Here is a 144,179-nt window from a genome sequence, read left to right on the forward strand (position 1 = left end):
GTCAATCCTGTAATAAACTAGCTAAAAATGTATTGTCTTTCAGAACAGACCCAGGAGGCAGCCCCTGGGTATCCCTGGCTTCAGTTTAGAGTCTCCGGCCCTGTCAGAGTTCAAATAGCCAAAAAAATTCTTTTTTTTTTCTTGTAAGGGATTTTTATTCCCTACTCCCAGAGTTTAAGATGATGGGATGAGTTTGCATGCACATCTTCTCTTCCTGGGCTGGGGTTTGGCGGGAAAGAGAGGGAAGCAATCAACAAAGTCTTTTGTCCTCTGATGTTGCAGAGTGGTTTGTTTAGTGCCTATGGGTCTTCTTTTGCTGGACAGGAGAAAACACCTCCTGTGGCAAACTGGTATGTCACACTTGATAATGCTTTTGTCCTGACTGGGGCGTGGGCGGGGGTTAGAGTTTCAGAGCAAACATTTTTTCAGTTACAGAGCACACGCTTAAATATTACCATATAACATGGGATATTGATATTACAAGTGAGATTAGTACAGGCAGCAACATACAAGCATTGCATACAATTTAAACACTAAATACATTCTTATAGGACTAATACCTGTTTTGAACAAAACTAACATATAGGTGACCTGGTCTGGTCTCCAGCTACGAGCTTGTCAATTCTTAGGTAATAACTGCAGCCTGGGTGAGAGCTGGCAGGTGATGTGTGAGTGCCACACGTGTGTTCCAGACTGTTCATATTCTCTCTTCGAGGGATGTAGTGCCGACCTCAGCCTGATGCTAAGTCAAAACACTCATTTTCAAATCTATTTCTAGGGCCAAGGAGCTACTCTTTAACAGTTGCATTTTTATCAGGGGCATGACACTGTAAGTGTGCTCTTTGGAGCAGGGCCGGCTCCTGGCACCAGCACAGGAAGCAGGTGCTTGGGGCGGCCAATGGAAAGGGGCGGCACATCTGGGTCTTCGGCGGCGGGTCCCTCAGTTCCTCTCGGAGCGAAGGACTCGCTGCCGAATTGCCGCTGGAGATTGAAGCGGCGCAGTTGAGCTGCTGCCTAAGTGCCGCTGATTGAGGCTTTTTTTCTTTCCCCTTCACTGCTTGGGGTGGCAAAACAGCTGGAGCCGGCCCTGCTTTGGAGACCCTCCTGTTACTGTATTGAAATTGTTGTGTGACAATATCAAGCGTGTAGGTTACAGACTCTCCGGGGACTAGACTTGCCCATATAATCGTTAGCAGTGCATGTATGTGTTTACTTTTGCCCTTTTCCTACTGGTTTCTGGCACCTTGTTTTGAAACAGATGCGAATATGACAGCAGGTAAACCTCATACACTGGCTCTGAGTGCACACTTCTGTGTCGGTATTGGCTTCCTAATTCTAGATGTCCCTTCTGTTGTATAGTTTTGTGTTTCCTGTTGTGCTATGCAGTTAGGCCCTGATTCAGCAAAGTACTTCATCGTGTGTGAGTTCATCCCTATTCGGCATAGTACTTAAGCCTGTGCGTAATATTAAACGTGTTTAAATCCCATTGACTTCATTCATTTTAAAGTTAAGGTTAAGTATGTGCTTAAGTGCCAGATTCTGATACTTTGGTCAGTTCTTCATACTGAATAATATCTTATTCCACAAGTGGTCCCACTTCCTTTGGTAAGCCTACGTAGTGTAAGGTTCTATTCAGTATGAGCAAAGGTACCACAGTCTGCTCCTAAATGAATCTTTGCTTGTGGCTAGATTGTGATTTCAGGCACAACCCTGAGCAAGGGATGGTGCATGAACTACACCTCTGAGTCACTACTAGTGCTCTCTATCCTACTTGCTTCAGGGTGCGTGAAAAGTGTTAGCTTATTCTGGGCCTACAGAAGCAAATTATAGCATCCCATGCTTCAACTCAGCCCCTGCCCATTACCTGTTTCTTCTTTCTCACTCCCTATCCATCTGCCCCAGAGAGAGAGGAAATGAGTGGCCAACCCGCGTCCTGAGTAACCCAAGGAAAGTGAATTTTTTTCGAATCGCTTAAATTGTTTGTAATAATGGAGCTGAGTCGTGAGTCAAAATGAACAAAATCTGAGCGATCTGCAGCTGATACCAACCAATATGCAAATTAGCTGCAATTTCCCATATGAACAGCCCTCCTAACCACCCACATGTTTGGATTTTTCAACAAGCTCTAATGCAAATGCATCATGTTTAGTAACATGGCAAAATGTGTAAAAGGTAAACTGCAGTAGTGGAGTCTGGCAGTGTTCAAGGTGTGTGAGTGCACCCCCGCCAGTGGGATGTGGTTTCATCAAATCTCCCCATCTGAATAGCATCGAGCTAAGCCAGTAACTGGATGAGAGAGATCCAAGGAAAATGTTAGATTGCTGCAGGGTATTATAATGGCAATTCAGAAGGGTTCACTTTTCCTTCTGAGTCAGCACTGCACCAGAGCCTGAGAATTGTGCTAGAGGGTAATGTGCTAAACCAAAGGCCCTAATCATTTATTTGCAAAGATCCCGGGCTGGACTGTTGTCTTTTAAACTGATCTAATGGGAAGTAAATTGGGCATCTTAAACCTTATGGATCTTTCCATAAGAGTAGCAGTGCTAACTCTGGTGTCTTGGCCAAGTTCCAAGTTAGGTAACTACATTTTGTTTTCCTAAAGCAATCACCCTTTTCTTTTAGAGGATGTTTCCACTTCTCATCCTTGTGTAATGTTGCTGAACACTGTAATGCAGCCACCACACTCCACACCAGAAGTGGATACATTTTAATATTGTGTTAAATAATTGTTCTCTAGTTTGTAAAGGAATGTATGCTAGGATTTATCTACTCAATAATTCTACAATTTTTGAGTTTTTTGTCTTTTGCAGTTCTTTTCATAGTATACTTTCACATGGAGCATTGTTTGTGGTGGAAATTAAAGCTTGATTAACACATCTCTGTCTGACCAATGTGCATAACTCTGTTAAATACTCCCAGCCTGTCGGCTTTTGTTGTTAATCATTCTAACAGCATTAGGTTAATTTCTAGGTCAAGCCTTCAACAAAGCTTCCTAAATTGTGACCACAAAATTAGCATGTGACTCTCATTTGTTTATGTAAAAAAATTCATTTGCATGAACAAATCCAAATGGGCACTTATCTGCATACTTTCACACACAACAATGGTTTGTTTTTTGCATGCACAAGCAAAGTTTGATGGCAGAAGTCAGATCATGACTTGGGTCCAGAGGCACAGTTAGTGTAAATCAGTTGACTTCAATGCAGCTTCATCATCAGCTGAGGAGCTGGCTCTTTGCCCATAGAGTATCACCTCCTGGTAATCTTGTCAATTTCTCTTTCAGGCACCTCTATGGCCCCCCAACACCATAATATCTTAAAGCTTGTAACCTGTAATCTGTTTATCCTCACTGTGCCCTCCTGAGAAGTGCTGTTATAGCTGTATTTTACACCTGGAGAGCTGAGGCACAGAGAGACTTGCCCAAGTAGGGGCAGCTCCAGGCACTAGCATGCCAAGCACATGCCTGAGGCGGCAAGCCACGGGGGGCGCTCTGCCGGTCGCCGTGAGGGTGGCAGGCAGGCTGCCTTTGGCAGCTTGCCTGCGGAGGGTCTGCTGGTCCCGTGGCTTTAGCGGACCTCCCACAGGCGTGCTGCGGGACCAGGGACCTCCTGCAGGCTAGCCATCGAAGGCAGCCTGCCTGCCGTGCTTGGGGCGGCAAAATACCTAGAGCCGCCCCTGTGTCCAAGATCACACAAGAAGTCTATGAAAGGACAGGGAATTGAATAGAGTCCTAATCACTGTACCATCTTTTCTCTCATTTCTTCAAACAGTGGCACTTACTCTAATGCCCCTAGAAGCCAATGGAAAGCTCTCCATTGACATCACTGGCCATTAGAACAGAACCCATGATAATGTATCTTTCAATTTTCTGGTAATACAGACAGTGCATAAATAAATATAAAATCCATGGGAATAAAACTGCATCTGTGGAGACTGGGGTTTTCAAAAACGCTCACCATTGAGCTAGCTACCTGCTCTTCTTGAAGTCAATGGGAGTTTTACCCTTGATTTCAATGAGAGCAGAGCTGGGCAAATACTGAGTGCTTTTGAAAACCCCACTCTTAGAAAGACATACTAAGATCATTGCAAATGCTCAAAGTATTTCAATCAAGGTCATAGGACACTATGGTAGTTCCTGCCATGTAAAGATCTATTTGCAGTTTTCCCCATTTGAAGACTGATTCGTTAGTGCCAATAATGAGCAGAATTCTGTTGATTGCTAAATTAAGACTCAAATCATGCATGTATATAATGGCCACCATCTTGTCTGGCACTAGCGATTGAACCAAAGACCACCAGTGCTAAAAGTGTGAGCTGCTACAGCTTGAGCTAAAAAGTCCCCATCACTAGCTGAGAGTGGTAAAAGACTCTCATACTCTGGGGAGAGGGAACATGTAACACATATCAGAGGGGTAGTCACGTTAGTCTGTATCCACAAAAACAACGAGGAGTCCAGTGGCACCTTAAAGACTAACAGATTTATTTGGGCATAAGCTTTTATGGATAAAGAACCCCATCTGAACAAGTGGATTTTTTACCCATGAAAGCTTATGCCCAAATAAATCTGTTCGTCTTTAAGGTGCCACCGGGCTCCTCGTTGTTTATGTAACACATGCTGATCAGTGGGCTGCACATGGCATTAGTAATGAACTGAGCTTTGGGTTTCTTTGCTCGAGCTGGGGAGAAGGAATTTCCCTATCTGCTCATATTGCCTATACCTCCACTCTTGGAGCAATGTTCTGTGTATCCCCAAGGCAGTGGCTCTCACTCATCTCTCACCTGCCTCTGTCCCACCCTATAGCTCCTGCCTAGTCACATACTGGCAGCTCCTGTGGAGCTGTGCTGTACAAAACGCAGGGGGTCATGGTCTCAGCTTCTCCAAAAAGGACTAGAGCACCCCTTGTATCATGCTAGGAAATTAAATGGAAGCGAATGCAGCTTTTGGAGAACCGATGTGGCATGCCCCTGTTACAGGTGAGCGCATTGCAATAATCCCTGTGTCAAAGGCATGAGTGACCGTGGGGAGGTCACAGTCAAAAGAAAGGGTGGTATCTTTTTCATGAAGTACAGGTGAATGAAAGCACTTTCGGCCACTGCTGCCATCTGGACATCCAGAGGAAGCCAAGAATTCAAGAGGATTCCCAAGACAAATAACAAAGACAGGCCACATCCTCCACCGAGAGGCTAGATACTACTACCTCTGCTGCTTTCCTCTATCTATTTTTTCTCAGCCTACCAGCATTATCAATGTTTTACATGGGCTAACTCTCTAAGTCACTTAACCCTGGTCTATACAGGGGGTGGGGTGTCGATCTAAGTTACGCAACTTCAGCTACATGAATAATGTAGCTGAAGTCAATGTACTTAGATTGACTTACTGTGGTGTCTTCACTGCAGTAAGTCGATGGCTGACACTCTCCTGTCGACTCTGCCTGCGCCTCTCGCTGAGCTGGAGTACCAGAGTCGACGGAAGAGCGCTCGGGGGTCGATTAGACGTGATAAATCGATCCCCACTGGATCGATCGCTGCCCACCGAACACTGCTCACATACCCTTAGATTTCATCCAGCCTACTTCATTGCTTGATTCAATAGTTATTGCTCAAATAAGCTGAATACTCACATACTGTTATGTACTGTTACTAAGCATCATAGTAGGTTTACAGTATAAAGCATGAGAGTAAGAACAATATGTTCCTGCAGATATGTTCCTAACTGTAACCTGCATATATACCATACTGAAACAGCATAGAAAAGCTACCTAGCGCACAATTTTCAAACCTGGGTATGTTAGTTAAGGCATCTAGTTCTACATTTGGTTTCTCAAATTTGCATGTAGGTGCACAAGTACCTCCTTTGTGGCTAGATTGGGACAGCATTACTCACACTGAGTAACATCTTCCTCCACAATTAGTCCCATTGATCAAGGAATTGGAACAGCTGTTTTGGAAGAGCTCAACTCATACTTAGGCACTTAAATAAGTTGCTGGACTTTCAGAAATGCTCAGCATATTGAGTGCTGAGCTCCGTGGCAAATCTAGCTCTAATTTTGATTGCAGACCCTGTGGAAAAACTGGCTTGTTAATGTCCAAGTACCTGCTTATATTTGCCAAATATCTATTACATTGTGTACCTACTGCTTCTCTGAGCAGTCTTATGTGGAACTGTGGGGGTCCTTACCTAGGCATCCAAGTTTGAAAATGTGGCTCCAAAATTAATACTCCTGTTTTTCTACAGGTCAGTGTATTGCTACAGCAAAATCAATGATACAGTAGTTTCACATACGCTAGCAACTAGAGATGAGTGAAAATTGGATTCTTCCTCCCTTCCCTCTGCCCTCCAATTCTCTGGTAGTTTCAAAATATCAAAGGTTTGGTCTACTTGGGACCAAAATCAGAATTTTTATGCAAATTGAAAACTCAATTTTGTTTTCAAAAAAATGTTTCTTGATTTTGTTTTGTTTTTTAATTTTTTTAAAGTAAGATTACAGGGAGTTTTGAAATCAAGTCATTTCAATCCAAAACAGTGACATGTTTCATTTAAATATAAAAACTGACTGTTTCATTTTTTTGGGAAACTTTTTTTAAATTTTTGTCTGATATGAAAAATTTGGCAAAATCTACAGGAGTCTGTGCTATTTCAGTGTTACCTAATTTGCATGTTTCCATCCCAAAAAACTTGACGGCTCTAGTAGCAACTGCATGTCCACAGCACAGGCATTCCATATGCACTTCCATAGCCTGTCTGTTGACACTCATTTGAGCAAATAAATTAAATGACCATGAGCTGAAAGCTTATGTGGATGCTATTAATAATGCTACATGCTACTTCTTAATTTCCTATTGACCGAGTGGTTTTTTGCTTAAAACCAAACACTGCACTAGTGATTGGAGACCCTTATTGCTGTAATTCATTAATGCTATTTTGATTTTTGGTGCTTGAGAAATAGTATGTCTGAACAATGGGGGAGTTTAAGCAAAAGATTTCTGGCATTTTGCTAACATTAGTGTTCCTGCATGAAGCCATCTGGTGGAGAGCTCCGAGTGCTGAATGAAAGGTGTAAACCTGGATTAGCATTGATATGGTTTTCTAGTGCATTTGGCTGGTTCGCGTCTGGCTGGATGTTATCCAGGTTCCTTTAGAAGAGCCAAGATTGCCATCGTACAGTGTAATGCCATATGTTGAGATTCATATGACATATTACCTAAAAGTCATAAATTATTATACTGCGTCTCTTTACAGGGCTGTGATTAGAAATGTTTATGTAAATGTACTTTCCAAAGAAAAATGGCACATGGTGTTAGACAACAATATGCATGGCAGCTCTAATGAGATACTTTGACTCAGGCAGGATGTTGTCTCAAAAACAATCTGATCCCAGTATAATGAAAAATTAATGTCCTTTTAAAAATGCACTGATCTTAGATGAGGTTGCTGCTGGAATCATCAAGGAAGAAAAGTAGCTTTTAAACACTAAAATCACAAAAGGGGGAAAATGATTAAAAAAAAAAAGACAGAAAACCATATTCTTAGGGCACTGATATCTGCCCATATCTCACCACTCTGCAGTGCAGAATTGCAAGCAAGCATAACAACCAGTGTCATGGGGGCTATGTTCTAGGCAAACAGAGGGATTTTATAATTGCTAGACAAAAAGGACTGGTTTAAGAGAATTCAAAGGGGCCTTCATGATATTATTTGAGTCATTTAGTGAAAGTTTCCTCTCTGGTAGTAGAATCCAGTTCTGTATGAGAAATTTCCAAAATGTTTGGGTTGTTTACATCAGTGCATCTGGTTTGACTGTTAGCAGCAGCCTCCAATTTCTGTAAAGTTCAGATTCTTATCAGAACATCACCGATGTTTGCATATGCTCAGACCTAAGAGATTTTTGTTCGTCTCATTTCTAAATATCTCTATTAGATATGTCACATCTTCCAGCACAGATGTATGAGATGACCATGACAAGCATGCTTGATAGATTTTTCTCTTAGAAAGCTTAGCTAAAGCCTAAACCAGCATCACCAAATTAACCCTTCTTTTCCTTGTATAACGGAGTCTGGAATAAGGGTTGTCCCTCTGAAATGTGTCTGATGGTTTAGCAGTGTACTTTTTAGTCAGTCAAGTTAGCCCTAGATTTTCTGCATTACAGCTTCAGAGATAAAAGCCAATCCACCAATCATTCAACAAACAAAGATCAATACACTTATTTATAAAGCTAATATAACTGGAGCTAAACATTTACATGCATAATTAATGAGTCAGACTTTCAACAATATGTGCCAAAGAATATCAAGACACAACTTTTTAATAACTAAGGACTTAAACAAAAAAAAAAAACAGAAAACCATTTTTACATTCATAAAGTTATTTCCTTAACTGTGTTTGATTTTTTTGAAAGCATGTAACGTCTAGGAGCTGATTCTCACTTACTCACAGTCACTTTACACCTCTCTGGCAGCGCAATGGGGCCTTGAAGTGTGTGTAACTAATTGTTTTTCTTTTGCAATCTTTTATATGATCTCAGAAATCTAATAACAAGAACATGTAAGACAAGAATACACTGAGTAACTGTTTGGTCTTTGACCAAAGCTTCATTGTCAATATATTTGCTGAACCCTCATTCCTTAACAGGTAGATCTAATATATTGTCACATTCTAACAATAGTGGAACAACAGAAACCCAGAAACATTGGATTTGTGCTAAGGATTGTCCTTCCATTGAATCAACTACACTAAGCCAGTGGTGGTGGCGGCTTTTAGTGTGATATGCATACTGTGTGTGTGAGAGGACACAATTCGTTTTAATGTGACCATTCACTCATAATAGGATATGCATGGTGAGCCTGATCCTCAGCTGATTTAAACGGCATGGCTTCTTTGCCTTTAACTGAACTATGCAGATTTACATAACAGGAGGGAGGAGACACCTCTGATGGACACCTATATATGAGAAATAGACTGTGATACTGTGAGTGTATGAGTATATTTTTACACCCATACATACACATGTATATCTATATTTTCTTGTATTGATGGACATGTTCCCAAGGCTCAGTGTCACCGTGGGATCAGCTCTCACATGATTATGTGAGGGATCAGCATGATCGGCTGTCACTGATTTCGCTGACATCTGTCTCCACAGTGAGACAAGCTGCAACATGAATTATTGAAGACATACACATGCAGATCGGTGTCATGATTACGCCAGACAATACACTCTGCCACGCTCTTGAGAGCTGAAGGGAGCCATGCGGGCAGCTGCTTTAAGCCTTTTTGACAAGCTGTTACCATCTTTCAGGCACAGAAACTTTCTATGGGCTTGTGAGAATTTGGTAGGCCTATTGTCCTACAGGTTGCCAGTAGTATTTATTTCTTCCCATAATACCTTGTTGTCTGCTGCTTTTGAATATTGCCAGTTGACTGGTATTCTCTCTATATGTTGCTTCTTGGCCTATTAAGACTTACAGTTTCCAAACTGAATAGTACCTATGGGCTTGATCCTGCAAGGTGTTGAGCACTCTGATCTTGATCCAGCAAAGCAGTTAAGCATGTGCTTAACTTTAAGCAGGAATAGGAGTACTCATGTGCTTAAAGTTAAGAACGTGCTTAAGAGTTTTTACTGCATTGGGGCCAGAGAGCTCAGCTTGCTGCAGGATCGAGCCTGACATCACATTCCCAGAGCTCCTGATACCTTTTTCTTCCAGTGAATTCTGTTCTTATTGATTTGTACCAAATATATTTTCATCTGTTCCAGAGGGAATCATATATCAAAGCCTTGACTAGAACTTGCCAGAAACAAATACTGCATTACATTTTCTGTTTTACAGTGAAAGCTCCAACACTATAGTGATCATTTTTATGTGTTTGTATTAATTGTGAGCCATATGGTTAAATACAGAATACTGCATTATGTACCTAATTAGTTGGCAGATTTGTAGACACCACAGTAGAAGTAGATCTTGAGGAAGAGTTTGAAGGACGAGACGGTAGTCATCTGATGGGTCAGTTTGTGGTGCGTATTCCAGACGCTTGGGCTGGTGTAGAAGGAAGGTCGTGGCAGCATAAGAGGGGTGATGAGAGACAAAAGTGGTCAAGGAGGAGAGGGGTGGAGTTGTGAAGATCCCTCAAGGTGAGGAACTGAACTTGGTGGAGTAAAACAGGGGAGCAAATGGAGAGGTTCAAACTGGGGGGGATCTGTTCAGATCAGTAGGTGAGTAAGATGATCTTAGCAACTGAATTTAGTATGCAAAGAGAAGAGGAGGGGTGAGTAATCAAGACATGAGGTGAAGAGGACTTGGACAGAGTTGTTTGGACAGAAGGAAGACTACATTTTAGATATGTTATAGAGGAAGAAACAACAGAATTTGGACACTTCCTAGAAATGTGAGGGCAAAGGATAGTGGGGAGTAAAAGATTACTAATATTATTGGCCTGAATACAGACAGGATGGTGTTAGCAGTGGTAGAGAAGGATGGAGTAAGTGTTGTGTGGTTAAAAAAAAGGCTTTGTCAGCATGCATATGAAGTGACTCTTACCCCGAGTGAGTTTTTTGCAAATCATCCCAAAGGAGTGCCAGTAAAACTTCCATGCCACACCAATAAATATCGTGCACAGACCAGATTTTTCACAAGACACTGTTTTGGAGAGTGTTTCAAAATCTATTTTTATATCCTTCTAAAAGTAAAACTGTGTGCCTTAGTAATTGTTACATCAACTGCACAGCCTTTTGAATACGTACCAGTATGGTAATTTTTAAAGTCTGATACCTTAGAAACATCCAGATCTAGAATCAAGGGCACTTTGTCCCTCTGGTTGAAAATATTTTAAAAAGTTAAATTTTTGACAGTTTTTTTTCACCAAAATATTTGAACATTTTTCAACCTGCTCAATTAACAAAGGCCTCAGTTTAGCACATCACTAAGCTGTATCTATCCCTATTCATTGGTGCAGTTTAAGCACATGCTCAACTTTCACTGTCAGATAAAGTTCTGTTGACTTCACTGGGATATTTGTATGTACTTAATTTTAAGCACATGATTAGAGCTGACCCAAGTCATTGGGAGTCTTTCTGCTGACTTCAGTGAGGGCCCTTACACCCAGATTTTTAAAGGTATTTAAGCGTCACTTTGCTCGGCATTGCAATGCCTAACAGATTTGGATTTTCAATGAGACTTGGGCTTTGTGTACACTATGCGAGCAGAGTACTGTTGCTATACCTATGCTGGCATAACCCTCTACCATAGAAGCAGCCTATCCCAACTAAACTTTTTTTTAAATTGGTATAGGGACATCACCCCCCTGAACAAAGTTGGCTACATTGACAAATAGCTTTGCCGATGGAAGAACGTGTTGACAGTTGTGGTTAGGTTGGCGAAGCTATGTCAGTCTGAGGTGTGTTTTTTTTCATACCCCTGACTGATGTAACTGTCAACCTTACTTTTAAGCATAGACCAGGTCTCAGGCTCCAAGCTCCCATAACCTTTGAAAAATGAGACTTAGGCTTCTAAACCACTTAGGCATTGCAACACTGGGTAGAGCAATGTTTAAATACCTATTAAAATCTGAGCCTCAGTGCTGTGCTGAATAGATATGAACTTAAGCTTGTGCTTAGGTGCTTTGCTGAATCAAGGTTTATACAGTAAAAAAAAAAACAACCATGCTCACACAGGGCCCTATGCACAGCTTATGCCCTAAATATATAGCTTAAGGGTTGTGCGGACAGGGACTGTGAATGAACTTCATTCTTGATGAAGTATTGGACAATAGAACAGTGGAGAAGTTTAAAACAACAACCACCAAACCTTCGCCTATTAAAATACTTCCCATTGTGCTAGTATTTTTTTTTTTTTGCATGTCCCCTAAATGGTCTCTTAGTTTCTCTTAGGAGAGATCTGTAGATCACAGTATATCTAATTCAATATTAGTAGGTCAGTTGACCAGGATAGGTTTGTCTACACATACAGAACTTAGTGAAGACACTACCTCCGCCAACGGGATAACTGCAGACAGTCACTCAGGGGTGTGGATTTTCCTGTATGGTAGAAACTTTGTATCTTTTAGCAGCTGTTAATTTTGGTTAATTTCTCTGTAGGGTTCTTTCTCCCTTTATCACCCTTTTGTTTCCTTTTTATTTTCCTTACGCAACAGATCTCAAGTAAAACAAAGACTTAACAATGGCTCCTACACTATCAAAGAGAAAGGATGAGCTGTCTTAAAGGGCTTATCAAAAATCAGACATCACCCTCCCGCCTCCCCCCACTGCAGAAGTAATCATAATCCAACCCTTGGACATGGTGTCCTGTATCAGAAGCTATGAATATTTGGAGCTTTATGAGAATGGATTATTTATTCTAAATATACTCAGAGTAATTGTATAGCTCATATCCAGCAGGTCAGGATTACAGATTTCATTACAGTTTTCAGAGATTGGAAGCCTTTATACAATTACTGTAAGTCCAACTAAGAGGTAAAATCATTTCCTCAATATGGAGCAGGAGAGTATACTGATCTGACTTTACTTTCTCTAGGCTTCAGTTTCATTATGAAAATAAAAATCCTCCCTCATTTCATCCTAGGTTTGATATGTCCTCTGACATATGGCAGATCAGGTATGATATATGGTTGGAATTCTCTCCCCCAAATATTTCTTATATACAGCAATCCAGGTTCCTAAGGCCAGATTCTGCTGCACTTACTCACTTGGGGTCAGATTCTAGTAACCATATGCATGTTGAATAGTACCTTATTCTAGAGCTGACCGAAATGTGGAACTTTTGTTCTGTCGGAAACTCTCTTGTTCAGATTCTGAACAAAACAAAAAAAAATTCCAAAATTACCCATGAAATGAAATTTTAGGGAAAAAAAATCATTTCAGATCCATCAGAATACTTTGTTTGTTTAGATAACAGAAATGTTTTGTTCCAATTTAGACTTTTTAAAAAAATAAATGACATAGTCTAGCTGTAGTCTAGCAAGTAAAATAAACTTTGAAACAAAATATCAAAATAATGTTTCATTTTGGATGAAATGGCATATTCAGATGGACATGTTCCAGGTAATTTTGGAACATTTTCAGCCAGCTCTACCTTGAACTTGAACATTTTCAACCAGCTCTACCTTCCAACTCCATGAATAGCCCCACTGAAGTCAATGGGACTATTAATGGAGAAGGTGTTACGATTTGAAGGGCATCAGAATCTGGCCAGCAAGGATTACTTTATTCTAGGGAAATAAATGAGACTATTATGGAGGATGGTACTACTGAGCAAAAGGGTCTGAGTACTTGTCCCTTAATGACACAGACTAAATCATAGCCACAAGCATTTTCTCTTTTCTGTTCTAGGAAGCTAAGGTTTACGAATTGAACTGGAATGTCTAAAATATAATCCAGGTACTCACTTGCTACTGATATGTGACTATCTACCATTCCTACTTGGTCTATAAAAGACACATTTCTGTCTTTCTTGTTATAATTGTAAACCTTTTTCTCTCACTGATGAGCGGTTACAATCGTCAACAAGACTATTCATGCAAGCAATTATTCACCAATAGGAGTAATCTGCTCCTGTGTTACCAATTTACTCCAGTGCAGATAGATTTACCTCGGAGATTTGATGCTGGAGTTCTCACTGGCTGTGTTGCCAGTTACTAATTCCTGATTATCACTAAAAATTTTTTTTTTCTCCTGCTGATAATAGCCCTCCTTACCTGCTTACTCTTGTTATAGTTGGTATTCCAACACCCATTTTTTCATGTCCTCTGTGTATATATATCTTCCTACTGTATTTTTCACTGCATGCATCCGATGAAGTGGGTTTTAGCCCACGAAAGCTTATACTCAAATAAATTTGTTAGTCTCTAAGGTGCCACAAGTGCTCCTGTTCTTTTTGCGGATACAGACTAACACAGCTACCACTCTGAAACCTAAACTATTCAGTTTCTTTATCTCATCTTCCTTTCCCTTTCTGCAAAAGTACAAAATAAAAGCATATGTAAACACATTCAGTTATGGACGGGGTTCTCCACTGTCCTGCACCTACTGTCATCATTTATACCGTTTGGATTTAGTGGTGTTTTACATCCACTCTTCAGTCTCACTTCGTAAATGAAAAATGGCAGTGGAGAGTCACCTTAAAGTCTGTCCTGTTCAGATCCTGGGTTTTGGTTTGATCCATCTCTAGCTTGCGTGACTTACAAGATAAATTCCAGGTTTAAGATGCAGGAATTCCGCATTTCAAAACACAGACCCTAAAACCATAAATGTACACAGGATGAACACAATTTTGAAAAGCAAAACTGATGGTCTTAGAATGTATTAATCTCATATCAGGAGATGATTAACACTCCAGAACTGTTCACCACACAGTGCAATGTTGCCAGTGCTCCAGTTTAAAAATAATTTTTTGGGAGGGGAAAAGTTTCCCTTTCTGTAATAGGGAAATAGACATTTTTGCATTGTTTAATGGTTGATGTTTCTCCCAAAAGGTGGAGAAATCCTCCGGATGGCTTCAGAAGCACAGAACGCAGGTATTCAAAGGGTCACTGAGAATGGGGCTAAAAGCCATGTGCTGATTATGTTAGCCTAGCAACCCACAGATACTGGACAGATTGTATTCTAATGGTACTGGATTGACATAGCATACGTGGAGAAACAACTTTTTTCTTTCCTCAGAGCTTTGAGTTATGCACCTGTTCAGTAACTGGGTGGCTGAATGTAGGCAAATATGACAGTGATGCACATGGAGCCATGTGAACAATGCTCATTAGTGACAGTTAATCTTTGGTAACGTTAATTGAGAGCATACAGAGAATGTTGTTGGCCAAGCCTCCAAGCCCATCCTTCCCTCCCTGTAAAACCATGGCACTTAAGCTTTATCATAATCTGAACAATGACAGATGAATGGGATTGCACTTCTAAATGGATGTCTCCTTTCAAGGATCGCTCCCTTGTTTGTGTGGTATTATGTTTGCCAGCAAGAAGGTACTTTCCTAGGGGAACATGTTAAAGAGTTTCAGGGTAGTATTGCGGGGGGTGTATCAACTTTTTTTTTGATATATGGGACGAAGTGGACACTACTGACAGCTTTCCAACCAACAAGATTCCTTGTATGTGACAGGAACCAGCCCACACTCTGCATGTCTGTCATCTTGTAATGAATTGCAATGATATTTATTATCATTTTCAGCAGCTTTTGATTCTTAACATAATCTAAAGATGATATAGAGAGGATTTTCTTTGCCATGCATGTATCTGGGTCAGTTTGCAGAATTAAGGGAAGGGACGACAGTTTCACTCAGCTTATTCAAGATGTCATCAGAACAAGAACTTTAATTCCTAGGATCTCTGAGCCTCATGCTTCTTAAGCCATCGGTGTGTCAGGGCCTGCAGCTCTTTACTGCCATGGTTCTGACCATGCAGTCGTAGGAACTGAAAAACAGCACAGCCATCCCTACAGAGCACAGAAATAGATGTACATTAACATAGTGAGGAAAGGAATGAGGAGTTCTCCAGCAGGAAATCACACAGTTTGTGAAAGACCTTTCCTGTCTGTGAAGCAGTCTGCTGTACTCTAGCATCTCTCTTTACAAGGAGAGGTAATTTTAGTTCTCTTAGGAAAGGAATGGAGGCTCAATAGCAACCTGATGTGGCCAGAAGTGAGCAGCAATCTTTGGCAACCCTAGGGGCTGCCTTCTCTCTCTCTTAGATTTCAGGTGGACGCCAGCTCTGTCACTACTGGGACCCTGCTATAGTGTTTCCTCTCAGAATTGCCTAGTGTTTTGACCTGCTCTGGAGTCTGCAGAATTTTAGCATTGCATTCAGATTTGAATTGCTCATGTCCAGGAAACACACTTCACCTACTCCTTAAAAGTTGTTATATCTGGGATGGAAAGCCACAGCCATTCTGTACCAGACCAGCAGCACCACACAGCAGTCTTAGGAGGGGAGCTGAAGAAAATATCATACTTCCAAACGTAGATTTGTGCAGCGTAACATATCCACCATATGCAGCAAAATATATTTTTTTACTTTAAAAGGAGTGGAGAATATTAAGACAATTTACAGGCGTTTGGCTGCCAGATATGATCCTTCTCCCATGTAGCTGTTAATATTCTTCTCATGCTTCTTTGTCATATCACATCTTAAGAAAATGAAAACAGTGACGTGTAGAAACTTCAGATTTGGTTATTTGTGAAGGTTTTGCTGATTTCTACTGCCTCCTACTGTCTTCTAGGGCTGTCCCAACCTATTGGGAAGATAATCCCTGGAGAATTACGTGTGTTTGAATTCTTCTTTGGCATGTTGCAGACTTTTAAGGAGACCTATTTAAGCTTCTTCAGCAGAAATGGAGAAATGTTGAACTTGACGTATTCTTTCCGATGAACTTCAGGATTCTGGCAGAGCTTCTAAGCACTATAACCCTCTAGCAGACAGTCGGAATAAAACATACATTACGATTCTATAGTAAGTCCTTCAGCAGCTTCTGCTAGATGCTTCTGATGCCCCAGGAGCTCCTGAGGTCTATGGGAATTCCTGCAGCGTTCTTGGTATTACCACCTAGACTGAATAATTTTGACGTCCAGTGCACGGTTCTAGCAAGCAAGAGACCCTAATGCTGCATGCTATTGAATGCCAATGTCAAATTAGAATGACTCTATTTTACATATTTGTTGGTGAATATGTGTGTTTATGTAGCGCAGGGATTTTGTAAGTTGACAGTATAAAAAAGTGAAGGAAATTCCCTGACATAGAACTTAAACTGGAGTTACAGATATAAAAACATTAGAATGCACTCAAAACTAGTCCAGTAACCAGCTCCATTACTATACATTGGGTATAGCCTGATTAGGCAAAAGTACACAAGCACATGCTTCTCTTTAAGCATGTGACTTTGGCGGGGCTACTCATTCTTTCATATAAGCACATACCTGAGTGCTTTGTTGAATCAGGATATTAAATCCTAATCCAGGCCAATAGGGTATTTGGAAGCCATTTTAGATGTAGCCATAGGCATGAGACGGCCAGCACCTGGGGTTTAAGATGTCAGGAGAGATGTTACCTTCCATGGCATCCTCATGCCTGCAGCTGCAGCACTGAGCTTCCTAGTTACACTTAAAATAGTAGTGGATGTTAATTCCAGGAGGTGAACAAACTGTTTTGTACTTCTCGCAGTCATAAGCCACTTAAATCAAACTAGCAGTACTTTAAGGTTGTTTGAACTATTGATACTCCATATTTCCGTACTCTTCAGTTTAAAAAAATAAAATAACTTACCTTAAAACTTAGGGGTTTCTCAATGTTTGGTATGTGTTTTTTCCACTTCAGTGCTTATTTAAGGGTCTTTATTTGCTTGCCTATAGAAAATTGATGTATTTAAAACCATTAACTCCAATTTAACTGTTTTCTTTGCGGGGGGGCAGGAGGAGTATCTGTCGATATACATAAACAGTACCTGTGGTCAAAATCAGTGTTCTTGGCTGTTACAGTAATCTCCCCCTTAAACACGTTATTAGCCTTTGGCTCTGGAAAGCCATATGGCCTGCAAATCTGGCCAGAAGCAGACCGAATCCAATTCATAGAAAGCTGGTAAATCTGAATTTGTTGCTATGTATGGCCAAATGTTGTCTTTAGTCAGCCAAGAAAATACTAGCAGCCAAACTACTATGGTAAAATAGAAATGATTACTTTATTTTCAGCTGACAAACCCAGGTGATCTATGGGTGGGAGAGCAAAGGCAGAGCACGGCACAACCACCTCCTCTTTAAAGCTTTATACCTATAAAGAGAAGGCCTGATCCGATCTCATAGAAGTTTTATGCTGATGTGACTTCCTTGGCTTCAGTAGGGTTTCTCCTGATTTACATCAAGGAGAGAGAGAAGAGATAGGCCTAAGTTCTTTCTCTTCTTCTGCTTTTTGTAGTTTGTATTTGAGAATAAGAACAGGACTTTGTCAATGCTATATAGAGACAAGACTAGTCATCGTTATTATTAGTGGGATGTCAACCAATGGGAATTGAATTCATGGAACCTATAGGAATCAGAGACATTAATGTATTCTTTTTTTAAGGTGACAGAGACGGAGCTTTAATTGTCGTGACGTGTGATTCTGTTTTGTTTAGCTTCCTGCATGAGTGGCTTATTTTTGTTATTATCTTTTAGTTTGTAAGAGTTACTCACTTAAGAAGCTTTCAAAATATTAACTAGTCGCTGAAGGTTCTTTGAAGAAAAATATGACTGCTCGTGTAAACAATTAATGGTTGTTAAGCATGGCAGTGTATATTATGACAAACAACACATGCTACATTATGCCAGCTGGTGTAATGATGTGATAATGTCTGACTCATTAACTCTGGCACACAGTTTACGATGCCCTTCTATGACAGGATTAATTGATTCACACATACATTAAAACAAAAATAACTAAACTGAAATTCAGCTGGAAGCCTGGCTTCTCATTTGTCATAAACCCTGTTGTTGGTTAAAGCTGATGAAGGCCTCAGAGCAGAAGGAGTTGAAGTTTGCCCTCTGACCTTTATTGTGGTTAATCTGGATCAATATTCTGCAGGTAGAAAATAAGTTATATTTAAATATTGGCAATGATTTCCATAGAAGTCTCTCAACTATGGTTTGTTTCTTTTTTGGTGATCATTACAATTATTAGGCCAAATCCTGAAGTCATTAGGCAAAACTTCTCTTGCCTTCAAAAGGAATTTTTGCCCACGCAAGGACTTTAGGATTGTGCCCATTGTTTGCTAATGAAGTAATAGTCGATTGTATCAACGTGATAACGGAGGAGAGGATTGGTGAACAACTATGCATAAATTAATACATAGGTATTAATGTTGAACCAATGTTTCCAACAATACATTAGAATTTAAAGCTCATGTCATGAAGATTTGTCATACAGTATAAGTAGAGCTGGTCAAAGAGAGGGGAAATGTAGCTGAAAATGATTTGAATTGACAACTGATACGTATATTGTCAAATGAATTATTTGTGAATATTATTTGACCCTCTCTATGAATAAATGACCATTGGTTCCTCTAGTCTGATATTCTCTCTCTGGAGTGACCATTGTGATGGAGTGATTGGATGTTTTGTAAGAAGTCAGAAACCTAACATAATACACCTGCTGTATTTCTGCAGTCCAGCTATATCATGGGGGACATTTCTTCCTCACCTAAGCTTGTGATGCTCTAAGTTACCTCAGCCTGTGTCATGAGTTATGGTAACTTGTATAATTTATAGCCTAGCTAGTATTCCCTCCTGGGCCATGTAGACCTTTTAATGTTGGGCTGGGACTAGATGGCATAACTGAACCCATAATGTGTCTAGTGTTATTTAAGTTTTATTCCTGGCTTTACTTCGACATGCCTTGATATTGGGCAAATTACTTCACTTCTGCGTTCCTTAATTTATCCTTCGCTCACATACATATAATAAAACTAACCCACAAGGAGAGTATGTGGCTTATTGTTTACTATGTATACGTATATGTTTGTTGTTGTTATGCAGATATAGTATTCTGGAATATCTGTCTATTACTTTTCAAATGGCACTGTCCAGCGATGTTATTAAGAGAAAATGTTGTGAAGCTAAAAAGGATGGAAATGTGTACTAAAAATTGCCTTCAACCTCGATTTTATTATACTCTGGGCTCAACTTTGCTTGCAATTGCATACTGCACAAGAAGAGATTTTTGTTTGTTACGAGTCATATGTATAGCCAGGCCCTTGCAAATTATTTAAACGAATGTTCTCCCATCAATACATACATTTTAAAGAAAGACAGGCAGATGGGAAAGGAAAAAGGAATAAAATAAAAGTACACACTGTGGACCAGATACTTCAAGCTTCTCAACTATTACTAAATCATGAGTTATGGTAACTTGTATAATTTGTAGTCTAGCTTGGGGAGCTCCTATGATTATCTCTGGGGCCGCGTAGATCCCTTAATCTTGGGCTGAGCCACACAGTATTAGTATTACTCAAATAATACTTAATCGATGGGACTAGTTACAGAATTAGGCTATACATTATGAGTAAAGGTTAGAGAATTAGGTCTTACATGAGAGGTAACTGATGAACAGTGGTAGAGGTCACAGAAAACAAGGAATCAGTGCTAGTTCCTCAGAATAAAAATTACCAATGGCAGCTATGACAACTAAACTGCTCTCGCAGTCCACATTCCAACATTGTCTTCTGTTTTCTCCCACCAATTCATAATGTCTGAGGTCTGGCATATAAAGAAGAAGACAAAACTAATTTTAGATTATCTATGGGAAAGGGTGCAGTCAGTACCATTAGATACTCTGTGTTATACAGGAAATATATAACAATGAAACTTTCCACCATATAAAATATTGCAGTGTTTTTGGTTTTAAATATAGCTAGAAATGCAAATGGAAATTCATTACAAATGAAACAAAGTTAATTTCTTCAGGTAGTTTCTTTATGCGAAACAGGGAGTTCCTGGGCATGTGTTATGGGGTTGGAGAGAGAGATACTATGGATATATATATACCATGGTATCAGCCTGAAGGTCCTATTCCTAGGCTCTATGCTTTCATTGATGGCAGAACAGGTTCTTGAGCGTTCTTAGCAATGGCCAGAGAAAGGGTAAAACCTGGTCATTCCCTACTGCCATTTTGAACGTAGAACTATATATCACTCCTGTCATAAATGGATAGGTAGTAAGTTCCTCTTACCTGAAAAGGAAACCGGTAACACCTGACAGAGGACAATTCAGAGAAGCCTGGATTTTTTTTGAATCAGGGGCAGGAAACGGGGGAAACTCGGGTCTTTGTTGTTTCACTTAGCTATGAGGAAAACAAGTCTTCTTCTAATTCTCTCCTAATACTTCTTTCTAAACATCTGTAAGTACCCAGGAAACCGCAAAGTTTAATTCAAGCTATGATGGTCTTTGGTGTTGTACTTTACCTGTATGTTAATTTGTTTGTGCTGGTTTAATTGGGCTATCTTTTAAATCAGACTGTTTCTTATATTCTTTATAAGCAAGAGCCTGTATTTGAGTTTCTTAATGCAAGATGATTGTTTTATATTTCTTTCTTTTTCTATAAAGTTTTCTGTTAAAACCTTGTGAAAGTTCTTTTCCTAGGGAGGCAAAGGGAAAAGCCAGGCTGTTGGGCTATTTTCCTATTTGGGTCCAGGGAAAGAGCAGACTTACGGGGAAAGAGACGAAAGAATTCTCTCTGTTCTCTGTGGTTACAGTTTTTCCCTCGTTTCCTGGAGCAAGGGGGGTGGCGAGCCCAGCTGTGGGTATTTTGCATCTCCATTGTCCTGAGGGAAGCAGAAAAGCTGTGCTTCTTGGGTCACACAGTTAGCGGAGGCAAGCCTGAGAAGAGGGGGAAGGGGTTTTTTTCCCTGCTTTTTAGCATCCAAGGGATTGGGAATCTGGCGGTCCCACCAAGGAGGGTTGGACACCAGAGGGAGGAAGGGGGATCAGGGCCCCAATAGATTAATTCCTGATGCTGGTGGCAGCGAGATACAAGCTGTAGTGAAGCTTGGGGGAGTTTCCAGGTAAGCCCCCAAACTTTGGACGCAGAAAGTCCAGGAATATTTTGGGGACCAGGACTGGTGGACACTAAAGTCCAGGTCTGGGACTGGGACGGCTAGATGACGAGAGTTACCAGCGGGATTGGAAGTATAAATCCAGGGAAGCCAAGCTACAGTAATTTTTTTTTCCCTGCAGGTCATTTAGCAGGAGAAGGAATTGGGTTTTAAAGGGCAGACAGAAAAAAAATTTTGACTTTGTTTTCCCCTGCTGTTTCACAGGAGCATTTTCGCAGTTATGATTAAAGAAGCCATCCAGAGTCAGAGGTTGGAACAATAAGCTTCTCTTTCAGAGGGCTTGCTAGCAATCATCTCACAGTCCAGGGGGAAGAGATTGGTTTTACCAGACAGCAGAAATTTGTTTTTCTCCTTTGCTGCTGCTTTGGCAGCTTGCTCCTTTAAGGGAAGACAGGGTTTAACAGGGCTATGGAGAGTTGGAACTAGTTTTCTGAATGCTTGAGTACTATCCGCGATGCTGTATGCAGCTGAAATACAGTGGGGTTTTTCCTTGAGTCTAGCATTGCAAAAAAAAAAAAAAGAAAAAAAAAAATGTATGTGGGTCAGCATTACAGAGAGAACAGGATACTTGGTTAAACATTGAAACTCAAGTACCCAGCCAGCAAATTCACACAGGTAAATACAGTAGCTTTGTTTGGTTCAAATGCCAACCAGCAACAGAGTAGGGACAAACTCATCAGTCAGGCAGAAAGCCAGCAATTCACTGCAACAACAGACACCAAGAAGGGCACTCCAACACAAAGAAAAGAGAAAACCATGAGGTTCAAACCAGATAAGAGAACAGAAAAAGGAAATGAGCCCGCTACAAGCCCAAGAACGAAAATAAACATAGGAGACAGCTGGGAACTGAAATTAAGGCACGAACAAGATGCCCAGGAGGCAGCTCACCAGAGAGATAAATCAAGAAGCCAAAAAGGCAGATCACAAGAAAGCCAAAAGGCAGATCCAATGAAAAGAAAAACAACAAAAAGAAGAGGCAATTCACAACAGAAAGACAGATAGAAACTACAAAGAGAGGCTCACAGCAGGCCTTGGAATTAGAAACGGCTAAGCAGCAGACCCCCAAACAAATCCTAACCCTCCGCCGCCAGTGTTTGTTCACAACCGCACAGGAAATTTCCCAGCTACAAGGCAGGTGAGGACCCGGAGACCTTCTTAGAAAAGTTTTCGAAAAGGGTCTGTATTGGGTACAACATCCCTGAAAAACCAGTACATGTTAGAGCTGAGGTCACACATCAGTGGACCCTTGGCAATGTGGCGGCTAAAATGCCGAAGGAACAAATGAAATGATTATAAACTGTTTCAAACCAAGCCAGATCCAGACTGGGATAACCCCGGATCACGCCCGTCGGGGTTCAGGAAACCAAAAGTGGAAACCAGAGGGGTCTTTTCCGACCACGCCTACTACGTTGGGAAGCATTGCGACGCCTGGATATCAGGAACCCAGGTTCAAACCTTTGAAAACTTGCGCCACCTCATATGCATGGAGCAGTTCTTGGATGGTGTTCCTGAGGACAATAACACGGTACATCCTAGATGGCAAACCCACAAACTCTCACCGAGGCGGGGGAGATTGGAGCCAAATGGATGGCAGTGGCAGAGAGCAAGAAATCTACTGTAAAGGGGAGTGAAAACCCCAAGGGAGACAATAAACCCTACACCCAAGCAATAAACCCTACAACCGAGGGCAACCCCAAAACCCCACCTACAAAACCCAAAGAAAAGCCACAGACACACCCTATCCTTTCCACCTCACCAGTCTCCAGTAACTTCCTTCACATCCAGTAACCCGTTATCTGTGGAAAATGGCTATCACTGTAATGAAACGGGACATATCAAAGCCAACTTGGCCACAGGCCCTGTAATAACCCCACCCGGGTGCAAGTCATTGCACCCCCAGCACCTAAGACACCCAGCCCAGATACTCTCAAATCCCTTAGGAGCAAGGGAAAATTTGAGAGTGGGCGGAAAGAAGGCATTTACCGACGTGGAGAGACAACGGGAGCACAAGTAGATACTGAAAGCTATCCACCAATCCTCGTCGATCCCCAAACTCATCAACCAGGGGCCAAAAGTGACCATTTACCCCTTCATGGTCACAAGCTGTGGACTTGCGCTACAGCTGAACAGATGCCCTGTCTTCAGTACAAAGGCTGGTCAGGAAATGTGGACATGGTTTGCAGTCTATGACATATTCCCATCTCCCATGCTAACTGGGGGAAGACTTGGCCAATCAAGTTAAGCAGTCCCAGAGAGAAGCGTAATGGTTACACGCAGCCAAACCAGGAAACAAGCTTCCAGACCATTCCTATTCCTGAGCGTCCACAGAGAACCTGTCTGTGGTTACCAGAGACCAGACCTGAGGTAGTGGACCGAGATCCCATGGTCAACGGCTGAACCAGCCACAACACCTCCAGTCCCAGACCCTTGAACTGGAACAGCAACCAGCACCAGCCACAAGCAAGCGCAACCACACCTCAACCCAAAGCGACACCTGCAACACAAGAAGGACACAACGAGCCTGAAACTGGGCAGAAGCAACAACAGACAACCCATAACGACACCATACTGAGGCCAGCCAGACGCCTGAACAAATACCACCAGGTGCACAACCTCCAAGCGGAGGCGGTCAAGCAACAGATCCAAAAAAACCAACACCTGTTCCCATCACATTCCAGCAAGGACGCAAGCCAAGTCCCCAGCTCTGAGGAAGAACTGGAGTCCTCCCAGCCACTTCAAGGGACAGTTCCAGACCTGAGCAGGAAGCAGATGACAACCTTCGAAGACAGCTTGGGCGGCGGCACGGAGCAACGCCACCGCCTCTCTCAGCTCTTCTGACAAAGATCCCGGTTTGTTATAGACCAAGGACTTTTATACAGGAAATTCTTTCTGGTGGACGTCCAGGAAGACATGGCAACTGCACAAGCGGTTGGTTGCCTAGGTTCCAACTAAATACAGGGGAAAGCTCTTAAAGCTTAGCCCATGATCGATCCCAGTGGTCATGCTGGGTGAACAGAACCAAAGACAGGTTGGGAATCCTTCCAGCTCCACTGAAGGGATGGGCAAGGAAGTTGCCCGGTATGTCCAGTCTTGTGAGCTGTGCCACAAAGAGTCGGGAAAGACCTCAAGATCTGGCCAAGGCCCCTCTCCAGCCACTCCCCAACCTAATTGAGGTCCCATTTCAGCGATAAGACTGGTGGATATTCTGGGTCCTTTCCGAGAAAGACACCCAGGGAAAGCAGTACGTACTGACTTTCGTGACTTTGGCTACTGCCGAGGGCCAGAAGCAGTGGCTCTAGGGTAAACTAACACCAGAGCTAAAGCAGTGTGCCAGCCCTGTAACCGACATCTTTCACCAGGGCGGTTGGCCTCCGAAACTCCTTACCGAGTTCAGATCTAATTTCCTGGCAGGCACCATGGAGGACCTGTGGAAAAATCATGGGGTGAATCACTTGGTTGCCACCCCATACCACCATCAAACAATGGCCTGCGTCATGGAAAGGTTAAATCGGAACCTTGGGGGGCCATGATCCGTAAATTCGTAATGAATACTCCAATGACTGGGACCTAGTATTTGCAGCAGTTGCTCTTTGCTTACAGGGCTGTACCACATCCCAGTTTTAGGTTTTTCTCACCTTTGAACTTGTGTATGGCCATCGAGTTAAGGGGCCATTACAGTTGGTGAAGCACCAATGGGAGGGATTTACACCTTCGCCAGGGACTAACATTCTGGACTTTGTGGAGCAACCTAACAAAACACCCTCCGCCATTCTTTAGCCCCTTGCTAGAGAAAACCTACAGGATACTCAGGGAGAGCAAAAGGCCTGGTACGATAAACATAACCAGAGACCGTTCCTTCAAGACAGAGGACGGAAGGTTATGGTCTTGAAGGCGCACACAGGTCCATAAGATGGAAACATCCTGGGAGGGGCCATTCACAAGTCCAAGAGCGCCTGGGAGGCTGTTAACGTATCTCATAGATTTCCCCAATTTCCTCACTAAAACCCAAAGTGTACCATGTTAATTCTCTCAAGCCCTTTTATTCCAGAGACTTACAGGTTTGTCAGTTTACAGTCCAGGGAGCAGAGGACGCTGAGTGGCCTGCATGGCGTCTACTCATGACGGCAAAAAAGGACGGCGGCGTGGAAAGGTGAACCTCATCACCCACCCTGAACGTCTGCAGCGGCAACAAAATCCAGGACTGTGCAACTCAGCTTCGCACCAAATGTTCCAGCCACTAACCCAGGACAAGACTGAACGGGCATAAACCACTCCATTGACACAGGTAATGCTCACCCAATTAGAACACCAACCCTAACCGGGTGTCCCCTCACGCACAAGCTGCTATACAGCACGGGAGATCCAGAACATGCTACGATGGGTATAATCCGCTCATCTACCACGTTGCATGGGCAATCTCCAGTAGTGTCTGGTACCAAACCAGAATGGGAAATACGCTTTTGCTGTGGACTAATACCGTAAAGCTAAATGCCAGTAAAACTCGTCCAGACAACTATCCCAATGCCACGCACCGATGAGCTACTATTGGAAAAGTATGGGACGTGAGACCCCTTCATCTCTACCATAGACTTAACCAAGGGGTACTGGCAAGTACCACTAAGATGAACCTGCCAAGGAAAGGTCAAGCATTTCGTCCCCCTGCAGGGGTATATGAATTTAATGTACTTCCTTTCGGGCTGCGAATGCACCCGCACCTTTCAGAGACTGGTAGATGGTCTACTAGCAGGACTGGGAGAATATGCAGTGCCTACCTCGATGATGGTGGCCATTTTTTCTGACTCCTGGCCCGCACACTAGAACACCTGGAAAAGGTCTTTGACCGTATCAGGCAGGCAGGACTAACTGTTAAGGCCAAAAAGTGTCAAATAGGCCAAAACAGAGTGACTTACCTGGGACATCAGGTGGGTCGAGGAACCATAAACCCCCTACAGGCAAGGTGGAGGCTATCCAAAAGTGCCTGTCCAAAGTCAAAAAAAAAAGAAACAGTCCAATCTTTCTTAGGCTTGGCGGGTATTACAGGCGATTGTACCACACTACACAGCCAATCGCTGCACCACTGACCGACGCTGACCAAAAGCCCCAGCCAACTACAGTTAAATGGACTGATGAGTGTCAGGAAGCCTTTACCCAACTTAAGGCGACACTCACACGTCTGACCCTGTGCTAGGGCCCCAGACTTTGACAAACCAGCTTCCTAGTAACACCGATGCATCTGAGCGTGGTATAGGAGCAGTTCTTATGCAGGAAGGACCTGGATCAAGAACTTCCATCCTGTCGTGTTCCTCAGCAAGAAACTATCTGAGAGGAAAGTCACTGGTCAGTCAGTGAAAGGAATGCTATGCCATTGTGTACGCGCCTGGAAAAGCTACGCCCATACGTTTGGGGACGGCGGTTCCAGCATACAAACTGACCATGCTGGCGCTAAAGTGGCTTCATACAGCCAAAGGGCAACAACAAGAAACTTCTTCGGTGGAGTCTAGCTCTCCAAGATTTGATTTCGAAATTCGAACACATTTCAGGAGCTTCTAAACAAAGTAGCTGACTGGCATCTCTCCCGTGGAGAGTTTCCCAGAATACACTAGTTAAAACTTTTCCTGACAATGTTGAAGTCTTGTACTTTGCATGCTTTTACTTCTAATGTGCTGTGTTGTATTCCTCTGTTTAGTTTAAAGTTTTAGGTAGAAATCCACCTCCAGTGAAAGTTCTACTGTCGGTGATTTGGGGGGCGTGTCATAAATGAGATAGGTAGGTAAGGGTTAAGTTTCTTTTACCTGAAAAGGGTAACCGAACACCTGACCAGAGGACCAATCAGAGAACTGGATTGTTTAAAGTCAGGGGCGGGAATTTGTATACTCGGGGTCTTTGTTGTTTTCTTAGCTATGAGGAAACAAGTCTTCTTCTAATTCTCTCCTAATACTTCTTCTAAACATCTGTAAGTACCAGGAACCGCAAAGTAATTCAGCTATGATGGTCTTTGGGGTGTATTTACCTGTATGTTAATTTGTTGTGCTGGTTAATTGGGCTATCTTTAAATCAGACTGTTTCTTTTATTTTTTATAAGCAAGAGCCTGTATTGAGTTTCTTAATGCAAGATGATTGTTTTATATTTTCTTTCTTTTTTTCTATAAAGTTTTTCTTGTTAAACCTTGTGAAAGTTCTTTTCCTAGGGAGGCAAAGGGAAAAGCCAGGCTGTGGCTATTTTCCTATTTGGGGTCCAGGGAAAGAGCAGACTACGGGGAAAGAGACGAAGAATTCTCTCTGTTCTCTGGTGGTTACAGTTTTTCCTCGTTCCTGGAGCAAGGGGGGTGGCAGAGCCCAGCTGTGGGTATTTTGCATCTCCATTGTCCTGAGGGAAGCAGAAAAGCTGGTTTCTCTGGTCACCACAGGTTAGCCCGCGAGGCAAGCGCCTGATAAGGAGGGGGAAGGGTTATTTTCCCTGCTTTTAGCATCCAAGGATTGGGAATCTGGGTGTCCCACCAAGGGAGGGTTGGGGACACCAGAGGGAGGAAAGGGGGATCAGGCCCCATAGATTAATTCCTGATCTGGTGGCAGCGAGAATATCAAGCTGGTAGTGAGCTTGGGGGAGTTTCAGGTAAGCCCCCAAACTTTGGACGCAAAAAGTCCAGGTTTGGGACAGGACCAGACTGGTGGACACTAAAGTCCAGGTCTGGGACTGGACGGCTAGATTACCACAACTCCTGTTAAACTTGTGCAGCTATCAGTGGTCACAAGGTGGTAGCTCTCTGCTCCATGTGCCTGAAGTAGTTTCTGTAAAGTTAACATAAGCCCAACTTAGGGGTAACTGAAGCTCTTCCTATCATTTAGGCTCGGGTTTTCAAAAAAGTCTAAGGGAGTTAGGCATGGACATATAACCCCCTTAGGCTCCTTTGAAAATGCCAAATTTAGACATTATAGCTGAAGCTACATTAGATTTAACTTGAGAGATGCTTATAGAAATATTCATGGATAAGAAACACAATGTGGCAAAAATGTAGGTCATGAGCAAGGCTGGTCAAAAATCTTGAATCAAAAATGATAAAGGGGGGAGACTTAGGTGAATATTGGGAGCTGTAGTCCAACCAGGGTGTCCAGCTTATAGCAATGAATGGCAGCCAAACTTCAGCTCACATAGGGCACTGTGTGGTATTTCCGAATCTAAATATTTCAGGTTTTGGCCAAATTATTTTGGTTCTTTCGGTTTGACTGAAAAGTCAAATTTTTGAAAGGGGGGGAAAAAATGCCAATCAGCTCTAGTCATGGAAGGGTTTTCTTTTGTGAAATGAAACTTTTCTTTAGATACTCATATTTGATGTTAATGGAAGGTGCTTTCATGGATTAAGTGACCTTAAAGCTGTAACATTAAAAAGCATCCAAAAATCATCTCATGAAGGGAGATCATTGTACAAACCCTACCAGATGATTACAGTGTTAAATGTACTCTTCTCTGTATTAGGCTCCCAGATTAGGAGCCAGTGGCTTTACCAGCCTTTTGATTTATCAATGCTTATCCTTATGGAAATCAGTTTAATTGTAAGGCAATATTTTGGCTAGGTTGTTCTTGAAACATAAAGGTAAACTACCTGGTTAAGTTCATAATCTTTTCCTGTGGTTTGTCATCTTTTGCCACACTGCATTTTTATTCAATCAGTCTTTCTATACAAGGCTATCATGTGTAAGTCCAATGTTGGTTTAGATGTAACATCTAAATGCAGTAAGAACCCTGGATACCTTGAGGGTGGGGTAATGTTAATTACACTGGAATACTTCCAGGCAGCTGGAGCACAGAGCTACTGTTGAGTTATCAGCTCATACCTATTTATCTGAGCTGAAAGCCAAGGCAATGCGCTAACACAACATCCTGATGACTTGTCATAGTTATCAGATGTGACATGGCTGGCCACTATAAATCAAATTGCAGCACAGCATGTACTTGCAAACTTTGTTCACTATGCAGAACCTTCTTCTCTTATGTCTCTAATTGTAAAGCTCTGAGGTTTGGATCTGTAAATAATAAATTAAAGTTACTGCATCAAGGTCCCAACTAAGATCAGGGCCCCATTATGCTAGGCACATAAGAAGAAATAATCTATACCTCAAAGACCATCCAGTGTAAATAGACAGGACAAAAAAGAAGTCAGAGAAAAGAGAGATTATTATTCCCATTTTACAGCTAGAAACCTGAGGAACAGAAATCTAGTCAACTATCCTGGAGTTGCTTACGAAATGTAATTGATATTCAAAATTAATTGTCAAATACTTCTGGTAAACAATTATTGGTCTGTAGCTAGGGTATGTGAATACTTAGTATTTGCAATTTGTTGATTGATTTTGACTGGATACATAAATTGCATAGTACGTTTGTGTTCAGTAATTGGATGTACATAACTCTTTGAATCAGAGTTCCAGTGCTAACACTTGTGATTATGAATTCAGAATTTGCTTTAGCTAAATATTGTCCAAGATTCATTGCTTCCACAAACATTTCTGCCAGAAAACTCCATGCTAGAATATTGACAAAAAGCTAACACAAAACGGGAAAAACATGGAAGTGATTATTTAAACATTCACATAAACATCCATTTCCACCTCTCCCCCTCATTTTTCACTTTAGGATTTGCCCAATTCTAGTACTGGCATTGGTGGGTTTGGAGGTGGTGGCGTTAGAATGAAAAGGTTACATTTAACCTCATGTATTCAAATGCAGATTTATGGAACAGAGCTGCATCCCTGGATTCTCCCTTCAGTCCACATTTGTGGCACATTTAGGGCCAGATCCTCAGTGGGAGTAAATGAATGTGGCTGTTTTGACTTCACTGGAGCTAGGCCAATTTACACTGGGTAAGGATCTGGCCCTTTAATATTTATTTGAGATTAAAAGTGCATCTCTTACCTTCTTGAGTCAGACACAATTAAAAATGGCACACATCTACCATTTATATATCATATAGCAGTATCCGTGGTTTGCTTCAAGGCAAACATGCTACAATAGGTGGAGAGAGTCAACTGGACACATTAAGGTCTGGTTAGAGTCCTTTCTTCCTGAAGGCAGCTGATTCTAGTTCCTTGAGACCTTTCTGATTTTTCTCTCCCTGAGGAGGAGCATGTACATCAACAGTCCTCTCCACACACCCTGCTAAGGAACTGGTACCAAATGTTCTTCAGTGTAGAGGTGCTGGCCCTGGAGCAGGTTATAGAGGACCTCTGGACAGCTGTATCCTGTTACAGTACGCCATCAAGATAAATGAAACACATGCAGAGCCCCAATGCTCAGCCGCACAGAAATACCTCTTAATCAGCACTAATAATTATGCCTGTCTTTGCAGCTGAAAATATGTACTTGATCTCTTCAGAGTACAGAAACACTGCTGTAGCCTGTGAAAGAGCTCTGTATGCATCATCAATCCCAAATTATTATGTATACACACATACTGTACACAATATTATAATACATTATAGAAATAAATCTATCATATTGCTAGTATTAAATAACACACACACACACACACACACACACGCACACAGCGATTGGATAGCGTAGTGGTTAAGAGCGCCGCCCTTTGATACGGGAGACCGCCCTTTGATATGAGAGACCGGGGTTCAAATCCTGGTGGGTACCCAACTTTCCAGTAGGGGTCCTTGGGCAAAAGACCCCCTAACGCTTCACCTGCCGATCTCAAATATGAGAGTGACACGAACTAGGAGAGTCATGCCGGCTCGGACGTCGCCCGGATTAACAAGGTCCACACCAGATGTTGAGGAACCAGGACAATCTGACGATAAGTGGGCTACTGGAACAAACCATTCATGGACGAGACAAGAGAACCTGGAATTGATGGAATGCTACTACAACAGTAGACCTAATGAGAGGGGAATATATGAAACGTATGAGGGGATCTATGGATGAAAAAACCTACACGCAACCTTTTGAGAACAGCTAGTTAACCAGCTTCAAATAGAAAGAGGAATCTGCTCTCACAGTTGAGATAAGACCAAATCACTACTCCAGACTCAAGAAAACCTGGAAGAACAAGTGGAGTGCAGCCCACCCTGAAGCTGAAACTCACTGCACGCTCCATTGCAGAGCACAGACGCTGATAGAGGCATAGAATATGGAGAAACTAGCTACAGTCAATCCTCGGACCGATTCAGGCTCAGTGGGAAGTACCGAATCAGATGTATGTTAAGAAATGCAAGAGCGTCATGACCTTACCGATACACCATACTCAAACAAGAACTGGTATACACTGCAGCCTCTGTAATCTGGAGATGCTTGGCTACAGATCAAAGAAGAACACAGTATGTCTCTCCCCGCGAGATTGAGGTTGGAAAAAGAGATAAAATCAAGGGACTGGAGAGAACGTTAGTCAGCTGGTGGACTGACTACAGAAGGGTGTAGAGATAGTAAAGGACTCGGGCTACGTGCGAAAACATAACAAGGCTGAACTCCTTTAGCCAGAGGGACGGTGGCTAAACATAAGGGTTCACAGCACGGCTACCCCGGCTAGTAGGGAGATACACTATGGAAGCAAGGCAAAAAAGTAAATGCCCTGTTCTCAAAGAACATCAAGGTGTACTCCAGCCCTGCAGTGCAATAACACAATAACAGCAGAGCCACCAGCAGCAGAAACTGACCATACTGGAAGAACATAAGGGAGAAGAAGAAGACTCATAACCGTGCAGTGGCTGCAGGACCTGAGAACAGAGCACAGCAATCTCCAGAACGAAACCAGTCAGGTCACAGTTAGAAGACATCCACAGCGGGCAAGAACATGAAGAGCTGGACAGCCCTGGACCAACATGATCCACACTACTGGCAAAGAAAACTAAAGCGAGTGCATGAAGCTGCAGCAGCAGATGAACAGCTGCTTAGCAGAGCGTCCATCAACTGGCTAACACAAGGAAGGAAGTGCTGATCATGAAAGAATGCAAGGAGAACAGTAACCGTCCAACACCCGGCCAATAACTGCCTCCCACACATGGAGATCCTATAGGCATCAACCGCCAAGCCTACAGGACCATACTGGGACAGTACATAGCACAGCTCAAAGGCATTGGGAACAACACCAGAGGCTCAAAACACCAAGTCTGCTCATAGATAGACGAGTGCCCAAGACTCAGGTCTAGACAGACAATCTTGAGCACACGCGGATTGACTACAGGAAAGCCTACGACATCAATGCCGCACACATGGATCTTGTTGAATGTCTGGCACTATATCAAGTCAACAGACATAAGGACCTTCCTCAAAACTCATGGGACTAGGAAGACAACGCTGGAAGTCACTCAGGCAGCTTGCAAAGTGGCCATCAAGTGCGATATACCAGGTGACACGTCGTGCTGTTCTGCATAGGCTAACTCAGCCAGATAATCACAAGGACTGGATACAGGTACAGGTTCAGGAGTTGGAAACTACATCAGCACCTACTTACATGGATGCAATCGCTGTATCTAAGAATGAACGAGACATGCGTGCTAATCACCTGACGCGATTACAGTGAGGATATCGGGAATGTCATTGGAATGGAAGAAGTTGGCCGAGTGGTAGGGAAGGAGAGGGAAGGTAAATCAAGACTGATGGGGTCGGTTAGACTTAATACCTTTGGGATCATTGGGATTTGCGTCTTCTTGCTCTTCATCGTAAGTCCATGTAGACGCGGTCAGGCGGAGTAGCAGAACACACGCCAGAGCCATGCTTACAAAGTAGTCCAGATGGGTCTGTACCTACGATGTCCACTAGTGGATAACTGGCACTGAGACTCACAGCAGGGCAGGATGACTATCCAACACATCCCACAATATCAATCCAAAGGTACTTAGAGGACTTAGCGCTCCTGAAGAGCCAGCTCAGCTGCGATACGAATTATAACATACCTAACCGCAATCCCGGACAAACAATACTGCCTGTCTGGCCAGTCTCAAGAGATATCCCGCTGCTGGTAATAAGTGGCTGGCCAAAGGAGGACATGGATGGCGTGCCGATGAAGACCGAGCTCCTCACAATGCCGGAGGTTTTCCACCCACTGATAAATGCAATGTCCAACACCAAGACTGTATACCCAGCAGGTAAAGGCGGGCAGGGCTTGGTGAGCGTCAGCCCTGTCCTGGATTGAAACCCGGATACATCCCAAGGATTACATCAGTAAGATGCCCCCCAAAAGATGAGCTGCTGAGAAGAACTGAGGCAGCAGCAGACATGGGAGGAAGACCAAGCAGAAGAAGTGCCATGGCAACAAGACCTGCATGGATGTACCATCGACAATGCTGAGGTGCCTGACATTGGGAAATCCTACCAGTGGCTGGGAAAGGGCTGGACAAAGAGATCAGCACTGAGGCACTGATCATAGCAGCACAGGAAAAGCACTGAGCACCAAGATCCATGTGAGCAGGGTCTACCCACTAAGAGGACCAAGGTGCAGACTGTGCAAAGAGAGACCTCTAGAGACATCCAACACATAGTGGCAGGATGTAAGATGCAGGCAGGAACAGCATACACTGAACGGCACAACCAGTGGCTGGCATTGGTACAGGAACATCCTGCACACGTATGGCCTAGACCTCCAAACCAGATGGGAGATTCCACAGAAGTTGTGGAGAATATAGCAGGGGCTAAGATTCTGTGGGCCTTCCAGATCAGCGGACAGGCAGGTAGGCCATCACCAGACATCGTGGTAATGAGAAGGACCAGAAGACCAGCGGTGGTGATCAGATATAGCAGTGCCAAGTGACAGCAAATCAGGAAGAAGGAAATTATGAGAAGCTGGAGAAGTACCAGGCCTGAAAGAGAAACTAGAGAGGATGTGGAAAGTTGAAGGCCAAAGTGGTCCCAGTGGTGGTAGGAGCACTCGGGGCTGTGACTCCTAAGCTGGGTGAGTGGGCTCCAACAGATCCCAGGAAAACATCAGAAGCTCTCTGTCCCAGAAGAGTGCAGTGCTAGGAACAGCTAAGATACTGCGCAGAACCCTCAAACTCCAGGCCTCTGGTAGAGGACCGCGAGTGAAGGAAGACACTACCACCATAGGGGTGAGAGGGAATTTTTTTTTTTATATGTATAGTGACAGACCCAGGCCAGGGGGTACAGGAGTCTGGTAGAGGGCAAATATACCGGTCACTGGATGAGTAGTTTTCTTGTTTCCCTGAGTGACCAGCAGCAGGGGCTGCACTAGAGTTAACCAGGAACCGCTAGAACCAATTAAGGCAGACAGGCTGATTAGATCACTTGCAGCCAATCAAGGCAGGCTAATCAGGGCACCTGGGTTTAAAAAGGAGCTCATTCCAGTCAGTCAGGGAGGAGGCAGAGGAGAGGAAGTGTGTGTGAGGAGCTGGGAGCAAGAGGCACAAGGAGCTGAGAGGGAGAGGGAGAAAGTGTGCTGCTGGAGGACTAAGGAGTACAAGCATTATCAGACACCAGGAGGAAAGTCCTGTGGTGAGAATAAAGAAGGTGTTTGGAGAAGGCCATGGAGAAGTAGCTGTCATGCAGCTGTTACAAGAGGCAGTATAGACAGCTGTGATCCACAGGGTCCTGGGCTGGAACCCGGAGTAGAGGGTGGGCCCAGGTTCCCCCCAAACCTCCCAACTCCTGATCAGACACAGGAGGAGTTGATCCAGACTGTGGGGAAGATCACTGAGGTGAGCAAATCTGCCAATAAGCGCAGGACCCACCAAGGTAGAGGAGGAACTTTTGTCACCATATATATAAATAAAACTTCACAGGAGCTATGCCAGTTTATGCTGGCAGCGGTTCTTGGCCCTTAATATTTATTTAGAGATTTTTATATAGGCACACAAAAATTTGCAGTATCTAATATTGTGTACAGTATGCATGTGGGGGGTATGTAAGACAGGCATCATAGAAAACTATTTCTGTATTTTGAATTATTGGTTAGAATAAGCTTGATCTCTGCTAAAATAATTATCTTATGACTTTGGAAAGATACACATTCAACTATGGAGGAAGAAGGGATCCCATCATTAATTCAGATGGCATCTTATGAAAAGGTGATTTATGGGCTACGGGCAAGCATGAACAGATGACATGAAATCTGGAGTTCTATTTCTGGACTATTAGTAACATTACTGATGTACTGGATCTTCATATAGTAAAGGAAGCTCACTGTTACTAATAATAGTTCAGGGTTTAATTGTATTTTGTTCGTATTTCCCCTATCTACACACACACTTCTTTACTGTTATAGGATGATTTGGGCTGGAAGGGAACTGTTAGGAATCTAAAAAATATGCGTATATCTATTGATTTTCATTTATGTATGTAATGGCATAAGAAAATATGTGTTTACCTTTGGAGAAGATGTTTTATTTAGGGTGGAATTTTTAGTTAGGTGAACAGTAGAATTCCAGTTGATTCCCAGGGGAACAAAGTTAGGCCAAGGCTGAATACTTTTGAAAATGATTTCTTATGCACCTGACACTAGCATCTGGGCACGTGACAGATTAAATTCTACTAAACATTAAATCAAACATTGCATGATATAAATTATGCACAGCCTTCTTCTCTGAATTGTCCCAATCATTGATTGATAATCTACTAATGCTCCATATTATTTTGACCAAAAAAGAGATGTCTTACACTGTGCTCTCAAGATCAGTAAACTGGACTTCTGGTACACAGCCATAGATAGGCAACATTCTCCTTTCAACCCCCACAGAAGCCCATCAGCAAATTGTCAGAAAATAATCTCTGCATGATATCAGCCATCATAGTGATAAATGGAGAAGAGAGGCCGCCTAAGAGTAACAGGTTCAAACCCATTTATGTTTTCTAATTAGAATCCTTGAAGTGTGTGTGTACGTGTACAGACTTAGGTACCTTGAATTGTACCCAGAGGAAGATGAGAAGACAGAGCAGTTCCCAGAGCACAGGGGTAGTGTGCTCACATCAATTCATTCTGTTAAACAAGGAGAGGTCATGGTCCAAAGCAGAGTGCACTGGTGACAAAGGCCTGAAAGACTGCGGCCAGGTTCACATAATAAGGAAAAGACTGACTTATTAGCAACCAGCAAAGGGGGAAAAAAGAGGTACGAGTCACTCATCCTCCCTGGGAATCCAAGAAAAGTCAAGGATCCAAAAGCATCTCAGGATAACAAACTTCTCTGGTGAGGTGTGGAAATACTATTTTCAATTCCTCAAGTTGCATCCTCTTGCTAGCCATTATCACATCCCTCTTTTTTGGGGTGAATTTCAGGTACTTTGTCTATCTTTGTCCTCTCAGTCAGGCATTCAGAAAGCAAATAAACTGTGCCACCTAGATATAATGACAAGGAGATGTTGAGCTGCAAGTCATCTCCATACTGATAGCTTTGCAACCCAAAATACCTATTCTCACCCAACAGCATATACACATTGGACAGGGGGCTAACAGAACAAGACCATTGATGGAGGTTTTGGCGAAGGAACAGCTGTCCAGCAACACTCTCTGAGACCTTCTACAAAGGAGCAGAACCATTAAAGAACAGTTGTATATTGTATAAACTGCTATCAGCTGTATCTAAAATGGGTGAAAGACATAATGCACTTGAATTTTGACCATCTCCAAAAACTTATAAGAACTTTGGGCAAAAGCCTTTTTTTCTCCTTCATGATCCATGAGTCAGCTGCCTAGTGCAATTTTTGCAGAATCAGAGACAGACACATTCCTTAAACACTTGCATGGACTCTGCTGTGTTACTTTAATCCATGCCTATGCATAGCATGCAATGACCTATTTCCTTACTGGCTTCATGCTTTCAACAGATCTTTCTCTTCATCCCTTAACACAAATTTCATCCTCTCTTCTGCCCCACCCTTATATATCAGGAATATAGTGAGCTACTGAAGCCTAATAATTGTGGTCAATCTACCTCTGTTACAGCATTGCAATACCACTGAACGCAAAGAGGATACCAAGGCAGCTGACAGAAAGTTTTGGTCCCTTATTTTGTTTTTTTGAATATTCTGGCCAGTAATCAAGATGGAAATTCCTTGCCAAATTGGGATCACTGGAAAATGTCTAGGCGTGGTCCTGATTCAAGATGTAGAAATGGGACCAAGCAATCTAAGCTGAAATTTTGGATGATCAGATAATAACCATTTTCCTTAAGTTGAAAAATGGGTAAAAAGATTACAGTAAAGGGCCCAGTTTGTATTATTTACTCACTAGCCTGCACTGGGAGACAGTGGGAAGCTGCATCACCCTGTGTCTTCTGAGCCATGGCCCCGCTTGCAGCTCCCCAGCTTTGGTGGCTACTCCTTTCTCTATACCTGTTCTTTAGTCCAAAGAAACTCTGTATTTTTATCTTCCCATTAGGTAACATTTGTCAGTGTTTTGGTGCTGTGTAGAGGTGCCAGATGTTGCACTGAATATGAACTTTTTCCTTTTCTGTTCCTCTACTTCCAGAATTCCAAACCACCGCTTCTGTGACTAGAGAGCATGGTAGTTAAAACAGTGGTGACTTTATCTACACTAGAGAACCAAACAGAACCGGCAGAGTGAGAGTACAAGCTTTTCCACGCTGCCCTATCCATGCGTTCTACCCCGGATCTGAATGGATCCCCTTTAGGGGTTTATTTCTCGTGGCCCTGGTGGATCTCTTTGTTGAGACTCTCAACACGGGTATCAGTGCTGACTCAGGTGGTTGTTTATAAGGTGTGAGGATAGAGATTGATGGTCCCATTCCAGCCCCCAGATGAATCTATTTCACATCGATGGTGACAACTTTTAGAAACCGCTGACTGGAGCTCAATTAGATATGGGCAACTGGGAACTGGCAGGCTCTATACCACATTACCAGTACTCTGAACCAGTCAGCTCTCTGGCTAATATTGCAACTGCATTCCTTGCTTTGACAGAACCCTATGCAACAGAAGTCTAGGGTTTATCATAAAGTGTGTGTGTGTGTGTGTGTGTGTGTGTGTTTAGAGGGATGCCTAGGTCTATAGAAGAGTAGAGCCCACAAATCACCTAGTAAACTGCTATGCCTACATTCTTACGTCTTTAAAGTTAAACAATGCAATGGGATTTCAGCAAGCCCCACTGACAAGCTTAATTCCTGGGTTAAAAATGCCCCTTGGATAAGAATCTGTACTCTTTCCCAGGCCTCTTGTGTTATTAAATCCCTATTATGTTGTTCTTTCCCTTGGGGAAAGGCTGGAGCTTAAGGCATCTCTGGAGAGCTGACAGACAACTTTATTACTCTGTGATGTTGCTGGCTGTCTCCAGTTCTTCTGGCAAAGAACAACCTCTCACTCACTCAGCACTTAAATAAAACTGGCATTTGCAAGGAAAACTTGGTCAGGCTCATCTATTTTGTGGTACAATTAAGGAATCCTCTGTCAGGCACACCTTTGTAAGTCTTCTACTCATGTCAAAACTGTCACAGATATAGGAGGAAACATGCATGTCGCCAGTGACAATTAATCACCAAATGTCTTCGGAAACTATTAATCCCCATGGGGCTTTCACATCAGGCTGTTAGTTCAGCTGCAGAGGAGACAGTGTTTGAGGGTTTCTACTGTAAGATTCGAAGGGACTCAGTCCTCTTACACTAGGCAACTATTTATTACAATAATCAGATTCTGTTAGATTATAATTAAATAGATTGTCAGTATCTTTAGGCAGAGGCTTTATCTCTTTATTTGTTCATTAAAGCACTTATCACATACTCTAATAATAATAAATAGATCACAGATGCCATAGGGTATCTGTTTTGTACTTTTCTTTCAGGCTTCAGAATCCAGGAATATTTTTACGACATCTTAGTTGGTGTATATGCAATGAGAAAATTAAAAGTGAGAGTGAGTGAATATGAATGATAAGAAATGGGAATAAATACCGTGTATACTTGTTCATTAGCTCATTCATTTATAAGCCGACCCCCCAAGATGGGTGGGTAAAAATAGCAAAAACTGTATGACCCTTTCATAAGCTGACCCTGTATTTCAGGGATTGGCAAACGTTGGCTCCTGGCCCGTTAGGGTAAGCCACTAGCAGGCCTGGATGTTTTGTTTACCTGGAGCGTTCACAAGCACGGAGCCCCTCAGCTCTCAGTGGCTGCAATTCACCATTCCCAGCCAGACGCTCCAGGCAAACAAAATGAGATGTATTAGATATTCAATTCAAAGATTCCATAGAATTTAAAATCATCAAATTTTGGTGTAGACCCATTTATAAGCCAACCCCCACTCTTTGATGCCTCACTTTTGTACCAAAAACATTCAGCTTATGAACGAGTACGTACGGTACTTATTATATCAAACATTTGACACATTATTTGTTTGAGATTCTACTGTAATAAAAGTAACTCTTTTCCATGGAGAGAGATACCAGAACCTTAGTAAATTACTGCTGGCTGCCCAGTGGGCAGTCAGTGCCGGTTTTCCATACATGTTCATCTGCAAGGCATTACACAGCTTGTTCTCTGTCTCTTACGTTAGTGAATGTGAATAGTAACTAGCATATGGTTTCCCTCAGCAGAATCGGTGAACTGGTGAAAAGAGGTTGTGAAATTTGGTTTTAGTCCTTTTGTGTGTATATGTCTGCCTGGGTGATGGTGGTAGCACATTTGAGGTGTCCCTGTTTTTGGGAAAGCAAGAGCTTTCCTCTGGAAACGCACAGCATTGTGAAGCAAAAGTCATTTGCAGCACCACTTAAAGAACGACCAGATTAATGCAGTTTTCTCAAAGCTGGGCTGTGCCATGAAAACTGGAAGCTATAGCAATCCCTTCTGGGACCTGTCTATTCCTTCCTTTGCTTCCCTTTATCCATACGTGCAGAGCTGACATCTTTGACGCTCAGGATTGGCTGCCTCTTTCTGAGCCATCTCAGGCACTAGGAATCATTACTGAGCAATACAAGTTGCTTCTTCTCTTCGCAGCTGAGCATACATCATCCTTTAGACCTTTCCCAGATATTCAGCATTTGCGGTCAGATCCCCAGCATGGTAGCATGTTATAGTATTGCCATTGCCAAGGGTTCAAAATTCATGCATCAGGCTCCCAGAAATCATGAGATTGGTTTAAAAACCAAGAGATTTTTTTAAAAATAATAATTTGGGGGTCATTTTTATTCTCTACTGGTTGTTTGGGTGCTTAGGATGAGCTTGAGTCATGTCTTTTGAGCTTTTATTCATAAACATGAGGAAGAAACTTACTTTTTTGTTTTTAAAGGCAAGTCTAGATTTTTGTATTCACATAGCTCCAGGAGTAGGGGCTTTAGGAAACACCAAATATTGTGAGATTCAAGATAAAATCACAAGAATTAGCATCATTGTGCTGTGCACTCACTACCCCCCACCCATTGTTTGCCATTGTATTTTGACTGAGGTGAGAAAGGAGACTTTAGTTGTTTTGTTTTCATGTGGGTCTACCTTTTCAAAATCTCAGGGTCAGATTTTCAGTTGTTTAGGAGCACCGACAATTCGGACTAGATTTTTCAAAAACATAGCATCCAGCAACTCCCATTGTGACACTGGCTGTGGGCACTGAGCAGATCTGAAAAGCTGTCCCTTAGCTAAGTCGTACAGTATAACAACTCTCCATCTTGTTTCTTTCCCTTGTTTATTCCTGAGGGAATTCTGCGGCCAAAAAATTAAAAATTCTGCATCTTTTATTTGTCAAAATAACTCAATATAATCACACTATTTTCAATTATTTTGGTAATTTATTTCAAAATACCTGTCAGTAAGTATGTCTGTAACAATACAGATGACAAAAAAGATTCATGGCAGAAGGGAATACTGATATTTCCATGTACACCAAGCACAGAAGACTTTAAGGGTAGGGCTATACAGCAAAGAAGAACCTGAGGCTGTCTCGTGACAGCCGACTCAGGCTTGCAGGGTTCAGGCTGAGGGGCTGTTTCTTTGCTGTGCCGACTTCTGGGCTCAGAGTAGAACTGCAGCTCTGGGACCCTTCCACCCTGCGGAGTCGTAGAGCCCGGGCTTCAGCAATGAAACAGAAAGACTCCGCGGCTCTTCCCCTCTGCGCAGGGGGCACCACAAAAACAGTCCCGCCCGCAGGCCTCACCCTGCCCCCTGATCCAGGTGTGGGCAGGCAGGATCAGCCCAGCAGGATCCAAGTGTGGAGGGGCTTAGTGTGGGGGGATCCAGGTGTGGGGTGAGAGGGTTTTGTGGGGGGCAGTCTGCATGCGGGCAGCTCAGTGGGGGGTCTGGGTGTGTGGGGGATCTAGATACGTAGGAACTCATTGGAGGATTCTGGGTGTAAGGGGAATGGGACTCTATGGGGGTATCTCTGGAATGTGGTTTGGGGCTCAGCACAGTGGGGGCAGAGTTGGATGTGGGGGGGATGGGGCTCAGCATGGTGATGTGTGGGGGATGGGGCTTGGCAGGGGGCGTCTGGATGCAGGGGGAATGGTGATTGAGTAAGGGAGGCACAGTATGGGGTGGTCTTGGTGCAGGGCGTCTGGATGTTTGGGGAGTGGGATTCGTCAGGGGAGTCAACCTGCAAGGCCCTACAATGCTACTAAATGCAGCAGAGGGGTAATGATGGCCTTAGCAGTGGAACACTCGTGTCATCAGAAGGGCCATATCTGCATGGTTATCTGTTGCTTAATATATAGGGAGAAAAAAGGTGCAGGATTAAAATTTGAACTTACTTTCAAGGAGGCATCAAACTGGCAACCTCTTGTATTTTCCAGAAAAAAGCACGACATATCCAGTGCCCCCCAGATTATACTTGCACTCGCTTGTCCTTCTGTTTCTGTGTGAATGTGTAAGTAATTTTCCTTTGCAATCAGTGCTAAAATAACTCACATATTTTTTTCATCCCACTTCAGTAAACTCAACCTAAAGTCACTAGCTATGCATACGACAATTTCTATAGCCTTGGTCCTTCCTCTTTCCCTCCCCATCTAAGATCAGAATCTTTATTTTTTTTTCCTTTTTTTCCCCTCTTTTTTTTTTTTTTTTTTAATTGAGTTGCTTGGCCAGAGCTGAAAGGATAATAATGAACTGTATTGTATGCTAAACACAGAGGCCAGGCATTGCAGGCAATTTCACCAATGCTCAGATAAATCATGTGGTGAAGGTTTTACTGGAAACTCCAGTGGATAGTTAAACATTCTCTGGGTTAAGTTTATTCATTTTGTTTTGATTGAAACAATCAGAAAAGATTGTGTGGCTGTAATTTCGATGGGAGGTTAAAGTAGGAGACTGACCGAGATATGACTGTATTTGCTTTAGACTTTGGGAGGGAGATTATTCCTGGAGATCTTATTAGACTGCATGATTAAAAAAAAAAAAGCAAATTTTCTATATCTAACACTCATACAGTTGCTGCATAACGTTCTACCTAGATGGAGGACTGTTTAATTTAACATTTAGCCTCATATATTGGGGGGAAAAGGCTTACTCTGAGTCAAACAATAGCTTACTCCCAGGGGATTAGGGGTATTAATATCAAAGTGATAACGCAAGCATCAGAAACAGTTCCAAAACAGATAGTTGGGGATTCAAAGGAGTCTGATCCTCATAAAGGCTGACTTATTTGATTGTCTGTCTTGTAGCATTTACTTTCTAGAAGAAAAAGAGCATAATAGCTCTTTGTAGGTGAAACCAAAGACTCTTCTTGGCTCCTGTGGAAGTTCCCCAATGAGATTTGTACAGTACACCTTGTCCTTCAATTAAACTAATAAGCTCTGGTCTCTGACTGTGTTCTGATACCTGTACCTTAACTATTTCCAAACTTCTCCCCCTGCACCCAACTCCCTCCTGGACAATCTCTATCTACCAGGTTTGACTCATTTTAATTTGAAAGTGCGTTCCTGGAAAGCAGCACAAGAGAGAGCATTATTCTGTCTAGCAACCCAGCGTGCTTGAACACAATGCTCACTCATGACATTAAATAATGACTTAGTGTCTTAGAATGTGCATGTAATGAGGCACCATCATCATAATTTAACCAGGTAGTTCTGCTTAGTGGCAATACAGAGAAATTATTAATTAACCAATTTTATAATAGAATATACAGAGGCTGTCTAGTAGCCTAAGGGGAAAGTGCTGTAATTTACCAATATCAGATGAATTAAATTATGAAAATGAGGTTCCAATAGCCAAAGAAAGAGAGTGGAAGATTTAGCTCTAAAGGGGTTTTTGGATTTTCCTGATTTGCTGATGATGTTTGTTGCATGTCCAGCCTTAAGGTCATTTGTAATGTGTGTCATGCTGAGAATTATGACCTGAGCACGAAATGAAAAATTAATTTGTTTTAAATGACACTAGACATTATCGGGAGAGAGACTACATTCCAGCCACCGAAATGACTTCTAATGAAGGGCTTACTCCTACCCTCAAAGGCGTGTGGGCCCAGAGTGCTGTGCAGTTTTCAAAATCAGCCACTGCAGGCGGTGAAAAAACACAAATAAAAAACAGCTGCAAGCTGCAAGCAGAATTTGACTCCCAGAACTCGGAATACAAAAAGAAATATAAAGGATATAAGCCACGTTCAGCTCTTGTGAAAGTGGATAGAACTGAGCTGACTTCCAGTTCAATTGCACATACTTACGCCAATATGGAATTTGGATCTCTGTCTGGACTCCTATTAAAGTCAATGGAGAGATTCCCTCTTTTGAGTTGAGGGCCCTCAGCACCTCAGAGGAGTGCTCAGCACGTACCAGCTAGGATTGAATACTTAGGCTCCAAGGGCTTGATCCAGAGTCCACTTTGATGCATAGGAATCTGTCCATTGACATTAATGAGCTTTGGATCAGGTCTTAAATCAGCAAGTTAGGCCACGTCTACACTACGGGATAATATCGAATTTGCTAACATCGGTTTTATAAAACTGATATTATAATTTCGATTTCACGCGGCCACACTAGGCACAGTAATTCGGCGTTGTGCGTCCATGCTCCGAGGCTAACGTCAATTTCTGAAGCGTTGCATTGTGGGTAGCACTTCCGTAGCTATCCCATAGTTCCCGCAGTCTCCCCAAAAAGAAGGGAGATGACCGCCCCTTGGAATTCAGGGTTGAATTTAATTGTTGCGGGGGGTTCTGGGTAAATGTCGTCAGTCATTCCTTCCTCGTGAAAACATCAGCTGACAATCCTTTTGCGCTGTTTTTCCCTGGATTGCCCTGGCAGACGCCATAGCACGGCAACCATGGAGCCCGTTCAGCTTTTTTTTTTCCGGCACCGTATGTGTATGGATGCCGGGAGAGAGAGGCGATACTCCAGCGCTAACAGCAGCAGATTCACTGCTTTTGCAATGATAGCAGAGATGTTACCGGTTCTGTACCGTCACTGCTGGAGAAAACGGCAATGAGATGACGGTTATCTCTCCCCTCTGTACTGTCCTGCTATCATGAGTGCCCTGGCTAAATTTTTGAAAGCAAAATTGGATTGACTCACTTGGGACTGAGTCAATTCCCTCCCTTATGGTTCTAAAAATAGAGTCAGTCCTGCTTAGAATAGGGGCAAGTGTATTACAGAACCAGTGTATCAGAGCCAGCTGCTCTGTGTCAGTATCACAGGGGGTGCCCCTGCAACAACCGCAGTCCTGCCTAGAATAAGGGCAAGTGATTACAGAACCAGTGTATCAGAGCACAGTGCTCCGTGTCAGTATCATGGGGGTGCCCTGCAAACAACCGCACCCGTTGCTTCCTCCTCCCCCAACCTTCCTGGGCTACCGTGGGCGTGTCCCCCACACATTTTGTGTCTGAAGTTATAAGGATGCAGGAATAAGAAACAGAGACTTGTTAGTGAGATAAATGAGGGGGGAGACACTTGGAGGCAGCCTCCGGGGCTATGACAGTCCGGCAGTATGGAATCTTTTCTTTACACAGGAAAGAGAGGGGGCTGAAGCCCCCAGTTGCGATGATGAAGCCGGTTATTAGCATTTCGTCCTATCTACTGGGAGTAACCAGCAATGTTGGTGTCAATATCACCATGTTACTGATGAGGACGGTTACTAGTCCTATTGGCATCGTCTACCACCAGGGAGGGGAGAGGAGGGAGCGGATATCTCTTCACTGCTGCAGCGTCGCTCTACCAGCAGCATTCAGTAACATAGGGTGACAATTGAAAGTAGTAAGGAATGATTTCTTTCCCTTTTCTTTCGTGTGGTGGTGGGGGGAAAAACTGAGGAGCTGTTTCCTGAACCACGGCCAGACACTGTGTTTGGACCTCTACAGACATTGCGGAGCTCAGCCAAGAATGCCAAATACTTTTCAGAGACTTGCTGTGGACTGTGGAATAGTGGAGTCCTCGTACCCCCTCCATCATGAGCATTAATCCGAACTGTTAATATCGAATTTAGCGCTACTCCTCTCGTCGGGATGGAGTACAGAAATCGATTTAAAGAGCCCTTTATATCGATATAAAGAGCATTGTAGTGTGGACGGGTACAGCGTTAAATCGATTTAACGGCCATTAAATCGATTTAAACGCGTAGTGTAGACCAGGCCTTAGTGAAGCAGATACATACCTAACTTTAAGGACATGAGTAATCCAATTTAATTCAATGGGACTACTCACATATTTAGTTCAGTTTAAGCACTTGCTTAATTGGTTTGCAGAATGGGAGCCTGGGCAGTGAGGGGGCTCCTAAGCGCTACCACTATACAAATAAGCGTATAATAAAAAATAAGTGTTTTATAATCCCCTGAGTAGATAAGCATAATTTTTTGGAATGAGGTTTCTGGTGCAAATCTTCACATTTAAGACTTCAAAATTAATTTTTTTGGTAAATATCCACTCATTTAAATTCACTGCTTCCTCAGAGTTTCTTGCCAGTGAACTCATGTGCTACAGGAAACTCTGTGGGCTAATGAATTAGAGGTATAACTGGAAAAGGATGTGGACTCAAATCCAGCTTTATTTAATTAAAAAAGGATGTGGTCAGTCATCACTTGAAGTCCTTCAGTCAAAACTGTCTTTCTGGAGTTGCTGGAGTTCCACCACACGTTCTGCAGGAAACCCTGGGTGAGGGTCTATGGCCTCTGTGATGCAGGAAGTCAGACTACATCATCATAATGGTACCTTCGATCCTTAAAATCTATTACTCATCTTGCAAAGCAAACGCGCGTGTGCGCGCGCACACACACACACACACACGAGGTCGTGATCAAAGATTAAATAGATTCTTTTTTTAATTCAAGTGAATATGAATAGGACTTTTCAACTGTACTGTACTCACAGAATGCAAACTGATAACTATTTTTATTACAATTAACTTATGGAAGTATGAGAATGCATAGTTGACTGCAAGACACTAAGGGCACAGTGCAACAGAGTGAAAACAAATTAAAATACAATAAAAACATAGGGCTCAAGCCTTCAGACACCTGCTCAGAATGGATCTAGAGAGATTGCAGGGAAGCACAAGATTCACGTCCTAAGGCTTACCAGTGTTATCACCCATTGACTTGGTCCCCAATCTAGCAAAGCACTTAATCATTTAATTTTAAATAAGCGAGTAGCCCTGTTTGCTTCAATGGGATTATTTGTGTGCTTAAAGTTAAATGCATTTTTAAGTGCTTTGCTAGATCAGGGTCTCATATGTGAGGTGAAAAGCAGAAAGGAAACAGAGTCCAATTTGTTTGCTCAGTGTTCCCGCTAACCAAGTAGCAAAGGGTTCTGTGTAGTCTTTTTATATATTTATTTTAAGACCTTGAAACAAACAAATGAACTAAAGGTGGGGTTTTCAAATGGGCTTATGGACATTAGGAACAGAAGTCCCTTTGAAAATAATGGGGTTTGGGTTCCTAAATCCTTTAGATGCCTTTTCAAAATCCCACCTTAAAAGTCTGTCTTTTCCTCTGTGTAATCTCCCAGAATGTGACAGCCCAACTACTGGATATTTCCTTACAACCCATGATATATGTGACCTCTCAGAATGATCTGCTCTGGAATTCGAATACTTCCTGGGAAGGAGGAAATACCAAAAGGATTTCACAGATTTCATCTTTATTTCAGTGTAATGATGAGCTCCTTAAAAGGTGGGTGATGTATTAGCCCAGATACTCATCAAAATGAGTCTCAAATACAGCCCAGGCTAACACCAACCAGGGCTTTATAAAAAGAACAGTGCTAACATATATTTTCTACTTAATGGGAAACCAGTGTCAAGAACATAGGAAGCATGTAATATGCTCTCAGCTGCTTGAAACAGTAAGCAGACATACTGCTGCCTTCTGAACAAGCTGCAAATGATGAAGTCCTGCTGTGAGCCAAGTAAAGAAGGAATTACAATAATCATGCCTCATGGTTATGAAGGTGTGTGTTTCTGTTGTGAGTTCATGATGGGATAAAGAAGAGTGTAGCCTGCATAAATTGTTCAGTTGGGGGGAAGGGGGGAGGAGGGAAACTCATCTCAGCCCTGCTTTTCCATGGAAAAGGCATGTCAGAAGTGACATGAGGGTTTTACACCAGGTTCGTTCAGTCCCTTCAATAAGCAGGATTACAAGGGAGTGAGCCTTCCCCTGCTGATGACCGATACCCACCAAAGAGACTTCTGTTTCCCCTGGGTTGAGGATTAGGCAGCTCTGATACTGTACATTCAGCCTTCAGTAGTGTCCTAACATTCTTTCAGGCAACAGACCAAATTTGTAGTATCAATGGGGGGAAAGGGAAAGAGGGGGAAAAGAAACAAACCCAAACCCCTCCACGTATACAGCAGGCCTGGCCAAAAAGTGATGTGTTTTGTTTTTTTTTCCCATGGGGGAAAAACGGTTCATGTTTGAAAATTTTCGTGGAATGTTTCCTGAAACTGGAATGAAGCAAAATGGTTTTAATTTCCTTTCATATTGAAAGATTTAATTTCATTTCTCAAAAATAGAAAAGCCCAGTTTTAAACAAGGGAAAAAAATGTTTTTTCTTTGACAATTTTTACAACTACTCCACCCCTACCCCCCTACCCCCCAATTTCTAGCCAGCTGTGGCCTTGAGCAGCATGGGAGATAAGATCCCACAGTGTTATCTACAGTAAGGCTTGTAAAGAGTCAATTGGTAAATGTCAGTAAACGTCGATTTCACCATGCACACACAAATTGAGGAAAAATATTTTGATCAGTAATACTCAATATTTACATATAGGCAAAGTAATAAACATGCTGCTTGAGAACGTAGTTTGATTTAAGGCTTTTTACTTTGTTATTAGTTTAACATGTTGTTGACAGTTTGTGTTTTAACAGTTACAAAGCTTTAAACTTTTGAATCTCAGCATCTATTCTCATTATATAATTGTCTGACCTCCACAATAAGTCCTGTAATTTTCTATAATGTAAATAGATAAAATGGATAGATAATATATAATATATTATTTTTTTCAATTTTATCTATTTTTAAAACCCATAATTTTATGCAGCTGTAACAATGGAAATTGATACAAAATTAAAAAATGCTTAAAATAAACATTGTCAAAATGATAGAATTAAAAAAATAAATTCTGCCAAGCTAACTACAGGTGATTGAATAATAAAAAATCAAATGATTCATGAATAAATTAGTCACAGATTGATGGAAAAATTGTGAATAATTTGCCAAATATTATTTGATGATCTACAGAGGTGACCAGATAACAAGAAAAAAATATTTTTTTCACCAATTTATGAAAAATATTGACTAGACTACACACAAATATCATTAGACCAGATATTTATTTCTGCTGAGATCACTGACCACCATGATCAATCATTTTGAAAGCTGCCGAGAGGTGCAGCATGACCAAAATGGCCAACTAATGTTGATCTAAACCCCTTAGAGGATATTTATACCTCTGAAAAGAGAGGTCTCAAGACCTAAAGAAGGTCAGAAGTACATGAGATCATCTTGGCAATCACAGCCTGCCTTTATTTCTTTCATACAAATAAAATACTTCTGTAATAAAGGAAGGAGGCTTAAAAAAAATCTATTGACCATATTTCCAGGTGGGGAAGGGGGATAGAAGATAAAATGTCTTGCTCAAGGCCACCAAGGAAATCCAGTATCTGATGCATAACAGAACTTAGAAATATCCTGTCTCAAAATCCTGTGCTTTTGCCACTGGACCATGACTTTCTCTTAAGAACAATACCAGAGATAACTCATCGGAAAGACTCTAATTGATGTCAATGGACTTTGGATCAGGCTCATTGTTTGCTATTAAAAAAAGACTTTTACACTCGGGGAAATTGTTTTGACGTGATCACGTATACAAAAATGTAGTGTATGTACCTATGATATTTTCTTTAAATATTTAAATAAAAATGATTTCCCCTTCGAACATCTCTTTCCCACAGCACCAGCTCCAGTAAAGCTATGATCCATATTTGTAACACTCCAGGCTGTTTGTTAGAATTGTTAGTCTGCTTATCAAAGTAGTTGGTCAACTTTCCTTAAGTGCAGGGGCTTTCAGATTCAGGGGTTTGGCATGAGCCCCTCTGTAACTAAAGTGAATAAATAAAGTTTTAACCAAGAGTACAAATTTTGAAATAATGAAATCTCACTAGTGGGCTTTTCATTTTCTTCTCTAACATGACTCAGGCGCAAATGACTGTTGAAGAAAATATTAGACTTATGCTGTCTCCTAGACAGACTTTATCTCATGTCATTAATAGCCAAAGCCCAAAATATTCAAATATGGGTGTATAAAGTTAGCCTCATAAATCATATTTAAGCACCCACATAAAGAACCTGAGGTGGGATTTTCAAATGTGTCTATGTCAGCTAGGAACACAAGTCCCATTAACTTTCAGTGAGACTTGTGTGCCTAAAACACTTAGGCATATTTTGAAAATTCCACCCTGAATTTCAAAATTGCTCAGCATCCAGTTGCTCCTAAATGTCAGTCGGAGATACTGGATGCTCAGGACTTTTCAAAACTGGGCCAATTATTTAGATGCCTAAATATGGAGTTATGAGCCTAACTTTAGGCTCCCGCTTTTGACGGCTTTGGCCTAAATCATTGTCCTTATTTGTTTCCAACAAAGTGAAGAAAAATTGAAATTGGCAACAGTGGCTTATCAGGCTCCTATTGTTTGTTTATTGTAAACCACAGCTGTCTGCTGAGTGCCAGCTCGTGACTGACAAACAAATGAGTTTACCCTTCATGTATTTGAAAGTGATACTGTGAATCCACATCCCGTATTTTAATTTTTGTGTCCTTCTTTGTCATTTTCCCAGTGAAAATGATCCCAGCACTGATCTCAATGTTAATGTATTCCTGCTTACATTTGACTTCTGAATATGTTATGGCTAATTATCATTACACAGATCGAGAGATCAGAGCCCTGAGTGAGGTGCTTGGTGCAGGAACAAAAGGAGGCCAACTCTGCATCTTGGCATTGGGCCCAAAATTTATACTGGAGCATCTTGAAACTGGAATGGTCTGTTTTTATGGGTATTTTTAAAAAATATATTTGAGTGGGGGAGGGGCAGGAACAGGGGCTAAAATTTCCTCTTGAACATGATGTCAATATGTTGGCATGTCTCCTTTTATTAAGATGCCATCCAACTGATAACAAGTCCTGCTGTGTTTTACCAACATAAAAAATTAGACTGGAGACTGAGGAGCGGCAGGTGGCTTTTGGCACCAAGAAATAATCACACTTGATGTGGAAAGTAAAGTAAAAGGAGCCATCTGTTCACTGCAGGAGGACGTGAAAAATCACATTAACATATTGTCGCTAAAATCATGAAATACACAGTTAATAATAAATTTAGTTATCACGGCAAGTGGCATTGGATGCTTCCCTGGAAAAAAGTAGTGTGTGGAAGATGTACTTGCTCACATCATCTTATTGAGATATAGATATATTTGTTTGAAAGCCTTAACCATACCATTTGTCACTGCCTTTGTGAGCAGACATGCTTCTCTTCCACTGGGGGAGTGAATGACTTTTCTGATTGCCTCTCCTCCCTTTGCCCTTTCATCTGCTGCGCTTAGTTCCATCTTTCTTTCCTGACTGGCAGGCCAAGTACATTAAATGGGAGAAAGAGAGAAAGGAAGAAAATCTTTGAGTAGTTACTTGTAATATGGGCTCAATGCCAAGCTCATCTATGTCAGTAGGAGTCTTTACATTGAAGTCAGTGGGCATTGGATTAGACTCATGATATCAAAGTCATCCTTGGTATAACTGCTTTCCTTCTCCACTGGCCTTGTATTAGTTGGACTAAAATCATTGGCGTTACATCAGGGCTGAAGTTGGCCCACAGCATCATCCCATCAAGTTATGGAAGCAAGTCTGTCCCTTTCTCTTCCCCTTAACAATAGAGTCTTTGCAGGTACCCTGGATCTATGACATCTGTGCAGTACATAGAAAGCTGCTCTTGGAAAGTGAGGGCCCTTCACTTAAAGATTAAAATTGATGGGTGGCTGATCATTTTAAATAGCCAAGTTCCCTTTCAAGAAAGGTTTTATGGACTTTTCTAAAGCAAAATGCGCTTGCTAAAGTACTGTGGCTTTAGATCAAGACAGTTCAGATAATGTAAAGAGCTGCTCTAGTCTAAAGAGCAGCTTTGTAAAAAATGGCAGAATGGCATTGCATATTTATTGTATTTTTCAGATTTCTGTATCAAATGTGCTCAGTTTACAGGTAGAATGGGGGCGGACGTTTCTAATGGCCCGCCCTGCAAACTCGGTCTCAGAGCAAAGTAGAGTTTGTTTCTTCTTGTGCATCATCACTGGCAATGAAAATTCTTCTTCCACCCAAATTAGGCATTGAGCGACACCTGCACAATGTTATTGTTTTTAGACTGGAATGAGAACTGAGATATTTTGCAATTAACAAAGGAGATAGGACAGGCTACATGCTGCAGTCAGATAATAGTCTGTCAAATCAGTCCAAATCAGTTGTACTTGGTCATATGTGACATAAAACTGGTTTAAGTGCAGCTTAGTCCTTTGTGGATATTTGTGCCTAGCCACATTATCTGCTATATATACTGGCTAATTTTTTTCCCCCCTCAGGAGGGACCTCTTAATGGAAGAGAAGTATCTTGGAGTTCAGACTGAGGTTCATTAGCAGAACTATGTGGGAATCTCATTTCCTGAGTGCCAATCTGCTCTTTGACTGGCATCGACATCAGTAGTGAAAATCATGGAAAGAAAAAAAGGGTGGATACAATTTTTTTTTAATATTTCTGTATATATGTAATCAGGTGAGATTCACATTTTACCTATCTCATTAGTTAATACTACAGATGTACTAAAAAATGGCTCCATAGAGGTATGCCCAGTACTCAAAAGCAGCATTTCAGGCAAAAGATGAGAAAAAGAATCTAAGCTTTTAAAAGGTATAGACTGTAAGACTGTTTGAGATCGTTAACCATTTGGAGCAGGGACAGGATATCTCCTGAGATCAAGTTTTCTTATTGAGATTCTGGTGTTTCCTCATTCTGTTTGAGCCAGAAAAATGATATGAATAGCTTCTTCTGTGGTTGGTTGGATCCCAAGAGCACAAAAGTGTAAGCAGGAGAAAAAGTTGAACAGAACTTTTTCCAGCATAAATAATGATTTGTTTCAAAGGGTAGGGAAAGGTTTGGATCCATTATTTTTTTCACCCAAGAACTGCTCTAACAGGCACTCCCAGTAATTCATGATTTAGCACTGTTTCTGCATCCTGCAGGGGCCATGTCTTCTTCTCATGTGGAAAATATTGTTTGCGAAGCATACTGGAGATCTTCAGCATCAATCAAAATTACGGTTGCAAAGTCTTTTATAGGAACTGAGAGAGAAAATAGTTTAGAGGAAAATAAACAAGGCTGAGAATGTCTGAAATCGGAACCTCCGCTCTGACACTGACTTGCTGTGTGGATGTAGGGAAGTCACTTAACCTCTCTGAGCCTTGGTTTTCTCACCTGTATAATGGCCAAAATATTTTTCTTTTTTTGAAAGAGAGCTTTGGATCAAAACACTTTTTTTTTTTTTTTTATCAAAGTGTCAATTTTCATGGAAAAAAATTTTTATGGTAAGAATTTTCCATTTTTTTAAACAAAAAAGCAGAAATAACATCCCTTCCCCAATATTTTCACTTTTTAGCAAACATTTTGGCTTTTGAAAACCAATTTTTTTTACTAAGATCCAAAGTTGTTTTTTTTTAAGTGAAAATTGTTTTTGAAAATCAAGTTTTACAGTTTTTGATTTCTGCTTTTCATCAAAACCCCCCCACAGGAAATTAAGAACAAAAACTAAACTTTTTTTGGGACTTCCAGCAAACAATAATTTGGAATTTTCCAACCAGCTCTAAAAATATCTATCTATCTTACGGGTTGTCTTGAGGATTACTTGGTTATAGCTGTCTGACAAAACAGTGTTCAGCATTATTATTTTAAGAGAAAAGTTGAAACATTGCTACAGTTTTTCCAAGCTGTTACGGTTCCCTCCCCACTGTGAACTTTAGGGTACAGATGTGGGGACCTGCATGAAAGACCCCCTAAGCTTATTTACCAGCTTAGGTTAACAGTAAGCTGCCACCACCAAGCACATTCCAAATTTTAGGGGAGAGTCACTTGGAACTCTGCCTTTCCCCAAATATTTCCCAAGTCCCTAACCTCCCCTTTCCTGGGCAGATTTGAGACTAATTCCTCCCCTCCAAGTCCTTACACACCTTTTCCTGGGTAAGCTTGAGAGTATACCCTTATCAATTAGTCCTGGTGAACACAGATCCAAAGCCCTTGAATCTTAAAACAATGAAAAATCAACCAGGTTTTTAAAAGAAGATATTTAATTAAAGAAAAAGGTGAAAGGAATACCTCTGTGAGATTAGAATGCAAGATAATCTCACAGACAAACAAATTCAAAACACAGAGAGTTTCCCTCTGGGCAAAACTTACACAAAGTTACACAAAGAACCCAATTTTATTCTCCCTCTGTTTTGCAAAAGAAGTCACAAATAGAAAATAAAAGTAAATTTAATACATTCCTTCTCTAAATACTCACTTCCCTATAGGAGGGGGATGGCTCCTTTTTTCTCTGCGTCCAGCAAAAGCAGACGCACAGAGCACAGACAAAAGACTTTTTCTTTCTTCCAGATTTTAAAGTATCTTGTTCCCTTATTGGTCCTTCTGGTCAGGTGTCAGCTAGGTTATGTGAGCTTCTTAACCCTTTATAGGTAAAAGAGGGATTAACCCTTGACTGTATGTTTATGACACAAGCATTGTAGTCCCTCAAAGCTATTAAATCCTTTGTCTTTCTGCCCTGCTTTTTGCTTTTTATAGGCATTGGTTGCCCTACTGATTGACTCTCAAAGTGAGTATTCGATGACATTGTTTGCTACCTGTCTGTTTATGAGCCTTATTCTGCTTGCATTGAAGTCAGTGGAAGTCTTGGCACTGACTACAATAGGAGCAGGATCTGTCCCTTGTCTTGACAGTATAATAGAACATTATTTGGATTAGTATCTCCTGGTATGATGGACCTCACTGAGTTACATCTCGTGGAAGAAATTTTAAAAGTATTTAAGAAATGTATGTTTGCCACAAGGTGTGATTGAGTCAAAAAAACTTGCAAGGATCAATTACAGTTTGGACAACAAGAATATGCAGAATTCTAATATTTATTTCTAAGAAATTTCTTCTGGAAGTGATGTAAAACCTCACTTCTGAAGCTAATTGTTAAGTATTCAGAATTAGGATGAGACCTTCTTGGGGCTGATTCTCCCCCATGTGCCCACTGTGGGGTTTCTTGCACCTTCCTCTGAAACATCTGGGATTGGCCACTGGGAGAGAGAGCATACGGGACTAGATGGAGCTCAGGTCTTGTCCAGTGTGGCATTTGCTATGTTAAGAGCGGATGCTTCCTGGGTACCATTCTCAGCTGGTTTATTTTTGATGATAATCTGCCTACTTATATGGCAGTAAGAGCATTAATGGATTTATCCTCACAGCAGCCCTGTGAATAGGAGGTAGCATTACCCTCATTGTAAACATAGGGAATAATACACTGAAAGAATAAGTAACACACACACAAGCAATACTGAGTATCGAATAGCCATTCTGGCTTCCCAGACTCATGCGCTAACCACAAGATCATCCTTCCTCTCTTAGACCCATAAGCAGAAGAAAACCTCATTTGCTAAGATGTTAAATTGCAGGGAGTGAAAAATGTAGACTATTTGGCCTCTGACATTTCACTCCATTTCAAAAAGAAAATGTTACTTGTGGGAAAATTCTGTATAAATTGAGAGTCACTTTGTGTTCTGACAGGCTTTTTTTAGTTTGTTAGCTATTTCATTCTATATATAGTGGATCTCCATGCAGTTGAGGAAATCTGAGGCAGATGGGCTCTACAATCAGCCTGAGGGGACAGGAGAAATGAAACTTCAGAGCTCTTACATACCCTGAATTTCCTCTCTTTTATCACAGTAGCTAATGGACCCATAGAGACTGAGAAAATGCAGTGATCTCCTGGAGGATCTTCCGGGTGGCCAGCATTGAAATGAATGGGTGATCTCCAGTTTCATGAGGAGAAGTGTCTCCTGCAATGTGGCAGCAGCGTTTTGACACACACAAGGGGGGATTTGAAGGCTGGCTTCATGACCATGAATGAATGTGCTACATAATGATGAATTCTAATGTTCTCTTATCTTCACTTGTTTATCTTCCCACTCCACTTTTTTTTTTTTTATCTTTTATTACTTTGCATGCACCTTTCTCTGTGCCTGATGCAGAGTGTAGATGACCCATCTGCTTACCAGCAGAATGGGAGTTAGCTCCTTAGAGCTGATCAAATCATACAAAAAGCGACTTGTGACTATTTTAATGAATGGAAGCAGCATGTTTCATAAGCTGTTACTTGTAAGTTGATGTTATTGGTAGCTCACAAGTGTTCAGAGGGATTCAAGGTACTCTCAAAATTGTTTGCAAATCTCGAGCACTTTCCAGATTTTAACTAGAATGATGGTGTTTTATTGTTTGTATTGCGTTAGCGTCTAGCAGCCCAAGTCACAGAGTGGGAGCCGATTGTTCTAGGTGCTGTTCAAACACAGAACAAAAAAGATGGCCCTGGCCAAAAATGCCTCTAATCTAAGACAAGAAACAAGAGGTGAACATGGACAGACAGAGGAACACAAGGAAACAATGGGACAATTATGATTATTTGCAATTGGCTGAAAAGTATCAGAAGTGCATTGGAAAGCGGAAAGAGCTCCATACTAAGAGGGATGGATTGTAGCATGAGTTGGGCTCTTTCTGTGTGTTTTTGTAGTTTTATATTAACCCCTGTTTTTCCCTTCCATTCTTCTATTGCTGCTCTGTGCTTTCAACCTGAAGACTAAAACCCCGGAGAGAGAATTTAGCTAGGCAAAGGACAGTCTGTTCCACCAGTTCACACTTCTTACGAAGGCTCAATCCAGTGCCTACTGAAGTTAATAGGGAGGACTCCCAGTGACTTCATTGGGAGCTACATTGTGCACCTAGAGGCAAAGCAGGTCTGCACAACTCGTAAGGCAAGGGTAATATTACTCCAAAGAAAACAGCTGAGGGCTGAAACCCCCCGGCCTCACTGAAACATCTCCTCTCCCCTCCCCCCAAAACACATATCCTGCCCAACACAAACACAGGGGCCGCAGGGAGCCTGGGGTGGGGGGGGGACAGTGTGATAGGGGACGGGGAAGGTCCCTGGACCAGGGAGGGGGCAGTAGTAGGGCAGGGCAGCTGCAACACACACACACACGTCTCCCTTGGGGATTTCCTGGCTGCCCACAGACAGTTCAACCCCCCACCCCCCGTGATCACTAGAGAGGCTGCCCTGAGACCAACCAGCGGAGAAGCTGCCTCGCAGGGCCGGCTTTAGGAAGTGTGGGGCCCGATTCAAACAGTTTTGACGGGGCCCTGGCAGGGATAACTAAAAAAAAACCACGTAAAAAACACGTGGGGCTTGTACTCACCGGGCAGCACTCCTAGTCTTCGGTGGTGGGTCCTTCACTTGCTCCGGATCTTCGGTGGCACTGAAAGACCTGCCACTGAAGTGCTGCTGAAAACCCGGAGTGAGTGAAGGACCCACCGGGAAAGACCCAGAGCGCTGCCGGGTGAGTAAAAATTAAAAAGGAGCCTCTAGCCAGGGAAGGGATTCTCAACCACTTGCCTCCCCCCCCAGCGGCTCTGCCACTGGTGCGGGGCCCTCTTAGGCACGGGGCCAAATTCAGGGGAATTGGTGGAATTGGCCTAAAGCCGGCCCTACTGCCTCGTCCCCAACTGAAGGGAGGGGCTTGGGAAGAGTCTTGGCCATGTCCCCCTCCCCCCGCCAAGCTGCGACTTGAGCCCAGGCCAGGCACCCCTCCCCTCATTCGGCATTTACCGACTCTGCCTTGTGCCCAGAGCTTCCTGCCTCAGCGAGCCCTGGAAGTGATGCACCTGCTGTGTGCCAGGCGGGTGGAGTGGGAGACGGAGACATGTGCGGTTCTGGCCATTAGGGTGGTTGGAGCGCAGTGCATGGGGGGCTGTGAGGGTCCCCCTCTTCCCCAGGCAAGGGGTGAACCCAGCAGCCCTACCCTGCCGCTTGCCCATGGGCTCCACAGTGAGCCCTTGGGGGCTGCATGTTTTACAGGCCTGAGTTAAAGCATATGTACCAGGAGTCAGGAAATCTAAGCAAGATATTCTCCTAAGTCCCTATTTAGGTATGTGAGAATGGAGTTTTCAAAAGCACCTAAATGACTTATGACAAAAAGCCCTACTGAAGTCAGTGGGAACTGCTGGGTACTCAGCACCGTTTGAAAATCAAGCCTTTTATTTAGGTTGCCTTAATATGAGACAGAAGCCTAATTTTAAGCTCATATTTTGGAAAAGATTAGCCCTTGGTTCTGTTCCCAGCTCTACCCTAGATTTGCTGTGTATACTTCGCCTCAGTTTCCCAATCTGTAATGTGGGGAGAATAATGTTCCCCTGCCTTACACAGGTCATGTTAGGCTTAATTCACTGGCTTTGCTAAACTGCTTAGCATATGTGTTAGATCGTGCTGCGGCAAGGTTTTGGATCCTCATGTTAGAGTTCACACTGATGACAATTTAAATTCATTTCATGTATTTGTGACTCAGCAGAATTCTTAATAAAAAAGGAGGCCCAACCTTCTCAAATCAGATCATGTAATAAAGTTTCTGGGTTGGTGTAACAAGGTGTCTGGCCCTTTTTGGTGAGATGGGTCCAGCCCCTGGTATAGAACACACTTAGCTTGCCTCCCCAGATGGAGAAATGAGCAGAGTCCCAATGGCAGGCAGCTTCTGGCAGGCCTTCTGGGGGTGGAGATAAGACAGAAGCCTAGGACAAGCTGGGAGACTCCAGGTAGGAAGCTCTGGGAGTTGCTGTTTAATAGAAACCAGGGAAAGATTCAAGAGGGTCTAGGAGGGAAGATAGGCCCTCAGGAAGGAGGGGCTGGGTCTAGTTTAAGACTGATGTGAAGACTCTTTGGTTTGTGTTTGTTTTGTCCTAGATGCCCAGGAATGGGTGGACTTTTTCGTTATCGACTTAGCTGCGGTGACCAAACCAGGCTGGAAGGTTGGGAGCAGCAGCTAGCTCTAAGCAGATTGGGTAGATGGAGCTGCTACAACTGTTATGTCTGGATATAAATGATCTGAATACAAACAATGAGCCAGACTCTGAAACCCTTACTCCTGTTGAGTAGCAATTTATTTCATGAGTAGTCCCGTTGGCTTCAGGGGGATTACTTGTAGGGTCAGGTACTATTTGATGTGCATAAGTATATCGGAGTATGCTTTTATTCAATTCTGATATTATGCCCATTTTGAAGGAAGAGAACTTGTCTAATTTTTAAGTACCGCTAAAACAAAAATAAAATGCTTATAAAACCATCTTTGCCCTCCTTCCGGAGGGACATGTAGTTACCATATATTCCAGCATATATATGCACGTTCAGATCCGAGGAATAATAAAAGGAGGAATGTTGCCCATTATAAGCTCTAATATACATCACTAAATGGAGTGTGGTCGTTATTATTTTGATGAAAAATTCCCATAATATGATGGCTCCTTATAGCCTGTCAGGAGACTGGTGAGATAAATAGTTTTGGGGTCCAGTTTGCCACTTTCCATGACACCTTAGGACACATAAAGTAGTGCTAAAGATCTGCAGAACATCTGGCAGGAGCAGGTGGCTGTTTACCTTTCAATGTGTTATTTAAATAGCAGTTTTGTTAAGCCTGAAAATAAAATTAAAGAAAAGGAAAGAAAAAGTTCTCATTTGTGTGACCACATTTTATAATAGTGTCTTTCTACGCTCGGTCATTCTTAAAGGCTCTTTAAGGCATCTTAATATCTCTGTGAGAAGGTCGAATGCTTTTATAGATCGTTCTGAGGAAGTTGCACTGTTCCAGAGGGAATCCAAGAAGCATTATACTTTAGGAACACCCCTCTGGGCCAGATTTCTTCCCTACTCCCCACCTGCCCTGGAAGTGGGGGAACAGGGAAAGGATGGAGGTGCAGTAATTTACAGCTGGTGTCAAATGTACTGGCTGGTCCACTGGGAGGAGATGAGATGAGGTTTGACCTATTTCCTGCCTCTCCTTGCCCACCTGCTCCTGGGGAGCAGTAAGTAAATATCCAAACCCAGGGTGTAGATACAGGGGTATGAGACAGATTCTTACTACCCTGTGCAGACTTGTGATCCAAGTTACAAGCTAGCCCTAAGCAGTTATGCGGTAGGAATTTGCATTGTCTTTCATCATTCAGAAACATATATCTAGATGAGAGAGTCATGTTGTGTCCCTCAAACATATATAGCTAAAGAGCACAGAAAACATTAGCTATCAGCAAGACATATGGAACCCACTTTGTGTGTTATGCATCCTCCTCTTTGGCAAGCCTAGAGGGTGTGAGTCTTGTGCTTTGGATCTGGTGGTTCTGGGTTCAATCCCTGGTGGTGACCAAGATGATGGTCATTAGGCAGATGTCCTTTCATCGTAGGTGCCCTGAGTAAATTGCATAAATTAGTGGGATAGCAGCTCTCTGCATTGCTATGTATTGTGCCACGCACCCTCTAGAGACATTTGTTAATCTCAATGGCATAAACAGTATTCCTACATTGGTATGTACTGTATTAAGTGGTAATTAGAAGCTGATTAGTATTAAAGAAGCCATGCATTCTTATGTTGTTTAATTGACTAATGAAGTTAAAGGGTTCATTTATAGTTGAAAATCTGACTCTACCTGAGAATAGATATTAATGTGGGCATTAGAGATACAAAGTTGTGACATAATGGATCCAGGAAGAAAATGTACAAGATAAGATACATTTTCAATTAATTAGGCACTGCTGAATGTTTGTATCTTTCTCTCTGTGTGGGTAAGCATGCTAAGTATTTGAATGTCATGAATAATGCATATGAAAGTCTCATGGCCAGATAGATAATAGTTGTAATTGCCAAAGAAATGATCTTTGTTCTGTGTCCACAGCTAGACATCATTTGGTGTTTTGTGTTGGCATTTGCTTTTCTTTTTGTTATTTGCAAGAGAATAGAAGTCTTTGTGAATAAGAAAAGCTTACAACACTGTCACTTCTTGCATTCTAAAATTTGTGTGTGCAAACACACACAACGGGTTTGATTCTGACACAATGAATCCAGTTTAGTAATACCTGATTGACTTCAGTGGAACTACTCAAAGAACAAGACTAGGTCTACACTGGGGGCGGGGGGGGAGTCGTCCTAAGATATGCAACTTCAGCTACGCTATGCTGAAGTCGGTGTATCTTAGGTCGATTTACCTGGCCGTGAGGATGGCGGCAAGTCGACTGGTGCTGCTCCCCCGTTGACTCTGCTTCTGCCTCTCACACATGGTGGAGTTCCGGAGTCGACGGCAGAGTGATCGGGGATCGATTTTATCGTGTCTACACTAGACACGATGAATCGATCCCCAATAGATGGATCACTACCTGCCGATCCGGCGGGTAGTATAGACATACCAAGGTGTTACTTAAAGTGAGACTCTCATAATGCATATATGTTCAGTGGGACCTACAGACAAACTGCAATGAGCCTTTTAGCACACTGGCTTATATTAGCAGGAGAAGTAGGATGTACACTTCACTAGTAATTTGCTTGTGGAAGGACAGAATGAAATCAGAAAAAGGCCACAGGATTTGGACTCTAGAATATAGAGTGGTGCAAAAATGTCTTGAGCTTTTACCATGAAACTTTCTTGCAAATTTTATCTGAGAGCACTATTTTGTGTTAGGGAGTAATGCCCAATTTCAGAAATATTTTTGCCCATTTTGCAGCCATGCCCTCCTTTTGAGTACATGTATAGCTATTTTGTGAATGTGAGTAGTACACATTCTTTGCGTCAGATTGTTCCCCCTAGACCTGCACGGGGAGGAGTTCTTCACGCATGGATCTCTCCACCTTCCCACTATTTGGATCCAGTGGAGATCTCTCCTTGACATCCACACTGGGGAAGGGATTGGACATGAGGTGAGTTGGAAGAGGAGTAAATAGACCATGGAAAATGCAAATCGCTGTACTCCCCGGGCACTGTGGAACTTACCCATGCACTGATGCAGCTGTCCTGCTGTACACTCGCTAATTAGCACCCTAAGCCAACAGGAGAGAGCTCTCTCGTCAGCTTAATTACTCCAGCCACCACAAGTGGCTGTAGCTATGTCAGCGGGAGAGCACCACCATCATAGCACTGTTCACACCAGTGCGTAAGTTGGGGGCGGGGCTGGGAGCAGAGCCCAGGCACAGGGCCGGCAGCCAGGGCTAGAGCCTGGAGTGAAGCTGGGTGGTGTTCCCTCCCTGCCTCTTCCCACGAGGGCTGGCCTGGGCCCCAGCCATGTCCCCTTGAACGTTCCTCCACAGCCTCATAGGGAGATGAGCCCCACAGTTTGGGGACCTCTGTCCTAGGGCCATAAGGAACTATTTTGGCCAAGTGGATTCGCTGCTAGCACAGCTCCAATGGGTCTGTGACCCAGAGAGAGAAGGATGAGGGAACTGCAAGGGCCAGAGGGGATTAAAGGGCTGGCTCCAGAATCTGTTAGGTTTGGGGCAGCTTTTCCATGAGTGTAATAGAGCAAAGCCATTCTCCTGACAGGACAATGGGAATCTTTGCAGAGATGTCTTTGCAAAGAAAATCCCCTCCCATATATCTTAACACAGGAGAGGGGATTGTCTGGCCCGTTGGCATTTTTAGGGTGCTTTCTTTGTAATCACAGACAACATGCAGTAAGACATAGAGACCAATGTAAACTTGTGTGAAGCATTACTTTTTGGCACTGCTTCGTTACCTGCTATTTATAATTTATGTGCCTTATGGAGCAAGTTTGATAACTATCCGTCTTTATAGACACACCAGTTTCATTTACCTTTTCAGTTTTGTGTGGAATCTGATATATATTGTTCCCTCATCAAAGTCCAGTTAAAATGTGGTCTTACCTAGTGCTAGATTGATTAATAATTGCCTGTAGGACCTTTTCCCTTCTGTGCCTTTCCAATGGCAGCCTCATCCAGAAACTCTGAGCGACCTTGCAGTGAACTGGTTGGATTGATCCAGAACTATGCACATGGCTGGTAACTAGAGTCTCTCCAGCAGATTACGGATGAGGATTTACGCTTTGATAACTTTGGCCCCACAAACAAAAAGGCCCATGTGATGGCTGAGGACTAGATTGTACAACCTTTCCTTGCACTGATGAGCTCATATTCACATGAGTAGTGCTCTTGACTTCAGAGGCACTGCTCACGAGTCCCTGTTCAGTAACACTGTACAATTTGTGTTCAGTGTAAGGGCTGTACAATCTAGCCCTGAAAGAGGCTCTCCGATAGCTGAACCAATAAAAGGCAATTGTGATCCCAATGACAAGGTCTATCAGCAGAGGAAATGGTGTCATTCCATGGATAGTCTTGCAAGTTGATCCATAATGTAGTATTTGGTTATCATCAATTTGAGTAAGAACTGTAGATGTTCAGGCCTAACATACCTCAGCTAATGCTAATTATAATAAAGGCATAAAATAGAAGTTAAAATATAGTTTTCCAATACTTACACCTTTCTTGACAGAAATCAGGGGAAATCACTGAAGGCTTCCATGAGATGACTATGAGGAATCCCTCCCAATTTTTCTAAGGGACGAATCCAACTCTCACTGAACTCAATGGACCTTTCTTTGACTTCCATGGGAATTGTATCAAGTCTCAAATCAACAAGATTCCTTTCAGTATTGTTCTTTTCTAACCCCAATTCCCATCTTTGACAAAAGGAGGAAAAGTAGGTGGTATTTGAAGGTCACTACCTGGACAGAAAAGGCAGCATCTCATCCTATTGTCATGTAGGAGAAGAGTTTAATCAAAGTAGGGTTTAAAGACAAATAGAACTTTCCTGGAAATCCCAGAAACGTTAATATATGTTATGCAGTAATTCATCTCATACTCAGATTGTATGCTCTTGAAGGTAGGGACCATCCTTTTGATCTGTGTTTGTAGAGGGATCTAGTACAATGTGATCTCTAAGCATTACGATAAATTAAATAATTATTAGTGGTGGAGATTGGTAGGAAGTTTGCGTTACCACTTGCTTGGGAAGATGGTCCAAATTTATTATTGAAAGATCATGTTTTATAGTAGTTGTCACACAGGAGTGGCTCCTGATCCTGATCCTGGGCAAATACCCTAGACCAGTGGAATGTTCTATAATTAAACGTCACCAGGCCAGTAATATAGTGATCCAGAAGTTCCCATTTAACAGTCTTATGCTAGATTCACAGTCCCCTGAGACTCTCCAATCTATTTTGCCACCCAGACAAACTGGACTTATTGAGAAATGGTCACTTGCATCAAAAATCACACCACATCCAGGTTGCTTCCAGATCAGTCACTTATCCCTGATCAGTTGATACCCTAGTTCTTACACCAAAGACAACACCTGTAGCTAAACCTGTAATAAACTGACTAAAGGTTTATTAACTAGGAAAAAGGAATAAGAGCATTATGTACAGGTTAAAGCAAACAAACATAAACACACAAACCAGTTACCATATAAATCCTAGGAGTGACAGAGTTGTTGTGATCTGTTAATTCAAACAGTCTGTCAGGGTGGACCCAGGAGGCAGCCCCTGGGGATCTCTGGCTTCACTTTAGTTTCTGGCCCTACCAGAGTTCAAACAGTCAAAAAAATGGCAAAGTTTCCTGTGGCTTTGTTTGATTTCCTTCATTCAGCTTCCAAGTCCATAGGACAAGCTTCCTTGCATGTAGCATTTCCATAGTGGGATAGAGTGATTAACCAATCCTTTGTACTGCCCTGTTCCTTGACGGTCCGTCTGATTTTGATAGTTCTTCTGGATGGGTGGGAATGGTGGGATGCACGATTCCTGTGCCTGGATTCACGAATTTAGAGCAAATATTTTCAAAGTTATAAAGCAAAACTTACATATTTTCTTATAGCACAGAGTACAGACATTGCAAGTGAAATTAACGTATGCAGCAACTTACAAACATTCCACAGAGTCGAAATGCATTTTATTAGACTAATATCTGTTGTGAGCAAAACTAACATACAGGTGAATTGATCTGGACTCCAGCTCTGAGTTTTTTAGTTCTTAGCTAATGCTTGCAGCCTGGGCAACAGCTGGCATCTGGCCTTCCAGTAGTCTTGTTTTGCTAGCAATTTAGGGTGGAGGGTTGTTTTTCTCTCTTAATGCTTTTCCCCATTTAATACAATTTATTCATCTTATCAATGAAATAACCAAAGACTCTGGGCCAGATCTCCAGCACGTGTCAATTGGCAGTGGTTTGAACACAGAGCTCCAGTGAAGTCAATGGTACAACACTACTGTAATCTGTCAGCTCTGTGTTCTTGGGGAACCAGGGTGCAGTATCCAGCCTGTCTGACTCACAAAGAACACCTCCTACCCCCACAGCCTCTGCTTGAACCAAAACCGATCAGAAGGACTTACAAAAAGCAATGAAAAGACAGTGGGAGACACACCTGAACCCTCTGGACAAGGGTGACAGGATTAAGACAACTCCCCTAGCCTCATTTGCATTGGAGATGGGCCAGGGAGGCACCTCCATTAACATAACAGAATGGAGAACAGAGATTCCAAGGCAAGAACCACACAGAACTCTGGGACCAGAGAAGCAGGGAAGCCCTGCATGATGGGGGATCTCTGCTCCAGATGTTAATGAACTCACACCAGCACACACAGAGCTCTGTAGTTATCAGACCAATTCTAGTAATAAATCCTTTATTGGTATCCAAAATACTGAAGCTGCCTAATTGCATTGTGAGCTCCCTGGAAGGAATGCCGCCCATGGCCAGGAATGATTCCTATTGTCTGTCCAGAACAAAACAACTTTGGTATACTTCCCTGAGTCATTAGTTTACCCATAAACAAATCTAGTGTTCTCCCTTGAACCACTGTTGTTTCCCTACAAAAAACCCCTACCCACGCACTAGTAAGCGTTTTTGTGCCTGGATCCAAAATCTGCATCGGTTCCATTGGGACTTCATCTTTTCCTGACAGATCGTGCAGGGGACTCTGCCTGTCTCCAGCACTCTGGACCCTCACCACTACCTGGGAACCTCGACCGGTTCAAACTTCACAGAATGGTATGAACCCAACTCTCTCTCTCTCTCTCTCTCTCTGTTTTTTCCCCTACTCTAGGTGTGAATAGGGGGAAGTTTCCTAAACCTGACTTTTGTGATCAGATTTAAGCTAGATTTAATATGTAACTGTTTTGTTGGTTTGGCTCCTCTATGGTTATTACCTGGTAATAAATAACTTCTGTGGTTAAGATGGTTGCTTCCCTCTCTCTCTTTTTGTGTGTTTTTGGCTTCCCCATTTGCTCTGCAGCAACGCTTCTCTTACCTAAGCTAAAGATCCCTGTAGCATCCAAAAAATCCTGTGGGATTTGCTCATTAAGTGGGTTACTACCAGAACAATTGGAACATGAAAATGGGGATAGGGACGTGCTGAACCTGTGACATAGGAAAGCGACAGCTTGAAAGTGCAGTTTGACCCAGCTTGCTGAGTCCAAGGACATATAAGGGTGACACCTTGGAAGTGCTGCTTGACCCAACCTGCTGAATCCAGGGACATATAAAGGGTCAGCTTGTGAGTACTGATTGACCTGGTCCACTCAGACGCACTCTGTTAATTTGCGTGTGTGTTCGTTTGTCTGATTCTGGGGCTGGAGGAACCCAGTCCTGGGGAACCTAGGTCCTGCAGGATAGCTCCACTGGGAGGGGACTTGGAGAAGGCAGAAGTAGAGCTCCATATGAACACACAAGTGACGCAAGCAGTACATTAATAGAATTACAGAACTCCTCCGCCCCCCAGAAGAGTAACCCTAACAAATGAGCTTACCCCAAAGTAACGGGCAAATCTGGTAACACTGACTCATCCCAGCTGGAAATCTGACCCTCTCTAATTAGTGTCACTAGACCGTTCACACCAGTTTTTCCTCCCCAGCCTGACAGTTGACCTTGGGAGTGTTCTGAAAAATGATGAATGTTTAGGACTTTCTTTTACTAATGAAGCTACCCAATTTTTCTCTTGTTGATAGGTGCATTAGAAGAACATCTGTGTTGTACCTTAGATGTATGAGTCATTACAGTAGTGGGGACATTGAAACTTAGTCCATCCCGTGCTTTGCTGCACATTGGGCTACCCACATTTGCCATCCTTGCCTGTCAACTGCCCTTGTCTCCAAACCTTCCCATTTCATGTTGAGGTGCTTAATGTCGTTCAGATCTGTTTGTTTCCATGTTATCTGTGATCTACCTCTCTTTCTTCTTTCATTTTCTGGCTTCCAGTCAAGGGCGGTATTCGATAAGCATTCTTTTTCTGTTCTCAGCACATGACCCAGACACTGATGTCTTCTCTTGTAGATTATTTGTGAGAGGGTTCCTTGTGTAGTCATTATTCTGACTTCTTCATTTGTCTTCCTATCTCTGTATGTTATTCCCAAGATTCTTCTCAGACATTTGTGATGAAACGCATCCAGCGTTTGCCTATCTTTCTTGGTAAGTTGCATGTCTCACTGCTATATCTTGTGATGGTGATAACAATTGCTTTGTACATGTTCAGCTGTGTCTTGAGGAAGATGTTTTTGAGTTGCTAGATTTTTTGAGTCTTCCAGATGCAGCGTTTACCTTCCCAATTCTTCTTCTTATTTCCTCAAAACAAGTGCCATCTTGGCTGATGGTACTTCCAAGATACGTAAAATTGTCCACCTTCTCCAGTTCCTCTTCTTCAATTTTGATTTATGTTCCTCTAGTCCCCATTTAACATGACTTTACATTTCTTTGCATTATATCTCAAACCTTTTTCTCCATTACATCTTTTACTTGGTTTGTGCATTTTTGTACTCCTGGGGGACATCAATAAGGGAATATTAATATCCAATCACCCTCTTCCCCATCATCACTGATGGAGGAAGAGATTATTTGGTCACTCTAAAGGAAACCTGTTTGGAAAGACTCAAGTGGAAAACATTGTGATTATGTGGAATTACATGTGGCAAAAGCTCTAAATTTCTCCTGGCAGGTATGGCATAGTACTTATTATGAAGTTCCTATCTGAGACCAGAGGATCCCCCAACTTCCCTAATGGCATAGGGACTGATCCATTGAAGGCATAGGAATGACTCCTATTATGGGCCATGCTAGGATCAGACCCATGGTGGGCATTTGTAGGTTCACAGTTTTAGTAAGAGTACTTGCTGTAGAAAGTTATGCTGATGATTTAGTAGGTGACGCTGTTCCATCTGAAGCAGGACTTGACATCACATACTGGAGATGAGAGAGTTTTAGCATATGCAATGGGAATTCCAAATCCTTTCATTTTATATCAACTTATATCAACTTTAAGAATATAAAAAGAGATGCCACACACATGAATTGCATACATATAGATGTCCATGGATGCACACCCATACATGCACACACTAATTTGACTTCTGATATCTCTGAGGGCACAGCCCCACAGCCCTGTTTTACAAGAGTAATTGTCATAGACAGCCTCTTTGAAATCCAGATGGTCAATTATCTCAGATTCTGATTTGGGAGATTTACTTACTTTTTGAGGAGTGGGGGCAGTTAATTCTAGCATATTGCACAGTAAGGAAACTTCTGCCACACAGCCTTCCAATGATTTATTTTATATGTTTAGCCAAGGACTTACATGGGTTACTAGACTAGCACTTTCACTGAAGTTTCTCTTTATCGAAGGAGCCAGTCATAGAGCTCTCAAACAGTTGTGTCAAAGACCTAGCAAAAATTAATGGCTCAGAACTGATGGCAAGCTTTCGAAAATGCTGTTCTGATTTATTGAGTGGTGCTAGGCTCCAGCCTCATTGTGTGGAGAGCACTTGTCTTCATGTAACAGGGCTAATATTACTTCAAGCTGTTGTCAGTTGACTTGGTAAGATTGCTTAGACGCGCTTCCAGGGTAGTTAGCCAGTGATGATTGCCCTTAAGTATTCAAAGAGCAGAAACCCTGGGGAAATGCTGATTAGTTGCCCATGAGGATGATGTTTCCAGCCATGTAAACAAACTCCTGTGAAGTCTCCTGGCTATAATGAAGACCAGGCCCCAGTGACAAAGCCCACTCTGCACTGTGCCGCTGCATAGAGGTTCAGCAATTTGCAGGGGGAAAGTGATTGGAGTCAGTCTTTGTGATGCACGTAATCCACTAATCACTACTCAGAGACTTCTGGTGCTCAGAAACAGCAGGAGGGAATTGGCTTTTATGAGCTGAAGGAGACACTGGCATATGTTGTTGAGGAGGGGGGAAGGAGGGACTACTTAAATATTTATAGATTACGGGTATGCTAGGATCCCTTCCGTCTCTTGTATGTCTGGTTCCTTCATTTCGGCTTGGGGATAATCAGAAATAGAGAACTGCAGCCTACCTGGCTAGTAATCTCAATATAACCTGGTTTTAACCTCTACTGTCCCTTTGACAACAAACCACTGATGGGCTAAAAGAAAATCAAAGAGGGCATCATAGAATTTATGTGGAGGCATCATGGCTGTCATTTGATGGGGATGTCAGAGTCTTGATCAAAATACGTGGCCAATACAACATGCCAGGGCTTTGCTGCATAGAACTCTACAAAATGTCAGGTTCTTGGAAACCTAACTAGCAAACACCACAGATGTTTGAACCACTGCCAATTAGACAAGGTTCCAAAGGAAAGATACAGTGATGGGTTTTCCCCAGGGTGCCACCTGGAAGTGGGGTACCACTGACCCATCAGCCTGGGCTCCCTCTCACACTGTGCTGTTGTGACAAGCTGCAAAGCCCTCCCAGCTTTCACCTTCACAGGCATTCACACAGGTAGGGACACACCCAGCTGCAGTTACATGCAGGCTATCTGAACACCAGCTTCCCAGCCTAGGACCCTAGAGCAGTACTGTCCTGCCCTGGTCAAATCTGGCCAGTATATGGGTTTAATACTCAATCCACCTCTCCCTCAATGTGAAGAGGACCATGCACACTTGTGGTAACCAAGCTGAGATGTTCCCCAGACACTAAATGCCCACTGGTTTGGATTAAAACATAAAACAAGTTTATTAACTACAAAAGATAGATTTTAAGTGATTATGAGGGATAGCAAACAGATCAAAGCAGATTACCTAGTAAATTAACAAAAAATGCAAACTGAGCTTAACATACTAGATAGGTAGAATATGAATTTGCAAATTCTCACCCTGAGTGATAAACAGGCTGACAGATTCTTAAGGGACAAGCTGCCTTGGCTTTGCAGCTTGGGTTTTCCAGATTTTCATACACAAGCTAGACATCCCTCTAGACTGGAACTATCACTTCCCACCATTCAGTCTTTATTCCTCAGGTGTTTCCAGGTGTGCGGTTGTAGGGAGAGTGAGGTACCCTCATGGTATCATTTTCCCCCTTTCATGGTGTCATTTTCTCCCTTCTTCCCACTTTCTGGAAAGCTCTTTTGCTATGACCTGGGTCAAACAGTTCCCATTGTGTAGTGCTAGCTCTGAGAGGTTTCTATTGTACATAGTTCCTGGGGTAATCCGCATGCTTGTGTGAATTTCCTCAATAAGGAACATTGTTTGGCCTTTTTACTCTTGTCCCCAAAAGGCTGCTTGTGGGTGTTTTTAACCTCACATTTTCAGTAACACATACTTAGCCAAACTTCATAACTTTGCATATGACGATAACATCTACCATCCAATGAGATATTAATGGTTAGCAGATCAAGACTTTTAGAATGGTCCCTCACAAGGCACACTTTGTACAAAACATATCCTAATTACATGACAGTGGTGAATAAGGGGGTGTCAGGGGTACAAATTAGCAGCTCAGCACCAGAAAACTAGCACGGAACAGTCCAAATTTACTCAGAATAGGTTTTTTATTAGTTTAGCCTTCATAGCTCTTACCTTCAAGGGTTTTTTTCTTTTGGTTCAAAGATGACAATTTTTGTTGGACAGCACCTCATCTTGCCCTTTCAGGCTCTGCCAACCGTGCTTCATACACAAATGGAAATACTGTTGTATGTCTGGCACAGGGACTGAGCAATTCCATTCATGCCCTGTTACACAATGGAGAGGAAAGTGCATTAGGACATCTTCTCCCTTCCCTGGCATGTTCTCCATAAGGAATAGACACTGTCATAAAGAGGCAGCTCCATCACTGGTCTTTTGAGGATGCACAGCACTTGAAAGGAAGTGGAAAGATGCTGCTGGGAAGTGGATGCAGCTTGTGGATCAGACTGCAGAATGAAAGCGGGAATGAGGGGAGAAATTCTAGAGACTGTCTCATTCCTTGAAGGGTTGTAGTGGTGAGCGAGCGGCCCTTGAAACAGAACTCTTCCACGAGCTCCTGCCCCGAAAGCTTCAAAAAATGGATTGAGGTATTATATTGTCAAAATAGTGTGTCCACGTAATTCAAGATTATGTTGTAACTCAAGACAGATGAAACAACAACAAAACAAAAACAAAAAACACACACATCCTGCAGTGAAATTTTTTGGTAAGTTTTAGTGAACAATTTTTTTCACCAAATTCTTAATTTTTTAAAAAAATGATCATTCTAATATAAAATAATAATACTGTTGCCTCACTTTTCATCAGAAGATCTACAGGGGCATTACAAAAGAGATCAGTGATAGCTCCATTTACAGATGGGGAAACTGAGGCACTGAGCAGTTAAGTGACTTGCCTGAGGCCACCCAGCAAGGCAGCAGCAAAGCCAGGAATTGAATCCAGGTTTCCAGAGCCCCAGTGCTTGATCCATGCTGCCATGCTGTCTCCCCTGTAAGCTTGTTGAAAAAACAGCAAAGAAAAAGTCGTGAACATTTTTTGGCCACATTTTTCTTCGAACTTTCAAAAATTCTAAAAAGTTTGCCAAAAAAAATTGTTTTTCAGTGAAATGGCCACAATTCTAAAGCATTTGACCAACTCTAGATGTAATGTGCTAGCCCAAGGGGGTGAGTTCTGCCTTTTTAATTTGTCTTTAAAGTTTACATACCTTCATTTTTGAGTGGCTGCCACTGAGATCTCTCCATTCCATACACTTGTTTTGCACGTCATGGTAGAAAGTTCTAACGTAGCATCAACATGTTGTGCCAAAGTCTTTCTCTTTCTTTTTCAGTAGTGGACATGACTAAATTCTATCCTGTTTGGGATAACAGCACTTTTAAGAGCTATTAAAAATGGCACTTCTATAAATCACATATTAAATGGTTTAATATTGGATATTAAACTTTCATAAATCAGTTCTAATTGTTTAAAACCGTCGCCATACTGAAATCAGCCCCTCAAATCCAGCACAATCCAACAGTCCTTGAAAGTCACTGCAGTGTCAGTGTGAATGGTTTAGATGCATATTTTGACATTCTGATGGCAGGGAAAAAGGAAAACTAAGAACGCTTTCGTTGTCGCGTTAAGTGTCTTTGCACTGCAAGACCTTTATAGCTGTTAGCATTGTGCATGGCAAAGCATGTAACAATTTGTGAAAATAATACAGATAACACAATCTCTTGTTTTGCTCTGGGTGGAAGACTCCTTTGCTCTGGTACAGATACTGACTCAACTGCAGTTCATGTTCTGTTTCCTATGATGATATAGAACGATAATGGTTTTACGTGTAAACAACCCCTTTGATCTCATTCAGACCTTTTATCCCAAAGGAACCCAACAGACCACCAAAATATGGTTGAGGATCACCTCTTCCCCTCCACCAAAATGCAGCTACCCATGGGCTGTTTGTCAGGGCACTCCATCACTATCCAACATTTTACGAAGGGGAACATCTTTTCCAGGGCCGCCCGGGGGAGTCGGGGGGGGGCAACTGGGGCAATTTGCCCCAGGCCCCGGGCGCCATAGGGGCCCCCATGAGAATATAGTATTCTATAATATTGCATCTTTTTTTTTATGGAAGGGGCCCCCGAAATTGCTTTGCCCCAGCCCCTTGAATCATCTGGACGGCCCTGATCTTTTCCAGCTGAGACTGGGGGCGGAATTTTAGGTAGGCAGAGCATCAAAGCTACAATTTGATTAGGCTCGGAGGGCATTAAGAGCACTACAGTACAATCCAGGTTCCTATTAAAGTTAGTGGCAAAACTCAGCAAAACTGGCAAAAGCCAGGCCCCTTTTCTGTCTCAAGGTGACCCTTAATGGCCACAAGGGCTCAGGATCTCAGTGGAAATAATGGTGCAACACAGCCTTCAAACTGAGACAGTTTCACTGTTGTGTTTACTCCATTAGTCTTTTACCCCAACTACTATAAAACCTGCAACAATCTCACGAGCCTCTGTGAAACCAGTAGCCACTGCACTTCTTTTATTTTGCCAATGGTGTCACTGCTGTACCATGAGATTTTGGCTTCCACCCCCGCCCCCCCGCCCGTACATGCAGAGAAATAGCAATAAAAGCATTAGTTATTATTCTTAGAGGTGGAATAATATGTACAAAAATTGTATGTTGTGGTTGCTGCCACTGTGTACAGGGTCTGAACAGGTGAAGACCAGTTGGTCTATCGGTCCCTTTAGCATTTCCATGCCCATCCCTGTATGGTCTCCTACAGGAACAATTCTGAAATATTTAGACCTGAGCCCAATGGTATAAACTGTATTCATGCTTAACTCAGGGTATATTTAAAGCCATAAGGCCAGATTCTATGGTCTGGCCCTGGATAAGCTGGCCTCAGCACAGAACTGGGGTGGGAGAATATGGCTGTGTACCATCTTTACAGCTGCCAGCACAACTCAGAGTAGCCTCACAATTGCCTGTGGCCAGAAGAAGTCATTGTAGCAACAGAGACTTGGTCTCCAGCCACAGCCTCCCCCTCACCTCCTGGCCGTGTCCCCCACATTAGGAGGTGGAAGGACGAGTACAAACCCATTCCCCCATGCTGAAGAAATCCTTTGGAGGCTGGCAAAGGAGAATTTGGGGCCCTGTTGTACCAGTCTCCACAACAACAAAAATAACATCTACTGAGTCAGCTTGCAGCTTTCCTAGTGCAGCCAGCATTTAAAAGGAAGCTTATTCAAGGAAGCCCTCTGAGTTTTGAGCCCATCAGTTAATTTTAGAGCCGTAACATTTAAGCAGGTCCAACAGATCCTCAGACGCGCCCCCCTCCCCATTCCAAATGACTTGTGTTAGTTTCTTGCATAGGTGGAAGCTCCTTGTCTAATTTTTTTTAAATTCAGAGATACTGTATTTCTCCTGACAAAGAACTGACAGTGTGTTTATCAGCAGCAGATGTGCGTGCTTTGGCTGAATTGCCAACAGATGCACTTAATCCTTTTTACAAGTGTCAGACTATAGTTTCACCAATAGGGTAGCACCCAGTTGAGAGACCTAAACCGAGGGGAAATACATTCCCGCTTTGTTGTTTGGAGAGGGTGGGGGGCAGCGAAGGGGAACTCCTGCAAACTAATTAGTGTTGCCAACCTAAGATGTCATTTCTGATCAAGACACTTACGGCTGCTTTCAAGAAAAGATCAGATGGCTTGTATTAAACGTTGTGCAGTCAGAGAGAGCTTGCTAAAGCACAGGTTTGTGGGAATACCCATTATAGACCGAAAGAAATCACTCTGCCTATTAAAAAATAATCCATGGGCCTGTTTAGAGCCAATCTAGGTCTGTCAACAAGCACAGCAAAGGGCATTTCTAGGGAACTAATGGCTAACTGGAGTAGAGGACTCCTAGGAAATATTGTAGGCCTCAGCTGCTACGTCTTAAGACACTGGCTGCACTTTGATGCTCATTTAGAGCCCTGTGGTTGTCAATGGGACTCCACACAGGTGTAGGAGTTTGCCCCTATGATCTCAGTGTGTAGGATCAATAATACCTTGAGTAATACTAGTTTCCTGGATTTCCAGTCCCCCCATCATAGTGATTATAGTAGGGATGGGTCAAAATGGAGATTAGCTTCACCAGTGGGTATATTCAGGTACCTCTCGATGTCCTTGACTTCTGGACTGGTAAAGTTGCTTGCTGATGCATGGATATTAGAACTTGGTCTGTACTGAAGTGGGGAAGAGATGTGTGTTTAATTTCCTTTATCTAATCGCCTATATTTTGCATTTTTGCCTCCCGTTATCAGTTTTTACCGGATGAAGACTTAAAACGGAAGGGGAAAAAACAAACGTGATGAGGAAATCAGGCGTCCAGAAAGGAGAGTGAAGGAAAAAGGAAAGGTACTTCCCAGCTGTTCTGTGGTTCCTTTTCTAGACAAGAGAGACCTTTTAACTTTACTGATGGCATGTATTGCTGCAGTGTCAGCACTGACACCTTCTTACAACTTCATGTTGCGTGTAAGTACGTGGCTTGCTACTGTTTTCCATATCTATAGACGCAGCTAGCTGTGTTCGTTGGTGACAGTTATCGGGGAGTTATAAGGAATAATTCCTTGGTTGTTTTGTCACAGGGGTGATAAAGAGAAGGTCCGTAGATAGATTCACTACTTTAGCTGGAGCCGCTACGCCTGCTTTCTAGAAGTGGAAAGTTCTAAAAATTTCTAAAAAGTGCAGAACATGGACTAAACTCTTCCCTGACTTAAAGTCCATATAACCCAACTGAAATGAAGTAAATCAACCCAGAATTTGGCCCCGCCATTGGCACCTGGCCTAACTTGCGTTTCGGTGTGTACCTGAGCTTCCCAGAAGCAGATGGCAATCTGCCTGGGAAATGGCATTGTCCCATCAATTCCTTCCAGGCGGTGAGATGTCTATGAATAGCCCAGTGCTAGCTACGTACTGACTCACTGCTAGCATGTTTTCGGGCTCTCACATTGGCACATACCAGAATCCAAGAAAAAACACAGGGACAAATTCAGCTTTCTTTCTATAAGACTGCATAAAAAAGGCAAAACGGAGTGACTATATAGCTGTAGTCATGCAGTGTATACTTGTAATGCCTCTTAATAGCAAATGCTCTTGAATTACCACCAAAGCTGGAAATGTAGCTATACCTGCATTTAATTTAGCTATACTATGAGTTATTTAATGAGGAAAACTAGTTGATATAAAAGCAAACATTAAACAACCATTCAGGGCCAGATATTCCACTGGTGTAGCTCCATCGACTTCATAACCATGCAATAGTTATGAACAGTGTGGTGTTTATCAGTAGCTTAGCTCATGATGGGTCAGCATAAATAATAAAATCAATGAAGATTATCCTTTTCCTTGCCAGGGGAGGAGTAGGGGCAAATCATCGTCCTCCTACCTGTGCGTTGTTTTATTCAGGTTAATGAGATTAGATGAGTGAAATTAGGTAGTTGGTAAGAAATGCTTATCTCTATTGTAGATAGGTCCTCAGCTGATGTGATTCTTCCTGGATCTACTGATTTTACTGGAGCGAGGCCAATTTACATCAGCTGAGGTTTTGGCCCCCTGTATTATAAGTAGCCACACTTTTCCTGATTTAATCAACAAATCTCCGTGCTACTTTCATTGTTTGAGGTGCGATGGGGTGAGAGTGGGCATGGAGGCTGTGGTTAGAACGTTAAAATAACGTCCTATCTGCATTCAATGTATTGGGCTAGTTTCTTAGCTGGTGTAAATTGATTTCAGTGGAGCTCAGTTGGTTCACACCAGCTGAGGAATTGATTTGTGTCACTAACTATCACGCGTCACTTCTTTTAATTCATCAGAAATTATGAAACAGCTGAGAAGCGCCAGTCAAAACTAGGCACTAGAAACTCTCTAGCATTTGATGGCGTGTATGGGAATATACAGACAGGGGACCTCTCATCACCGACAACCCACAGGAACTAACCTCTGGCAATTACTGGACAGAGTTTTCTGTCTAAAAATTTTTTAGGAGGTTTGCATCTCAGGATTTTAGCAGCCAAGCATAATAGAGTAAGAAAGGTGTCAGGATGCATTTTATCTAATACAACAGGATGCTGTAGGCAAAACTGTTTGAAATTTGTTGAGAAGCAGGTGACAGCCACCCAAGTAAAGAGTCTCACTTCCGTGAAGCGTGTTATGCTGTGCTGTTGGTATTAATTTCACAAGCCCTGTTTGCGAGCGGGGAAGTGAGTGAGTGACGCAGTGCTGCTGCACTAAACCTTTTTGGCTTAAGAAGTTCTTAGGCTATTTAAACGTGGTGGGTGTAATCCACTTAATTGTATGTGTAAGCTTGTCAGGAGAACTTCCAGCAACAGCAAATCAATAATGCATTCAGAGAGGTGGCGGAAAAAACTGGTAATGCAGTGCTCAGTCTTCCTGAGTCCAGAGGCTGATTTGATTCCGAGTCTTGATGGCTAGGTCAGCAATTAGAACAACAACTTCTTGATCTTCATGTACAGTAAGTCAGGTGTGCATAGTGTGTAGGACTGACAGCAGGTGTAGCGGAGAGTGTTAGTCTGGATTTACAAACCCTACAGTACTGCAATACTCCAGTTAATGCAGTCCTGGAGGTGTCTGGTTTCACTTTCAGAAGCTGATGGGGGCCTAGTTCTAGGGAAACACATCGCAATTTTCCATGTTTAGAGCCCAATCCTGCAAATGTTTACTCCTGCCTGTAATCCTGGTGACTTGTATAGAAATAAGCATACAAACAGGAGTCAGTGTTTTGCAGTTTAGGGGGCTTGGTTCTAGGAATTGTGTGGAGACTATAGAAGCCAAAAGTTGAAAACTTTAATTTTTGTGGGTTTTACAACAAAGTTACCTTTTGAGTCATAACCCAGAGTTATAAGAAACAAGTGGATGAAGTATAGCTCGTCAGACAGGAAACAAGAATTTCTTTGCCTTTTCTATGCTGAGAAGTAAATACAGGCATATTGATTATGCCGCTTAGCCCCTGATCCTGCAAAGACTAGTGCATGTAGTATATCACATGCATTTGCGTTGTCCAGTTGAGTGCATCACCTTAACGGTGTATCACATTCCTCTCTTTGCAATAATAACACTGCTTTACAGCCAAAATGCTTCTGAAATAAATGTAGTCAAACTTTACTAATTCTGGGTCACTGAGAACAAAGATCATGCTTAAAATTGTTGATTGGCTCTAGTCTAGCTGTTGGGCTCCAGACTACAGCAGTGGAATCTCCTGGCAGGTGACGTTAGGGTTTCCATGTTCCATGACTGTCAAAAGGATCTTGTCCCATTCTTCTTCATGGAAGGTGATCTTGCAGCCTGCAACGACATCGATGGTGTGATGGCAGCCCTCAACATCGTTCACGATCCAGATGAGTGGAGACTGTTCATTGATTCATCGAAGACGAGTCTTAAAGCTGTTTTGCTGCATAATGGCCAATGTTTGTTTTGCCATCAATTCCAGTTGGCATGCAGTCCATATGGAAGGAAACCTATGACAACATGAAACAACTTTTGAGGTGCAATAAACTATGACCAACATCAGTGCGCTTTGTGGGCGATTTGAAGGTTGTGCTCTCTTCTTGCTTGGTCTGCAGACTGGATACACAAAGTACTGCTGTTTTCTCTGCCGAATGGATAGTCGTGCAAGAGATTCCCACTGACATCAAGAAAAGATTGGCCACTCCGACAGTCATTTGGAGCCTGGGGGAGGAAAAGTTTCAGCATCCACCACTTGTTGAATCAAGGAAGATTTTGTTACCACCCTTACACATCAAGCTGGGACTGGATGAAAAACTTTGTCAAGGCCATTGACAAAACACAAGCAGCTTTCAAGTACCTCCATGGAAAAATTTCCAAGGTTAAGTGAAGCTAAGATAAAGGAAGAAATGTCTTTGTTGGTCCCTCAAGATTCGTGAAACTTCTTCGAGATGATGCATTTGACCTGCACTGCGTGGCAAGGAAAAGACGGCATGAAAGCCTTCCAGTTAGTGGCAATGAAATTTTCTCGGACGAAAACAAGGCAGACAACTACAGGCTTTGTGGAATAAAAACCTCCTCAAGGCATACAAAGCCGTTGGTTGCCAACACATTGTCACTAAAAGATACATTTTTTGCACGATGACAACTTGGGAGCAGGTGACAGAGCGAACGAGTCACGGCGAGCCGATTTCACCAGAATTGCAACAATGGAGAAATGTCTATCATGTGGTGCCTGGACCATCAATGCTTGCAGCTTATTGCTGGACTACGTGACAAGAGAGTTGTCCATATTTAATGAATACAATAAGCAGACAAGCCAGAAGGCACTGTAGTAGACGCAGCTGGAATAGGCTTAAAACATGTATAATAATAGTTCTTGCTCTTTTGTGTCATAATAAATTTATTTATATAGTATACTGCTTTTGCTGATTTTTAAAAGTGTTACATAAACAGGCAAGTGAAATATTATCAAGCTAAAGGCAAGCATAACACATGAAAAGACTAAGGGTTTCAATTTATATAAAATACTCTAATCATCTACACATTACATAGAACCAAGAATGTAAAAACTTAAATATCTTAGAAACAGTAGCCAATCAGTTGTTTTAATTGTCATATCTGAATTCAGCACATCAAAATACATAATAAATACCACATTTTATCTCTGAAGCAGACAACTTCTCAAAAATTGTGGACCAGTGTAACCTGTGGGTGGAAAGAGAAAAATACCTTGTGGTATTGGAATCATTCCAGGGCGAAGTCCTGTAACTCCTGTAACTGTGAGCGATCTTGAAAACTCCACCCTTAATCATTTTTACAAGGAGTCTAACAGAGTTAGGCACCTGATTCCCATTGAATGTCTATGGGATTTGAGCACCTATTTCCATCACTCTTAAAATCCCTGCTTAAGAATTGCAAAATGTTTTCCCCGTTTCACTCAAAAGCTATTTTTGCAAAAGTAGCTGGGGATGAGCCTCTGTTAAGATGTTGGGGAAACTCCCCTTTTTATTAATAAGGTTTTTATTCAAATGCAGGACAGACATAAGCATATTATGCAGGCTAAAGTAAGTACAATAGTTACTACTGGTGAAGGGCATGTAACGGTGACTGTATTTTGTCTTGCTTTCCTGTACTGTATTACAATTCATAGTTAACAGCACTGGACTGGATTCTGCAGCAGTAGAAAGTAAGCGTGCTCAGACCCTCACTGTTGTCAGTCAGCGAAGCTCCACTGACTTCACTGATTTACAATTGCTGAGGATCTAGCCCCATGGGCATAACTCCTAGATGAATATTATGAAGTCATTCCTCTTGATGCAGGTGGAAAACTCTCATTATTTTTAATTGAATTACATAGATGCATATTGAGAGGAAAACATATCAGTGTATCATATTATGACCATTTAATTTGAGGGAGGCGGGGAAAGCTGTGAAAGAAGCACAGTGGCTGCATGTGAGTCCTCTCTGTCGGAGGGTAGATCACAAATGGTGATTTTTTTCTAAGAAAAGTATTTTCTGTGGCTTAGAATTCTCAATGAAAAATATAGTTGGGTCCAAATCCTGAAATTCCTCTTTCAGCTTCCAGGTAGAGCTGCTGCTGATGTTAATTAGAGTTTACTGATTCTGCTTGAGTAATGACCGATTCTGCGATCACACATGCCTCTTTTACACAGAGTATAATGGCAATTGGACCTAGGGCAGGGTACTTGACTGAGACTCAAGGCACCCTAGGTTCTGTTTTTGGCTTTTTCCTGACCTGCTGTGTGATTCCAGCCCAGATCCCGAAGGTACTTGGGTGCGTAGGCCCCAGATTCAAGCACCTAAGGGCTCACGTACACAGTTGGGTAATGCAGACTACAGGGATGTTATTTCTAAAGCGCGCTAGCGTGCTACACATTAATTAGTCTGTTTAGACCCTGCTGGTGTGCACTAAAGCATCCCTGGTGTGCTTTAATATAGTCCTGTAATGTGGTTTCAAACAGTCTTTCCTTTAGCCCCAGAACCATGAACAAGTTCTTTGTCTCTAATAATGCAAAGCAATATTTTGTCCCAATGGATGGATCAGTGGACTTCTCCATTTCTCTCTATTCCCTGCCTAATAGTAACATGCACAAACCCAGGCCTACGTACATGCAGACCGGCAGCCTCCGAGCTCTGCAGGAGTGAAATGCAGCTGTCAGTCTCCAGGGTGAGTAACAGGAAATTTAATTTGTTGGGTGGAAAGAGTTAAATGAACTTTAACTGAAAAGCTCGCTCTCTCTCTCTCAGGGTAGAAAATAGCCAAGGGCAACAGTGGATGACTAATGTGTAGAATATTGCAATTAGTATAGCAAGGTACTTACAGGGATCAAATTAAAAAATTCATTAACGTACGCACTTAATTAAGAAACACTTTTCGGTTTACATGATAAATTATGACACCTATTAAATCTTCTAGTACAAGCTGTAATGGCTTCTTTGCTCCCGGGCAGAGAACTATTACCTTTGAGGTCCTTTGAACCTCCCCAAGGACCAGCAGCATTAGTTACAAGTGTATTAAAAACAATGCTGCTTTTCCTGAGTGGTACAAGCTCTGCTTTGTTGGAAACTAATTTAAAGTTAAGAAATCAGCCCTGGGATTAGGAGGCTATTGTACCACAAACACGACATGGATGGATGAATAAATAAAACGTGACCTTGAGAATTAAAAAAAAGAAAAGAAGGGAGAAATAAACCAGTGATAACCATATCACAATGATAATTTACAAAGGCAGGTCCTGATCAGGCAATGTGATGCATGCAGGCAGACTCTGCTTGCACAGAGCCCCATTGCCTCCAGCTGGACTCTGCCCAAACCAAGAGTTTTATATTGCAGGATATGAGCTTAGAGTCTGATTTCTTATGCTGCCAAATAGCCAATGGCTGTTGCTGCTTTTCTTTCTCTCCTTTATTTATGTAGGGTTTTTTTTAAGAAAGAAGAAATTAAAAAAAATAAAAGGAAGTAGAGAATTAAAATAAGAAGCTAGAAATGACTCTCAAACTATGCTTGACTATTGTCATGGTCCTGCAGAATTAAAAAACAATAGCATATTGTTATTAATTTATTGTATCTAGATGTCCCTGCAGAGATTAGGGCCTTTCCCCAAATACTGTACAATCTTAACAAGCAAGAAAGGCAGAGGTTAGGTGCAAGGAAGTGGTGTTATCTGCATTTGCCAAATGCAGAACAGAGGCATGGTGAGATCAAGGGCCAGATTTTTAAAGCTAGTTAGGCACCTAAAGATGCAGGTAGACACTTAGTGGAATTTTCAAATGGGAGTTAGGTGACTAAGTGCTTTTTGACAGTTTCTCTACGTGCCTAAATAGCTTTAAAAATCTGGTGCAAAGTCACTTACCCAAAGTCACTCTGAAAATTTGTGGCAGAACCAAACCTCCTGAATCTCACTTCAATGCCTTCAGCATAATTCCATCCATCCTTTCTGTAGACTTGTACAGGGAGGAATATTCTCACTTACACTAGATGGTATCTACTCCTTCTGCATGAAAAGCAGTAGCAAGAGCAAATGCATACCTTATTGCTGCAAAGAGCTACTCTTGCTCTCCTCTCTGAGGCAGGGTCGCTAATGATACAGAATGAACAGACTGTGTATGGCCTCAGAACCTTGCACCAACTGGAAATCTGCCAGAAGTTATATCAGAACCTCAGTGGTCAAGCTGTGCAGGAACCAGGTTTTTTCTTTCAGGGGGAGTTTTGTGACTTCCATTCTCCACTGCATTGCACCTCACGTAGTTTAGTTACTTCTGCGCAAACAGGCCTGGATCAGAATGGTAGAGTTGTATGTTCACTTTGCACAAGTGTGAGTGACTACCCAAGGCACAAGGCAATGGGAATTCAAGCCCCTAGAGAGCAAAGAGAGACTTGAAGTGCACATGCAGTATGGGATCCTAATTTGAAAGAGCATTTCCCCTTCATGTTCGCCCCCATATCTTGCCTCTGTGATTTCAGCCTGTCTGTAGCCTTCTGCGCCACATAAGAGAGGGATGCTATGGTATGTTTCTATCTGTGGGATCTGAAGTTTTTTTCAAAAAGAGCTCAGCGTCCAATGCCTCCCATTTAGCATCTAGATGCCTAAATGATGTGGCCAGATTTTGTTTTCAGCTGAATCTGTTGGGTGCTGAGCTCTCTTTAAAATCTGACCACTTCATATAGGTACCTAAACGACAGCCTGAGCTCTTCTGAAAGTCTGGCCTCAAAAGTGGTGGCTAAGGACTTCTGACAATCTGGATCTATTTAACACTCCCAGCACATTTTCTAAAGTTAAATCCAATTTTTTTCTTCATATGGTACCGTATGGAATTCTTTTAATGAATGAAATTTTAAGTTAACCTCATAAAGTGCATATAGTTTAATAAACTATGCAAATTGTAAGTAGCCAAAACATTTGTTGTTGATTAAAGATTATTGGAATAAACAAGCGAATGGCACTTCAGTGAGAGACAGGAATGATGTTTGCTCAGTAGGAGAGATATAAATATAGTTCAAAGTTTAGCAAATCTTTCTCCTCTCCTGTCGTGGTATAATTCCCCACTCTGAACCTTAGCGTCCAAAAGATGGGGTACCAGCATGAATTCCTCTAAGCTCAATTACCAGCTTAGTACTTGTAGCTCTGCCACCAACCAGGAATTTCAGAGCCTGGTACACTCTGGTCCCCCCAAAACCTTGCCCAGGGAACCCCAAGACCCAGATCCTCTGGATCTTAACACAAAGAAAGTAAACCCTTTTCCCCCACCGTTGCCTCTCCCAGGCTTCCCCTCCCTGGGTTACCCTGAAAGATTACTGTGGATTCAAACTCCTTGAATCACAAAACAGAGAGGACAATTCACCTTCCTCCCTCCTTCTCTTTCCCTCTCCGGACTCTCCCTGAGAGGAGAAGTAATCCTAACACAGAGAGAAAAATTAACCTTCTCTCCCCCTTCCCTCCTTTCTCCCCACCAATTCCCTGGTGGATCCAGACCAGTCCCCTGGGGTCTCACCAGAATAAAAAAACCATCAGGTTTTTAAAAAAAAAGCTTTTAATTTAAGAGAGAAAAACAGTAAAAATTATCTTTGTAAATTTAAGATGGGTTAGGTACGGGTCTTTCAGCTATAGACACTGGGAATACCCTCCAGCCTAAGTATACAAGTACAAATTAAAATCCTTTCAGCAAAATACAAATTTGAACTCCTTCCAGCAAATGCACATTTGCAAATAAAGAAAATAAACATAAGTCTAACTCGCCTTATCTACCTAGTACTTACTATTTTAAACTTATAAAAGCCTGTGTTGGAGGATTGAGAGAAACCTGGTTGCACGTCTGGTCACTCTCAGAATCCAGAGAGAACAACATCCAAAAACTAACAGCACACACACCAACTTCTCCTCAAAGATTGTTGAATATCCGTCCCTGATTGGTCCTCTGGTCAGGTGACAGCCAGGCTTACTGAACTTGTTAACCCTTTACAGTCAAAAGAGATATAAAGTACTTCTGTTCTATTAACTCCTACTATCTGTTTATGACATCTCCAATTTACCGTAATCTCGCAGCAAACTAGAAGTTTTTCCAGTTATTTGTTTCCAAATACCAGTATTCTCCACCTTCTATGTACAGGTGTATACGCTGTAAAATTGTTGTCTTGGAAATGTTTTACAGAACTTCTTTTTTGGGCGGGCCTGATCCACAGTCTGTTGAAATCAGTGGAAAATCATGCCATTAACTTTGGAGTCCTTTAAACGATTTTTTCCCCTCATGACTTAAAAAAAAAAAAAAAAAAAAGTATTTAGATCTCAGTGTAGTCAGAGCTGTAGGTCAGATGCTAAGCAAATAGCTACACTGATATGCACCCGTTCTGGATCTGGTTTTGTGTATTACATCTTTTAAGAACCTCCATTGTTATGATCTGAGTGTAACATTCCCCAGGATACACTCTGGACCAATGAATTGCTGTCTCCTCAGTTCTCCAGCCATGGGTGCCTTTTACACTGCTTCACTGTGAGAGCTACCACTCCTGGTCTTGTCTCCCACAGCCTCCAGCATATAGGTTACTCCTAGTTATATTGTGAGACTGCTACACCCAGCCACTCATGCAATACACTGCAGAACAACACCAGCAAAATCTGACTCGCAGACTTTCCCCAGAAATGTGCGTCTTGTACTGCCCAGCTCTCGCATGGACAATACAAGCTCATATAAAGTCCATCATTTTATTAACAGAAAATGATATGCACAAAGCCTGTTATCCCAAATGGAGCTTCCCAATCACTTCAACCCAAACACACTGGTTTAGATAAAACAGTAAAGCAAGTTTATTAGCTACAGAAGGCTAGATTTTAAGTGACTACGAGTAATGAGGCATAAAAGTCAGAATTGGTTTAAAAAAATAAAAGTAAATCGCAGCTAATGCCTAACTTAACAAACTAAGTGAATTCAGAGGAAAGGTCTCTCTCATCACGTGTTCCAGCAGTCTTACTGGCTGAATTTCTTTCAGTCAGGATCCCTCCCTCAGTCCAGTGCTGTTTCCTTTGTTCTTCAAGTGTTGTCAATGCCCTGGGTAGAGCGAAAGGGAGAGATCATTTGGGGAATCTGCTTTCCCTTCTTTTAGTTCTTTCTCTTCTTTGAGAATCATCTCCAGGTGAAGTTCAGGAGAGAGAAAGTCTGAGTGGATGGGAACCCCAAGCTGTTTCTTTGTCAAGAAGTGTATTTTTCACCCACACCCTCTTTCCTGCTGAAGAGTAGCCATGTAACCAGATGATGGTCTCTTTGATTTCCTTGACACCTGGTTGAGGTGTCAGGTTCCCTTTTGTTTCTGAGGAACTGGTTTATGGCTGCTCTCCAGACTTGGAATATGTATTAGTAATACCATACAGAGGACTCTTATAACTTTACATGCAATGTTGCCACGTGTATTTTACCAGGACCATAATGATCAGCAAATTATGAGTTTTCAAACTATACCTCACAACACAGGTGCTGACTTTATTTTTCCTAGTTGGTACTCCACTCCTGCTCTTCCTGAGGCTCCGGCCCCACTCTGCCCCTTCTCCCAAGGCCCCACCCTCACTCTGCCTCTTCCTGCCCCTGCTCCACCCCTACCCCAAGTCCCCCGGCTGCTCACTGCTCTCTGCCCTCCCCCAGGTGCCTCCTGTCAGTTGCCAAACAGCTGTGGCTGGTGGGTGCTAAGTACCCCATTTTTTTCTGTGGGTGCTTGAGCCCCGGGACACCCATGGAGTCGGTGCCTATGCCTCACAAGGCATACTTTGTACAAAATTTATCATAGTCTGATTAAAGGGGTGAATATAAGGGTACAAACTGTCACACTGGGACATATTTACTAGATATGGACCAGAACTAAAATACTGGATTGAAACACGATGAAACCGTGGAAAAAAGTAGATCTAAACTTTACAACTGAATCCCATTTCTAATTATTTTTTAAGCATGGATCTGCTACCCTCAGGAGCAGCATTAGTTTTATCCCCTTATTCTGCTTACTGCTTCTACAAAGGTTTAGCCTTTGACTTAATTATATAAATATGCAAGTAATATATAGCATACACAGTATTTAATAGACACTGACAAGGCTATATATTTTTTTTTACTTTATACAATGAAATATCTTGTTCCCTTTTTAATAGATCAATGACAGAAAATGCCACTAGAAAAACTTTTTAAAAACAATGATTTTAGGTACAGTGGAAGGTACTAGATTGTCTTCATTGATTTTTCTTTATTAACTGTATGTTGTGAAATAAAGTGCCCTGATGCTTTCCCCTGAAAAGCCTGTAATGACAGAGCTGGGGTACAGTCCAGACTAGTGGGGGCTGTCACCCCTGCCCTCTAACCTGGGGTGCCCTTAACAATGCCTTGCTACTGAAACCTCCAGTATGTAAATCACTCTCAGCTATGTCTCTGTGTGTGCTACAGCTAGCCAGCTACACTTTGCTCTTAACAGCTTTGGTTATACTGCAGGGTGACCTCAACGTACCCCTAGTCTCAGAACTGCCCCCCGAAATCTATGTCCTGTACCCCCCAACCCTCTCCTGACACAGTACAAATACATTAAGTCTGTTATTCCTTTAAGGGAATAATATGACAGCTTATTATTTTAAATAGAATACTCAGACACTTCAGTTTAAACACACTGGATTAGATAAAACAGTAAAACAAGTTTATTAACTACAGAGAGATTTGAAGTGACTATAAATTATGAGGAATAAAAGTCAGAAATGGTTGCAAGATAAAATAGTATCTTAAGTAGATACTAGTAAACATCTTTGGTGCAAAGCAAACTTTCTCACCACATGCGCCAGCAGATTATTGACCCCAAACTCTCTGCTCAGGACCACCCCTGCACCCCTGAGTCCAACAGGTGTTTTTCTTTGTCATCTTAGGTGCAAAGCCAGAGACAGATGGGGGGAGAGGGGTGTCTTGAGTGTCTGCCCCTTCTTTTTATAGTCCAATTTCACACACACACACACGTCCTTTGAGAAGCGTTTCCAGCTGGGAGCAAGGCGAATGTCTGGTGAACAAAGATAACTCGGTGCTGTTTCTTTGCTTTAAAATGTAGATTTTTGTCCCTTCCTTGCCAAAGAATGGCCACTTAGCAGGTTAGTGGGCTATCAACCTTGTTGACGGTTGGCTGAGATGTCAGCTTGCCCTTTGTCTCTGAGGAACAGGTTTACCCACTCTCCAGACTTACCTGGGAAGCGTATTTCAGCCATGATTTCAGCTCATGTTCATGAGGTTACATATAATGTTGCTGTGCATTTCGCCATGATGATATTGATCAGCAAGTTGAGTTTTTAAATGATCCCTCACAAGGCATACCTTGTACAAAGGTGTGTAGGGTGTGAATACGGGTATATTCTGTCACAGTTGCTAACCACTGTTTTTTATCAGAGCTCATAGCTTTGATATATCTTTCCTGAAATACATGAGGAGTATGAACTTTTTCAAGAACTAGTACTAAAAATCACTGCCAATTAAATTTTTCAATCCCTTTTCAGCTAAATGGATACTTCTGTTTATAACAGAGGAGGGTAGTTGTCCTGACTTGGGAAGAAGCATCTCCCTGAAAGCCAATATAAACTTCTTTTTTCAAATGGATTCTTTATTCCAGGCATCGTTGTTGGGCTGTCTGCAGTACAAGGTGTTTGTGTCACTCTGTTTTTTTCCCCTTCCCCTAAGACACACATCCTAGTGACAAGCTGCAAAGATTCTGAAGGAATTTGTCTCTCTCTCAAGAGGGTGTTCTCTGAATACTTCACCCCTGTTTCTGGTGTTGATAATTTGTGGTGGTTCAGATACACTCATTCAAACTGTTCACCGAAGGCATAAAGGAAAGGGGAGATTTGTTGTAGTAATAAATACTTGACGCTATGATGCTGTTGCAAAAAAAGCACGTGCAATTTTTGGTAGCATTCACAGAGGCATAGCATGCGAGTCCCATGAGGTGATAGTACTGCTCCACTCGGCGTTGGTTAGGCCTCAGCTGGAGTACTATGTCCAATTTTGGTCACAACTATATAGAAATGATGTAGAGAAACTGGAAAGGACCCAGAGGCAAGCGACAAAGGTGATCAAAAGGGATGGAATGCAAGTCATATGGGCAAAGGCTGAAGGAACTGGGTATGATACGTTTGGAATAGAGGAGATTAAGGGAGGACATGATAGCGGACTTCAAATACTTAAAAGGCTGCCATAAAAAAATGGAGGGAAAATTGTTCTCTCTTGCCACAAAGGGAGGACAAGAGTGAATGGGTTCAAACTACAGCAGAGCAGGTTTAGATTGAAATCTCAGGAAAAACTTTCGAACTGTAAGAACAGTAGGACAATGGAACGGATGCCTAGGGAAGTCGTGGAATCTCTGTCACTGGAGATTTTCAAAAAGAGGCTGGATGGCCATTTGTTTGGGATGGTTTACATCCAACAAAGCCTGCGTCTTGGCAGGGGGCTAGACTAGATGAGCCTTGTGGTTACTTCTGACCCTATGGTTCTATGATTCTATGGCACACTGCATTGTGTATCAATGGCTTATTTTAAATCACCTGTAGCTGAAAGGCGGGGATATTGTAGCCAAAGATTTAGGTGAAAAAACTACTGTTTGAATTTGTAAAGAATCAGTTGTCTTTTTGGGTGCAGCTAATAATTGCAACCACGGAGTCTGATCCAAAACCTATTGAAATAATTGTGAGTCTTTCCATTAACATCAATGTGCTTTGGATCAGTAACTTTTCTCTCTGTGTGTTTGTCTCTGTCTCCTTTATGCATTCATTAGTGGTCCCTGCAGCATGTAAGATAATAAGCCAGGGCTATGTAGGTGAATGTCTGTTTACAGATTTTGTTTACTACACCACCTAGGTACTAACAAAATCTTGTCATTAAAGATGTTCCTAGCACACTCCAGCATCTAAAAAAATCCCTACGCGTAACTGAGAATGCAGTGCTAGTTCAACTGGGAACTATGAGGATTTATTTACTATTCAGTGTGCCTGCTCCTAAAATGTCAGTGCACATTTTAAAACTGTCGTTCAGCAAATATGCACATTCAAGGCCGCGTTTTCAGAAGGGCTGAATTTTTCCATATCTAACCCGAGACGAGTCAAAGGATCCTAATTTTCAGCAAGTGCCAAGCACATGCCTGGTTAAAATCAGACTCCTTTTAAGTGTTTGAGGGGGCTACCTCAGAACCGAGGCACTCAAAATCCTTAGTCACTCTTTTGAAAATCTTGGTCTGCATGTGCAAGTGTGATTTTTTTTCTCACTCTCTGTAACTAGGGTGACCAGATGTCCCAATATTAGGGGCTTTGTCTTATATAGGCAACTATACCCCCCACACATACAAACAAAGTGTCCTGATTTTTCACTCTTGCTATCTGTTTGCCCTGTCTATAACCCACCCTAAAAATCTTCCTGATGCTTCCAACAAATACAAAGGATCTTCTCTTTCCTTTCTCCATTGATACAATTCAGGCCCCAGATCGAAAAGCATGACACATACAATAACTGCTTTGTGTGTATTGATGGTATGATGGTTTATCTGCAGGTCACACCCACACATGCCAGTTCTGTAGCTGAGTGTGGATGCAAACAAGAAAGAGAAGGCTCCACTGTAAAATTCAGAAACATTTTTCCTTGTCTGCCTTCGTGTTGTCTAATCTCTTTCTCTCTCTCTCTAACCTTTCCAGGGATTTTTTTTCCTTCTTCATCCTGTTGGAAGTGGTACTGAATACTGATGAGAAAATAGTTGGTCAAAAGCCAGTCAGTCACTTTTGGTTAATTAATTGGAATGGTGATTGGCAAAAAACCCAGCCCAAATTTTTGTAGGTAATTTATGACCTAGGTAATTGTTTACTCGTGGATAATTTTCTGTACCTGTAAGTAGCAAAAGGTAATGAGTAATGTGATTCAGATGCATCCTTTACAACCCCTAGGAGTTGCTAGGACGTTGCAGATACTTAATAAATTATCTGTTTAATTACTTATATAGGATCAGATTATTACTCAAACTGCACATACAAGGGCGTAAGGGAAAGTAACCTCCCACGCCCTTCACTCCCCTGTACTGGTTCTCTGGGTTTGCGTAAGCAGCAGTAGGTGAGTGCTATATTTCATTTACTCCTACTGGAGTAACTAGGGCAGGGAGGACAGGGCAATGTATCATCCCCACTAGTGTGCTAGCCAGCGCTGCTGAGTTGTAGTTGTGGGGGGCCCTAGTACACCGCTGGTGTAGGGCAACAGTAAATTATTACTGCCTTGGAGCAAGGATGGGATCAGGGGAAAGATTGTGTCTCAGAGAGGAGTCTCTGAATCACAGTGTCAACTAGGGGCTCCTTTTGCCGTTTACACACTCCCCCTGGCAATATCTAGCCCATAGTACAATGTATTTGTGCCTTGTAGTGCACTAGGTTACAGCCTCAGGAAAGTTATCTTCCTGCCTTGAAAGGGTCTGATTAGCAGATTGCTATAGCAGAGAGGAGTGTCGGTAGGATAGCCCTTGGAGAATCCCATCTATTACCCAAATGCAGGGGGGCCCAGGGGATGGGGGTGTAGGCAGGGCAAGGGGCAGCTTGCCCCAGGCCGTCTCCTCATTTCAGAGGGCCTCTAAACCTGTGGAATTTGAATGAGCGGTGGTGCCATCTGGTACGCAGGGCTGCAGCACCACTCAAATTTGGCCCAGCCACCCTTCTGTCATGGCCTCTTTCATCTCCACAGCAATTTTTCTTTTAAAGTGAGTTGGGAGCGGTGTCACTCAGTTTCAGATTTTGCCTCTTGCTTCTAAAAACCTTTGTGCAGCCCTGTTCAAAGGCCAAACCGAAGAGTGTTCCAACCCATTTGTCAGCCGGCCAAGTCGTTCCTTAATCTGGATACTGTTACCATTGCCTCTATCTTTAGTTTCAGTTCTATACATGGACAGGCCATGAGTGATGTTGACTACCAGGGTTTTGCTTTGCACTGGTGGCCCAGGCATGTATAGAAGCTAAAGACAGTGGCAATTGTAATGAAGATGGAGAGATCTAAAAGCCTGTTAAATACCAGTAGATGGAGAAGAGAGAAAGTAAGAGAAAAGTGGAGCACAGATGGGGACATCCAGAGGGATGGGGAGGAAAGAGAGAGAGACTGAGATCTGGGGATGTTGTGAAGAGAAAGAGGTAGAAAAGAGGCAGGAATTGAAATGTTCTCATAGAACTGCCAGGTGTCATAGCTGGATTGTGATAGTAGATAACAAAATATTGAGGGTTGGATTGTTTCTATAAGCACTTTATTATGCTGCTGTTGTCATTGAGGAAAGAAGCAAAATGGTGTGAATTTTAACTGGGGATCCAAATACTTTGGGTGTCTCTGATAATCTCAACCAGAATGGATACCACATTGTAATGGTATTAATTTTCCAAAGCTGCATGTCTCCTTGTCCTGCTTAGAAGCTAGTTGGAATGGGCCAAGAATAGTGATACAGCAGATGCCAGGTATGCACTACAGGCTTTTGCTGGTGTTGCTCTGTTAGTCAGGTGTGTGATGGTTTGATCTGTGACTGACTGTGCTGGCAAATGCCCCTAGTATAGATGTGTTAGCACTGACAAAATTGTCCTGTTGCTGTACAGCTTATTTCATTGGGATGGTTGTGACATTCCGCGATGCAATCCAGACTTGTGAGGGGCTGTGACCAGGGCTGGCTCCAGGCCCCAGCGCGCCAAGCGCGTGCTTGGGGCGGCATGCCGCAGGGGTGCTCTGCTGGTTGCCGGGAGGGTGGCAGGTAGCTCCAGTGGACCTCCCGCAGGAGTGCCTGTGGAGGGTCCACTGGTCCCGCGGCTCTGGTGGAGCATCCGCAGGCACGCCTGCGGGAGGTCCACCGGAGCCGCGGGACCAGCAGACCCTCCACAGGGACGCCTGTGGGAGATCCACCAAAGCCGCGGGACCGGCGGGCGGCAGAGTGCCCCCTGCAATGTGCCGCCGTGCTTGGGGCAGCGAAATGGCTAGTGCCGGCCCTGGCTGTGACACCCCTGCCCTGCAACCTTGGGTGCCTTACAATGCTTTGCTGCTGTAGCTCCCAACCTGGATGTTCAGAGAGAGCCACCAGCATGCGGGTGCCCCTGAGTGTCTGCGTGTAACTGCAGCCTGCCAGCCACACTCTGGTCACACGTTGGCTCTAGCCAGCCTGGGTTACTACTGCAGGGTGACCACAACACACTCTCAATACTATATTTTCCCCTAAAAATGTATGTTCTGTCCAGCAGTCTCCTGGATGGTCTAAAGATATTAGGCCTATTTTCCCTGTAAAGGAACATGATAACTTGCTACCTGAAATGGAGTTAGCCAGCCAATATAAACTTGACAAACTACACTTGGTTCTAGATACAGTTCTTCTCACACGCTTCCAAAAGCATTACTGACCAAACTCTTCAGGTCAGAATCTCTTCCACAAAGTCCAGCGGCTGTTTCTGTTGTCATCTTAGGTGCAAAGAGAGAGACAGGGAGAGCCACTCGGGGTGTTTACCCCTCACTTTTACAGCTCATTTCCCCCTTTGAAATGCAAGATCTTGAGAGTGACTCCTCGGTAGATGTTCTTTCCAGCTGAGAGCAAGGCAGCCTGGCATCTCCTGCTGAAAGAAATCCCATGCTGTTTGTCCTTGCCCCTGTTTGCTGACATGTAGATTTCCTTTGTATCCTGCCTTCCCCCTTTTGTTGGCTGAGAACTGTTTATAGTTTACATATAAATTTGAAGTAAACAGACCTCCCTAAAGGTGCAGTGGGTGGTGCCTGCAGGCGAGGGCAGCACACGGAGTCCTTTGCCCCCCTATCTCCCAGGGGCTGCAGGGACGTGGTGCCGGCCAATTCTGGGAGCAGTGCGGGGCCAGGGCAGGCAGGAAACCTGCCTTACCCCCGTGGTGCCACAGGGGTGGCAATCCCACGGGTTGGATCCAAAGACCTGACGGGCCATAGTTTGCCCACCCCTTCTCTAAACCCAAAATAACAGTATACATTTCCCTCCCGGTAGTTACTCCAGTGCACAGCTGGAGAAACCCAGAGGTGACTAAGGCCCCAAGGGTTTAAAACTACAGCAATTCAAGACTAAGCCCAACATGTAGCAACTGGAGCAGCCTAGTAGAACTGGCTCGCAGGAAAGCACATCAGTATCCATGTTGCCTGGAGAGCACTGAGCCGTGTTAATGTGTATGCTGTGCCCTTGCTGATTCTGTCCTGGTCTTCTGTGTGCACTCTCCTGCATGTGCTCTCTCTCTTTCCCCACCCCATGTCTGTTATTAATTATTTCTAGAGCACCTCAAAATGAGCGAGCACCTCAGAGATGGATATAAAAAAGATGGGGCCAGATCTTCCTCTGGTGTAGGTCAACATATGTACATTGAAGTTGACGGAGCTACCCTGTTTTACATTACCAGCTAAAGATCTGGCCCATCATCCTACCTTGAGGATTTAGAGTCTGATCTTAGACAAATTCATGAGAGGAGTAGAATATTATCAACGGTCTAATCTGTGTTTCTCCCTGATCCTCTGGCCTGGCAGCAAGAATAAAGTCCAGAGCTTTTTAAGAGATGCTTTGAATTTTGGGGAGAGAATTTACTCTTTTTCTTTAAAACAAGAACAGTGAGAATCTTGAACCTTCGCTCCTTCTCTCCTTCGTAGGGCCCTGAGAGCAGCAAAGCTACACCTTCCTGCCACTGAACAACTGAAGAAAGACTGCAGAATGGCTGAGACAGAGAATATAAGAATGGCCATACTGGATCAGACCAATGGTCCCTCTAGCCCTGTGTTCTGTCTACCGACAGTGGCCAATGCCAGGTGCTTCAGAGGGAATGAACAGAACAGGCAATCATCAAGTGATCCATCCCCTGTCATCCATTCTGGCAAATATTCTGGCAAACAGAGGCTAGAGACACTTCAGAGCATGGTTTTGCATCCCTGCCCATCCTGGTTTATAGTCATTGATGGACCTAACCTCTATGAACTTACCTAGGTTTTTTTTTAATCCTGTTATAGCCTTGGCCTTCACAGCATTCTTGGGCAAAGAGTTGCACAGGTTGACTGTGTGTTGTGTGAAGAAATGCTTCTTTATCTTTGTTTTAAACCTGCTGCCTCTTAATTTCATTGAGTGATCCCTAGTTCTTGTGTTATGTGAAGGAGTAAATAATACTTTTTTTTGCCATAGCAGTTATTTTATAGATTTTTATCATATCCCCTCTAAGATGTCTCTTTTCCAAGCTGAAAAGTTCCAGTTTTTTTAATCTCTTCCCATATGGAAGCACTTCCACACCCTTAATCATTTTGTTGGCCTTCTCTATCTTTTTCAGTTCTAATGTATCTTTTTTGAGATGGGCTGAACAGAACTGCAGCAATATTCAAGGTTTGGGGATACCATGAATTTATATAATGCTAGTATGATATTTTCTGTCTGATTATCTATCCCTTTCTAATGGTTTCTAATATTCTGTTAGCTTTTTTGACTGCTGCTGCACATTGAGTAGATGTTTTCAGCAAACTGTCCACAATGGCTCCAAGATCTCTTTCTTGAGTGGTAACAGCTAATTTAGGCCCATTTTATTTGATATGTATAATTGGAATTATATTTTCCAATGTGCATTACTTTGCATTTATAAACATTGAATTTCATCTGCCCTTTTGTTGCCCACTCATCCAGTTTTGTGAGATCCCTTTGTAATTCTTCGCAGACTGCTTTGGACTTAACTATCTTGAGTAATTTTATATTGTCTACAAATTGTGCTACCTCAATGTTTGCCCCTTTTTCCAGATCATTTATGAATATGTTGAACAGCACAGGTCCTGGTATAGATCACTGGGGGACACCATTATTTACCTCTCTCCATTCTGAAAACTGACATTTATTCCTACCCTTTGTTTCCTATCTTTTAACCAGTTACTGCTCTGGGAAAGGACCCTCCATCTTATCCCATGACTGCTTACTTTGCTTAAGAGCCTTTGGTTAGGGGTCTTGTCAAAGGCTTTCTTAAAGTCCAAGTATGCTATATCCAGTGGATCACCCTTGTCCACATGTTTGTTGACCACCTCAAAGAATTCTAATAGATTGGTGAGGCATGATTTCCCATTACGAAAACCATGTTGATTTTCTCAAATCGTGTTAATTGATGTTTCTGAAATTCTGTTCTTTACTGTAGTTCAACCAGTTTGCTTGGTACTGAAGTTATGCTTACCAGCCTGTGATTGCCAGGATCACCTCTGGAACATTTTTAAAAAAAAATTGGTGTCACATTAGGTACTGTCTAGTCATCTGGTACAGCAGCTGATTTAATGATAGGTTACGTACCAGAGGCTGCATGACTGAGTTTAACTCTTGTTTGTGAGGCTCTGAGTGCTCTCATGAGACTTGGAAATCTCCCTGAGTTCTACCATGCCACTAACCTTATTAACTGGCCTGCACACTCCTAAATTGTCAGCTGAATTCACATCTCTTACCTGTACCTCCAGCTGTCTCATATAAGACTATCAATACTGTCAACACCAAACACTGAAAAATGGAGTCAGGATCTAAAAAATCATGACATTGGCTTAAAAATCATAAGGTTACAAATACGATAATTTGAGGGGTTATTTTATTTGCCTTCTGGTTTTTGAGCCGTTAGGGTCCACATTTGCAAGTTTTTTCCACGGGTATGAGAGCTTAAAACCTTGTTCAGTTTTAATGAAAGCTGAGATCTGAGATTCTAATCTAATCACAGAATTCCAGGAGCTGAGACTTTAGGAAAAACATCAAATATTGCACAACTCATAAAATCATGAGAATTGGCAATACTTTAAAATGCAATTGCTAAAAGTGATGAAGTAAGGAAAATAAGAAGGGTATCCTATTTTTTCCAGGACTGCTGTGTGTACAGTTTAAGTAACCAAACAGGTGCATTAGAAATGCCATAATTAGTCTAATATCCAGGTCTGAGGTTGAGCCAAAACTTTTTTAAGGGTCAAAGGGAAGAGAGATTTTCAACAAAATACAGATTCCAGAAATACAGCATTACCAGTTTACCAATAGAGTATACCTAATGCACATGTGGTCCTGGTGGATTAACATAGAGGAGACTTCAGCTATACTGGGAAAAATCTGAAACAATTCCACTGTAGTCAATGGAGTCACACTGGTATAAATCTGGAGTAATCAAGGGCAAAATTTGTCTATAGTAATAATACTGTACATCAAGGGTGACCATTTAGAATGACGAAGTTATTGGAACATTCATGTTTTCGGTCACATCAGACTCCTTGATCCTGATGGTACACTGCCTTGTACTTCGTGTGATTATTGTCACCAGTGTAAACATCATTACTCTGATTCCCACTTTGCACTGGTGTGAATGGCAGCACAGGTCCCTTTTTGTAAACTAGGGAAATACATGTTTCTGACAACAATGCCAAATTGTCTAGGAGAAAGTCCTGTCCGCCTGGTCATGAATTCAAATTCCCATGTTACGTGGTTAAAGTAGAACAGGAGAGCTTTGAATAAAAGGGGGGTTGGATCATGATCTGTGCGCAACACCCATAAAACTGACAGAGATATGACTGGAAGACCAAAAAACTGATGGGCTTCTAGGCAGCAGTTCCTTTCCTTTCTTAAAGGACTAAAACTCTTTTTTCCCCAGTTCTTCTAATGCTGTTTATTTCCCACAAGTCTATCTCCTCCTGTTTAACTATTTCTCCCAGTATATAGATAAAGTACTTATCCCTTGAAGAGAGGGAAGTACCTCTTAAAAACAAAAACCCAACAAACCGCGTTTGCTTCGCAACAGGATACAACTCTCCTTTCCTACTAGATACTCTCCTGAACCAGTAGATACTTACCTTCCTGTTGGCTTTTTTGGCATGCTATTTGGGCTCTGCTCTCTTTATAGGAATAGTTGACAGGATTCAGGCTGGATCCTCCAGTGTGGATGTGGCTGCTTTGTGCTACCCTGCTGACTTATTCTAGCTGTAAAGCTCATTTAACTGGCCCAGTGAGGATCACCCATGTTCAAGACTTGATCCTCCAGTGGGCAGGAAAACCGACATGGGGCTCTTATACCACTCATCCGCCCTGCTGCCAAGTTTGCACAGCCCTGTGTCATGTTTATCCTCAGCTCTGTTTTCAGCCTCCTATGGCCCTGGCAGAATGGGGTAAGTTAGGCTTTAGCACAGAAAAGGGGGCGTTCCCTGCACGAATTGGCCTGCAATAAGTGCTGTTGCCATTATAGCAATGAAGCATTAGACTTTGGAATTCCAAATCTGATTTATATATTTAAAAAACGCACAGAAAATTAATTAAAATACCAACTTTTTTTTTATAGGGGATTGCATATGGCCCAGGAGAGGCAAGGAAAAGAAAACATATGTTTGCTACCCACAGACACTGCAGAAGCGAGTGAGAGTGAGTTACGAACGTGTACTTTGCATAATATTGTCAATGAGATGCAGCAGATGGGGGTTTAATGTATTGTTTAAATCATGGAATCTCTGAACACTGTAAGGGATTCCACAATAAGCTTGGTTAACTTTAAAGGTAAAGTTGCTAAATTATTGCCCACTTATCTTATCAGCTGTGAAAGAACATTGGCATTTCAAAATTAGTGTGTGGTTTTACTCGGGACAGGGCCTCTGTGAAAATGATTTAAAGAGCTCTTCTGCTTGTTGTGTCTCACTCATTCCAAATTGCACTTGTTCAGCTTGCAGGTGAAATGGTTTGCAAGTGTGGGGAGTCCTCCCACCCAATTCCAATGGCCAGGCCTGCAAACTAGCTGCGCTCTGAAAGTTCCTTCCTTCTCACAAGCCATCAGCATCAATAAAGATGTTGAATATCAGTTTTGTCTGCCCTTCCATATGTGCAGCTGTCTGTCTATCTTAGGGCTTGTTTACCTGAGGAAGTTAGTGCAGACTGAGCTAGGGTGTGAATTTAAAGTGCATTACCCACTCCATCCTAACTCCCCAAAGGGATGTTCTTGCCCTGCACAGCAATTGCCTTTGTGGGCTTTGGCTTAATACAATTCCAAAGTGTGGAGTAAGTGTGTCCCCATGGAGGATTAGTGAGGACTAGCTAGCGCGCACTAGATACTCAGCATTAGCTACTGTACTCCAGGCTTCTTCCCCGCGTAGACAAGCCCTTCGGGATTTATACAGCTGCCCTTCACCATGGTATGTGAACGCTTTCCATACAACCGGATGTCTGGAACTCCACTAGCCTTCAGTAGTGTTGCACAGGAATATTTGGCCTGCTGAATCTTTGACAAAGGCTGCACTGGAAACTTTGCTCAGGCATATTTACCATGTGCCTCATTGGTATGCTGTCCAACCCAGTCCTGTAGCGCTTATTATATTTGAGCCCTGATTGTGGATGTTCTCAACACAAACTCAACTGTAAGATAAACCCACTCATGCAATAAAGGAAATCCCCTTTCTGAACCTTTGTACGTCTTATGTAAGTGCATCAATGTAAAGCTAAGTAAGACGGCCTAAAGCTCCTAATTCTGTAGTCCATCCCATTCAGCAATGCACTTGAGATCTTTGCTGAATTGGCACCTTAATGATCTCTCCAGGAGCTTCTCCTAAATCAATTGCTTAAAAGAAATGATCTAATACATGTGGAATAGAAGGGACTTGGTCCAATTGGTAATATTTTTGAGGAGGGATGCTTTGGGGGTACTTATGAAAGAAGTATTAGAGAGGTAGCCATGTTAGTCTGGATCTGTAAAAGCAGCGAAGAGTCCTGTGGCACCTTATAGACTAACAGACATATTGGAGCATGAGCTTTCATGGGTGAATACTCACTTCGTCAGATATTCACCCACGAAAGCTCATGCTCCAATATGTCTGTGAAAGAACGTTGCCTAATGAAAACTTTAATTGAATCTGTATAACCTTGTGGTTCTTCACGGATGTACAGTATGTGGATGATTTAGTAAAATGCATTGGAATGAAAACAGTCCTACAGAGGCACTTAGGCATCATGCGCGTTACACACTGCACTTCCATCATGACAAGAGTAAGCACATAATTGATCAACTGTGAAACAATCCGTATGGATTAGGTGCATATAGAACAAATTGGCACATGTATGCTTGTGGGTATAATTTTTCATTTGTAAATGCTTAAGGACAAAATTTGGGATGTCTCTGAGACTTGATGCTTCCCCTGGGGCAGCACACTACCCTTACTTGAGGGGTGTACTTTAGTTTTGAACTCACACCAGTTTAAATCAGGATTAACACCAATGAAGTCAAGCATATACGTTAGAGAAGAGTCAGGGCTGCATGCTAGCCCTCCACAATGTGCTATAAATATCCTTCTAGCTAGAAGTCTGTAAGAATTTCCACTGGGAGGCTCTGTGTGTATAACTTTTTGTATTTTTACCTCTGCTGAGATGAAAGTTGGCACTTGTATAGTCTTTGCTTGGATTTCTTGTTGTTATAAACTTTGCCAAAATTTGGTTTGGCTATTTTCATCTTATGCAAGTGTGAACCATGTTATCTGTTTAAGTTGCTTCTTTGCACTTCCATGAATAAAAAATGGCTTTAATTAAATTAAAGAAGAGCTCTGACAAGTGATTTGTCTATAATATGTGCTTATGGTTTGTGGCATTTTAGAGAATAAATAACCAAGATGTTGCGGTTTAAACATTGGCTGCTACACATGGGCTGTCATTTCCTTCATCGAGAGAAACACTTCTTGGCATATAGGCTTGGGTCCCGGTCTTGCATTCCTTGTACACCTGGATCTACCATTGGCCCAAAAAGGAGTTTGAGATGCACAAGGAAGGCAATTTGTCTGCCACTGCCTAGAATTTCTTTAGAGCAGTCAGTGCAGATTATTACTGAGGATTAGACTGTGACTTGGACTGTTCAGCCAGGAAAGAGAATAAGACAGAGTGAGCTCCACCCTGAGTCTCCAGGTACAGAGATATAAATAAATAATCTAGAGCAGATGGGCAAAGAGGAGGCGGAACCTTTCCTCCAGCCCCACAATGTACCACCTGTGCAGTTGAGCCAACAGGGATAGTAATTTACCTCTGATGTAGGTCAGCTGCATATTATTACCACAGAGCAAGGAGGAGCGGGGAAGGAATTGTCAACCATAGGGGGCAGCTGGGAAGCGCAATGCTCGGTGGTGCTTGTGCTGGTGCAACTTGCACTTCACCTTGTTCAGGGCTAAAGATAATTGAAAACGTGTTTTTGTGGGGAAATTCCGACGTTTGGAAGTCATTTTCATTTTGCGGTGTTCAAAACCGACCCGTGTTCATGGCGTTGAAAATTTTTCATGACCCCTCCCCCAAATCTTTTTCAAAAATATTACTGAAAAGGATATCACATTTTTTGTGTATTGAATAATCTGTTTTGCTTGTAAAGAAAAAGTATTGATAACTATTTTGTTAATGTTTTGATTTAAAAGAGTACCTCGCCCTCGGGAGGCTCTGGTGACTAGCAGTGTCTGGTTATTTTTCAGCCCACCTTCCTTCAGAGAGACTTGGGATAGGCCCTGGTCCCGTCCAGGCCCTTTTTCAGGAGTCGCACAAGAGGCCCTCTCCTTTTTCCAGTCAACCCTCTACTGAGCTGGGCTCTTGTCCCTTTTAATCTCCTCCCTCCAGGCTTGGCACCTCTCACAGGTGAAGTGGGATGAGGCTAATTAAGCCCACAGGCTTTCATTAACCTGTTCCTATCTAATGCGCGTTTGTGTACCCATCATGTTCCCCAACAAATTCAGCTCGCAATATAGGGACTGTGGATTATGAGCTCTTGGAGAAGGGGAACATCTTACATGTTTGTATAGCTCTTAGTATGACACAGTTCCAATCTGGGCATCTAGGCACTACTGGAATACAAATACTACATACTGTGTGTCTGTTATAGCAAGCAATATGGCGCTCCCTCTAGCGACTATTAGACAGTTCTTGAGCACTTAACTATCCCTACCAGTCATCTTAGGCTAAGTAGAGCACCAGTGTTCTGGGCTTTATTCTTATTATACTGTGAAGGTTCATTGTTTTGCAAGGTAATTTACATTTTCAATCAGAAGTGTCCTCAGGTGCAGGCTAGGTTAGAAGGAAAGCTGTTACTGCTGCTTTGTTCTATGCAATGGGATCTACCCAGTGGGTGTCCATGTCATTACTGTCAAAGGTGAGGAGTTCTCTTCTTGATACCCACAATGAGGCCCCAACGCTCTCCTCTGGTAGGCACAAGGAATCTACTGGCTGTATCCTTTCTGCACTCGTGAAGAAACTGTCAGCCACTGCCCCCTAATCCTTTTAATCTCCTCTCTCGCCACACAAGCCCTTTTCTGGAGTAGGCTTGGTCCAGGGCAGCTAACCAGTTCTGAAATTTATCAAGATCTGTTTGCAGTAGGTGCTACCATGTTTTTAAACAGCGCTTAGGTAGTATGGTTTAATTAACACTTAACACAAAACAAAAACACCCTTTCCTAATCTAGACAAGGTCTAGAAAGAGGAACCACAATGGTTTTGTCTGGAGTAGGGAAAAGGTGAGTTTCAGTTTGGTTTAGCTAATGAAGCCTGATCTAGGCCAGCTCAACTATGTTAGCAAAAGTTCCTGGTGTAACATCAGTCAGGGATGTGACTTTTTTCAACATTTCTATATCCACAAAAGCCAAAGCACAGACATGGTTCTAGTGGCAAAAAAGTACTGCTGGTATTGTTTATTTCATTCAGAGGACTGGAATCATACTGGAAAACACACTGTTATGGACAGTATACGTGGCATTTATATTAAGACGGTTTTCTGGAATAAATGTATTGGTATAACTATACTATATGTAGACTAGGCTCTAAACTTAGCCACTTTTCTTGGTCATCACATGATCTCTGACCTCCTCTTCTTTCTCAGACCCTGATTCACAGCATACTAAATTGGCATCCCACCCTGACGCTGCACAGGTTCGGGGTGTGTGTGTGTATTGGAAGGAGAGGAGTTGTTGGCATCCACCCAGTGCACGACATATGGCCAATACATGGTTGGATCTGGTCCCTAATGTTAAAGCCTCAGTTCAGCAAAGCATTTTGAGGGATTGACTTTGATGGGCTTTGGACCATGTCCAGAAGCATGAACTTTAATTATGTGAGTAGTCCCATTGAAGATTCATGCTTGCTGAGTTTGGGGTCTAATTCAGTGTAAGGATTTTGTCTGAAACCAAAATCAACATGCTGCCACGAAACAACAAAGGATTAATATCTTGACACATAAGCTGTTCCTCTCAGCCTGGCGCTTTCAGTTTATATGTTTTCAGCCCAGGCATCTTCTTCACAGCTATTTAATGTGCCTTTCTGTCATTGTAAAAACCCTCTGCAAATGACAAGCTGTGGCTTGAGAGGCAGGTGACACTGACATTAGCGTGTAAAACCACGCTTCAGAAGAACAGAGGCAGTGCCATGCCAGTCCTAGAACAGCTTCAGAGTTGACCAATCATCTCTGCTATTTGGTGGAGTGAATCTTCCATGTAGCTTGCTTTGACTTTGTCCATGCTTCGTTTTGCATTCTGTCTTGTGCCATGCAGCTTACCTCGCTCCCACACCCCCCCGCGACTTCTTGACACCCACCACTCCCTGCCAGTCTGGTGTGGCCGCTCAAGCTGTTCAAACAACTGGAAGACATCAGAAGTTAAACACTCATTATTTTAATTTGATGCTAATCATGTGTTAATGAGACTAATCCTTGCAATGATTCAGGTAATTTGCTTAATGGCTGCCCAGAGTACAGATTACAGCAATCAGTCACGTCTGATAAGACTTCTGTTATGGAGAAGTCTTTCAGGTGAATGGGGAGGGAAAAGACTAGGGGATTTGATCTCATGTGAGTCCTTGGCTTAGAAGGGGAGGGAAAAGCCCTGCTTAGAAGCCTTGCTCTTTTTAGAAAAAAGAACGAGGAGTCCTTGTGGCACCTTAGAGACTAACACATTTATTTGAGCGTAAGCTTTCGTGGGCTAGAACCCACTTCATCGGATGCATGCAGTGGAAAATACAGTATTAAGATACAGAATACAGAAAGAACTTTTTTTTAGAGTTCAGGTAAAAGAGAGTTCAAACTATGATTCTTACAGGCTGTTTTCTGTCTTAAAAGGGACACACTTGGTTCAGGAGATGTAACAACCTCAGAGATACTTACATGGAAATCACAGTGGGATAAATTCTTTCCTCCGGCCAGTGGTATCATGGCAGGGATGAATGTAACCAACTGGGTCTTAAGGCACTAAAGGAATGCTGGAGCCATTACAGTGGTAATGGTAATAGCGCATCAGCTCCTTGGAGGTGTAAAGTGACCACTCCATTGATGTCAATGAAGCTGTACTGATTTACACAACATGAAGGTCCAGACCATCATTGCCTGTGAATATAAAAAATCATGAAACAAACAAAAAAACAACCAGCTACCCACTCCTGGCTGCCCTGCCCTACTCCCTTATCCCACCCTCCCAAATACTTACTGGCTTTAGTCATTTGAGATGCAAGGAAACTAAGGGTGACATCCATGGTGAAGGCCATCGTGTTGGAGAGGTTGGTGATGGTCCATATATAGTCATGTATAAGTACCATATGGTATGTTCTGCCACATAGGGTGTGTCTACTCTGCAGTCAGAGATGTGTAGATGTGCCTGAGCTAGTTTTGATCTGACTAACTCTACTAATAGCAGTGAAGCCGTGGTAGCATGGTCTAGCTATTCCGGTTTGTACCCAGGGCCTAAGGCAGGAGTGTACAGCCCATGCTGCCAGAGCTTCACTGCTACTATTGTCCAAGCGAGCTAGATCAAAGCTAGCTTTGTTATGTCTATGGAGTACATCTACACTACCCGCTGGATTGGTGGGTAGTGATGGATCCATCCCCGATTCTTCTGCCATCGACTCCGGAACTCCACCACAGCGGGAGGCAGAAGTGGAGTCAATGGGGAGCGCAGCCGTTGATCCCGTGTTGCGAGGATGCAAAGTAAGTGATTCTAAGTCGATCTAAGATACGTCGACTTCTGCTACGCTATTCTTGTAGATTGAAAAAAAATGGGTTTGTTTAGTTTGGAAAATTGAAGACCGAAAGGGGACATGATAACAGTTTTCAAGTACATAAAAGGTTGTTACGAGGAGGAGGGAGAAGAATTGTTCTTCTTAACCTCTGAGGACAGGACAAGAAGCAATGGGCTTAAATTGCAGCAAGGATGTTTTAGGCTGGACATTAGGAAAAACTTCTTAATTGGGAGGAGGTGGGAGGTGGTGGAATCTGCACTTGTCAGGGATGGTCTAGGTAATACTTAGCCCGGTCATGAGTGCAAGGAACTGGACTAGGTGACCTCTCGAGGTCCCTTCCAGTGCTATGATTCTATGATAGCAAAGGACCTGGCTTCTATTCCTGTCTCTGGGATCTTCACTTCACTTCTCTCTGCCTTTGTTTCCTCTCCAATTCTTTTACACCATGTCTATTTAGATTGTAAGCTCTTCAGACTGTCTCTTACTAGATGAGTACTCTACACTAGATTTGAAAGGGATGTAAATTCCAGCTTGAGGAGACAACCCCTAAAGTTACACCTTCCAGGTCCAGTGTAGACATACCTTTAGTGTTTGGACACTACCTAACACAATGGGGCCAAGATCTTGGTACAACAGTAATGCAAATCATTAAAGATATCTCTCTCTTATACTGGAAACAATAATACTCCTTTCCTCCTACTTTTTATCCCCCCTTTACAGATGAGGACCTGAGGTACAGAGAGATTAAGGCAATGTCTACACTGCGCACCTTACAACGGTGCAGCTGTTCCATCTCAGCCACACCGTTGTAAAGTGCGCAGCGTAGTGTTCTTTGTCACCTCTCCTGCTGACAAAATACACCCCTCCTCAATGAGCAGCAGTAGCTTTGTTGCTGGGAGAGCACCTGCCACTGACAAAGCACTGTCCACACTGGTGATCTTTGTTGTTAAAACTTTTCTCGTTCAGGGGGGTATTTTTTTCAGTGCAGTGAAAGTACAGTGCCTAAGTCGCACAGGGAGTCTGTGGTAGAACCAGGAGTTGAACCCAACTCTTCTGAATCCAGTGTCTTAATCACAAGACCATGTTTTCTCCTATCTTTCCTCATTACTATCTCTGCATGACACACAATGGATTGGAAACTTAGGCTATTGCTGTCACAATTTAATGTTCTGGAACTCTAGATGTTTCTCTTTACCTGGTCAACCAGCAGTATGTGCAAGAAATCACAGCACAGAGGGGCTTATATACAAAGGAATATATATTCCAAAAAGAGAGCTTTTCTCTCTTTCTCTCGCTCTCTCTCTTTTTTTTTTTTTTAAGTAATCCATTTTATTGGGCTATGGAATAATCCCCCAAGGGAGTCCTGGAAGATCTCTCTTGGACCATTCAAAATTAACAAAGAACTTTTCAAAAATATACTGTTGGGGTGAATGCTGCAGTGGAAGAGGAATAGACAAGAGACCAACAAGCATTGCTCTGATGATGCTGTAATATCAGCTTAACTGGCCAGTTAAATTGCCAGAGTGACACAGCCTCCAGCACATACCGGTGGATGTGGTCTTAAATTCCCCTTTGCTTTATACAGAGCCAAGCATGCTGTCAGTACCTGGATAATTACCAATAATACTGAAAAGTTATCTGCAGACTAATGTGATAGAGAAATCGGCCTAGTTTGTAAGATCTTTGCAGTAGGAAACATCTTTCTGTTCCATGTCTGGACAGCACCTAGCTCAATGGCTCCTAGCTGCTATAGTAATAAGAAGGCACATGGGCCCAGATCCTCAAAGATATTTTGACATCCGTGTGCGCTAAGTGCCTAAATACATTTGAGGATCTGGGCCATAGATACTAGGGTGATGCCTTATTAAATCTTGAGTAGAGAAAAAGAGAGACTCTCATACTATAAGAAAGCCCAGAACAGAGAGGACCTCTCCAGTTCATTAAAATATAGCACATGGCAGCATAAAGTAGTTTCAGTTTGTTTTAATGGTATTTTGACTCAAGATTTTGTGTGCTGCAAAATATGCTTGGTTGTAAACTTTAATTCCCATCTCTTGAGGCCTAAAACTGTTGTGTGCTTAAAAGGTTGACTCCATCCTAAAGCTTCTCATTTAATGATTTAGTATAAACAGATGGTTTCTTTTCCGGGTTAGAACCTTTCAGCTTGTCTTTAGTTATGTACAGATATTAATTGTTCCTCTCACTTGGATTAAAATATACTGTATTAACGTCTAGCTCTGTCATGCTTGAATTCCATTGTTATTTCTCTCTCTATTAAGTACTGTCACTTTAAAATCCTGTGTACGAAAGATAATATACAGGTCCATCTCTCTTAGCATTATCAGATATAGAACACAAGTAAACTTTTGCCTTGACAGGGTTAGAAAATAGATGCACATTCTCTAATCCCTGCTGTTAAAGAAGTCTGCCAAATTTTACTTACTTGAATGTGTGACTGTTCCTTCCCATGTTCCCAGTTAGGTGTCATAATATATGCTTAAACCCCTTTGTTTTCAGCTGAAACTGATTTTCACTGAAAAAATCCTGGGTTTTAAAAAAGATATTATTTGTTTTCTTCTGATTTTCACCCTACTTTTGTATTATTCAAATATATTTAATATAACATGAGATATATGTATTCTTCTGCGAGTGATTGCTCATATAGTTTCCAATTAGGTGTGCACACGCCGCATGCACAGTCACTGCAAAAATTTTCCCCTAGCAGCATCCGTCGGGTCGGCTGTGGAGCCCCCTGGAGTGGCAGCTACATGATGCTCAATATATGACCCTGCCAACCCAGCACATCCTAAGTTCCTTCTTATCACCAGTGACGGTCGTTGGAACTGTGGCGTCTTGTTTTGCAAGCTCTCCATGTTTTCTGTAACTTCTACTGTTTGTATTCCATAGTTGATTAGTTTATAGTTCATAGATAGTGGTGTTCTAGTTAGTTAGTTTGCTGTTGGGTTGGCGGGGTTTACCCTCCACTCCAACTGCATTCTTCCCAGGGGACCTACTGCCTAAGTCCCAGGGGTTGAAGCCCTGCAATAAGCCCATGCCAACAGACGACCCCCATGACTCTTGGGGAAGCACATCAGTCTGAAAAGTGCAGGATTTGTAGGGGCTTTCAGCCTCAAACCAAGAAGGAACGGGACTTTAGACTGAAGCAGCTCCTTATGGAGGCGGCACTCAGACCGCAATCGGGACAGGACCTGGTGCTGAGTTCCTCAGTGCACTGTGCCCCGACGGCAGTGGCAGAGGTGGCACTGCGAAAGGACTGTGATAGAGACCTGCAGCACCGCTACTCCCTGGCACTGAAGCTGGTAGGAATGGCCTGGCACAGATCCCACTTGCTGGAGCAGAAGCAGCAGCAGAAGCAGGGGAGGATTAGTTCCTCGACTTTGGGACCAGCCAATGGGGCGCATCCCAGAGAGGAATGCCGAAAACTTTGGAGACTGCGCTGTTGACTTCAGCCCCACAAGGGGGATGCTCGAGTCCAGTGCAGTTGGACTCCCTGTGTCAGGTGGTGGAGGAGGTAGATTTGCCTTCCACCCCTGACTCCTTTGAGGCTGAGAGAGAACTCATTGCCGTGACGACACCAAGGTCTCTGACCTTCCATGCTAAGCCTCCGATACCGCAATGGGTGGCACTGTCCCGAGGAAAGATGGTGATGTTCCGCCCCTTGACTCAGACTACAGAAGCGAGGCACCACTCAGAGTCTCAGCACCAATCAGACTCGTGGTGCTGGTCTGACTCGTGGCATCGCTCTGGGTCCCGCCACACTCCCGCTTACAATGCCGATCACCTTCATGCAGGAGGTCCCGTTCTTGGCACCGTTTGTATCGGCACCGATCCAGCTCTCTGCACAGACCCCACTCACGGGACTGCTCATTGATGAGGCTGCTTACATATTTAAAGTTAAGCAGATGCTTAAATGCTTTACCAGCTGGGAGCTTTGTGCCACTTCCCTGCCTTTTGATCAAAAGGATGGACTGAGTATTAGAAGACATCAGCTTTCCTAGGTAAGGAAGTAATGGATCCTTTCAGAAGAGAATGTGAAGGTTCGTGTTTCCCACTGGTATCAATGTAATCAAATTCAAGGCAAAGTTTCTGCCAAATGTGCAATAACTACAAAAGTTCGTAGAAGGCAGAATCCATAGAAGTCAACGAAAAAGTTTCCTTTTACTTTAATGGTGCAGGATCAGGGGCTCTAATCTCTATCTTCTCTTTGGGATGAGACAGTGTCATGGGCCTGGATTCTTGTTTGCACTAAGGTCCATTTACATTGCTCGGGCAGTGTAAAAGGGCCTTAGAGTGAGTGCACGCTTGTGCTAATATCAGAGCAGTGGAAAGTGGCCTTACTGTAAATCAGAAAATGTGAAACAAAGCAGAAGACAAATCAGGCTTCTAAACCAAACATAAAAAGACAAACGAAGAGGTGAGGATGATGACGTTTTCAAGAGTTAATAACAAAGGTAGGAGAGTGAGCTGTCTCTGGAAGGCTTACGGGTGGAATTGAGGAAAAGCTGACACATAAAAATGAGCAGTGTGTCCTAAGTAGATTTTTTTTTTCAAGTGTTAAGTGAATGGTGCATTCTCGGCAGAAGAAACCTCAGAGCCAAATTCTTTAAGAAGCCATGATGAGCTTATAATTTATTTGTACTACAGTAGCACCTGACCAAGACTAGGATCTTATCACATTAGGTAACATGCCAAACAGTTAGTAAGGCACAGCCCCTGTCCTATTTATAGTCCAAGTAGAGACAAAGGAAGTATTATCGTCTCCTTTTTATGAATGGGGAACTGAGGCACAGACAGACTGAAATGACTTGCTCAGGTTCAGACATTCAAATCTGTGGCAGAAGTAAGAATTGAATGTAGATTTCCAAGCCAGCACCTTTACCATAAATCTATTCTTCGTCTCTTCTGTCTGGGCTTCAGAAGGGACAATCAGCCCTTTGAGTCCCACATTTTGCCACTGGTGAGGACACTGATGTGCCCTGCAAGGACAGCGACAACAAAACAGTGTGGTTTATTTACAGCTGGTGATAAAATGATTGGTGGTCCCAGCTTCTCTGTGTCATTTACCTGGTGCTTTAGTCTGATGTTTTAGCTTCTGGGTGATCACAGAGCTCCTCATTTTTTACAGTTATTTGTGGGCACTTTAGGTTTATCAATTACTTTTCCAAGCTGTAAATTACCTGCTTTGAGAGCATAATTTGTTTGCAATGTATGTTTTAACAGCATGATTTGTTTCATGTTTGTAATTAAATCTGAGCTTTAAAACTAAAATTTCATGACAAATCATTATGGAGAAAGCCATTACCTTGGTTATTACTGCTAAGGATTATAATATACAGTAACTTAACTTTTTCTATTATTGGCGTGTTTTAGCAGCCTGGGTTGCAGATGGGAGGTCCTCTCTATAGTAAGGAAACTTGCACTGCTGTAATAAGTACATCAGTATAGTTACACAGTTGCAAACCCCTAATGCAAATGCACTGCACCGGTGCTTAGTGAAGTTTGCAACAGAAGAGCGTAATCTGTAGCATACCTAAATCTGTGGAACTGGGGTAATCCTCATCCTGCATGTCTATTGCACTGCCGAAGTTACACAGAGCCTGAGGTTAGACAAGATATGCGGGCACTGTTTGCCTTTCTGTACTTACACCAATGCATTTTGAGCTAGGCCCTACATAAAATTGGGGAGAGGATGCAGAGAAGAGCAACAAAGATGATTTGAGGGTGGAGAAATTGCCTTACTGTGAGAGACAAAAGGAGCTCAGTCTGTTTAGCTTATCAAAAAGAATATTGAGAGATGGCTTGATTATGGTGTAGGAGTACCTTCAGAAGGAGAAAATACCAGGTAGTAGAGGGCTCTTTAAGCTAGGGGGAAAGGCAGGACAAGAACTAGTGACTGGAAGTGAAAGCCAAAGTAATTCCACTGAGAAATATGGCACAGTTTTTAAATATGTGGCTAATTAACCACTGGAACAAATTGCTACAGGAAGTGATGGATTGGGCTCAGGGAAGGTGCACCTGGTCTGTGTTATACAGGAAATCAGACTAGATGATCTAATGGTTCTTTTTGTCCTTAAAATTGCTAAATGCGAGCCTGAGAAGCTGCAAGGTGGGCACGTGGCCCAGCTGCAGCCCTGGCTGTGGGGCAGGGGCACACGGCCCCAGCTCCAACCCCCTGCCATGTGTCAGGGGTGCGCGGCCCTGATTCCAGCCCCCCGCCACAAGCCGCAGGGCAGGGGCACACAGCTCTGGCTCCAGCATCTGCCATGAGCCGCCAGGCAGGGATGCTTGGCCCCGGCTCCAGCCCCATCTGCAGGGCAGGGCGCACAGTCCCACCTCCAGCCCTGGCGTCAACCGCTGACAGCTGAAGCCGAAGAAGTCCTGGAGCTTCGATAAAGTCACAGAATCCGTGACTGCCATGATCTCTCTGACTAAATCTTAGCCTTATTCATAATACACAGTGTTCACCCTTGTAACCTGGGCCAGTCTCCTCTATTGGAGTCTTCAGTCTTCTGAGCATTCTTGTTGCTTACAGCGTAGGTGGAAGGAGGAGAAAAGGTGAAGCCACTGTTTTCTCTTTTACACTCTTAGTCCGTGTGTTTGGAGAATGTAAGTCCAGGCATGTCTAGTGGGCATTGCTGAATCAAACTACTCAGGCAAGGCTGAGCAATTCCCATGGTGTGGCCTTGTGCACGTGAGTCATTGAATTGTAACTCCCTTGCTGGACAATGGCTGTTGATGGTTCTTCAACACCTGCCAAGGAGTTGGTTAGCTCCCTTGTTCTTGTCTCTGGAGATCTAATATCTGGGCAATTCCCTAACTCACAGCATATTTTAGTGGCAACCATACAACACAATCTCATAACTTCATATGCACCAGTGATATACATATTTAGATAGAACAGTGGCTTTCAGCAGATCATGACCTTTCCCACAGCATGCTTTATGTGAAATATCACAATTATATATAAATGATGAATATGGGGTTTACGGGGTGCTCCCCCGAGGTAGAGAGTGTCACTGTGGTGGTAATTAATTTCGAAGCCATCATTATATGTCTGTAGTTAAGATTTATGTTTTCCAATGTACATTACTTTGCATTTATCAACACTGAATTTCATCTGCCATTTTGTTGCCCTGTCATCCAGTTTTATGAGATTCTCTGTAAGTCCTCACAGTCTGCTTTGGACTTATCTTGAATAATTTGATATCATCTGTAAACGATGCCACTTCACTGTTCACCCCCTTTTCCAGATCATTAATTAATATGTTGAACAGCACAGGTCCCAGTAAAGATCCTTGGGGGACCCTTCTGTTCACCTTTATCCTTTGTGGAAAACTGATCATTTATTCCTATCCTTTGTTTTCTATCTTTCAACCAGTTATTGAGCCATGACACAACCTTGTCTCTTATCCCATAGTTACTTAATTTCCTTAAGAGCCTTTGGTGAGGTACCTTGTCAAAGGTTTCTGAAGATCCAGATACACTCTATTGACTAGCTCATCCTTATCCATATGCTTTTTGACTCCCTCAAAGAAGTCTAATAGATTGGTGAGTCTAGTACCAGGATGTAATGGTTATGGTCATTTTTTGCAGTTGGATCCTTTACCCATTCAGGGTATATCTATACTGCATCTGGGAGCAAGTCTCCCAGCCCGGATAGAGAGAGACATGCTAGTGGGACTCGAGCTAACATGCTAAAAGTAGCAGTGTGGACGTTGTGGGTTGGACAGAAGGTCGGGCTCTCAAGTCTATGGGGTAGGGTGGGCTTGAGGATGAAAATTGTAAAACTCTGTGCAGAATTCCAATAGGCTGTTGTAAAGTTATCTAATAGTTTACCGCAGACTTTTAATATACCATAGCACATATAAAATCTAGTGGAATGATCTAGATTATGTACAAATGAAGCAAATAACTAATATTAATCCAGATCCCAAACAGAGAATTTAAGGAAGATAAGACTGATTAAATCATACACCAAAACTCTCCTGTCCAGTAGGTAGAATCCACCTGAGAATCAGAAATGAATTGTTCTTCATGACAAATGTTATTATTTCATAACTAGTTTAATGGATTGCACAGCCACACACCTCAGACTATACAGAAAATCTGGAAACAAGAATTGAATATTCTGTACACAGGAAAGGCCTGGAAGAACACAGAATGAAATCCGGGCCCCACTGAAGTCAGTGGGGCAAAGATTTCAGCCATAGGTGAAACCCAGAAGTGAAGTAGAAAACACAAAAACTAATGCACTTAAAGGACTGAGTGCAAGGGGTGGTTGTCAATGTTCTAACAAAACTTTTTTCCAATGGAAAATTTGTTTTCAGCATTTGTTTTAACAAACAATGATTTCTGCAAAAATAATTCTGCTTTCCTTTTTTGGGGGTGGGGGTGGGGGAGACAGAAGGGGATTGGAAAACCAAAAATCCAATACTTGAAAAATTTTGACTGATGTTTTGGCAGTTTCTGTTTTCCAGGTTTTCAATATGTTGTTGTTTGTTTACAACTACAGTAATTGATTCTGTATGATCCTCTGCTAGTCTCTTTGTGGGTGAATAATCCTTTTGAACCACCCAGGATAGCACATCCTCCATCCAAGATCACCATCTTTTTCTGCCTCATGTTCTTCTGCCCAGAAGCATGCATAGTCTACTGAATCTTTTAAAATGTGTCCTGCAAATCAAATCTTTCTTTTCATATGCTCTCTGACTAGCGTTTGCTGTGTTCCAGTCATCTCCAATACTTTTCCATTGGTTATGCGGCCTACTCATGATATATTCAGGATTTTTCTATAGCATCATAATTGAAAGGATTGTAATTTTCTTTATTTTGATTGTTTCAATATTAATGTTTCGCAGTCATAATTCAACACACACCAAATCTAAGCTTTTACGAGTCAGAATTTAATGTTCCTTCTCATCAGATGTTTATTCTTCCAGAATCTCTCTTTTGTTCTTGCTATTCTGGCTCTCACTTTGGTATCCAAGCCTCCATCCTTTGTAATAAGGCTTCCTAAGAAGCAATAATTTCTCACTTTCTCTATGGCTGTGTCATTCACTGGATCTTTGCATACAAGCATAGTTTTGGCTTGTCCACAGTCAACTCTAGACCATATTTTTTGCCACATTGTTATATAATCTCCATTGACTTCATCAGACCCTCTTCTAAATTAGTCAACCACACTGTCATCTGTGTAATGAATGTTATTCACCCACTTTCTATTCATCTTAGCACCTTATTCTGTTACTTTGATTAATTTAATCAAACACTCACTATAAATGTCGAATATAGTCGGTGACATTATACCATCTTGTCTCACTCCTCTCTTGATCTCTATTAGATTTTTATTATCGTCTCCCATTATAATTGCCTTCTGTTTCCAGTATAATTGTTTTATTACTCTGAATACATATCCTTCAGTCTCTACGGATCTTAATATTTTGAGCAATTTGTAGTCATAGATTGTGTCAAATGCTTTTTGGAAATCAAAACATAAGTAGATCATTTTCCCCATTTCAGCTGATCTTTCTAATATAAGCTTCCAGTTCATAGTAGCATTTATCATGCCCTTCCATATTTGAAGCTATATTGTTATTCACTTATCCATCTTTCCTTGTACTTTCACTTGAACAGCTTGCAGAAGTATCTTAGAGACATCAGATATGAAGCTGATTGTTCTGTAGTCCTTACAATCCATAGCATTGATCTTTTTGGGGGATTTGGATACACAATAAAGTTGTAAAGTCTTCTGGCAATTCTCTTACCTCAAAGATATTCTACATTACCTCTTTCAAGCCTTCATCCCTGGTGCTTTTTAACATTTCAGCCAGTATTCTATCACAATTTAGTACTTCTCCATTTGGAAATCTTTTTATTGCTGCCATGATTTCTTCACCCGTTATTGGCAGGCTTCGTTGATTAATCTCTACTTGACGTTTTTTCAGGCCTGTCATTCCCATATAGTTCCTTGATGTATTCTCACCACATCTTGTTCTTAAGGACAAAAATGGACAATATTGGACAGTCGTAGACACCTATACTGGACCCCAATGATACGGAGAAGAATGGAGCTGAAAAGAAGTTACCTTTGCTGGTGGTGTAAAAAAATCTCTTCAGGGCTTTCACACGTTTTGGTATTAAACAGGTGTGGATGGTATTCGGACAACATTATTTGATAAAAGAAAGATCAGTTTAAAAACAGATGCTTCCATGATCATTTCTGAAGATGCCTCAGCAACCAAAATAGGTTAATGAAAGAGATTGCAAAAAAAATTGTGAATGTTTGTTTTTTTACTGTTTTATAATATTGAATAATGACAGTACAGATTTTGCTTGAAACATTAGGGCAAAGGCCAACCATGAAAAAATTCACCCTCGGGAGATGATCGGTTTTAGTCATTCAAAACTTTCTGAAAGTAGATTACAAGAGATACTGTTATGCAGCCTTAAACACACTCAGGCTGTGGTATGGGCCATTACATTTTTAATGTGACTGGCCTTAAATTCCTGCTACTCTTTGAAGAGTTCATGGTTATGTTTCAAGCTATTTGTGTCTCGATATTTTTTCCCTAGTTTTCAGCCTTGGATTTGTCCAATGCCATTGATATTGTGGTCACTTGGCTGTTCTCAATATATCTGCTCTTCCAATAGGCCCCAGCACCTCTACCATTTGTGAAAGAAGGTGCTCATCTCTAGTATGCATCAATAAAAACTTCACCCCCTTCTCATACCCAGTAGATGATAGTGATACCCATCCGATAAATTCCATTTATCTTGCATATTTACCTACATCACCTTCACTCTGCCCAGCAAGTCCACCAGAACTTAATTATAACATCTCAAGCCTCAGAGAAGCTTTCTAAAAGCTGCCTTTAACTTTTTTTAAAAAATAACTTGCCACAAAAAGGTGTATTCCTTTCCCCAAAATGTATAAATTCATTTAGAATTACAACTCTGGAGTATGGGATGAGCAACATTCAGTCCTAGACCAGGGACAGCTTTCGGTCCAATATCTCACAAATCTTCCAATTTTATGGATAAAACTATATTATTTAAACAATTGGAGAGCCAGCAATCTCCCTTTTCAATGAATTACGACATTTGTTTCTATCCCTGGTCAATTGAGATATTGGCCGAAAAGCATTGCATGATTTTATGTCTAGAAAAGCTATTTTAGATAATTTTTAGAGGTTATGGAAACAGAATAATCATTCTTTTGGGGAAAGAATAATGTAAATGGAGGGGTACCAAATATTTTAATTGTACAAATTGTTAAAACTCTCTAAATATTCCTAAAGAAGATGTCTGTAAAATATGTGGCATGAACAAAATGCACCCTAGTATGTGAGATATAAAGGTTTTGCTGGCACTCATGTGACGTGCCCTGTGTAACTTAGTCATGGTCATTTGATGGGGGGAGGGATAGCTCAGTGGTTTGAGCATTGGCCTGCTAAACCCAGGGTTGTGTGTTCAATCCTTGAAGGTGCCATTTGGGGCAAAAATCTGTCTGGGGATTAGTCCTGCTTTGAGTAGGGGGTTGGACTAGATGACCTCCTGAGGTCCTTTCCAACCCTGAGATTCTGTGATTGCAGACACTTACATGAAACATTTTCCATATATAGACTGGCTCTCTCTCTCCTTCTGTGTCTTTTAAGAGCTGGTCAAAAGTGTGTGTGGGGAGGAGGGGATGAAAGTGTTACACTTTCTCTCCCACCCCCACAATTTAAAATATTGACTCTTTTAAAAAAAATTAAAAATATTTCATTCAAGAAATGTAACTAACGTTTTGACGAACTCTAAAACCTGGTTGGAAAACATGTAAAGAAAATCACAAAGATGGTTGTGGTTTGTCCCACTTTTTATCAAAGCTCGACATTTCCACAAAAGTGATTTTGAAATTATCCAAATTTTGATTTTATTTCAATGAGCTGTGGTACATAGACTTATGCATACACTATCTACCCATCCATCTATACACACAGCATAATGTAATATCCTACATATAATAAATAATGTGGGTATGATTGTGCACACATAATGTATAATAACATTTGACATATGATCTTAAATAAATGCTTCTTTGTTAACTATAAACTGGCACCTCCATCTGCATGCTGGTCAGCCCGTATATTGTATGGGAAAAACATCCTATACATAGTATAATTTTACAAAGGGGTATGTAATGTACTATTTGACCTCCCTTCTTCCCTGCACTGCTGTGTCTCAACTGACTTTAATGGTGTTACAGACATCAGTGTGAATCATGAGTAAGAGTTGAATCAAACTCTATATATTTAGCAGCCATGCAAATATTTGCCAAAGATACTGGGGGCCAGATCCTCATGTGATGTAAATTGGTGTAGCTTCATTGACTTCAGCAGAGCAACACCAGTTGAGGATATGGCCCTCTTCCTTTTCCCTCAGCAATCGAAGGCTCACCAGTTGCAAAGCCCTCAAATGAGCAAGGAGACAAATGTTTGTCGTAGCTTAAAGAGCTACGGCAGACAAGCTGTGAGGACCTTTAGCTGGCACCCATGTCTAATTCCAAAAAGCCAACCTTGTCACGGCTGCCTTTTTTGCAGATATTTCTCATTGCATGTATGTGTCTGGTGATACTTTGCAATGCGGATTGACAGGAACCAGAAGCCAGGTTCATCAAAGCCACAGATTTCTGATCCAGAATTACAGAGACTGATCTGTGCCAGCACAGACCTAGACTGTCCAGATAGACTGAACAGGAGGAAAATGTGATGCCAAAAAGAAAGAAGCTGAAGTCTAATTAATCAGAAACAAATAAGTCATCTTAATGGCAGCACTGACGAAGTACGAATGTAATTTGAAAGTACCCTATGTTCCATAAGGATGACATTGTGCAATAATTCTACTGCCAGTTATTGCCATCCAAATTGCTGAATACTGAAAAACAAATGACTCATTCCTTCTAATCATCTTTATTTTGTGTTTTTACATCCCAAGGTGCTTTAAGATGCATCTCTGCTTCTTAATCTGCTGTTTGTTTTCCCCTGTGGTATATTTGCAGCATTGTTTTTCTTTGTGATACCGATCCTGGCTGAAGGTCCCAGGTAAAATAACTAAACTGGCTAGTATTGAGTGTCAAATGTGCGAGTTGGGTAGAAGGCGTCTGAGAGTGACTGCCTGGGATTGCACTATGTTTGATCTTATCACAATCATTAACTTCAACAGAGTGGAAAATATGCTGGAGATGCTATGGCCTAGGCAGCTGTATCAGGAACTGAGAAGGAGAAAGGACCCCTTGCTCCCCACACTTTTGTGTGGCTACGTTAAGCTACCTAGATCACAGCTTTGAGAGCTTGGGGCAGGAGTTGTGTGGCCAAAACTTCCTACCCCAAGTGGAAGGGAGTTGGTGGGGAAACATAGGTAGAGTTATGGTTGTTCCCTCTCCCCGCACTCCCCTGCTAGTGGAGTTGCCTGGCCGTACAGGGGTGGATATTCTGCATTCCATCCAAGGGTAACAGAAACTATGTCCTTCTCTCAGTGCAACAGAATTGTTCCAGGAGCAATTGTACCTTCTGACACGCACAGCCTCCCAGTGCTCCCCCCTGGGGAAAAGCCCCTTACTTCAGGCTGTGCGTAAATGGTACCATTTAGCCCCAAGGGGCCCAATGAGCAGAAACAAATAGCTTTGTGTCAGTGTTAAGCAGTACTAATGAAACAGGTGGGAGAGAATCCCAGAGTTCTAGGTGCTCCTAGCTGCCATCTGAAAGTCTCTCTCTCTCTCTCTCCTTTGCTGTCTAACTTAACTGCAAACAACGCAGGGGAGCAGACTGCATCCCAAAAAATGCTTCACAAATTAAAGTGCATCCCAAAAAGTGCTTAAAAAAGGCACCAGATAAAGGCCTGGAGATCCGGCTTCTATTCCCAGCTCTGCTACCTGTGTGTGACACCGGCAAAGGTACTTAGGTTCCCTCGGTCTCACTTCTCCAGCTGTAAAATAGGGATAATATTCCCTTCCTCACACCATTTGTCTGTCTTATCTATTTAGATTGTAAGTTCCTTTCAGACCAGGGCTGTCCCTTATTATATGTGTGTACAACCTCGTGTCTCAGCTGGTCCCTCCAGGTTAGGGGTTCTCAGACTTTTGTACCGGTGACCCCTTTCACATACCAAGTCTCTGAGTGCGACCCCCCTTCTACACTAAAAACACCTTTTTATATATTTAACACCATTATAAATGTTGGACGCAAAGCAGGGTTTGGGGTGGAGGCTGACAGCTCACGACCCCCCATGTAATAATCTCATGACCCCCTGACGGGTCCCGACCCCCAGTTTGAGAACCCTTGCTCTAGGTGTAATTGCAGTACAAATCATAATAACAACGAAGTTAAATGATACAGTTACAAAGTTAAGATTTTTTTAACATATCTAGGAAATGAGGAGAGAGACTGATAAAGGGCAGTGGTGTAGTGATGTGTTCTTAGATAAGCCTTGGAAAGATATAAACTGGCCACCAACAAATTTAGGCTTGAAATTAGATGAAGCTCTCCAACCATCAGAGGAGAGATGTTCTGGAACAGCCTTTGAGGGGAAGCAGTGTATGTGCAGGGAGACCTACCTGTCTTCAAGAATGAGCTTGATAAGTTATGGAGGGGGTGGTATAATTGTATTTAGCCAATCTGTGACTGCTAGCAGAAAGTATCTCCAATGGCCAGTGATGGGACACTACGTGGGGAGGGCTCTGAGTTACTACAGATAGTCCCTGCCCTGAAGAGTGTATACTCTAAAGACAAAGGGTGGGACGGGAATTGTCAAGTGACATACCCAAGATCACACAACAGTTCAGTGGCAGAGCTGGTACTAGAACTCAGGTCTCCTGACTCCCAGTCCAATGTCCTGGCTACTGGACCATGTCACCTCTTAAGATATAATTTAGCTTCTCTATATACGAGTGGATTCAAAACCTCAGGAGCAAATATTATAAATTAGAGAAAGTCCCTTCTGTTTCCATGGTTACTGAATTACATGAATAAATTATACAAAAATATTGAGTGGTCATTTGTGGCTAGTCTCCTTGGAGTGTTCACACTGGATGGTAAAAGCAGGAGCCAAGCCCGCATTCGTGAGTAAAAGGCTCAATTCAAAGCCCACGGAAACTAATGGAAGGATTCCCATTGAATACAGTGATCTTTGAATTGGGCCTCCACTGAGCAGCTGGTAACACAGCTGACTGCTGACACAGGAACAAGAGAGGGGAAGATTCAGTCTTTCAGGTCATGCTGCAACTACAGATTAAACCAAAAGCCAGGATCCAAATGCTCCCAAACTTTGGGAAATATCGGATCAGGATCTGAATCCTAAATTTATGGCTTGGCCTCATCTCTAGTTACAGCATAACCCCAGGAAAGTATGTAGTAGATGGGAGCTTGGAGTTGTGGGATCCAAGCTCTGCCTGTATGTGTGATACAGACACATCCAGTTATTCAGGGAAGCAGTGTAGAGGGTGAAGAAAGGTTTGGTGGATTCTGGATTAATGATCTAATTCTAGGGTAAAATTTTCAGAACCTGTGTCCCATTTTCAAAAGTGATGTAGGTACTTAAGGCCAGTGTTTCAAAGATTTTTAGGTGTCTAATGATGCAGATAGGTGCCTAAGGAGATTTTCAAAATCACCTAAGCACCAAGAGCTAGGTGCTTTTGAAAATCCCATTAGGTGCCTATCTCCATCGTTAGACACCTAAATACCTTTGAAAATCTGGCCGTAGGAGCCTAAATTCCATTGACTTTTAATGCCCACACAAGGAAGTTATACTAGTATGAGACGGGGTGTGAATTTAAAGTGCTATATAGTTATATCGGTATGTGATACAGCATGGCCAGAGGGCAGCATAAGAGTGTTAGCAGGGGGCCTTATTCCCTGCCAAGGGAGGAAGGTTTGCTTTAGATTAACTAAAACAGCTGTGGCCAATTAGAGCACCTGACTCCACTTAGAGCACCTGACTTCAATTAGAGCACCTGACTTCAGTTAGAGCACCTGACTCCAGTCATGGGAATTATAAACCCTGCTTCAGTCAGACAGGGTGTGGTTTGAAGGAGAAAGGTTGATTGGCTAGCACGAGTGCAGACTGCAGGAGAAGAGTTTGTCCAGAGAGAAAATAAAGTTGGAGAGTGCTGCGGTGGATTGGGAAGCCCAACACGAAACCTAGGGTAAGGGGCAACCAGCTTGTATAGAAGAGAGGGAGAAGCCCTTCACATACGCTGACGTCTGAGAGGGAAGTAACCCAGGAAGAAAACGCGTATCAAGTGTGTCACGTCACAACCCAGGGCCCCTGGTTGGGAGCGCTGGAGTAGCGGGGGCGGTGCCCAGGTCCCTCCCTCTCCACTCCCCTCCTCCAAGGACACTAGGGGAGTGATTAAGAACTGGTTCAGAGGCAAGCAATAGCGCCCTGAACCTACCCCAGAGAAGAGAAAGCGCGAGACCCAGCAGAACAGTACCAGCAATTTGCCACAGGTATAACTCCCTGTGTGGACACTTACTCTTTTTTCAGTTTGGCACTCTGGAAGGGGTTTAAGCTAAACCAGAACAAGCCACACTTAAACTAGAATGCATGTCCATATGGGGAGATATACCAGGGTAACTATATCTGGTGTAATGATAAAGTTATAACTGTAAAACTTTCCCATGTAGACAAGCCCTTAGGCTCCTAAATCCCTAAATTACTTTTGAAAATAGGACTTGGGCTACTAAGTCACTTAGGTGCTTTTGAAAATGTTTTACCCCTGGTCTTTGGTGGATCCAGGCCCACACTCAGTCCACTGGTGTGTGAAAGTGTTCTAAAACCCACCTGACTTGTTCCACAACAAGAATATATTTGCTTTATATTCACGCAGAAAGCATACTGTTTTCTCATTCTTGTTAACGGACATCTATTGTCGTGATACTTTGCCTTTATATAGGGCCTTCCAACTGAGGATTTTGATGCATTTTGCAAGGATTAATGAATTTATCCTAACGGGATACAGAGCCATTGAGAGATTAAGTGATTTGCCTGAGTCTTGTGGCAAAGCCAGGAACGGAGTGCAGGTCTTCTAAGTACCAGTCCTGTCCTTTAGCTACAAGATTATCCTTCTTTCCTTATTGCAGTCACCTGATGAGAGCTACTTCTTAAGACTGGCTCCAAAATAAAGGCTTAATAGACCACTGAGTGCAGGAGAAAAAACCAAAAGAACCGTAGCCCAGCCAATCCCTGCAGTCAAAAGGATAATAGAACAATAGTGCAAGAGGCATGACTGTCCGTGAAAAAGCTGTTTTCAGGCTCACTGTATCTACCTTGCTCTTAAGCTGAATGAGCTGAAATATGGTGAATCTTTTCAACAATCATCCCACTGATGATATTCACAGGTGTTTACATGTACGGAATTGGGATTAATGTTACCCAATGTTGTTCAAATAACATTTTGGGGATGTATCGTCTTTTATATAATGGCACCAGTGATACTTCAGACTATGGGATAAATTCTGTCCTCTGTTATACCCACAGGGACCCATGTGACATCATGGGTTATACCTGAGAGCAGAATTTGTTGTATTGCTTTTCAAGGTGGGATTCTTCTCGGATGTATTGGAAGGTCCTATAACTTATGTGACACTGCAGTTAAATGGAGTATGTTGCCCTACAGCCCAGGTGAGCAAATTACGGCCTGCGGGCCACATCCGGCCCACAGGACTGTCCTGTCTGGCCCCATAGCTCCTGGTTTGGGAGGCTACCCAGACCCTTCCCCTGCTGTCCCCTCTTCCCCACAGCCTCAGCTCACCCCACTGCTGGCGCAATTCTCTGGGTGGCGGAGCAGCGAGCTCCTGGGGCAGCACAGCTGCAGAGCCACAGCCTGACCTGGTCTCTGTGCTGCATGGCGCGGCTGCCTGTTCTGGTGCATCTGCGCCACGAGCCACTGGTGCTCGAGGCAACACAGTAAGGGGGTAGGGAGTGAGGGCGGGGGGTTGGATAGAGGGCAGGGGAGTCTGGGGGGTGGTCAGGGGATGGGGCAGTCAGAGGGCAGGGAATGGTGGGTTGAATGGGAGCAGGAGTCCCGGGGGGTGCGATCAAAAGGAGAGGAGGGGTTGGATGGGTGTGCGGGGGCCGTCTAGGGCCGTGGGTGGATGGGCGGTCAGGGAGAAAGGCTGGTTGGACTGAGGGCAGGGTCTGGGGAGGGAAGTCGAAGGTAATGGGATCGGATGGGGCAGTTAGGTTGGGGGCAGTAGTGGCTGGGGTTCTGGGGGCGTCAGTGGAGAAGGGGTGGTTGCAGGTGTGCAAGGGTCCGGGGGTTGATGGGAGGAGGGGTCGGAGTGCAGTGGGCTGTGACAGAGAGAAGAGGGTTGGATGGCAGGAGCTTCCAGGGGGGCCATTCAGGGAGGCGAGAAGCGGGGGTGCTCTCGAGGGGGGCAGTCAGATAGGGGCTTGTGGGCGGGTACGCGCCTATACAGCTGTACTGGGGTGGAATGGGGCGGAACCGCGCGCGGTTGAGAGTCCAGAATAGACGACAAATGATGCGCTTCAGTCAAGACTTGAGGCTGATAGGGGGGAGGCAGCTGGGCGGTAGGGGGGTGACCTGCCGCGGCAGATAGGGGGCGGGGCCCAGGCCATGACTGGCTGTTTGGGGAGGCACAGCCTCCATCAACCAGCCCTCCATACAATTTCAGAAACCCGATGCAGCCTTCAGGCCAAAAAGTTTGTCCACCCCTGCCCTACAGTAATGGAGAAAGACTGACCTTTCCATAGTGAATGGCCTTTTGATAGTTGAATGGCTACTTGGATGAGCTAATGCAAACTCTATGGGGGAAAAAAGGATATATGATTAAAGCATGACTCCGCTAACGACCCTGCTATTGATTTTATGGGAAACGTGCTGAGATACTGTGGTAATGGACAACAGTCTACAGCCCTTAGATTGATGATATTGGAATGCGCAGTCACAAAGAATGAGAACTCAAGTTGCATGGGCAACCTTAGTTCTCTCATTTCCTACCTTTTAAGTGTTTGATTTTGTGACCATAATAACATTCTGTTAACAAAGGTGTCGGGTTTTTTTAATGTACACTGTTTATATGGACGTGCAGCATTTTCAAATATATATTTCAAATATATATATATATATATCTCAGAACCCAACATGTTCACATTGTTCCTTAAAACAAATGGCTTTGGGGATTATTTTACTAATTTGTGCCATTTAGAATTCTAATATATGAAAAGTTAAACAGTTTGAAAGACTTATTTTTTTCTTGGCAGTTACAAGTTCTGAATGCTTTTGTGCATTCCAAGTAGTCCTGCCCAGATTCTACCACCTGTTCCATAATTCTGGGTATATTCAGGGTATAGTTCTTTTCCATATGGGCAGTGTAATTCCATCAAGTAGAAATCCAGCAAAGTTTTTTTTTTTTTTTAACATTAAACCTTGGGAGTTAATCATCCATCTGTGTGTAATCATTGATTCCATTAAGCCTTATGGCCTTGTCAGATTATCAAACATTTTAAACAGCACTTTTTTTTCTCAAAAGAAAAAGCATTTAATAATTAAGGGCATGATTAGATCGAAGTTTTCAAGACTCACTCCAATCCCGTATAGACATTTACGTGAATCTCATATAAAACCTCCTACTTTTAGATATCCCTGAGTCTGGCTCTTGAGAGTAGATAATAAGGATTATATCTAAAAATAAGTCATCCAGGTATCTCTTGACAGACAAAGCCAAATAATGTACTTAGAATAAAACAAATAAAACATTTCAGTCCTGGTGTTCAAGCTATCAGATGCTCACTCAGTTTTCTGCTAGGGCTGGATGAATTAGTTTGCCTAACGTTAGAACAGACTCAAACCATAACTGATTGCACACACTGAACCCTTACTGTTATGAAAAGTCAGGGAAACCTGAAAGAGATGGAAGTAGAAATTATTTTGTATAAAATGTAGAACAGAGGAAGCTTTCCTGCACCCTATATGTTTCAACAATGACTTCAGCAGTAGTTAGATCAGACTTAAGCAAATGTGTATCCAGTTAGGCCTTTATCCCCAGGTTCAAGGAGAAGTAGAACTGGTCACAAAGGAATCAGTGAGTGAGGAAGTCAGAGAGAACACCCAGCTGGCAGTTCATAACCACCAGAGCAAGATGTCATAGCAGTAGTCTACCTGGTTTGTGACAGATGAGGATGAGCAATCTGTGGCCATCAGGGAGAAGAGAAGCAGGAGGCATTCCATGCAGTTAGAAGTTTCATATCGATATCAGATCCTCAATGTGGAAACTATGGAAGGTACCTCTCAAGATCCAGCAGCTTCAAGGGAACAGAGAGATGTACGCACGCAACACACGTTTTGGATAGCAGCTTGACCCAACCTGTAAGAAAATAAAGCTTACTTGCAAAGAGTTTTCCAACCATCCAAGGAAGACAGATGATCCCTGTTGGAGAGGCAGTACTCAGAAGAATTGAAAGTATGTTTTGCAAAGGACAGGTGGACAACGGCCTTCCTGAAGCCAAGGCATGAGAGACGTCATTCTATGGTGGGTTAGGCTTCTGAAGTTGACTGGCAAGGATCCACTGGTGATGATTCATATTGACAATAATGACACTGTGTTGGGCGCTATCTCACAGATGGTAGTTGTCTTTAGGGAACTTGGAATCATGCTGAAGAAGAAGAAGATCCAAGTGATCTTCTCTGAGATCCGACTGTTTCATGAGCAAAGGAAGACAGAAGGCAGGAGATTCTGAAAGTGAATTGCTGGCTATGTAAGGGCTGTAGTTTGAAGGGCTTTATTTTTCTGGTACATTAGTCCACCATCTATGGGGAAATGGACCTGTATAGTTTGGTTGACCTCCACTTCATTAGAGGTAGGGCCAATCTTCTTGGGCAGAGGCTGGTGCGAGTAGTCAGGACAGGGTTAAACTAATAGCAAAAGTGGAGGTTAAAAAGAGAGATATGAGTACTCAACACAAAATCAAGATATTGAGAGCAAAATTAATCAAGAAGCCAAAGGACGTGAATTGAAGAAATTTTTGAATTACTGTAGGCTAATGCTAGGAACCAGAGTAACAAACAAGGCAATGGAATTGCTCATTTATGAGCATAAATTCAATCTAGTTGGTATTACTGCAAATTCCCGGTGGGATGATTCACATGATTGAATGTTAAAATAAATGATTATACCCTATTTAGGAAGGATCAAATGGGCAAAAGGAGAGAGGGAGTGGCATTCTACATCAAAAATGGCATCATTTGTTTCCAAGTCACTGATAACTTGGAAGAAAAATTATCTTGACTGCTTACGGACCAATGTCCTAACAAATAAAGCACAAAATGGGGTACTAGTTGTGGTCTGTCACAGCCAGCCAGATCACACTGGGGAATAGGATGACTGCCTCCTTACACACCTATCGGAAATGTGTTGTGGGGGAAAACTGTGAGATCATGGGGAACTTCAATTTGAGTGACATATACTGGAGGTCTCATACTGCCAGTATTAAAACATCTTTGGGATTTCTCAAAACTATAGATGACAATTTCCCCCAACTGAAAAAGTGGTGTGGCCAACATGGGAGAATTCTTTATTACACCTTGTCCTACAGATAAAGACGAATTGATCACAGAACTGAAAATGAATAGTAACTTAGATACGAGTGATCGTGATTGATCACATTTATAATGTGTAAGCAGAATGAAGTTCAGACCACCAATATATACACACTTGGTGCTTTAGTAGGACCAGTTTCACAAAGCGGAAAAAATGATGAGCCAAATGACCTTCAAGAAAGAATTTAATCAGAAAAATATGAATGATAATTGAAGAACATTTTATTAGGTGATGAAAAAGCCACAATCCCATAACTAAGCTGATATCTTTTTTGTTACAAGATTACAAGTTTGGTTGATAATAGTTTAGTTTGATAATGGTATTGATGTAATATACTTAGACTTCTGTTAGGCATTTTACTTGGTACCACATGACATTTTATTAAAAAAACTAGAAGGATATAAACTTGGTGACTGATGGGTCTAGAAATACAACTATAAACAGGGAATCGTCATTGTGTATGTTTTCAGTTGAGTCCCGTGGGGATCTGTTCTTGGGCACACATTATTTAACAATTTAATCAGTCATCTGAAAGAAAACATAAAATCCCATCACTAATAAATTTTGCAGGTGACACAAAAATTGGGGGAGTAGTAAATAATAAAGAGGACAGGTCGCTGATTCAGAGTGATTTAGATTGCTTGGTAAACTGGGCCCAAGAAAACAATATGCCTACCTCCACTTGTAAGGTAACTCCCTTCTCTTCATGTGCTAGTATATTTATGCCTCTATTTGTAATTTTTACTCCATGCATCTGAAGAAGTGAGGTTTTTTACCCATGAAAACTTATGCCCACATACATCTGTTAGTCTTTAAGGTGTCACCAGATTCCTTGTTGTTTCTGTGGATACAGACTAACCCGGCTACTCCCCGATATGTGGCAATATGCCTAAATGTAAATGCATACGTCTGGGAACAAAGAATGTAGGCAACACTTACATGGTAGGTGACTATCCTTGGAAGAAGTGACTCTGAAGAAGATTTGGGGGCCTAGGGATCTGGATACCGGAGCTCTTTTCCTGAGTCTGCCACTGACCTGTTGTATGACCTAACCTCTCTCTGTCTGTTTCCCCTTCTACCCTTCCTCTCATCTAGATTACAATGCAACGTAGGGTCTGTCTTTATAGCACCTAGCATAACTGAGTGTCTATCTCAGTTGAGCATTAAATATGTTTCCTCCCAATGGCAGAATGAAAGGCATAACCCCCCCCCCAATAATTTTGTGCTACATATTGTTGACAAAAACGCTGATGGTAACTACAGATCAGCTGCAAAGTTCTGATCTGGATTTGGACATTGCACTGGATCTGGGATTTCAGTTTAGTTCCAGAATCAGCTGTGAAACAGTCTTATTAATCTCTCCTCATATAGAAGCTGTTCCATACCCCTAATCATTTTTGTTGCCTGAACCTTTTTCCAGTCCAATATATCTTTTGTGAGATGGGGCAGCGACATATGCACATAGTGTTCAAGCTGTGGGCATACCATGGATTTATCTAGAGGCATTATGATAGTTTCTGTCTTATTATCTATCCCTATCTTAACGATTCCCAACATTCTGTTTGCTTTTTTGAATGCCGCTGCATATTGAATGGATGTTTTCAAAGAACTGTCCACAGACTCCAAGATCTCTTTCCTGAATGGTAACAGCTAATTTAGACCCCATCATTTTATATGTATAGTCGGGATTATGTTTTCCAGGGTGCACTACTTTGCCTTTATCAACATGAACTTCATCTGCCTTTTTGTTGCCCAGTCACCCCATTTTGTGAAATTCCTTTGTAACTCTTCACAGTCTGCTTTGGAAACATGAAATTCAAAATGAAGTCTAGAGGGTTGCAGTCCTCGATGAATGGAAACTAACTTTTTCTTTGCACAAACTCCTGCAAATTAAACCCACAAGCTTGGGATAGCTCTAAAATACCTGAAAAAAATGCAAGTGTGAATACAATATGCTGTCTTGTTTGGCCATAGGCTTGCTCTGAAGCATACTGAATTCAGAAAAAATCTTTTTATTTACTTCAGTGGACTTTGAGTCCAGTCCCATATGTACAAGTGGGCATATATCATGTAATTCTAAACTGTTCCAGTTCATTGTAACATGAGTTAGATTGCAGTGTGATGAAACTACTTAACAGTATCTTTGGATAATTTACTCTTGCTTGGAGATTCATGGTGAATTAACACTCTGAAAAGTTAATGTGTAGCTATTTTCTATTATATTTTGATAATGTTTCACTGAAACTTTGAATTTCAGTTAAAAAGGCAGCAACATTTTCACCAGTGGTTGTGGGGAAGAGAGAGAGGGTTAGCCATCTATAGAATTGGTGAAAATTTTTTGATTGTTGAAATATTTTGATGCCATTTCACAATTTAGAAAAAAATTGAATTTTTGAAAAACTCGCCAAAAATGTTTTTAACCAGTTTTTCAAACATCTGTATTGCTACTAGATTTATAAAAAAGGATGTGTTTTGTTCTGATTCTATTTTCTTGCATCTCAGTTAATGAGAGTCAGTCACTTTTTCGTGACAAATTATCAAACTGATAACTAGGTCACATATCACGCGTGGTTCGGAAAATACTATTTACATGTTTAGACGGGGGCAGAAGAATGACCTCTAATGACTGGAACTGTCACTAAGCAATAGAGAGCTTTGTGATTGGTTTATTGAAATAAATCAAATGATTTCACCTCCATCTAACCCAGAATATCTTAAAATGGATGATAACCTTCTGCTAGAAATATAGTTAAGTTCAGCTGTTAAGTACATTTAAACAAAAACTAGTGTAATTCTTTCATGTGAGCGAGCCATTAGATCCAATTTGTTTCATGTGATGCATGAAGGTCACAAAGACTGTAGAATGTATCATACCTATTTTACATGGAGCAGTTTAAAATAACCATATTTCATACTGATAAGGCTTAAGATGATACAGTAGTCACTAGTGTTGAGCACAGCTGTTTTACTTGTATGTAATATAGGTTCAATCAAAATAAAGCAGGAGAACATTATGGTTGAGGTATAGTTTTGATAAGGATGTGGGGACAAAGGGTATTGTGGTTACTCCAATGGAACCCGAAGTTCTAGGTTCCGTTCCTAGCTCTGTCACAGATTTCCCATGTGATGTTTGGCAGGTGACTTAATCTTCCTCTGCCTCATCTAAAAAAAAAAAAATCATCCTGTGTCTGTTTTGTCTATTTGGATGTTATAAACACATTGGGGCAAGGTCTCGCTCTTATTCTATGTGTATACTGTGCCTAACACAATGGAGCCCTGGTCTTGGGTGGAGATTAAGTGCTAGGTAATCCTAATACGTACAATCATCATCAGATAGGAAATGCGTGGTTTTGGTAAACCTAAAATGGCAGTCTCCCTTTCCAGGGATTTGCAGTCCTAGCAGGGTGGTTGGAATGTCCCACTGATGTGTTCTGGTGTGCAGTGTTCCATCACACAGGTTTATTTTGTTAGAAGTGATTTTCATGTATAGAATATAAAGAGTATGTAATTTTAAAGTCTATATAAAATGGGGATAATAAGGTTTCCCTTCAATCTGTCTTCCTATTTAGATTGCAAACACTTTTGGGCACGGACTCTCTCTTGCTGTGTGTTTTGTAAAGGGCCTTGCAAAATGGGACCCTGTTCTCTGCTGGCACCCTTTGGTGCTACTTCAATATTGGCAACTTAATTGGCAACCGGATATTGATGCTTTTCATAAAGTCTTGCAATTAGGGGAAAATCTCAGATTTCATTTTAAAAAGGATGTAAGTTTCTAGCCCTCACAGTTGTGGAGAAAAGCTTGATGGCAAGGCCCAAGTGCAACCAAAAGGTTCCAAAACAATTGGGCCTAAAATAGGGCCTAAAAGTCATAAATTGAATTTTTTATATAATTTTATACATCATTTATTACTTTTAAGCCCAATATATAAATAAAATGTATGACTTTTAGGCCCAATCTTATGATTTTGAGGCGGCTTGAACATTTGAGTTTGGCAGTATGGCTACTGCTCTATGGTCTATAAGCTTCCACCTGTTTTGCAGATGTTTGTCCTATCTCAAGTAGAGTGAGTGACCATAGTTCAACCTGGAGGTGATGAAAACATGGCTTAGTCTTCATTTGAGAGAAATGGTCAAAGTCGCTTGGCCAGGGAAATGTGAAAGAAGCCATTTCTCCTCATTGGCAATCTGAATGCCCAAGAGTAATAAGAAATCTAGGAGCATTCCCACTGCCTGGATGACCTGTGGTGTGGTGACCTAGATTTTTGGTGACGCTACCATAATGGCAAGTTGCACTGTGTTTCCCTTTCCTATCAGCATCATTTCTGTCATTCCTGGTTTGATCTTGGTCCAGAAGGCTGTTCTCCATACATCTCTGAAGTTGTTTCAAGTCAGGCATTGTGGTGTTTTGGTGATGACTAGGACCGTGTCAGTACAGAAGGAGAAAGAGTTGATTTTTATCCAGATACGGTTAGAATTAGAGCCAGTAAGAAATAGGGAAACATTTTGCTTTTTAAAAAAAAAATCCCCTTTTTTTTAAATTTTAAAATGTGAGGTTCTTAAAATTGAAAATGATGGCAAAGAGCTCTGTCAGGGCTGATTCCCCACTCTGGCACTTCGAGTGCAGAAGGTGGGGCCCCACACAGGTTCTAAAAATTAATATTTGCCACTCCAGGCTTGCATTAAACTCCCAAGGTTACAGCTTTTCTCTGACCTTGGCTTGGTAAGGGCTGCCGCCACCCAAGTGAAAAACTGCCTCTTGCAAATCCTGGAAAAACTCACTTGGGAAGTTTTCCCTGAGGCCCTTCAGCATTTTTACCGCTCCCTCGGGGAAGCCAAGAAAGAAAACAAACAAAAGGGAAACTCGGCTGTTGCCACCAGCTAATTGAAAAACATACGCACAGACCTTCTAAGACACAAAATCAATCAGGTTCTTAAAAAAGGTAAATTTTATTAAAAACGGAAAGAAAGAAAGAAAATACATCTGGAACTTAAGCTTTTGCTAGATTTTAAAAGAGCAATTCCAAAAATTAAGCACCCAGAGTAGCTTTCTTGGGGGTTCAGCTTAAAGGTTACAAGCAACAAAACCATCTGGGGTTAGCCCAGAGGAGTCCACAACCCTTACAGAAAATAAAAGAAATATACCTGATTGCATCTATCTAAACATTCCCTGTCCCAATGAATCCTTCTAAGCAGGGCCGGCTCTAGCAATTTCGCCTCCCCAAGCACGGCGGCATGCCACAGGGGGCGCTCTGCCGCTCGCCGGTCCCGCGGCTCCGGTCGACCTCCCGCAGGCTTCTGTGCAGGGGGTCCGGTGGTCCCACGGCTCCACTGGACCTCCTGCAGGCATGCCTGTGGATACTCCACCAGAGCCGCGGGACCAGCAGACCCTCCACAGGCACGCCTGTGGGAGCTCCACCAGAGCCGCCTGCCGCCCTCCCGGCAACCGGCAGAGTGCCCCCCGCGGCGTGCTGCCCCACGCACGCGCTTTGCGCGCTGTGGCCTGGAGCCGGCCCTGCTTCTAGGTATGGAAGATGATCTTTCATACCTGGTTCAAACATTACACAGCATTCATACTGCCCCATCTCTTCAGCCCAGAGAGGACAACAAAGAGATAAAGGGAAAAACTTTTCCCCCCATTTAAAAAAGTTCTAGCCTTCCCATTGGCTCTTTTGGTCAGGTGCCCACTCCTTTTCTTGTACCTCTGGGCTTGTTAACCCTTTGCAGGTAAAGCAAGCAGAGAACAGCTACCAACAGGGACTTGTAGCTAACTGGGTGGGTAGGTGTCCATAAAAGGGAGCCACACCCCCGCCTTCATTTATCACAAGCTCTATAACTAGTTGACAAATAGCTGAGAACATTCATGAACATTTTAAATGAAATGTTCCCAATCCCTTATTTTAATGTCAACATTTTATTAAAATTTCAAATTAACCCTCCCCAACTTTAATTGGTGTTTGACTTCTAGAGGCCCTCTTGGTTGGAAGTGAGGAACATTGGAGAGATTTGTGGGGAAAATTTTGCACGGCTGTTACTCATGCTTACCTGCTCTATAGATAAATCTGATGAATTCTTTTGTCTCTTGGGCTGCCAATTTGGCACAAGACACAAACAACAAAAATTCCAAGATTAAAAAGGTGCCCATCATCTATAGTATCTCAGTCATTGTCCCATTATCTCTTACTTAAATCGTAGTGCTGCTTTTTGTAGTCTGAACCAGTGCGAAGACCCAGTGAGTCCTATTTTAAGCAATTATTGAAGTTGCCTTTCTCCAATCAAAGAGAGATATTAGTGAAATGAATGGGAGTAATTAGATCTAATTTAGTCATGCAAATGAGTTTAATTAAACGAAATCTACTCTTTAATAACTTCTAGGGAAAATGCTGTTCCTTATGGAGTTTGAAATTTGGTTAAGCTAACAAGACACAATAGCTGAACTGATGAGACCGGGATGTTGTAATCTGCTTATGTAAATAATGACACATACAGCATTTAGTCAGCATCTTAGTAGACACTTATGGTCCTAACAATAATGGACACTGAAACTTTGAGATAAATTAGAGATGCATATCCCACATACAGTTGCTATGGAAGGTTGGTTAGTAGCTTCACTTTTTGTTTTGCTTTGAGGATCGATCTACTTAAAGTAAAGCAACTTTAGGATCTTGGAAAAACCAAGGAAGCATCCTGGCAAGAAAGTTCTTTGATATCTAGGTCATTGGTAAACTAAAAATAACATAAAACCTTAGATTAGAAAAAGAGATGAATGTAAAAATGGAAGATGGCAAGGCAGATGGATAGGTGAATGGTGGGTAGATGGGTGATGGACAGATAGGTGGAAGATAATAGATACGTAGAGAGATAGATGGATGATAGTTTAGACAGCCCTCCCTAAGACAAAATTGTTCTCGATCTGCATGCATGGATGCAGTGTATTTGGTCTCATTTCCTTCTACTGGTCCATTTGTTACTTGTATCTGTGTCTTGTATCTGCCTGTTTTGTCATGTCTTTAGATTGTAAGAGCTCTCATGTTTTCTGCATGCTTTGTGTCATGCCTTGAATGTTTTAGGTTCTAAATAAATAATACACCTGGAAAGTTATGCTCTTTTACACAGAAGCTTGTGCATCATAAATGATGTACTGTATACATAATAAAGTTGTCTACCATGTCTACTTTGAGTGAGATTTTTTAAAGGTACAAATGAGAATTAGGTGGCCAATTCCCAACAACGTTCAATGGGAATTAGGCACCAAACTCCCTTCTGTACCTTTGAAAATCTCCCCCTTCTTTTTATTATGCACAAGAATCACTGAGACATACAATATCAAAATACTAATTTCTCACTCTGTAGTTTGATACTTTTCCAATTTTCTTTTGTTCTTTGAGTCCATTCACTAATCACAATTTTCAGTAGTTCTATATATTCAAGAAACTCCCTCTGCTCTCTCTGCCTTAAATTCTATTGCATTGGCCATACAATTAAATGAACATTATTTCAAGCTGTATGGCTCAGCCAAAACCGACCTCATGATGAAATTCTCTGGTCTTCTTACTATGACCCCCTGACCGCTTTCTGCAATACTCCTCCCTACGCATTCATTTCCCATTTTGTATGTGTGCAACTGATTGTTCCTTCCTAAGTGGAGTACTCAACATTTTTTCTTATGGAATTTCATCCTATTTACTTCAGACCCTTTCTCCAGTTTGTCCAGATTGTTTTGAATTTTAATCCTATACTCCAAAGCACTTGCAACCCCTCCCTAATTGGGATCATCTGCAAACTTTATAAGTGTCCTCGCTATGCCATTATCTAAATCATTGATGAGGATATTAACCAGACCCAGAACTGATCACTGCAGGGCCTCACTCAATATGTTCTTGCAGTTTGACTGAACCACTGATAACTACTCTCTGGGAACAGTTTTCCAATAAGTTATGCACCCATCTTATAATAGCTCCATCTAGATTGTATTTTCTTAGTTTGTTTATGAGAAGGTAAAGGCCTTACTAAAGTCAAGATATACCACATCTACCACTTCCACCCTCCCCCCCCCATCCACAAAGCTTGTTATCCTGGCAAAGAAAGCTTATTAAGTTGGTTTGACATGATTTGTTCTTGACAAATCTGTGCTGGCTGTTACTTATCACCTTATTATCTTCTAGATGTTTGCAAAGTGATTGCTCCATTATATTTCTGGGTACTGAAGTTAAACTGACAGGTCTTCTAATCCCTAGGTTGTCCTTATTTCCCTTTTTATAGATCAGCACTACATTTGCCCTCTTCCTGTCTTCCATAACTTTTTGAATGTAATTGCTCAGCTATCTCCTCAGTCAGCTCCTTGAGTATTCTAGGATGTATTTAGAATAATACAATATTAGGGTTGGAAGGGACCTCAAGAGGTCATCTAGTTCAATCCCCTGCTCAAAGCAGGACCAATCCACAGACAGATCTTTTTTACCTCAGTTCCCTAAATGGCCCCCTCAAGGATTGAGCTCATAACTCTGGGTTCAGCAGGCTAATGCTCAAACCACTGAGCTATCCCTTTCCCCTCATCAGCCCCTGGTGACTTGAAGACATATAACTTGTCTAAGTAATTTTTAATTTGTTCTTTTCCTATTTTAGCCTCTGATCCTCCTCATTTTCACTAGGTTAGATGTCCAATTGCTACTAACCTTTTTAGTGAAAATTGAAAACAAAAAGGTAGTTTAGCACTTCTGCCATTTCCAAATTTTCTGTTATTGTCCCCCGCCCCCCACCTTGAGTAATAGGTCTACCCTGTCCTTGGTCTTCCTCTTGCTTCTAATGTATTTGTAGAATGTTTTCTTGTTACCATTATGTTTCCAGCTAGTTAAATCTTGTTTTGTGCCCTGGTCTTCCTAATTTTGTCCCTACATACTTGTGATATTTGTTTATATTCTTCCTTTGTAATTTGATCTAGTTTCCACTTGTTGGAGGACTCTTTTTTGAGTTTCAGATAATTGAAGAGCTCCTGGTTAAGCCTCTTGCCATGCTTCCCCTCTCTCCCATGCTGTGGGATAGTTTGCTCTTGTGCTGTGAAACAAAAACAGTGAGTTTCAAATGGTTTCATACTCTCCATCTGTGAGGTGTAGTATGGGAGTAATCCGTGTATTTTGATGGAATTATTGATAGACTTTCTATGCTACTGAATGCACGAGAATAACAAGGGCAAGCTGGCAAAGAACCATTGACACAACTTGCTTCCCTTTCCACCGAGAGAATTGCACAGCTGCGTTAGGAGTGGTGCTGAAAGGTTTAGAGTGGTTAAAGCCATTAGGATCACTTTGAACTTCATTTTGTGGCCTGGGTTGTATCCCATGTGGGAATCTTAAAACATGGTCAAATGCATGTAGGGGGCCATATGGGAGGGGCTCAGACACTGATGTTCGACAGAAGACAGAATGAGGAGACACTGCTGAAGAAAGGCTTTCTGAAAGACTGAGTTAGCAGGTAAAGAGAGTATCACTAAAGCAGGCTTTGCATCTGAGCTGAAAGCACCTTCCATTTTCTCATTACAATACATGGGAGAGGCCAGTTTCATCAGCTGTGTGCAACTAGGGCAACTGTATGACACACAATGCCACATTCACTGCTGGAGTGGGTACAGCTTCATTTAAGTCAGGAGAGTTGCATCCATTTGTCGTGAATGTGGCCCTATGTGAAGAAGGATGAATAGATTATGGGTCAGAGTCCTTTCTGGATTAATACCTATGTCATTCATCTTCATCTTCAGAGGATTTACATAGGTGCACAACAAAAAGAGACTAGCTATGAGATTGGGCTTCAGTCAGGATCAAGGCAGCCTAAAAGGACTGTCCAAGGTCTGGACAGGACTATAACAAGTATTGCTGATTCTTTGCTATTTCATTTCTTGGTTTTGTAGGTAGCTTGAGAAAGTGAAGGAAAATCCCTTTAATGGGAAAGAAGGTCAGATGAAAGCCTGTAGGTCAAAGGCTACTGGGAGTCTGAAACCCCTAGAATAGTGTCAAGTTTGAGGCATGCTTTCCTCTTACAGAAAAAATCCCAGGAGTAGAAAATCAACTGGAAACATTGTACAAGGTTCATCTCACTCAGGTGAGCTGCAGGTCCATAGGAGCCTGACTAGCTGGGTAGCTGTGCAAAACCATTTATAAAGTAGATGAGGGGATTAAGTGCGGCTTCTAACAGTGTTAACTCTTCCGCAAATTGTTGATCAGAAATTCCCTGGATGCTTACAGAAGCAGGCAACATGGAGTAGCTGCTTCATGGCTCCTTCACAATCCAACCATATCCCAGCATACTCCCATGGAGCCCCAAGTATGTGGCATTCACAGGGAGATATCAGCATGGCCAGAGGGGGGAGAGAAATACAGAATGGATCCACTGTTTTCTGCTTCATGTTCCTGGCTCTAATTCAGTGGCAGTTTATTCCCCTCCACATGTTTATTCCCCTACTCATGCCCATATTCTGGTAATGCTGTTATCCAAGATGTGTGTAGTTCGTTGATGACGGCTATGAAGCACTTGCAGAGCTTATTCTCACTTAGATTAAATGGCTGTTCTCTAATAGTGAAATTCATCCCCTCCGCTCCTGGACAAAGCCCTGCACCCTTTTCCCAGGTAACCCCGATGTGAGGGTTTGTGGGGATGGAAAGACCGGGTCAGGGCGTGACCCAGAGGCTGGGTCAGGAATGGCTAGTCCAGCCACTTGGTATTTTGGAGCAGTCTCTCTGTTTGGGCTGGCTGTGAGGAAGCAGCACGTACTACACCTACACTATAAACAGATAATTCTCAGTCAGTCATTACTTCGGAGCTGTAAACATTGTCTGTATTGGGTTTGCAGTGATGGTAATTAAGAGCCCAAAGGCAATTTAGAAAATAACAAATGAGCTTAAACAAGAGCTAAACTGAAATGTACATGCAGGGGGGCGGGGAGAATATTCTATCTGATTCCACTGAACTCTCTGCCTGGAACTTTCCAGCAGGCTACAGAGTGACAACATACTCAAAAATGAAAGATAAGTTAGCAGGGCTAAATTACCAAAAGAAATTCTCATTGACTGATCACTTCCTAAGAGCATGACTCGCCTTGTAATAGCTCTGAAAACTGGGTAGATTAACCCCTTCCTGGGTATTACACAGCCTGCCCTCTATTGTCTTTATTTTCATCTCTCAGAGTAAAATGTTAGATGCCAATCTAGCAAAGACTTAAGTATGTATTTAACTTTAAGCATGGAACTAGTCCCTTGAATGTAGTGGGACTAACTCCATGTGCTTAAAGCGGGGTCCGCAACGCGGTGCCCGTGGGCAACAAGGTGCCCACCAGGGCATCTAAATGCGCCCGCGTACTGTTCGGCATTTCGGCAGCAAAGCCTCTGGATGACGCTGCCTGTCGGCGGCATTTCGGCTGGAATGCCTGTTGACACTGCCACTTGTCGGCAGCGTTTCGGCAGATGCTTATCCGCCGCCACGATCCTCCAAGGCTCATTGTCTGGCACCTGCCAGATGAGAAAGGTTGGGGACCACTGGCTTAAAGCTACGTGTGTACTTGAGCACTTTTCTGGATCAGGGCCAGCGTGTAACTTCCTGTTGAACAGGAAGATGTTCACAGAATCCTTCCAGTGTGACATTAGGGACATTTTGAGTTTGGATGCAGCATTTCTTTTTGAGAAGAACCATACACAGCATGTCATTTAGCAAAGACAATTCCAATATGGTTTACATCATACATCTCTTTCTGATGTCTCCAGTAGCTAGAGGTCCAGGTGGCAAGAATCCAGCTACTTCTGGGCCAAGACTATTGAAGCTCCTTCTTTTATATGTCTATGTCAGAAGCACCATCTGCAATGCATACAACTCAGTTTTTACCAGAGAATCCCAATGTCGAACATACACACCTTTTAAGCAAGTTAGCAAATGATCTGTGATGTCTTCAATAGATAAGCTTACTAGTTTAGTAATATCAAAAGGAAAATCGTTATACACATGCAACCTGCTCAGCTTTTAGGGTGGTTTAATATGTGTTCGTCTGTTTCTCTGCTTTCATGTAAAGCCTCCATCCCAATCAGGGCATAATTTTGACCCTTAGCATGAATTGCTCATAAACTCATAAACTTTAAGGCCAGAAAGGACCCTCACTGAACATCTAGTCTGACTTCCTGCACATCACAGGCCACAGAACCTTTCACATCCACTCCTGTAATAGACCCATATCCTCTGGCTGAATTACTAGGGTCCTCAAATTGTGATTTAAAGACTTCAAGTTACAGAGAATCCACCATTTACTCTAGTTTAAGTCAGCAAATGACACTTGTCCCATGCTGCAGAGGAAGGTGAAAACCCTGTGTCTTTCTGAATCTGACTGGAGGGAAAATTCCTTCCTGATCCCAAATATAGTGATCAGGTAGACTCTGAGCATGTGGGCAAGACCTAACAGCCAGATACCAGCAAAGAATTCTTTGCAGTAACTCAGAGCCCTCCCTATCTAGAGCCTCATCGGTGTCCATTTAGGGATATTTGTTACTAGCCATCACAGATTGCCTATAATGGCTTGTGGCCCATCTCCTCCATCCCCTCCATAAATTTATCAAGTTGAGTCTTGAAGCCAGTTAGGTTTTTTGCCCCCACTGCTCCCCTTGGAAGGCTGTTCCAGAACTTCACTCCTCTGATGGTTAGAAACTTTGGTCTGATTTCAAGTCTAAACTTGTTGATGGTCAGTTTATATCAATTTGTTCTTGGGTCAGCATTGGTACTGAGCTTAAATAACTCCTCACCCTTCCTGGTATTTATCCCTTTGATGTATTTATAGAGAGAAATCCTATCTCCCCTTAGTCTTTGTTTAGTTAGGCTAAACAAACGAAGCTTCTTGAGTATCATCTCATAAGGTAGGTTTTCCATTCTTTGGATCATCCTAATAGCCCTTCTCTACATCTGTTCCAGTTTGAATTAATCTTTCTTAAACACGGGAGACCAGAACTGCACACAATATTCCGGATGAAGTCTCACCAATGCCTTGTATAATGGTAGTAACACTTTCCTATCTCTACTGGAAATACCTCACCTGATGCATCCTTGGATTGGATTAGACTTTTTCACAGGTGCATCACATTGGCAGCTCATAGTCATTCTGTGATCAATCATTTCTTTCTTTCTTTCTTTCTGTTGGTTCCAACTGATAAGTCCCCAGGTTATAGCAAAAATTCAAGTTGTTAATCCCTAATTGTATGACTTTGCATTTTGCAATATTAAATTTCACCCCATTTCTATTACTCCAGTTTTCAAAGCCCTCCAGATCTTTTTGTATGATATTCTGGTCCTTCTCTGTATGGGCAATACCTTCCAGATTTGTGTCATCTGCAAATTTTATTAACATACTCCCACTTTTTGAGCCAAGGTCATTAACGAAAATGTTAAATAAGACTGGTCCCAAGACAAATCCCTGGGGAACTCCACTTGTAGCCTTCCTCCAGCCTGACAGTTCACCTTTCAGCATGACTTATTGTAGTCTCCCCTTTAACCAGTTTCTTATCTTCTCCAATTTAACTAATAATTTTGCGTGTGGAACTGTATCAAATGCCTTACTGAAATCCAGGTAGATTAGATCTACTGTATTTTCTTGGTCTAAAAAATCTCAGAGAATGATATCAGGTTGGTCTGGCATGATCTTCCTCTTGTAAGGCCCCATCTACACGACGCGTGAAATTCGATTTTAGATATGCAATTTCAGCTACGGGAATAGCGTAGCTGAAATCGAATATCTAAAATCGAGTTACTCACCCATCTTCACCGCGCCGAATCGATGTGCGCGGCTCGCAAAGTCGAATCCGGAACTCCGTTTGTTTTGGTGGAGTTCCGGAATCGATGTAAGCGCGCTCTGGGTTCGATATATCCCCGTCTAGACGAGACGCGATATATCGAACCCAGAGCTTTCGATTTTAACGCGCCGAAATGGCGCGTCGTATAGACGTGGCCTCAAACTATGTTGTATTTCATTCCAGTTACTATATACCTCTATATCCTTAACTACTTTCTCTTTCAAAATTTGTTCCAAGACCTTACATACAATTGAGGTCAAACTAACAGGCTTGTAGTTTTCTAGATCATTTTTTCCCTTTCTTAAAAATAGATAGTGTATTAGCAATTCTCTAGTCATAGTGTCTGACCCCCGGGTTTACAAATTAATTAAAAATCCCTGCTGTTGGACTTGCAATTTCATGTGCCAGTTCCTTACATATTCTTGGATGGAGATTATCTGGGTCCCTTGATTTGGTCCCATGAAGCTGGTTGAGTTTGACTTCCACCTCAGCTGTGGTAATTTCTACTTCCATATCCTGGTTTCCATTAGCCACTGTGCCACTATCCCTAAACTCCTCATTACCCTTATTAAAAACTGAGGCAAAGTATTAATTTAGATGTTGGGCCATGCCTTGATTATCTTTAATCTGCACCCCATCCTCAGTTCTTCATGGGCCCACTTCTTTATTCCTTGTTTTCTTTTTATTTATATGGCTTTGGAACCCTTTACTATTGGTTTTAATTTCCTTTGCAAGGTCCAACTCTGCTTGGCTTTTGGCAGTTCTCACTTTTCCTCTGACCTCCAGGAGGTAGCTTTTCTTGATGATTCATCTCATCTTCCATTCTTTGTAGGCTTTCTGCTTTCTCTTAATAACCTGTTTCAGATGCTTGTTCATCCAGTTTGGTCTGCAACCCTTCCCTACATTCCCCCACACCCTTCTTTGGGATACAAGTTTCAGATACTGTAAGTCAAAGTTGTAGAAGCTAATTCAAAGCCTCCTCCACATTCATATCCTGAGTTCTTCAGTCCAGTCCAGCTCAGTTCACTTCCTTAACTAATTGCCTTATTTTTTTAAAGTTTGCCCTTTTGAAATCAAGGACCCTGGTTGCAGATGTACTTTTGTTTACGTTTCCATGTAGTTTAAATTGAATTTGCTCATGATCATTTGAACCAAGGCTGTCCTCTATGGAATCTAAAATGGCATCACCTCTTATTGGTTTGGTGACTGTTTGGTGATGAAATCTGTCAGCTATCACATCCAGGAATTCTGGGCCTTACCACTATTAGCAGCACTTCTCTCCAATTTGTATCTGGAAAATTAAAGTCTCCCATAGTCTCAAAATTCCCAGTAGTATTTATTTCATTAAAAATATTAGAGATCTCTATTCATATCCAAATCGAATCCTGGGGAGCCTGTAGCAGACCCCAAGCACTATCCCAGTGGAGCCTCTGCTGGCTTTGTTCCCCAAAGTGATCTTGACCCAATCAGATTCTGTTTTATCGAGATTACTCTCTGTCTGTAGACATCCAGACTAGTGGTGGTATTGTCATTTCATCCAGAAGGCTGCTGATCTTCCATTTAATGTTGACAGTTTAGATTAATATTGTGCACTGTACTGAGGGGTTTTGTGTGTAAAGCAATTTGTATAGCTGGAGAATTTAGTTTGTAGCATTATAGACTTGTGGGCTAGATATCAAAATTGGATCTAGATCCAAGTGTTATGGTCTTCCTGAAAAGTTCTAAGGGTGTTCAGACCTGCAGCTTGGGTCCCAGTCCCATCTCAAGTCTAAAGACTTTCTGTCTTTTTAATTAATTAACCAACCAATCAATCAATCAGTCATTCGGATGTTCATTAAACTTAGACAAAATCCAAGCATGGAGCAGTGGCTTTTTGGTTCACTCCATTTCTATCATTATTTTGATGTTCTGTTTGGATGGCAATTGCTAATTTAAGACTCCCATTGTTTTAGTCCTATTTTCTTTCTCCGGGACACCTGATTTTCACAAAATAATCTCAGAGAACATCTTGCCTGTTCTTGACCTCTGGACTTCCCCTCTCTTCTTTCCTCTCTGATTAAGTTCGAAGGGTGATGGTGCAGGGTCACAGTGGAGGCCATAGAGCTTGGCGCAATGTTCATTTTCTGGGCTGTTCATGGATGATTTGTTGCCTTGTGAGCCTGCTTGGTGGAGATTACTGACTTGTTGAAGAGAGGAGGAATTTTGAAGGGAGGGGTTTGAGCTGCGAAGGATCAACCTCAGGCCTGCTGCAGTGTAGCCTGGTATACGTGACTTGGTATAATAAACATACAGCTAAGGATAGCATAAAATCCCTCCTGAGCAGCTGTGCTGAATTCTTACCAGTAAGGGGTTAAGAAGCTCAAATAACCTGGTTGGCACCTGACCAAAAGGACAAATAAGGAAAGAAGATACTTGCAAATCTTGGGGGGAGGGGAGGGGTTGTTTGTGCTCTCTTTATTGTTCGCTCTGCCGATGGAGAGAGAGACCAGGCAGGAAAAACATCTCCTGAAAACATACCTGAAATGAGCATCTAAGATTACAAAATTTGTAAGTAAGGGCAAGGAAATGCATTAGATTATCTTTTGTTTTAGCTTGTGAATTTTCCCTATGCTAAGAGAGAGGTTTATTCCTGTTTTTAATATCTTTGAAGCTGAGCCTAGAGAGGAAATCCTCTATGCTGTAATTCTTTTTATTACCCTGTAAAGTTACCTTCCATCCTGATTTTTGCAGGTGTAATTCTTTTACTTTTTCTTTAAAAAAAGTTCTTCCTTTAAGAACCTGGTTAATCTTTCAGTGTCCTAGAGACAAAGGGTTTGGTCAGTACTCACATTATTCTCAAGTCTCCCCAGGAAAGGGGGTGAAGGGGCTTAGGGTAATATTTTGGAGAACAAGATACTCCAAGTATCAGAGGGGTAGCCGTGTTAGTCTGGATCTATAAAAGCAGCAGAGAATCCTGTGGCACCTTATAGATTAACAGACGTTTTGGAGCATGAGCTTTCGTGGGTGAATAACCACTTCGTCGGATGCATGTAGTGGAAGTTTCCAGGGGCAGGTATATATATGCTAGCAAGCAAGCTAGAGATAACGAGGTTAGTTCAATCAGGGAAGATGAGGCCCTGGAAACTTCCACTACATGCATCCGACGAAGTGGGTATTCACCCACGAAAGCTCATGACAGGGCCTCATCCTCCCTGATTGAACTAACCTCGTTATCTCTAGCTTGCTAGCATATATATATACCTGCCCCTGGAAACTTCCACTACATGCATCCGACGAAGTAGGTATTCACCCATGAAAGCTCACGCTCCAAAACGTCTGTTAGTCTATAAGGTGCCACAGGATTCTCTGCTGAAGATACTCCAAGTGACCCCTTTCCTGAATTTTTGTCTAAATCACTTGATGGTGGCAGCAATACCGTCCAAGGACAAGGATAAGGAAAGGATTTGTGCCTTGGGGAAGCTTTTAACCTAAGCTGCAGGTCCCCACATCTGTACCCCAGAGTTCAGAGTAGGGAGGGAGCCCTGACACTTGGGGTAATCATGGGGAGACAGATGTCCCACAGAGCTGTGAGAACAGAAGGAAATGGTAAGTCCTTGTGACTAAAAGCAACCCCTTAGAAAGGAATTCAAAGAGTTGACGTTTTTCATGTTTTGGTTTGTGTTTTTTTTTCAATAAATGTTTTTTTTCTCTCTTCCTAATTTGATTATTGGAAAGCCTATCTGAACCATATTGAAAATATTTTAGTAAACATATATCCAGAGTCCTACCACGGGGCAACAATAATTATAAGAGCTTGTTACAAGAGAACAGTTTTTCACTTTTTCAAGTACTGACCTTCCTTAACTAAAAACATTTCAAACAGACCTGGTAACAATGAGCTGCTCAGGCTTATTGGCTTGAGCCACCTTCCCTGAAATTAAAACAATGCATTTTCTCATATTTTTAAAGATACTTTTGAAGAGTATTTGTTATTACAGAAAAAGCTGTTAAAGCTGTTTCTGCTGAATATGAGTGTCCTCTGCTTTATCTGCCTTTTGTTTTTAATGCATCCAAGACGCCATTGTTAATTGTTTTGGCAGAGAGTCAAACACAAAAACATATATAAAGTAATTATTTGGATTATGCAGACTCTGGAAACTTTATAACTTGTCACTGGGCTTTGTAAGATTGCCCTATGTAAGTAGTCTGGTACTGGGCTTTTAATAGACTAGGGGGCCTGGTGCTTTTTTTTTAACAAGCCTTTTATATGCACTACAACAGTTAGCTTTTGTCAAGTTTTCAACCATTCTCCATGCACACAAAAACAGTGTATTTTGTATAGATATATATATGGATACACATATCTAAGGTACATACATGGCCTCCCTCCCATCTGAGTGCTTCACAATCTTTAGTGTATTTATTCTCACAACACCTCAGTAAGGTAGAGAAACACTATTATCCCCATTTTACAGATGGGGAAATGAAGCACAGAGGGACTAACTAATTTGCCCAGGGTCACT

Source organism: Chelonoidis abingdonii, chromosome 5 (assembly GCF_003597395.2).
Source record: "Chelonoidis abingdonii isolate Lonesome George chromosome 5, CheloAbing_2.0, whole genome shotgun sequence".
Lineage (NCBI taxonomy): Eukaryota > Metazoa > Chordata > Testudines > Testudinidae > Chelonoidis > Chelonoidis abingdonii.